Genomic DNA, 131771 nt, shown 5'->3' on the forward strand with positions numbered 1-131771 from the left:
CATGTTAAGTTCTGATTGTAGCTCCTAGCTAGCGATGTGCGGATTGATCCAAACAAAAATCACACACTTCCCATACAAAATGCATTTTTCTGGCATAATCGATAAGTTGTGCCAGAATAATAGGGTTTACGCTCCACATTTCAAAGTTAGCTGGATGTTTTTATATTTTTTATTTTAAAAGAAAAAGTTTCTTTATGCCATTTTTTCTCAGCACCTTTTCTATCACCTGTCATATTAATGTGAGGCCAGGTGTAAATAAGTGATGCCACAGCACGACGATCATCAAATCTACATTTTGATTGTTTTGGAGATGTTGTCCTATTAATTAAATGCATCAGCAAGAATTTAAGGGGGAACTGAAAATCATGAATCTTTGCCATCTAGATATATTGTTGGTGTTTATTAGCTAATTTAATGCATGTAGTGTGTATGGATGCAGCCTATATAAAACAACTTAACACACTTTTTAAACAAAGTAAACAATTTGTATTTACAAGTATATGAACGACTGTATGAATGGCTGTTTTGCCTATCTATCTATCTATCTATCTATCTATCTATTTATCTATCTATCTATCTATCTATGTATCTATCTAGCTCTTCAAGCATGAAAACACATTGGGCTGCATAGTGGTGTTGTGGTTATGCCTCATAGCAAAAATGTCCCATTAGAATGTTTCTAAGTGGGGTTTACATTCCCACCGCCTCCACCTCCATCCAAGGTATTCCAATTTCCCAGTTTCCAGTCCAAAGACATGTATTTGAAACTGATTGTTGGTTCTGAATTGTCCGTAGGAATGAAGGGGAGCGTGTGTGACTGTCTTTCTCTATGCTTATGATGATTTAAAGGATGGATAGATAAATGAAAGCATATCGAGAGTGCATAATATGTATTAAATTCCATATGTGGGGTGCACAAGCTCTCTCCCACGTCCACTGAATTAATGAAAGGCTCCATACCCTGGTATCTAACACAGGGTGTTGAGGAAAATGTCAATCAAATCTCAGAAAAATCTGAAAAAAAGTTTTACTTGTTATTTTACTAACATGGCTATGTTTATTATTTTTACATGTTATAATAGAGGTTCTTCGTGCTCCTATACGTGATTTTTTTAAAAATTTAAATTCAACTGAAATTTAGAAAAAATAAGGATATAGGACACATCGGACAATTCTTGAAGTTCCACCTCCCTGTGGGTTTGTGTAATCTGAGGATTGACCAGTAGATGGTGATGTGTGAACATTGTTTTCCTCTTTACTTGCTCGGCTGCTCCCTCAGACAGACACTTTGACTCTTAGATATGTTTTTTTTTTTTTAACATATGTTCAAACAGGCAGGATTGATCATCACGTGATACTCCTTGTGTCTTTTTGTCTCTGAGATTTTGAAGCCGGGTTAGATCTTGTTCTCACTGCTCTGTGGTGGCTGGAGAATTTTAATCAATTTTGTGGACTTCTACTGTTGAATTAGCTTGAGAAAAGTAGCTGAAGCTTACTTTCACTTCTTAAAACAGGAATTACCACACCACAAAGGTTTGAGTTCTTAGAAAACGCCTTCAATTGAGATCGAGGCTTGAGATCAAACATCAAAAGAATAAGCAAACACTACAATATTTGGCAATAACAGTACAATAACAAATACTATTTTGCAGAACTTTATTGTAACACAGTCAATACAAACTGATAAACACTCTGTTTTAATTGGCAGACAATTTAATATGGATTAATTTATTGTTGCAGAAATTCATGTGTCAGTGTTTAGCTGTTGTTTATTTCAAAAGATCATTTTTATACATGAAGGAAGTGTGACCCGTTGCTCTCAAACAAGACTTACATCCTTTTATGTGTTTCCTGTTGCCTGTCGATCACTATGCTGCTAATACACACACACACACACACACACACACACAGCCATCCTGCGGTATGGTTTTGTACCACGACACAGTTTTATAAAAAGACAGCACTGAACAACACCAGGCGTGAATCTTCCTGAGAAAAAGCAAATATTCAATAAATAAAATATGCAAAGATTAAAATGGAATCTTTATTTCCATGGCTGCTGGTTTTGAGGATGTCTTCAGTAACTTGTCGTCTTTGACCTCTGCAGATCCTGAGTCCACCTGTTCTGCTGTTGTCTTGAATGTCTTTTGTGAAGAACCTGATTTATTGAAGAAATAGACAAAACAACAGCAACTTAGACTGGAAAGAAGCCCACCCACTGGATTTCTTTAAAAAAAAGAGAAAAGAAGAAACAAAAGTCTTCAAGGTGGGGGCAGGCTGCTTTCAGAGGAAATGGTGCCTCAGAGCAGAAGTGATTTCGCCTACATTTGCTCCACCAGTGCAACGGAGCTGCATTGCAGTGATCCCTTACTGAGAAAAATACAACCGCTCATATACAGCATACAGGAGTTTTAGACTAGATGTATTAGCGATATATTTGTGAACACAAAACCACACGTAATTTACAAAAAGTGGAATAAACCCCCAAAAATACACTGACTACAGACATTAATGAGCTGTACTCTAGGATTTTTTTAAAAAGTGATTTATTTATATATTTCTTAGGTTTTTGTCCTCAAACTCTGTATGTCAGTCTGACCTGTATGAACCTTATTTCTCGAACCAGCAGTTTCTATCATTAACTTATTCATTCAGTTTATAGTCTCTTTTTGGTGTCTTTCGGTCTATTTGCTATCTAGGGCTCTGGGTTGAGTGTTTTTGAGTGCTTTTAAGCTTTTTTCCAAACTGGGGCACCGGCCCTCAGCCACAGTAATGTTGGTAAACAATGAGTTTAAGCCTGCTTTAAAGCTCCATAAAGCTACACTACCAAAAAAAGGATTTCAATCAATCAATCAATCTTTATTGCAGACTCTCAGGTCCATATGAAAACTTTAAAAACTTGTAAAAACAACTAATTTGTTGAGTTAATGTAATTCAGTCATGTCAGTCATTTCTATCTATTCAGATAAAGTGGAATGACATGTATTACATTGTGTATTTCATTAAACCATTCAACAAAGAGAGTCTCATGTTAATAAAACATATTTCAACTAAATAACTGCTTAGTTGATTTTTTTTTTTGTAGTGTTCAGAGATGGACATATTATTGTGATACACTGTGGAGTTTCCTTCCTGCTCATCATGATCCCCCGTGTTGTTAGTTACCGCCCAAACCTCATTTTAATGTTTCCACTGAAGTCTGCTTTTAAGCCCCTAAAACCCAAAGTTTCCTGTGTGACCGCAGTGGTTGATTGTTAAGATAGCATACGACTTTATTAATCCCACAGCAAGGACATTAGCTGCAGGAAAAGTCTGGGTTGAGTCTTTAGCATGTATACCCGTGTTTTGCGTCTCAATTTGTAAAAAAAATAAAGAATACGGAAAACAGATGAATATGAGCATATTTACCCAAATACTTATTAGAGACAGAGCAATTTTGGCCAGGGCCACGGCCAAGTAGCCCATTGCGCTCCACATGAGTGGCAGGTCGTGAACTTCATCGTGACAGGAGAGAGTCGAGTTCGACACACTGGTTGACCTCTCAAACTGGCCACTGGTTGTCCCCTCAAACTGAGCCACACACTCTGAAGATGAAAACCAAGAAAAGTTCAATCCAAATGCATGTATGGCCAATTTAATAGGCGATATAATGAAATCTAGATGGTACTCCTGAGTAGCGTTGCACTCTTTCAGCTGAAAATGTGATGACGTTGTTGTGGTGCGATAGAGTATGATTTGTGACAACTGCGACTGGACCGTCAACATTTTTAATTCCTGCAGTTCCTCGAAGTTTCTCTTTGAATTTTCTGCTTCTGACTTCTGCTCCGTTGCGCACAAGGAATAATCAAGGCTGTCAGTCGATTGAAGCACATGAATTAGTTAACTGAAGTAAATGCGATTGATTGCACTTTTCTTTCACATTTGAAATTATGTCATTTAAAATTTTCAGAGCGGTTAATGGAAACAACGTGTCGTCGTTCAGTCAGCCTTGAGCCATCAGCGCATTGCGCATGGTAATATTGGCAATATAATGTGCAAACTGACTCTTGAAGTGTTCAATTTACATGAATATACTATTTACAAGACTGTATAGTGCACATACAATAATAGATGCAAAACTAGAATAAAGTTAAAAAACTAAATAAAAAATCCTTAAGATGCATTTGGGGTGGGGGGGTGGGGTAGGGTGGTATCTTTGGGGTTAAGATGATAAATTCAGATCTTACCGTGAACTGTCAGATTGACGCTGAGATACTGGTTCTTGCCACCGACGTTCGCTCTGATCGCACACTCGTATTCGCCTGAATCTTCAGGAGTGGCTCTGGGCAGCATCAGACTGTGGTTCTCTCCAAATCTGGCTTCTCGAGAGAAGTTGTAGGGCTTGCTGCCCTTGGCAGTCCACCTGATAATGCCAAGTTTTCCCTTGGCGATCGTTTTTAAAAAGCAACAATCCACAATTTCAGTATCTCCAAATAACATTAAACTATCAAGTCTGAAAATGGCAGTTATTAATGCCTAAAAGGCAGAAAAGGCTAACAGACCTTGGACCAGACCAATGAGAGGAAGTTCCCGTGTTCGCTGTCGAGACCAGGACACGGCAGAAGAACATCTTGACCACAGTCAGCTTTAATATCCCGGTGACTCTGTGTCACATAATGGACTGACAGCAGCTACGAGATTCAAAGTACAGAACAAGCATATCTGCATGACTGTTCTAATCAGTAAAATCCATTATACTGATAATGATCTAACTCACCTGTATGAACAATACGACGTGGGTCTTACTCATTGTGTGGTGTGTGAGTTTGTGGAAACAGGTTGTCTCGTTTCACTTGAAAGGACATGACGGCTTCCTGGAAATTGGGCTCGTAAGAGCTGACGGTATCAACATAAGGAAACAAAATATGCCACCAAGTGGTGTTTCAACAGTACATCATTTCTCTTTAGTTACTGCAGCTCATACTGACAATCGTCACATCAAATTCATCAGCAAGGGAGCAAAACAAAAAAAAACTAAACGGAGACTGCAATTTCTCATTTCATGATTATTATTATTATTATTATTTAATGTCTGCAGTGAAGTTCAAAATTGTGTCTATTTTTCTTGTAAAAAGAGACTGTAAACCTCTGAGAAGTGACGAGACCAATGTTGGTCGAGTAATGTTGTCCTATTACTGTTTAAGGAGCATTTTGTGTCAATCTACTGTCGAGTTTAGAAGCCACACAAGAGGCTATTCAGCAACAGGGAAATGGTTAATGCAGTCACAATTCCTGCTGTCCCAGCGCGGCTGTTACTTAAATGAAAACCATTGTTTTGGAGCTGTTGTCAAACAAATCCACACAGTTGTGACAACTAAGCTGTTCTGTAATAATACGTTTATGTGCACGATAAGAAGACAGGCTTGGCACACAAGTAGGGCTGGGCGATTTGGCCTACGAAAACAAAACTATGACCTTTTTAAAAAAAAAATCTGAGTTTCGATTCGACATTAGATTTTTTTCTCTATGCACTTAAAAATGACTGCAGACATCAGATATATTGTCAAAAATGCAACTTTATTGCTGTGATTGTCCTCAGAGCTAAAATGCATATAAACAATTCCAAAATAAAAAGTAGATGAGGAGCTGTCATTTAACAAATTCAAGCTTTAACCCAGTTTTAAGCAAAAGTGCAACAACAACTACAGAAACCCACAAGGAATGATACAACGGAAAAAACTGTGGGGGGGGGGGATGCAAAATAAATGTAAAAAATGAATCGATTAAATGTTTTTAGCCCTACATAGAAGTAATGCAGGAATTACTTTCCCAAGTAACCGTCCACCCATCTTCTCTACTGCTTATCCAACTCAGGATCGCAGGGTCGCTGCAACCAATAGAGGTGAAGAACGGGCACACCATGCAACTCTTTTATTTTTATTTGCAATAGTAATTGTAACCTTTTTTAAATGCCACAAAACTGTGACACAATCCCCCAAAATATTGACTTCACATTGGAGATAAAACACAGTGTAGAAAACAAAAAGAAAGTGTTATAAAAGAAGAGAAACTGCTATGGAAACAGATATTTATATTTATTGGTACTTAACGATATTTGAAATAAAATATTTTGATTACTTTTTAAAAGATGGACATTAAGGGGGATATTTGAAAACAACACTGAAATGACTTTATATTTGCTTCGCAGTAAATAGTGTCTTTACCAATTAGTCATTTTTTAGAACTGAAATTGATTGTCCCATTATTCTTTTAAGAACTCTGCAGTAGTTTAAAAGAGTTGCCATTATTAAGACTCAGCTAAAAAATCCATATCAATCCATTAATTTTTTCAGTCACACAAAACTCAACTGGGCAAACTATTAGTCATGCGTAGCAATTGAACTACTCAAATTCCCCCCCAAAATAGTGATGCTACTCTACAGCTCACTAAATAGTCACATAATCACTGTTTTGGAAAAGTAAAACATAGCAAATAACCCAACCTTCATACAGTAAGTGGACTTGGTGAGGTTAATAACTCCAGCTGAGGTGTAAACGTGATAACCACCGTTGAAGGTTGCGGTGTGGGGTGGTTGCAGTTCTTGATAGCAAGAACTGAAAAATTCAATAAGGCATTTTCTGTCAGGACCTTGCAGCCGCAGTGAATAAGGTAGAAACACGTCTCCTTTTGAAGATTATTGTGAAAACACACATTTGTAAATGCACCTTTTTAAATAAACTCCACTCTGCCTTGATGTTAACTTGATATTGTTTAGAATATCATCTGACAATTTAAGTTTGTATTTAAAACACATTCTACCTTTGTTGTTAAATGTGTTATGTACACATTTAACAATTTTTTTGTGTTTTTTTTTTTTTTTGAAAACCTAAAAAAATATGTTAGATTAGCATTTTTGTTTTTCCCATTTTATGAAAAAAAAAAAAAAAAAGGTTTATGGCTGCTTTTGACTACACATTGACTCCATTACTGTCAGTCCAGTTCAGACTGTAAAATACATTGGACATGAATCAGACTGTAAGTTGGGCAGTGAGATGTTTTCCTCCAGAAACTGGCTGTCTCACTAACAGGAGGCTCCCATCAATCACACACCCACACACACTCTTATAAGTGTGGCTCATCCTGTTGTTTTGATGGCAGGGAACTCCCCATTGTCTGCCCTCAAGCATATTACTTGTATGTGTCGTTCTTGTTGACAAAGGAGGTCGATATATGGTTATTAATAGCAGACTGACTGTATGGAAAAGGGAAGAGCGAGGTGTTTGGATTCGACCATCTGCATTAAACAATGCTTCATTCAGCAGCAGCTGGCACCGCGGGAGCGCGACTGCTGAAACGTACCAACGTTACAACAGAACATAGTGTGGGTTTTTTGGATACCAGTGACTGCAGCTGTGAGAGAACTGTGACGAGGAGAAATCAGAGAAATAAATAGCAAATGCAATCACACACGATCCTCCACTTTTCTCTCAGCTGCAAATGTGCTGATATTCCAGTGGTGCATTTTGCAAAATTTCCTAAATCAAACATGAGGGAGTTTTAAAGCCGAGACAAACTATGTGTCATAAGGAAACAGGAGGTCCTGGAGGTCAGTGGCAAGAGCTGCTCAGGCTTGTACGACTCATCAAAAGTTGTGATCCTCTGAGGGTGTCATTCTCCGTGTAAATGTGAGCGAGTGCACGTGTGATTTGTGCACGTATGCATTTGATTCGGCTCTGGCCGCTGCAGTTAAAGGGTGTTGCACGCCACGGCAAATCCCAGAGGTTGTTAGCACGCCCAGCTGCCGGTGCAGGTCTCCATGTTTCTGTCAGCGAGGTTGTTCACTGCACACTCTCTCGCCTCTGATTGAGGAAATCCTCTGTTTGCAGAAATGAGACATCCCAATGGTTCCGCCATCTCTCCCCCCGGCCCTGTACACCGAGACTTTCCCATGAAGGCCCTGCATGTTTACTGGGGTTTGACAGATTTAAAGCTCTTTGATGGGCCATTACAGTGCCAGTGTTTCAGTGCAGGCTAAGAGGACAGATTCCGAGATAAAATAAGCAAAGCTTAAATTTACTCCAAAAATGGGTTGCTACATAAGTGGCTATTAGAAATCCACAACACTAAGAGCATAGACAGTCAAGGCCGTTTCTATTCATATAAGGTCTTTATTGCTACATGATTCTTCTTTTTCAGCATATTGTGAAAACTGGAAAAGCAAAAAAGACTATTGATGATACATATTGTTGATTATTTAAAACAAGTTCATTTAGTGTATTTAATCAAAATAATAGCACTCTTCAGCTTGAGTCCTTGTTGAACCTCTGTTGGTGTTCTAGTTGCCTGCCACAGTCCAAAAACTGGCTTTTTTTTCCCGCTGATAAAAGAGTCTAAAAATTGCCCAAAGCTTTGAATGTGAGTTTTATTTTGAAAACACTTGTTTGCATTAAATGATCATCTGTCTTTGCTTCCAAGAATCAAGAGGCATCAGCAACGTTCCTTCTATCGCCACGATTTGGATCAAAGACAGAGGGCCGGGCGGGGGATTCTACTTGTTTGGAGGCCGTCACATCTGCGGTGAGTCTGGATCAAATAATAGTTGTTGGTTTTTTGGGTTGTTTTTTTTTAGAGACCTGTTCAAGGAAAGCACAGTGATTAGCACTGTCACCTCATAGCCAATGGGCTTGGAGGCTGCTCTGAGTGGAGTTTACATGTTCTCCCTGTGTGTGTGTGTTGGTTTTCCACAGACACTCTGGCTTCCTCCCAGTCCAAAAACATGCATATGAGCCAAATGTAATCTAACCAAGATCTAACCATCGTTCTCTAAAATTAAGCTATTTTAACAACTCTGTAGTAGCTTATAAGAAATGTTGAGCCTTCTTTAGAACTGGACATGTGGAACTGCTCTCGTTCATGCTTCAGGAGTCCCCCTGATAAACATAAGTAGGTCATTATTAGGATTCAGCAGAATTCAATATCAATCCAGTGTTGTAGAAGCCGAGAGACTCCGGAGACAGGCAGAGTATTTCACTTAATATCAGTAACAACGCTAGAGACTCTTTTATTTTATCTTCAGTCCCCGACGTGCGTCTCAGTTGGCCAAATCACCTCTCAGTAAACTCATACGTCCCATACCACTCAACGTGGGATATAAGGCAGCTTGCATCTGTCAGTTTCCGCAACTTTCCATAACCATCCATCTGAAATTCACACTCACTTCACACTACGACTGGTCGGCAGTGTGGAGGCGAGAAAGAAGCTGAGGATTGCACTTCTCTCTATAGCTTTCTGTTTTCCTGTTGCACCTCCACTGGTGGTGCTTTTCTCATGTTCAGCCAGGCCCAGCACGATGTTTGTTTTCTTCTTCGTGTTTTTAAGCCACATCCATCCATTCATGATAGGATCTTTTGGTCACCAATGAGGTTTAAAAAAACAACATTGTCTTAAAAAATTCAATTGGTAGCCTGTTGCAACATTTCAACCCTGAACATTAAGTTCAAAACACATTTCACGTTGAATATCAGAGGAAAGGTTAAAAAATGATGACCCAGGTTTATCATCCGAGCATCATGAATGTCTGCAAAAAAAAATAAAAAATAGACAGACAGACAGAAATGTTTGCAGCAAAGCCATGAACCATCTGACACTGGAGTCACGCGGATAATGTGTAGCAAAGACTTCCTTTACATGACCTGTTCAGCTCGAAATGACAGACGGGCAAAAATGCTGCAAAATGGAAATGCTCATTGTGACATTGCATCCTTTTTTGAATGACAAAATGTTTGTCTTAGAGCTGCACAATAAAGTGGTGGTTACAGTCTCACAGAAAAGATTCAGGTTTGTTCCTTGTTCCCGCTGAAGTTTTCTTTTCGGTACTGCATCTTTCTTCCACAGTCCTCAGACATGCTTGTTTCATGAATCGGTGTCTCGAAATTGGCCGTGTGAGTGTGTCTGGATAGTCTCTCTCTATGATGGCCTTGTGGAGGTGACCTGTCCGCGGTGTAGCATGCCTTTCGCTCATTGTCAGGTGGGATCTGCTCAGCTCTTTGCGACCCTGACTCAGACAATGCGAGAGAAAATAGACAGATGTGGTATTCTCAGACTTGCTCTGCTGTTTCTGCAATAAAATAATCCATGTTTCATTTCATTTAAATTCACAGTGATAGACAGTCCCACATACTGTGGAAAATAAGCTCTCTTATCTTCACCCGAAATGTGATATTTTCTCCCGTGTGATCTGGATAATGTCTTTGTTTTGTCCTGCTGAATGCAGCTGTAACTCGGTGAAATGATTCCTGTCTTTGTGAGGGAATTGAGGCTGCAGCGCGGCATCACATTGCCTGTTCAATTGTTTATTTAAGGAAGCAAAAGCCCCCTTTAAGTCTGCTTTGCTGGATTTTCACCTCTGCCTCTGGGCCTTGGCAGGCTGCAGACAGTTGGGCGTGTATTGTCCGAGCCTGCAACAGAACACAGCAGCCTCACGACGGGCTGTATTGTTCCCTGATTTCTTCTCTGGGATTTCCTCTGACTAGCTACCCCCACCCACCCCTCCTATTCGCGCTCCATCATCCTCTCTCTGTCTGAAGGCCTTGCCAAACTCTTTGGCACATGAAAACAATTGTTCTGGTGCATTTTAGGGGATAAAACTGTCTCCTCGCATGAGTTTTTCTCCTACAAAAGAAGCTCAGCTGATGGCCAGGCAGACAGGCTTCCTCCTCGTCTTCCTCCTCCTCCTCCTCCCCCTCCTCCTCCTCCTCCTCCTCCTCCTCCTCCTCCTTCTCCTGCCTTTGGAAAAGTGGTCATGTTCAGTAAAATCGGAAGCAAAGTATCTGAGTCTGGAGCCACAAAGTGACTCAGAACCATTAATATCTTTGACACGCAGGTGGAGCGAGGGGCCATCTCCCCTCCCCAGCCAGCGAGCGTTTGAAACATGCTGAAACGGACTCTGAGAGCAAAAGCTATTAAAATATTACCATGTGCAGGTTTGTGTCTAACAACAGCTCGCTGGCAAGACTACAACATTCTGAGCGTAAGCACCCACCTGGGAATCAGGACAGCGCTCCCAGATGATGCTGAAAAAACGCTTCACATCCTTCCTGTTTCTGGATCATCTATTTTAACTGTTTTTTTTCTCTTTTTTTTCCCCCCTCTCTTCTGTCGGTGAGGCAAGGACAGGAACGTGTTTGAGCTGTCTGAGCAGTGATTTGTGTTTCATCTGTGAAGGTGTTTTCATGGAGACATTGCTCAACAGGATTCATTAAGCTGTGCTTGCTAAACGTGACAGCTTCCTTGTCTGTGTGTTTAGATCACATAACTGTCAGTCAGCGTGAACGCATTATGTCAGCCTCTTCCGCTTTTATTCTTGAATAACTTTCTCATAAGACAGACAAGAGCACTAAACTGCAAGCTGTGATGTACAGATGTACAACAACACACTGAGATACCCAAAGGGGAACTTAAAGAAACTGCTTTAACACACTCCAAGGTGTTCACTCTTCATTGTACTACTGAAAGTTGTTCTTGGGTTAAATCAGCTGACCAGCTTGGATTTTCTTGGACTTACCACACAACGGAAGTGTGAAATGTTAAGCTTTTTATCTACAAAGGGTTTGGTGGCTTTTTTTTTTTTTTAAACAAATCTTAAGATGAGAAATATCAACGAGTCACTTTGTGGTTTATAGGTTAGGACTTTTGTTATATAGTCTAGGTCACAAATTTGAAAGCAGGTCTGGGCTTTCTGTGTGGAGTTTGCATGTTCTCCCTGACTTTTTGTTTTTCCCATAGGTTTTCTTCCACAGACAAAAAACTTACATTTGAGGTGAACTGGTGAGTCTAAATAGCTCACAGATGTCACAGTGATTGTTTGTGGTAGCCTGATCTGCTGACCTGTCATAGCGTTTTGCATGTCATATGTTGAGTTACATTATACTATTTGAAAAGGAAAAGAAAGTTTTGAATCGTCAGTGAGAAAAAGTTTGGGAAACCTGCTAATAGACAGACCCGTGCTGCTTGCAGATCCTCTGAGTTGCTCCCAAACTTTTCTCCTTGTAATCCCCTCAGATTGCCTCTGGAAAAGCTTCAGACGCCCTTTTCAAATCTCTGATTCAGCCTGAAATCTCAGTGAAGCCAAGCAGCATAAACCCACTGCCACCAAAGACACGAAAGCAAAAGCCTTCAAAATGAAATCAGCGGACAGGTTACAAGTTTTGCTCTAATTTCTCAAAAAATGTCCCTATGACAACCTCAAAACAGGAAAAGCCTCAGATCCCGTGCCTGCTCTTGGACTTTGTTACTGCCGGCAGCGTGCTTTTATTACATCATCAGACTTGAACTTACACAAACTTCAGATTTACACCAGGGAGGGTATCTCCTCTTACGGTAATCCTGTAACATCCATCATGACTAGTATTCCATCCATCTTCTATACAGCTTCATGAAACTGGGTCGTGGCTATTTGCAAAGGCAGGGTACATCCTGTCCCGGTCACCAGTCCATGTCAGGGTAAAACACACAGAGAGAGACACACACACACATTCTCGCCTTCAAGGAAATTTAAAGTTAAAGATGAACCATTTGTGGACTGTGAAAGGAAACCAGAACAGCTGAAGAAAACCCACACATGCACATGTAATGAATATTTTCATAAATGAAAGGTTACATCGAGGCTGATCAAGACTCTAGACTGTGATTAGTTCAAGAAATCCTCAATGAAGTCCACCATAGGTTTCCTTTCTTTAGCAATGGAATTGAAATCATTATTACAAAAATATAAAACAAATTTAAAGTGATTATGGCAGAAAATACCAAAAGGCTTTTCCCCCTGCTATTATTCACACCCTGTCTCCATATGTCCAGGGCTCCAAAGCCTGTTGATGTTCTGGCTGTGAGGAAGCGTTGGAACAACTGCATCACCATACTGCTCCATGGTATTCATTCGCTTGTTTCCAAATACTTATTGAATTAAGTCGGTTCTTAATTGAATGGTTTATTTATCCTTATATGAATTTAACACTGGACAAACTTTATTCAGTAATCGTGGACTAGAGACTATCAGCCAATTTTTTTAATAAACAAATAGATGGAACAACAATCATCACTCATATTCCTCAATTAGTAGAATTGATAATTACAATGCAGAGTTAAAAAGTGACAGAATATAATTTAAAACTTCACATTGCTAGGTCTTATGATAAATTCATTGTTTTCTGTTTGCAGTGTTAGTTATTATGGACGGTGACGGTTGTGGCAGATTTTAAGCAAAAAAAAAAGTTAGATGGCGACATATAAAGAAAAACATTTTGTGTGTTTACTTGCCAAGGACCCAGTGTGCAACAATTCATTTTAATGTTTTTGTGCTCATATTGAAGCTCATCCTTTACAGGCAAGGGTGTCACACTCATTTTAGTTCAGGGGCTACATAAAGTCCAGTTTCACTTTAAGTGTGCTGGAACGGTAATATAGCACTATTATCACCTTAGAATTTATACTTCAAACTTTTCTTTGTTGTGGCAGAGACTGGACAAGATGAAAATGTCTAGGTTTTAACAAGACAACAATCTCAACACAAAGCCAATTGTAGTTAAACCTTCTGGTGCAAAATACAGTGAAATGTCCCAGAAAAAAACATCTTCTTTAGCTGTGGTATTGTTTGTATTTTTACAAACTCACCCCGACCGCATGTTTGAGGCTAGTTTGATAGCAACGAAGTAGCAAGCTTTCATGGCAGCATCACAAATATCTCAGCTAAGTGTTGCGTTGTGTTCGGGACACTTAAGAATTTTGTTTAAAAAAAATCTAATGTTTCTTTGGAATTTTTACAATTTGCTTGGTGGTTCAGTGGCAGGATTGGAGCCTCTTATTGGCCAGTTTTGACCCACGGGCCTCATGTTTGACACCCTCGCTTTAAACGAAAGCCAAAAAACTCCCAGTTAAAGACGATAGCGAGGCAGGGAAGTTTTGCTCTTGCGTTTCCTGCTGCTGTCTTCCACAAAACAACTCTGGTGATCACATTCATTTTTCATCTGAAGTTATAACCCTGGCAGGACAAGGAGGAGGAAGTGCCGTCGAGCTTCATCTCATCCCTGTAGAAATACTTCCTGCATAAAATCTCTGCTGGGATTAAGAGATGCGAGTGTCTGAGGAAGAGGGAAAAACTCACCAAAGCAAAGTGGTAAAGCTTTGCAATGATCCCCAGGTGGATCCTCTGGACTCACGCCTGTCAGACATGTTAAACAGATCCACACTGACCTTATCTGCTGTCGGTGCTTCCCCCTCCCCGCCGTCTCCTCTGATGGTTGCTGCTCTCAATTTGTTACCTGTCATCCCGGGTAAGTAAAAAAAAAAAAAAAAGATCTCCCTCTGATTTCTTTGGGAACTCACTTTTTAGTAAGCTCGCCCTGGGATGCATCACCGGAGAGCTGTACATCTGGGTCCCAGTGCCGGATGATGTCAAGACTGGCGATGACCCAAAGCCCACCGCACAGAGAGTTCCTCGGAGAGGTCGGCTGCACGTTGTTTTCCCTTCCTCTGTCTACGTGACATCTTCCTGCCGGGGGGAGCCTCGGGGAGCCATTTGAGGAGGCCCAGTGCCTGAGCATGGAGGACAAATTCAACTTATCCTGACAGAGCAGGTGGGGGAGGGATGATGAGGGGAGCAAAGACCCCCAGCAGGCACCTTTAACGGCCTTAAAATTCACTTTCCATATAAACTCCTGCCACTGGGGAGATTTCCTCTGCTGTTTGGAGGCAAACTTTGCAGCCTTATTCAAAGCGATACCAGACAGCGACTCTGGCTCAGCTGTCTGTATGTCTGAGCTGAAATCTGCCTGTCACTGTTCACCGGAGTGACTTTTTCAGACTGCAGGAGACACAAAGTTATCCACAGCGACTGGGCTGCTTTCGTTAAGCAACTTGATTTCTCAGCATGCATGAAGTATTTTCCAGTCAAACGTTCTCCTGTGCTAAGGAGATCCAAATGCAAGAAATTCTAACAACTACAGGGGGAAAAAAAAACAAAACACATTTGCTTCCTTTTGCAATAAAGTAAATTGAAAAATGTAGTTATGTCATACCGACAAGCACAAGAATATATTCAGGCTGAATCTTCCAGCTGCTGCTGACTTTGAGTTCAACTCCTAACAAGAAGTGACAAACTGAAAAAGACAGGTCTTCTTGAGACTCTGCATTGGGATTATACTTGCATCAATTGCGGCGATTATATGTCAACAAGGTTTCACATCAGTGCTCCACTGTGACTTCTGACCTCTCACCCCATCTCTCCCTGTCCACTGAGTCCGCAGCGGTTGATTTATCCCTCTGACATACCAACAGCTGTGTTGGGGGCTCTGAAACAGTGTGGGCTACTATTTGCCGTGACTAATCGATAGCAGACTTCAAAAAACACCAGTCATGAGATTTCGGGAAAAATACACCATTCACTGACATGAGAAACCCCCAACCTTTTCCTTCATAAACAAAGTCTCTTTCACATTCGAACAAGAGGAAAAAGAGAGAATGTTATGCCATTAAAGAGCTGATATGTAAAGCTTGCAAACGGAGCTTAAAAATATTTGTTTAATTTAACCTGATACATTTCAAATTTTTTAACAAAAATATAAATATTTGCATTGAGTATCACTGATTTTCCAAACTGCAGCAGCCAGTTTCAATTCTAAATATTATTTTCAATAACTGCACATAGAAAGAATGTTTGAGCTTTTCTTGAAGTAGCCTGATTTTTTTTTCCGTCAAAGGCATTTCTTTTGTCAATGTTTAGACCTCATTTGATCAAGACTGCAAACAAGAAGGACATTTTTTCTTTCTTTTTTTAATAAAATATACTTTATTTAAACTTTTCGCCAAGTAGAAAAGAAATACAAAAAAATCATAAGTTTCAAACAAATGCACTGCATCTTTGAAAGTCTTATGCTTAAATTTGTCAGTCAAGTATAAATAGTCTCTTCTTTGGTTCCATCATTTGATCCAGCATGTGTACAATGTGTGCGTACGTGTGCGCGCTCTGCAAAACCAGCTTGGACTCTTCCCTGAGAAAGTCTTTGAGGATTTTCAGGTTGTTGATCATTTCGCTGGTCTTCAGTCAACGTCTCATTCGCAGCGGACCCAGCCCTCGCATTTTCAAGCAGTCTTTTCCATCCTTAATCTGCAAAGAAAAGAGAAGAAGCGGTCAGGAAAACTTTGAACACAGTTTGTCCGTGCCAGACGCAACCGTGATGTTTCTGCAAATCAGGGGACATATATATACATATATATATATATATATATATATATATATATATATATATATGTATATATATGGAGAAAAAAACCCTAAACAATTTAATGTTATTTGTCAACAAATGTAGGCGGAATTATCAGCCACCCTGTGTTTTGCTTTGGGCCGATGATAAAAGTAGCCTTAAAAGCCACCTGTGCGAGGAATTTATAAGCGCTTTTACGCACACGTGTTGAATGCGCGTAAAAGTGCTTTTCACGCGACACATTAAATGGGATAAAACTAGAAATGTAAAGAAATGCGGCATCAGACAGACTTTCTCCATTACACACATTTAAAACTAATAGAGGTCTGAGCCTCTTCAAGGAATGTAGTCCAATGTCACAGGTTAAGCCTTTATGTTGACCATGCATGCGCCAATAAAACCCAAACAGCATGTACCCCTTTTCTCTGGTTGCTCAAACAGAAGGTGCAGATGGTCCTGGGCTGCTTCCCCCCGCTCTCCTCTTGCGCATGGAGGCACGGCTGTCCGTCAGCACTGCCGTCCCCGGTCACGAGCACGTTGGCCAGATGGGCGATGTAGCTGGACGCCAGACGCAGAGTCTCGATCTTGGAGAGTTTTCTGTCCACCGGCTCGGTGGGTATGAGTGTCCGCAGAGCTGTGAAGGCGGTGTTGACGCTCTGTGTCCTGCCTCTCTCCCGGGCGTTGGCCGCGCTCCTCTGCTTCACCACCACCGCCGTGTCCCCGTCCAAGTTGCGCGAAATGCGCCTCCGCTTCTCGGAGGAGCCGCAGTAGCTCTGCTCCGAGCTGCCGTCGCTCTCGCTGCGGTTCTCGTCGTCCTCGGATGTGACCGTGAAATTCGAGTACATTAAGTGCGTCGCCACAGGCCGCAGCATGGCAAAAGTCATCATTGAAAGTCCCCGAATCCCCGGCTCCGGATCTGAAAACAGCCCCACGACAGTTGCCCCTACATCTCAGGATGGCGCAGAGTCTGCGACATGGAACCGGCTGCGTCAACGCGCGTTTTTTTAATTTTTTTTTTTAGGAAAAAGCCGGTGATCTTCTCATGAAGTCTGTTGGCCTTGGTTAAGGATGGACCAGGACTACCTGGTCAGCTGTGCTCTTATAGCTGGATGGGAGGAGCTGCAAGCACTTCTCAGTTACAGTCTCTAATGTGAAACATGAAGCAGTGTTAGAATTACAAAAGAAATCTGAGAGTTTCAATACCAGCAGACACTTTTCTCTATTATTTGTTGTTTCCACTCATAACTGAAATTCAAGGCATTGAAGGGTGTATCCTAAGTAAAAGTGACAATATGCAAACATTAAGTAACAAATGAGGAATAAACTATATTAAATTGTACCTTAAAATATATGTGATAATGCTTAAAGTGACATGATTTACATTAGACGGCTAGATTTGGTGATTTAGTCTAAAACAACAAATACATGATGTGTTTTGTATGTAAAAAATAAATTAACTGCCAAATAAATTATAACTGATTTCATACACTATAACATTAAAATATGTGTTGAAAAATTAAAGTTGGATTCAATGCAATGTGAATGGCAATAAGTTACCAAAAGAAAAATCAAGACAGGTTTGCAAATACTTTTTTCTTAATTATAATACTGAGTGGCACTTACTTTATCCTCAAAATAATTAAAATTTAGAAAAGGTTTAAAAGGTGAAATACAATGTAACAGGGGTGTAATATGTTTTCTCTTTAAATCCAGGGTGTAATAGTTATTTACCTTTGAGCATTATGTGATCAAATACTTGAAATACAGAAAAGGGTACTTGCGTACTCAGTTACTTTCACCACTGCCTGCATGTACATGTGTTTAATGATCACCGTTTTGATGTCAGATGTGTGGTTATGGTCCATTCTGTGCATTTTTTGCACTATAGTTGTCTCTCCTGTTGTTTCATGGTTCACTCTGTCTTTTCAGACTGACATGTTTATGGTTCTTCCACCTGCTGAGGTCTGTTTTTGTTGTCTGGTTAAGTGCTTCAATAAAAGTGAAACCTAAATTACCTCTGCCTAATTTCTCCACAAACCTTCCCAACATCCAAACAACATCATTATGCAGCATATTTCTATGTTAAAAACAGTTTTAGAGCTTCATGGGTTCAAATATATGAAGTTAACCAATTAAAATGTGTTTTCACCAGGGGCATACATTCACTACTGAAGACATTCTAACAGATTTAGTCCTGTTAAACTAAATAATAGCTGTTACGTCTCCCTATTAAGACTGCTTTTGGCTCAAACAGAGGATCACAGGTCAGACAGCAGGAGAAAGTTAAGTGTGAGTAAATAAACAATGAACAGATGATCCCGGGAAGGCAGAGACTTATTTGCTTGCTGCCCTGAGTTCAAAAAAACAAAGCGGTGGCAAATGGATGATTTAGTTCTTCCAAGCCACAGCAGTGGTCACAAGCCAGCAGCACATGCAGCCACTTCAGTGAGCCTCAGCTGCATCAACAGTCGGACGTCAGGCAACCAAACTGTCTGCTGAAGGAGCGCTGAGGTCTCGCAAAGGACAGCAGGAACCAATCAGCACACTCTGTGGAAGAGGATCATCTCTCCAGAGATTTAGCTAACATCACTTTAAATATTATAAACTGTGACGGATCCACACATTAATTTGTCCCACATTGTGTTTTTCTTAGTGGTTAATTACATTCATCATGAATCCTGATGGGAATTCATTGTGCGTCTTTGTGGGTTTTGTGAACCACCAGAGATGCAGGTTGACGCTTTCTGAGAACATCTCTGATTTCACAGAATGGAGAATTGCTCGTTTTTTTTTTTCTTTCATCAGGAAGATGCACATGATGCATGTCTCCACAGAGATGAGGCCACAGCGTGTTGGTTTTACCACCCACTGAGGTCCACACTGTCAGCCTTCAGAAATCTCCTACAACAACAGCTCAGGCTGGGATGCAGAGAAGCAGAATCTTTGTGTTTGTCTTTCACACAGTACAGATTTTAGCACAAGCATTAACTTTAGCAGTCTTTTACATATACAAGTGTCATGTTGTGTCAAGACGCTGGAAAAGTTAGATATAAAATAATTGCTATCTGTTAAGTTGTAGATGATTTAATACAGGTTAGATAACATTTCGCACCACTTACTCTCTTTTATGAATCTCTGGCATGATTAGGAGGAAGTAAACATAATTTCACCAAACCTAGTGGTAATTCTCATTACTGTATAATGCACTTTACTTTTTTTTGCTTGTTTGATTTATTAAATCAACCATTTTGGACTGTGACTGTGCTTGGCAATGATTTAAAGGGTGAAAAAAACAACAACAATGTCCTAGTTCTTGTAATCGGTTGACTTTTGATCTAGAAAATCAACAATGAAATTACCCAACTTTATTCCTTCATAACACAGAGTTCCATTGTTGTGCAAAAGCTATAAAAAACACATCAGGGAGCTCGACATTGTTGCATGGTGCGACACGTCCTTCATTTAGTGGATCCCACGCAAACACTGTCCTGCTGTGCTAAATACCCACTGCAACACTAAATCTACAGCTGAAAATAGACTCCCAATAAATACAGGACTGAGACCTGTGTGAGTAATGATGCCTAAACTCTAGAGTGGCCCAGCTTTTATTTAAACTTAAATAATGTAAACGTGGCCTGGTTTCAAACATCTTCAGTATGAATAAAATATGCTTGAGGCTGAGAGCTAAAAAAAAAAAAAAAACAACAAAAAAAAAAAACAAGCCTGGGGAAAAAACACGCGGGGCTTTAAAAGGCAGTCTATTCATTAATCCAGCAATTTGTTTTGTCCAAGCCTTAAAAGACTTTTCTGTTTAGTTCCCTTTTGTAAGTCAAAATTATTTCATGCCAGAAGTCTTAAAATTACCTTCAATGTCCCTGCCGGCCCTCTTCTTCAAAATAGCAATGCACTTAGTAGTATTGGATTCGTATTGAGTCTTGCCAACTTCAGTGTTAAAGTCCTCGGTGAAATTACAGCACTCATCTGTCATTCCTAAAATACCCTAAGTAATACATCAGTCTATCTTCTATACCACTTTATACTCAGCTTGTGGGATGCTGGAGCCGGTCCAAGCTGACTAAGGCAGTGTACACCCTGCACAGGTCCACAGTCCATTATAGGCAATGATTAATATATTTGGTGTTTTTAATTAAGTCTTTTTCATCCTGTATTGTAAGAAAAGATGCACAGCCATTAGTGAAGGCTATTGAACAACAGCTATCAATAAATAATGATGAACATATTTCTGAGGGAGAAAAATCCAAATGTCAGCTTAGTTTAGTTTCACCGCACAGCTGTAATGAATTAATGAATAAATAACGTGAAATGAGCTGATGTCACAGCAGATATAATGAGCTTTTTCTAGTCAATTAAATCTGAAAAGGTGTTTCTAATGATTCTGGATCTTTTGTGTGTCACACGGTCTCTGTGCTTATGGCTTTTGCATTTATTTTCTTGTTTGTTTGTGTAAAGCTGTTTTACTTTTAGGGACACACGACCGAGAAGGAGCTCTGCTATGAAGGGAATAACGAACTGTCAATTTTATTAAAAGACACAATTCGTACTGAACGCAAAGTAAAGATGATGAATACAAACGAAAAGACCCAGTGTAAAACAAAATAATACAACAGGTGTGACAGCTGCGGGCTGATATGAACACATACTGCACCTCATTTTCCAAAGTCACTGACAACAAAATGTTTTAATGAGGAAATAGAGGAATGAGTCAAAATCTTGGTTTGAAAGGTTGATGTGTGAGATAGTAAGTTTAGACATAAATTAATGATTTTTAAAATAATGCATTAAAGTGGGCACTTTAAGATGGAAAAAGATAGCAATAAAAAAAAAATGCATGGGAGATGTGGGAGTGAGACGTGGAGGGGCGAGACCCCCTCATACCTTGGAAGATTGCCCTCTGGTTACAGGTATATTCAGAATACAAGCAAAACTCCAAAAGCATCATGCTGTACAATACATTTTCCTCACAAGGCCAATTCTCAGTGTAAACTCTCTGATCAGTTGGTCACATTCACTGCCAGCGTTTAAGCCTCGGTATTTGTTCTGGGGCCTTTTGGGAAACACAACCTATTTCTATTATACCACATGTATACTTCCACAAAGCTACACGGAGAAGGTGGTTTAAGCACAGTGTGTCTCTGTGCTGAGGTCAGAGGGTGGATACGGCATTGCAAATCTGGCACAAATTACACGCCTGCAGCCACCAGTAGTCTGAGCGAATTCCGGATAGGAAGCTGTGAGAAGTCCTCGTCGCCTCCAACACCTTAACTCTTTCAAAAGGATTTGGCTCTAATGCCTTCTCGGGTGGAACAAATGGGTGAGCTGGCTCACCAGAGATCATTTTTCAGCTCCATTTTAGATGTGGACTAACTCTTACAGGAACGCCAGAATCAATTTTGTAAGGTCTGAGCAGTCTAATTAGGGTACTTTGTAGGAGAGGAGTAATCACTTCATAGGAACATTCTGAGAGACATATGCCTCATTAAAGATGTGTCAAAGCAGATTTATTTTATGATGCATTGTCAGGGGTCAGGGTGGGACGTTATAATGGAAAAATCCTGGATGACACATTAAGTTAAATTATTTCGTTACACACAGGCATGGACGGAGAGCGCTTGTTCACTCTTTACTTCACTGAAACAGTGAAACTTCAAGACAATTTTTAAATGAACCCAAACAATGAGTGGTTATGTGTCACCGATGGAGGTTGTTCTAAAAATTATTAATCACTTTAATTCTCTCTTGTTTCTGGCACCAGCTCATCAGCCCAAAACAAGGGTAACATAACTTGTTTGACACAAGTAATTACAGAAAACTGGTTCACTGCTTTCTGAAATGTGTGCTTTGACATCATTTCAACAGTCCTGTCACTTTGAAGGTCTGCGGTGCCTCTTACCTTTCTTTTAATTATAAAAACCTACACATTTGATAGCGTGTTCACAAACTAAGTTGCTGTTTAGAGTGCCACTCTCTCCTCTGTGTCGTCTAAAAATAGCACAAGAAAGGAAGAACGTTTTCAGAAGTCCTGTTCGCACACTGGGAAAAATAAACTCTCAAATTCCAAAATCCGCTTCTAAGTTTTTCATCATTGATCACACTGTTGTTGGTGGAGTCAGTTACAAAAATAGTCTGTCAACTTGTTAGACGACACTCCGATAGACTTGTACTGTTGCACTTTTTGAAGGATATTTCACAAGTTTTTTTTCTCCCCTTAATCATCATACATATTTTATTATTGTTTCCAAAAGTCTAATAGTTTGTTGTTATAGCCTTTTTTGTAATGCAGGTAATGTCTTGCTGGATTATGCTGAACGGTTACACAAGCTATTTACAGATATGCACACATATGCATCTTTTTCAATAAAATGCACAGTATGCAAAAAAGAAGAAAGGGATTTCAGTTATGCCTTATATGGCATTCAGTGCATGTTTAAAATAAACACAGAATGGATTTGAGCAAATCTGATCTAAAAAAAAAATTTATGTTTTCCATATTTTCATGGTAAAAGAATAATCTTGTGTACTAACTAGGAGTGAGAGATGCTTTGCAAGAGTAAAATACCAAATTCTGGGTTTTTTCTAATAAATTCTTATAATCCATTGTGATTCTGGGTGAAATGGGACCAAACATGACAGTTATAAACTATAGTCACTTAACAGATCAAGTGTCAATATTCCGTTGCTCCGTTTAGGAAATCTTACTTTGTGTTTTGATGTAGAAGAGATTATAAAAAGAGAAAATCAAAGCCTGCAGAGGAAAATCAATGTGAGAAGCAACGCGTTAAGTTCTTTATTACAACAGCTAATAGTAAAGTAAAGTACATGAGAAGTGTCCCAAAATTGATTTAACCAAAAATGTTTCAATCCGGCTATAATTTAAGAATGAATACAGTTTACATTCTCACATTTTGCGTACAACGTCCAGCTCTCTGAGCATGTACAGGTGATTGAACTCCAAATCTAGGAAATTATTCGTCGTCACACTTATTGTCAACCCAACAGAACAATCAACAAGTAACTTCAACAACTACCACCTTTCACCAAAACAAGAAATCAATAATAATAATTTAAAAAAAAAGAAAAGACATGCTTTTGTAAAAGAAAAAAAGGCCTCAAACAGTTCCTCTTCTTAACTGCCCAAGCCTCCTTGATCTGTTCAAATCCTGAAAGATAAGGCATGCAGAACCACCCATGGAAACCGCTCCCCGAAGCAACAGGTGCAATGTATTTTTTCCATACCAGTATTGCGTGTCAAAACCCCTTTGAGGATATGGTTACTTCCAGACAGTGAGTGAGCCACAGGAAATCTTCTCACACGCGACGATTCAGGGGAGAAATTTAGAGCCCTTTAGGGCCGGTCGGTAAAAGCTGCCCCGGGTCTCCCTTCATTTCCTCGATGGCCACAAAGGGAAATCGGCAGGCAGCTCAGAGCTTGCATTGTGAGAGCGCTGATGTCGGAAAAGCCCTGTTTCGATGTATAGCTCACCTATATTATTCTGTAAAGTTCCTTCCTCCAAGACAGAGGGAAGGGAACTGCTGTCTGACTTGATTTAGTAAGTGGAGCCAGTTCCGAGGTCAGCAACAACAACAAAACAACGCATGATGTAATACATCAAAGCATTCACTGAAGATTACTCTTGACGTTTACTGTAAGAAGAATGCATTTATGCTCGCAATTGACCTTTTAATGCATTGTCACAGGAGGACGAAGTAATCAGTCAGGTTACGTTTGATTTCATTTTTAAAAGATTGTATCTGATGTTACTTTGCTCCAATGTTGTTGTTTTTATATAAACACAATGGAACTTCCACTCCTTTGTCACAAGCACAATCTGGGAGGTTCGATTCAAGATATTTTTTCGAATATCACGAGAGGGAGAGGAAGACCGATGACAGGCAGAATGAGCAGACTCAGCAACACTCGACAACATCTTGCATTTTGTCAACCTGATGTTTCCAAAACACCTGATTCCTTCCCCAAACCATCTGGTCTATAGGCTCCTCTCTGCTGCCGAGCTGTCTGGTCCGTCACAATCAAAGTTGACTGTGCATGAACAAAGTGTGTGAACAGCGCTCAGAAGCTGGGGACTGCGTGACACCTGATCCACTGAGATTTTATTAAGTTCTCAAGAACATGAAAAAATATTCACACTTGTTAGAGTCGTGTTTTTCTACCGTAGCTACTGGAGAAGAAAAAAAAGTGTCCTTTTTGACATATTGATTCTCACATTACATTCCCTTGGTGTCATTTTGATTTCTAAAATTAAATAGTGCTGCTAATTAAATAAATAACTCTGACTACAGGGACCTTTCTAATATAATTTCAGACAAAAATAGCTCAACTAAAGACGATGTGTATTTAAATCCTCCACAGGACTCGGCAGGAGGGACTGAAAAGGCAGACTTGAAGGAAAGCCACCGGTGGATACAGCAGGGGCTTTTTCAAGTGTCAAGCAGCAAATAGCACAAGTGTAAATAAAAACAGTAAAAACTGCTGCTTGAGTTTTGGTCTGCATGCCCTGTGCTACACTTGGTTCACCGGTACAGCTGAACACAACAGGGAGATCATTAATATTATGAGAAGTCTACTCACTTTTCAGAGTCATAATAATGCTTTTGAAAAGACTTCAAAATAAGTGAGAATCTTTAAATGGCCTTTATTGCCAGGTAAATAAATGAATGCCTCTTCATCATGACAGTTTTTCCATGGAAACTATGATCATATAAATATATATGCAATTAAAATGTATATCAAAAGATCTAAATTACTAAGAAAGAGATAAACAATTAAGAACAATAACACAAATACTTCTCAAACATGATAATATCATGCCTTTCACCGAAGGGTTACATTTCCCCCTGCTGGTAAACCTTTTACTCTGCAGTCACCGGCTGTATTCAGAGGAGTCACAGTTGTCCAGTATCAGTGACCCAACCTGACCAAGTCTCCATCCATCCATCCATCCAACTTCAATGCTGCTTTATCCAACTTAGGATTTCGGGTGCTTGAGAAAAACCCAGGTGACGATGAGTGAAGCTGTGAACAGATCGCCAGGCCATCACAGGGCAAATACACAGAGACAGACAATCAGACACTCACAGTCACACCTTTAGTTATTTTTAGAGTCTGTGGGGAGAAGCTGGAGTACCTGGCAAAAACCCACACGCACAGAGACAACATGCAATCTGCACTCAAATCTGTGGACCTTCTTTTTATGAGGCAAGAGTGCAAACCACTAAACCACCGTGCAGCTCGAGTCTCCCGACACAAGAACAAACGGACCCCCCCCCCCCCCCCCAAGAACAGAAGTGCGCTCCTCCAGTCTCACAGCAGATCAGGCGTGGAACCCCCCAGGTAAGTGCTGAGGTCCGAGATGTTTGATCTGATGATCTTGGCAGGAATCGTTGGCATGTTTAACCTCTGATACGCAGCAAACCTGTGACAGCCACCGAATGAGTAATAGTAATTTCCGCCTTCCCTGCCTTTGATCCAGAGCACATCAATAGGAGGAACGGTGCTGATGTCTGCCGTTTCCTGAAAGCAAAGCCGAACTTTGATTTAATGTAAATGACATTGGAACAGACAAGTGGAAATTTTGAAAGTGTGTATAGAAAAACAAACTAGCCTGTGTAAGAACATTTTGAGTAGCAATGTTTATGTCCGTACATTTGCAACTCATTTGAAAATTTTGTTTTACCATGCGAAGGACAACAAATGATAATGAATTCATATATGCATATACACTCTGAGATCTGCAACAGCACTAAAAGATTCTGTGTTCTCACCCTTCTCCACAAGAAAACAAAATGAAATGTGTGGCAAAAAAAAAGACAGGTCTCTTGAATTATAAACTTTAAACAGTTTATAAACTCCAGGTATTCTGTCATTCACCAAGGTGACTTGGAAAAAATATATAATGAAATCATTATCATGGTATGTATACAAGATATATCAGTTTGTCTCAGGTTAAGTAGTAATTTCTGGTTGAAAGACAGACTTCCAGAGTTTTTATTTTTTGGTCCATAAAATAAGATATTGATGACCTTCCATTGCCTATAACTCTTATTGTGGTAGACATTTCCCATTTGCCAAGCGTATTCGGTGCTGAAAAGTTTAAAGCTGGAAGGTCTTCATCTAGCATGTAACAGTTGTGTTGTTTCACTAACGTTTATCTTATTCTGATTTCTTTCAATCGTATAACAACTTTTAAATAAAGAAATTTTATTTAAACAAAGTAGTTTGAATAGTACTCCCAACATATGAGTATAATACTCATATTACATGTGGTTTTATAACAACATAACTTTCATTGGAATGTAACAGTGGGAGCACTAGAGCACAAACGTTGATATCAACATCCTGTCCCAATGTTTTGGAGACGTAGCTCCTAACAAAAACGAAATATTGTTAATGTCATTTGGACTTTAGGGATTGTTTTTATAATTGTACATTGCTTTGATTAGAGTAGTTTTGACAAGAATAACACCTGTGTCCAGGCCAGCTGCGGGCCCTGTACCTGATATGACCTAAGAAAGTGACAGAGATGATTATACTCTACCTTTATTGTGCCCATCAAGCTCTGGACCTTCTGCTCGTCCAGTTCTGGAGGAAAGGGTCTGATGATGACCTGCAGCGGGACGTTATGAACCTCCTCCACACTGTCCGAGTGAATGGACCTGTTGTCACCGTCTGTTGACATGATGGACGTGTTTCTGCTGGATGAAAACACCAGATTCCTTTGAGTTTTATTCGCGACGTGCCACAAACGAAGCATTTGTCACGCTCGGTGTTTGTTTACTTCCTGGAGTTAGCAGGGTAGGATCAAGAGCAAGATCTGATTGGCTGCCGTGACTGTCAATCACACATAGATCACGCCCCACTTACGTCAATTGGTTTTACGTCAGTTCGAGTAACAAAACTTGATTTATATGTACTTTTGTCAGGGTTTGGTTTCCTTTTATGAGCAACAAACTAAAGTTCACAACTACCATTGAGGTTTCAGCGGAACTTGTTAGCATAAGTTTATAACGTGGGCTGGAAGTCATGAAGCAACATTTATTCTCTTCTGGAGTAAGTCCAATTTTCTCTCAATTTTCCTTTTTGTCATCCATTATAGTCACAAACTTACAGCTTCTGAACTATCATATACATATAAAACGTTGTTTCTTCTTAATGGAAGGACTACTCGAATATTTTCAGTGAAATTAGCGTAAAACGGTCCAGGTGTGAGGAATTGAAACATGAAAAAATAGCTGAAGCTTTTGAATAAAACTGTACTGAACCACACTGTTACATTTCACAAAGTTACTCCTCAAAGTCAATGTTACTTTTAAACCACATTTATTTGCATTACAAATTAGCTTAAAATGACTTAGAATTTGTATTATCAAATCACATTTTCTATACAGACAATGACTTGTATATCCAAAAAGAAAAAAACCACACAATTTCAGTTTTATACAAATGTAACTACTCTCTTTTTGAGGACATTGGATATAGAAATGTAGTTCAAAGGATGTTACCTTAATTTAAATTGTGGGCATAATTCGTGAGACTTGTAAATTGAACATTGTATTATTGTTCAAGTATAATACTCATAATATTACAACTAATGCCATTACAGAAATAACAGGCATATTATTATGCTAATACAATGGGGTTTAGTTGAAAACACAACTACACACATCTACCACTGCACTAGCCAAATATTTTTTTCAACCAATCATATTGTAGCATTTCAATGCATTGCAGGGTCTTGCTCATGACCTTTATGACCACACCTCATGTTGCAAAACTGTAATCATCTAAATCATTTCTTGAATCATTTCAATATAGCACTACCACATGATGTGGTAGAATTGGAAATTGAGCAAAATCTCTGAGGAATATCTCTGGCACAGTGTTGAATCTACACAATCTACAAAAATGAACGGAGTTTTGAAGCCAAAAGGAGGTCAGATCAGTTACAAACCAGATGTATCCATTGCTGTTGGTTATAGGCGGAGATACATGAGATATAATAAAATGGGCTAACAGTTGATGCATTAACTGATACTGGCTTTGAAATTGAATTTCAGTATTTGACCTTGAAATGACAATTTCTGCTGATATGACAGGCTGACAGAACGGAGCTTTAGCTTTGCATGATTTGTGACTCAATGAAAGGGTCAAAACTCACATCTGAGCAAAAAGCACGTTGACAACTTTCATTGAGCCAACATGACAAGAGGAGAGATTTGTTTCTGTATGCAAAAGCAGGTATGTACAGCTCCATCAGCAGTAAATACCGACGCAATCTAATCTTGCAAAAAAGGTAATCCAATGTCACACACTGGTAGAGATACACATTGTAATTTAAAATAAAGCTCCAGATTGTTCGATGTGTCTTTCATTCTATTTGTCTATTTGTGGTGAACAATGATTGAAAGTTATTACATTTCATCAGGTACTCAGAATGCAGATATTTTCCATCTCTTTTGGCCGATGGTTGATACTGATGCTGATGTATGCATATATTTTCCACCTGATGTCAGAGAACATAAAGTATTTCCTCTTCTGAAATTAACGCATCAAGCCTGCTTTTATCGAGCTGGCCCACTGGCAGTTGCAGACGTAAAATAAATTGCTTGTCAAATTGTAAATGTTCAGTGGGCTAAATAATAAATACCACGTCAACTTAGGTTTTCTAAAACATGGCATATTTATTTTTATGTAACATTTTGTGTCAAACAAAACTCTAGGATTCTTCAAACCTCAATAGGTTTGAATACTTTACCATGGTTGTGTCCTAGAGACAACAGACGCAACCAAATAACTGTTTTTCCATGTGGTGAAACCATGAAGCATTTACATATAGTTACAGGACCGACCGTTCATTTTAATGTGCCATTGATATTGTGCATCAAACAAAAACATACCGTCACCTCTGATAGGTGTTGGCCTTCTTTCCTGATTCAAGTTTAAAGATTATATTGTAAAATTACCTGTTGGAAAAGGCAGGTTACACCCTGGACTGGTCAGCGGTCCATCACACGGCAAAGACACAGAGAGACACAGACACAAATTCACACGTGAAGCCAATTTTCAAAGTAGAGTCATCAGTTAGCCACAAATGCTGCCTGTTCTTGCTTTGGACAACCTGAGAAAAAAAAAGCCTTTCATGTTTTGTTAAAGTATGAATTCTTTAAAATAACTGCACATTGTTGGTAATTTTAACGCCTAGAAAGTGTAAAATCCAATTATCTGAATTGATTGGTTGGTTATGAATCCTGAAAGCAGAAATCTAATTAGACTTAATGACATTAGTTATTTATTTGTTGAATGTTGCTTATTTCAAAGTCAGGAGCGGTTGTTTGAAGGTGGACGCCTTTTTATCCCTTTTTATTGAGATTAATGCTTTGATGTTTGCACCAGTATTTTCACTGATTATTGTTACTGTGAATTTTTTAAAGACTTATGATAAACACTGGTTTGGAGCAGGTGTTCATTTTTGCATTTGGAATAGCATGTAAGCAATGCTGTGAGTGGGTCTTAGCGGCAAGAAACTTACTGCAAAAACCACAATGCCAAGTATTTGAGAAAACTTCAAAATCACATTTATTTTTGCCAAATCACGCTGCCCTACTTGCTTTCTAAAACATCCTACTCACTAACAAGTGTCACCATGAAGAGATCAGCAAGCAACCTGTCAGGATTCATGATATTGTTGCTGGTCAGTGTAGAATATTATTATCTTGCTAAGACCTCAGATAGAGGAAGTAGCAGCAGTATATACGCCAGGCTTCTGAAAACAGGTCAATAAAATCCTATTGATAAGTAACTCTAATAGAAGTAGTTCATAAACAAGTGTGAACAGGTAAATAGAACATTAGGGTTAACTGGTCTGCTTCTCAACACACATTTCAGAGCATGTGCATGTAGTACTAAACACACACTAAACACATACTCGGCCAAACACTCCCTCATTAAAATTCACTCCAGCAATTAGTCATGCAGTTAAAAAGAGCCGCCACAAGCCCAGAATCCTTTGGTGACAGTAGTTTTTAATGAGGTCATTGTTTTGTATTGTCGACTGTTGCGTGATATAGGCTCCAGCCTTCAAAGTGCACTACTTCTTGATTTTCTATTTTTGCAGGAATTTCAAAGAGCCAAGCAGGTTGCTGTGGTTACAAAAAGGACGTCTGGGCTCGCAGCTTTGCACAGGTAAGTAGAGAGCTTCAAAGATCTGCGGCAGTGGAGTGGAAACAGAACTATTGTTGTTTTCTCCAACCCACTGCAGCAGCATCTTCTAATGAGACAATTAAAAATGATTTCTTGGACAGGAGAGGCAGGCCATTATATTGAATTATTACAAATTCTTTGAATTACAATGGCAGCGCCTTTTATGTTGATTAATTGGTCACACGGGGATCAGTTACAACATGAAAGAGGTCTATATATAGTATGTGATCATTAACAGTAGTATTCAGTATATTATTATATACCCTTGTAGAATAAAACTGAGAACAATACGTCCTGTAATGTAGATGTCATGCTAAATGTAATCAACTTTTTTTTCCTAGTTGTTAAGTGATAGTGCAGCAGTCTGGTCTTAGAACTGAAAAAGAACATCAACTTAGCTTTAAAGCCACCTGACTTTTCTTCTTCAAGTTCACTTCAGCTGAGACCAGCATACCAAAACACTCCTGTTCGGCTGTAATATGCTGACACGGATGACACAGCCGGCTGCATGACTTTGTGTTTCTGTGTGACTTAACCGCAGTCGCAATAAATATGTATGATGACATATCCACCCATGGGCATTCAATACTTTATGCAACAGTCAAATTGCTGCTTTGCTGCCAATCAAAATGCAGCTCATCACGCGCCAAAAGAAAACGGCGTCACATGAAGAGAAGAGGGCCTGTCATTCAAAGCGTATAGACATGTAAATCATCTCCTGTGCCGGCGTGTGTTCAGAGTCCCACCACACTCTGCGTGACCCTTTGCTGTCACAGCAGGACTGCGTTCGAGTCACTAACATATCTCAATTACTTAGATTGAGTTAGTCACACAGGTACAGCGGCAGGTCACGGAAGAACAGTTCCCACATAATGATTTGCTGTTAATATTAGATTTCAGTCCCGGTGGGATTGTCACACTTAGAGCAGCTGGAGAAAATTACCTGCCAGCTTTCTGACAGAGAAGTGAGCTATATTTATTTATGCCTTCCGCTTTTTTTTCTTTTTTTTGTTACGCAGTGACATGCTTTTGTAGTGATAATTATTTTGACGCCTTCAAACTATAGCTTTGTGACAGATGAATTTGTGTGTGAAATCATAACACGGTTTAGCAACAGTGGCTGTTGCGGTGTTTGCGGCTGAACGTGTGACTGATTCGTTCTGTGATGTTGATTATTCACCAGCGGCTCTGACCGTCTAAATCTATGAAATTATTTTCTGCGCTATCTCCTTCGAGTACAGCTGCCCAGAATGAGATTCCTGTTTAATGATCTTCCATTTCCTTGAAACGAATTTGCTCTCCAGCCCTCATCCAGAGAGAGAAAACGAGGTGCTTGGGACTGAGGTTGTTTAGATGTGGATTAAGCTGCAGCCTTTCTTTCCATTTACACTTGGCTCAGTTCAGTAACCTTACACTCACAACAGAAGCACTCTTACGGGGTTTTTTTTTTTCAAGCTGTTCGAGCCTAAATATCAACATAGAACAGCACAGAAGAATTGTTAAAATCATTATTTTTATTATTTTTTATCTCGTTTTAATCAAATTTTTCTAGTCTGTCTATCTATCTTCTCAGTCCAAGGTCAGGTCTTTAGAGGCGTCTTGCCGTCCAAATAATTCACCAACAGAAGATATTTCATTTATTGTCAAGAACAGTAAAGAAAAGTATGGCGTCCTCATATTTTGGTGTAACAGAATCTCTATTTCACTTTCATTTTGGCCGATAAACGTTATCACTTCATTTTCAGAATGCGTAAAATTGCTGATTAATTGTTTGTCACGAATCTAGTAATCATTCCATTCCACTAAATTACAAACCTTTTAGCCGTAAAGACTTGACTCTCCTAGTTTCTTTCTGCATTGTATATGAAGGGAGAAAAAAGGAGCTATTTATGGAGTGCCCTCCTTGACTTTCGCCTGAGTGCTGATGACAAGTTGGATATCTTAGATGCATAAAAATGCGATTTTGACACGACTTCAAAAAGAGAAGCATACGGATGAGGTGGACCCTCTGCCAACAGAGAGACGAGGAAACAGATGGGTTTTACACAAACAGCACAAACATCAAGAACACTGAGTTAAAGAGCTTGGCAGTCTCACTTGATGAAACAGTGAGGAATGGAGGCGCTTTTAATGAGCATCTCTCCTGTGATGCAGAATGTGAAAAGACAAACTGTTAGCTCTTAAAGGCACAGTTACAGTTGGTTGGTCCGGCCTGGATGAAATTGATAGCCTCACTAACCTCTTGTTGAGCGAGTGTGGTCAGTGGGTAAGCAGATTGATTATGCTGCTGATATAGTGTAATCAGTTTGTGATGGAATATCAGTTTAACAATAGACTCATGAAGAGCAGGATTTCCAGGATACAAATATGCACATAAGTCATCACCAAACTGATGGTTATCACAATATGAAGCCTTTTAGGAGTTTTGTCACAGTGCTCATGCTGATGGTTGGTGATCAGCCAACAGATGGCGCCAGATGTATGATCAGGGTCAGAGCAAGGGCCAGCACCAGTTAACGGAGGGTTCAATTGAGCAATGTGGTTTGCTTAATTACAAGAATGACTAGTTGTTTGCTTTGTCATGTGAGAGCAACTGAGAGCCACCAGCTGCAGCTAAACAAAAACAGTTTCAAGAGCGATGTTGCATTAATATTCCTTCAGATGGCCAGCGAAGACAAATTATCAACCCGGTCTCTCCATTTTGTTATTGTTTGCTTGAATTTTACTTTGGATCACCAAAATGCCAACAAAAACAGAAAACAAAAGACCGACTCCTAAACAAGCTCGGTTGAAATCAAACTAAATAGCTAAAATGTTCATTTTAGGACATCAGAAATCATATATTATTTAAAAAAATAATTATTTTCATAATAACTCTCTGTTGAGTCGTGAAATCATCACGTAACTTTAATTTTGTGGATTTCTCCTTGTTACAAAATGTAAGTAAGTTCTGCTACATTACACCTGACAACATGCTTCAATATTGTTAAGTACACAGTAAGTGCTCACAGTCTCAAAAATATTTCACTGGTTGTGATAACAGCAAGGATGTCAATGTGATTCTTAACATGTAAACTCAGATGTTCAGGGGACAATGAAATCACCAAGAATTGTGATTGTAAAACGTTTGCTGATGAAATGTAATGAACACAAGTGCTTTCCAAACTATGAATAATTGCTAATGTTGTTTCTGAATTAAAAATGTTATTAATAACTGGGAAGGTTTGGGTGTAAAAATCTCAGTATTTCAGCAATCAATATTTCTCACTATTTTTTAAAAGCTTAATGTCGGCCAGAGGACAATATAATCTACTTTAGATTATAAAGAGGATTTGGTTTATTAATGATTTCTTTAAGGTACAAATTGACAGTAAAGTGGGAATTGTTCATCTGTCCCATCCGTCTCAGCTCAAGCTCAGTGCGATACAGTTTACTGTGATAAACAGAAACAGCGACATGTCAAGGTTTGCAGAATTGTTTTCCCCTATTTATTATAATAATTCATGGTTTCCTGCTCAGTGTGGTTGTTGCCTCTGCTGCTCTGTTAGTTTGGTGATCTTGTTGCAACCCCTCAATCCATCACCAGGCAGGCATATTAACTCTCAGACAGCCGCTCGGAAGATGACTGTGTGCTCAGGTCAGTATTTTTGAGACGTCGATGTCACATGCTCAATTTTGCATGTTGTTCTCAATAATTTACCTAATGTGCTCTGAGTGTGAGTGGCAGTGGGAGGTGCCGGCTCCGTACGCAGAGATATGTATGCAGGGCCACGGCTGCCCTACCTGCCTCCCGGTGCTGATGGCTCACGGCGGCTGTTGTTGCACACGCAGCACACCCACGGGTGATGTAATTGGATTCCATGGGTCCCCATTTTACAGTCCATTGCCATGTAATGAAATCAGTTATTTACTTTCATCATAAAATCTGATAAGGGACAACATCTGCCGGGGTAAAGTTTGAGTGAGGACTGCACATGAATGTTGATGCGCACTCTGCAACGTCCTGATCTGCGGCACCATGAGCCGTTGCTGCTTGTGCTCAAAGCAACACTTGGTTGTGAACTTTCTGCTTTGCTCAACACGTGAAAACTGACACGACAGTTTATTTAGTTGTGTTCAGGTAAAAGCACGGGCAGTCACAGCTGAAGAGAGGAGTGTGCAGCAAAGTGTCTTGTTCCTGAGTCCCTGCTCTGCTCTGCTCTGCTCTGCTCTGCTCTGCTCTGGCTGCTGCCTCATTATACTGCTGCTGTGCTGCTGGAGGACACTGAAGGACACAAGCGATTGAATTCAAGTGTTGTATATTCCCTGGAAACCAATCAAGAAAAGCCCCAGAATAATAATCCCTGTCCGCTGTCGTGATTCATTTTTATTTTGTTCCATATTTTTCTCTGGCTTTTGAGTCACTCAGGAAGAGTAGTTCCAGCATAAAATCAATGTTCCATTAAAATTTAATGACCAGGAAGGGCTTAATAGTGGTGGAACAGATGCCTCTGCTTTTGATAACGCCGACATCTCAGGAACTCTTATTCAAAGCTCTATTGGTGTTGTCAGGTCCTCTGACCGCTTCTGTGGAAAACAAAAGGGGTATTGGCATCTCTGCGCCTCAGAGCGGTGAAATTAAAAGTTAGTAAGTTGACAGTAAAGCTCATAAAATCCCTCAAACATTGACAGAGAAAACTACAGCTGATGACACATTAACGTCAATTACTCAGTGTGTTAATGTTGACTAAGGGCTACTCCAAATAGATACCAGACTCGCCATTTTTCTCATTGTGCTCGACATTATACAGTCACATATTAGAAAGGAAATTAATAGGATGGAACAAGCAAGCGAATGAACATCTGCTGCTCTGCTCTGTGTGTGTGTGTGTGTGTGTGTGTGTGTGTGTGTGTGTGTGTGTGTGTGTGTGTGTGTGTGTGTGTGTGTGTGTGTGTGTGTGCGTGTGTGTGTGTGTATGGCAAAGCAATGAAATAAGCGTTACTTGATTAATACAATTAATTGAGCTCTTTTTAAAACAAACCACGAGTGGACGTGCAGGTTCCTTGTGCTATTGTTTTTATTAACGTTATCATTGCTATTGTTGTCATCATTATTAACTGTAGCAGAACAAGATAAATCAAAACACCCCTCAGCAATCATGGCTTAAGTTTCTTCATACTCGGCTGGAACAGAGAGAAAGAGAGAGAAAGAGAGAAAGAGAATGAGAAAGAAAGTGGAAAATCTTAATCAGTTTTTTTTTTTCTTTTTTTTTCTTTGAGGACCATATGGAAGGTTTCAAGCAGCCAACCATATGTTGAAGGCTTTTGTCATGGAAATCATACTTTTTGGCACTTTTTCATTGCGCAGCCAAGCCGGGCACATAAATAAAAGAAAACAAGAACAGAAAAATCATACAGAAACATGATCAAATCTTTGAGAATACACAGAGTTTGAAGTTTTTGTTTGTAACTTACAACAGATAGCTTTTTAATCAAGACACTCCCTGATTCACGTGGCCACCCAGACTGCAATTGGTACCTGTATTTGTCTTTTTTTCTTCATTAAAAAAAGACAACATGAATATAAAAAGAGCAATTAAATGTCCACATGCATTGTCATATTATTGCTGTGATATATATACAAATATATTTACAAAATCGTCAAAGAGGAACAATGTTTCCCTACATCTAAATTCAGTAGTTTGGAATCAAATTGTGCCTCCTCTGTAATTAGTAGTTTCTCTAAGGACAATCTGTAATACTGCCAGGTTTAGAAACAAGCCTACAGGTACAGTACATTTCCAATTGATGTTTTTAATGATCTCAGTGCTTTTATCTCCCTTATTAAAACACAGTCCCCAGGATTTGGAGATACATTACGTCCGGCTCTCACCGTAAAATACAGAACCCATAAAAGAATCAGCTGGAAGTAACGTTTTCTGCATTAGTTCAATGATACAGCGACGTGCCAAACTGTGTGTTCTGCAAGTTAATCAGGAGACAGGTGGTTTGAATGCTCTCATGCAGTGATTCAGCTGTAGCACTTAGGCGACCATTGACAGGATGACGGTGAAACAGGATAGGATGGACAAACAGAGCAGAAGCTATTATTTACTCTCTGTTCTCCTCGATTTTAGTGGGTTTTTTTTTTTTTCTTTCTGTTTTGTTTTGTTTTTTAGGGCGAGCTCAGCATTACTGTGATCGTGTCATCCATTTGGAATATGCAAATAGCTGACAGTGCATTTGCCTGCTGGTGCTTGACCTTCCCCTTGGAGGTCGCTCACCGACTCAATTACGCTCCCTATCTGCAGTCTGTCTGCAAACACCTGTTATCCTCCCACACTCCGCCACCCTCCGCCAATCCCACTTCAGCACATCTCATCCTCGCTGCGTCTGTTTAGAGGCAGTTGGGACAGGCTGGGGACGGCCGGCGGGGAGGGGAGGGATGCGGGACAAATGATGTGGGAGTTGGAAGTGCATTACAGCGCAATGTTTTATTACAACAATCTTGAAAACTTTCTCTACAAAGGCCGCTCACGTCAAGATCATTACCATTAGTGCTTGTTAAGACACACGTCCAGTACATGCAGCCACCCTAATGTCATCTCAGAGGGAGTCTTCCCTTGACACCTCAGAGAGTTGTTTGGAGCGACAATGGACACATCTGGGAGTAGTACAGTAAATTCAACTATATTTAAATGTCAGTGACCTAAATGAGAATAATTGCAATCCTGTTGTGTAATAACCTTCTAGCAATTCAGTCAATTCTCACCTACATTTCAGCTGCCAGCAGATTTTATTTAGGTCTTTAAAACAGAAGACTTTATTATTAAGGAATATCCGCCTCTTCCAGACAATTGAACACTTGTAGCAGGTTTGAAATTGCTGTTTAAATGATTGAATGTTGCTCGCAGTTGGTTCATCAACAGCATTTATTGCTTTTGCACCTTTGCAACCCTGGTATAACTGAATTACACCTACTTTATTCCGCTGTTTTATTTTAATGGTGTTTCATTTTCTGGGTGACATCCATTTCTGAGAATTTCTTATTGCCTGAGATTTAAAGGCCAAAAATCTCCATTTAGGAGGAGGTGGTAGACTTTTGGGAAACAGCATGATAAGGAAGAATTTTTCGTGTTCTGTTTTGCTTGTATTGCCCTAAGTTGACTATAAACAAGAGAGCTGTGATTGTTTTACATGTCAATAGCTGTGTAAGTAAAATTATTGCCACTAAAAGGAAAACAAACAAAAAAAAACACGAACTCTGCATTCATTCGTTTGTAATCTTCTAGCACTGGTAATGTACATTGTTCCTCTTTAAAAAACTAAGTCCCAGGGACTCTCTACAGTTTTCATGCATATAAACATTTTCTTTGAAGATCAGCAGCATCTTACAAGGTCAATGGATGTTCATTTAAAAGAAAATTATAAACAATAAATAAATACATGATAAACAAGCAAGTCTTCAATAAATACACAAAATTAGGTAGATGAATGAAAGTATAAATAAATAAATAAATAAATAAATAAATAAATACATAGATAAATAAATAAATAAATAAATAGGTAGATAAATAAAGTATTTACATGATAAATAGATGGTATGCATCTAAATCATGGGCTTTCAGCGACGTATAAAACAGACAAACAGAATAATTGAAACTGTCACTTTGTAACTGAGGGTGTATGAGTCCATATCTTTTCTCTGAGGTAACACTGGAGGAGGAGGGAGCACCTCAAACACTGGGTGAAGATTGCTTATTAAGACTGGACGATGCACCATGAAGGCAGCAGAGTTTATGCAAAGCCACCATGGTCGAGGAAGAACAACGAGAGTTTTTCATTGCTATAGACGAGTCAACCACACATGGCACTTATAAAGATAGATCATTTGGTCTGGCTCTCAGTTTTTTTTTTTTTCTTTGTCCAAGTCTGTACATCGAGGTGAGACTATGAATTTGATCAAACAAGAGATTGTGATAACCTGTTCAACAGGCCAAAGTTTAAAAATCACAATGCTTGCAGAATTGGATTGAATGACCTATGATCCTGTATAGCTTATTCAATTTTTTTTTCTGAATACCCACAGTTACAAAGATGCTTTTGATCAACAAGGGATAATAAGCACAAAAAAATAAATTTAGAAAAATCAAATAGAAAAATAACATCCGTTGAATTGAAACATTGGTGTGGAGAAGGGGGTTGTCTTTTACCTTTTAAAATGATCTCCCTTTTTTTGCAAATACTGTCATAGTTCACATTTTCATAAAAAGTTCATGTTGGCAGTTGCAAAAGAATTCAATTCTTAGCAAATAAAAAGCAGCATAAAAATACAAGAGGTCATTTTGTCTCTAAAAAACAAAAGAACACTGTTAGTCCCTTTTTATGTTTTTTTTTCATTTTCTTAATACTATTTCCTATAAAATATCAGGAATCTAAATATTATTACTATTGATATCAATATCATTATAGTCATTGATAAAAATTCACATGCCAGGCCTCATATATAATTGTGTATGTGTGTAGGTGTAAGTGTGCATGTACACACATGAAAGTGTTAGTGTGTGTGGGTGTGGGTGTGCACGCATGTTTGTATGTTTCCGTGCTTGTGTGTGTGTGTGTCAACATGTTCGCACTTCTGTGTGAGCACATGTTGCTGAATTGTGTACAACTATCATCTACAGTCTCTATTTGGGGGAGGGTTGTTTGATTGTATGTTTCTGTGGACGATTAGCTACTGTGCAGGGAAAAGATCCAGCATCTTTTGAAATTGTCTTTGCCATAATCATTAAAGTTTCTTCACGTAATCTCAGTGAAAATATTGCTTTCTAAAAAAAGGGAAGAAAAAAGGCATGGAGGGCAGAGTGAATAGGGTTATTGGTTGTGAACCTACAAGAGGGGTTCAAAATTTAGCTTCTTTCTCGCGGTTAATTTTCTGATCCAGAGTCATCTTCGTCTGCAGAGCCCTTGAAGCAAGCTGACTCGTAGTGCTTGTTCAGGTAGGACTTGAGAGCGAAGGTCTTATTGCAACGCTTGCATCTGTAGTGCTTGAAGGCAGAGTGTGTTTGCATGTGGGCGCGGAGGTTTGAACGGTCAGCAAAGGCTTTGCCACAATGGGCACAGGCAAAGGGCTTCTCTCCTGTGTGTGAGCGCATGTGACCTTGAAGCAGCCACGGCCGACTGAAGGCCTTGCTGCACACTTCGCATTTGTGCTTGAGGTCGTGGGTGAGGATGTGCATGGCCAACGCCGGCATGGACACGTACACTTTATTACAGGTGGGACACTTGCGGGCCATCTTGCTGTCCAGGCTGCGGTGCGTCTGCTTGTGTCTGCTGAGATTGGAGGAGGTGGCGTACGTCTTGCCGCACTCGTTGCAGGTGTGGCGAGGCGTACCGGCTCCCTTCTCCGGAGCCCCGGCATTGGCGCTGCTGCTTCTCGAACCCCCTCCACTCCTCTCCCCGTCTCCCTTCCGCCTTGAGCGCCCGTCAGAGATGAAGAAGGCATCCATGGTGTAACCCTCGGCCAGGGCCTCCGATTCACCAGTGTAGAAGCCGCTGGCTGTCATGCCAGACTGGGGGCTGTCGGGCTGCTTCAAGTCGGGGTCGCAGTACTCGCCTCCGCTGCTCACCTGGGTGTACAGGGGGTCTGACACTGGCGAAGCCAGCTTGTGCTCCATTTTCTTCTCCCCCTGGTATACAGATGGCGTGATGTAATCCTGGATGTATCCTGGGTAAAAGGCACACACAAACACAGTTGGCCAGGGGTTGTGAAGGAGAAGGACACAGTGACATGCTGGTGATTACATGATTATAATGCTGGATGATTGCCCTTTGTGAAACGGTAAAAAGAGTGAGTGCCAACGCAGAGCTAATTGCATTTTTTCCAGAACTCACAGGTTGCTCACACAATAGTCCATTGATGCAGCGAAACATGACGAGCTGCTAAACTGCATTTAGTGAAGGTTGCAATTTTACAATGAAGATGAGCACTGTATAAGAGCTCATCAAGGGAGTCTCCTGTATAGTAGGATGCGTACTAAAGCCTCTCTTAAATGAAGCACAGTGATTGATTAGAGTTTCTTCCTCTGCGAGTGCAATACCACTTTAAGTAAAACATGATGAAGTCCACAGTCTACAATTTTGACAACACACTCAATTCTAATGGAACTCTTTGCTCAGAACAAATATACTTTTGGACCAGAATTACTTGTTCCATAGCTGCTTACATCCTGTAGGATTTTAGGCTAGACTTGTAGCAGGTTTAGGCACGATGCAGCAAAGCACAACACACCACAGTGATTTAAATGTCCCCAACTGTACAGAGCATGATGTTGGAGAGATATATTTTTGTTGGCATCGTTCTTGTCTTCCCTTTCCCTCTGAAGCAGCTCAGTGCCAGAGGAGCTAAAAGGCTTGCTGGCAGCCGAATGCATTCACACAGAACTCAGTGCAGCCTTGTGCTGTGAATCTCTGGGGGTGAATTGATACTAAATGCATTTTTACCTTCAGGGTTGATACTCCATGGGTTAAACATATGAGTCCCAAAATAAAAAGTGGTGAAGTACTTTTCCTAAAACAGAGTGCATAGCTGCAGAAAAAAAGCCATTCCTAAGCTCTGTGTGCAGCAAGCGGTGGAAATTAGGTATTGACCGCCTTTTAATGAAATTCAAAGTTTTGAGCTGATCAATAGGCTATCATCTGTAAAATAGTGCAGCTGTTGGTACAGTCGAGAGCTGGAGAAGATAGAAATAATGCGAGGAACAGATCAAGTATTTGTGACACACAATAATAGTTTATTGAGCCCCGGTGTGCTTGAGGTCTGACAAGCTGATAGACCTGGCATTGCACGCATTGTTTGTGAAGAGGGTCACCTGTCTGCAGCAGCGAGCATGCTTCAAGTGCCTTCAAGAAACAAGCCATTAAGAAATCAGTTGAAGTGCTCTCTTACTCCAGTGTCTCCATTCCCGAGGGTTTCAGTTCACACACCCACTTTGTCAAAGACATGACCATGACACCCAGGGACAGGGAAACACCGAGCCTGTGCACACATTATTATGCTGCACTGCATGGCTTCACTGTTTTAAGCTAGACGGATGGTGTTAGTCAAGAGAAAGGGGTAAATGTTCTTTCAAAAGCAAAAAAAGCAACAAAAAAAAAAAAAGCAATATACTTCAGCTTTTTGTTTTTGTTAAATCCTCCCATTACGGAATACTGTTTAAATCCTTCTGCTTCAGCAATTATTTGCAGCTAGACCCACCTGTTTTTAGAGCCACAATACAAACTGGTAAATAAATATACCTAATGAGCCCATGCGCTGCATGTGAACACGTCGCCTTTATTTTGCTGAGATTTCATCAACAAACCATACTCTGCTTCATGAGTGTAAGCAGACTTGTTTACTATGTTTCAATTACCCAAGGTCAGACATAGAGCTCATCGTTTAGGACTCTCGCTGTATCAGCCTTTACAGCTCATAGACTCATTTCTGTAATGCAAAGCAAGCATGTAATTAATGGACCCTCTCAGCCACCCCTCTTTGTTGTTCGACAGACACTCAAGTCAAATGTCTCCACAATGGGGGGAATGAAAATCTTCTGGCGCAGCAGAAGTGCTGATGTTAGGTGTTTTAGCCACGCTGAGATTTTCTTTATTTCTCCCCCTTTTTTTCATTTGGCTCAGCATGAAAAGGACGATTGTTTAAATTAATCGTTCTAAATTAAATTACTTTTGTCTACATCAATGCAATGTTTCTTTTTTTTCCTTTTCCCTCTTAATGTTTTTTTTCACATTGTTAAACAATAGCTCCAAGAACAATAGATAGTGAAAAAAATATCCAAATTGGTTCCTAAATAGTGTTAGAATTTTCTGCAGCAGGAAAACTCAGTGACATTCAATGCAAACTACAACATATAGTAGTATCTAGCATTGTTTTGTATTATTATTTCCCCATATCTTGTGTTTTAAACAGTTAGTTTATTATTTTTAGTTTTAAAAACCAACCCAATCTCTATTTTCACAAAAACTATTTAGCTAATCCACTAATCCTGCCCCTCTAAAATTCACTGTTATTGACACGGTTGAATAACAGGTGGGTATCGTCACAGCATTTGGCCGTGGACTGTGAAGGGTCTCTCGCTGTGAACACATCTTAAGAAATCACAACAAAGACTCACATATGGCCCTCCAAACGTGACCACAAAATGGAAGCGACAAGCTTAAAGCAGACTGTGAAAGTGAAGGTCGCCTCTCAGCTCTGATGGGAGCTTAGTGTGGTCGGTCAGCATGCTGACCACAGTGCAGCTATGTGCTTTTCTTCATGTTTACTGTACAACCTCTGTCATGTGATCAGCTTCAATGCTGCCCCAAGCATTTTTGTCTCCTTTTTCTCCTTTCCTCCTTTATCCCCTCAACACGGCTGCACACCTCCCTCCTGGCTCTACTGTACAGTGTGTTGGTGTCTCTTGTGGCGGCGATAGGCCTGCACGGCTGAAACTCTAACCCCTGCTAGTTTTCAAATGCCCGGAAGGAAGAGAAAGATGTAGTGGAGCGATGGGGGTGGGGAGACTGTGCATACTCCATTTGGATGGGAAGAGGGGGGCAAGGGAGGATCGGACCGTGATGGGAACTCAAGGACAATAACAGCTAAGGACAAACGTATCATCTCATACTCATCTCTCATATTCATGAATTTTTTAGTCCACATGATGACCAGATATTGTCAGACTACGTACATTTAGTCACCACAGGCTTGGTGCAGTCATATAAATACGTAACTGGAGCTTCTCCTGATTAGACACACGTTTTGTTCCCTATTTACATAAACTAATCCGTGGCTGTGACCTGAATTGTGTCCGTCCTTCACTGGAGTCAAAAAACAAAAGTCTGGGAGGACAGTGATGGGGGTGGGGTGCCTCTGGAGAGGATTATTTAGGAGATCGGTTCAAAAATCAGCTGGCTGCATGTAACACACATTAATTTACACACTCCGAGCATGTTATTGGCTAATGCAAAGGGAAATCTCACCCGACAGAAGGAAAAATAAAAATAAAAAAAGGCAAAAGAGGATGCCATCTGTGCTAAGAGTGGAAATGTCAGGCATGCTGAAATCAGCACCCGAGCTGTTTACAGGCAGGAGCAAGCGCACATCCCTAACTGGAGCGGCTCAGACTGGAGGCATGTTAACTCACCATTCTCACTGAGACGAACGCCGAGGCTGGTCACTGAGTCTGTGATGGAGCGTGCAAAAGTGAACGAGTCGTCCAGGTGGTGATGATGGTTGGAGGTGGCCACATTGGATGAAGAGAAATCATCAAGCTTGATCTTCTTCACCAAAAATGAGCGGGGCATGTTTCAATGGATAAAAACACAGAGCTGAGAAAAACGCATGAGAAAAAAATTGAAGACCCTCTGAGGAAGCGCACGGATAGAGCTGGCTTGATGGTAATCCTTGTGGTTAAGATGAAGACAACGGCCCAAAACATAAGAAAGAAAATGGAAACCAGTGGAGAACAAGGCTGACGGCAATGCTGTGTGATACTCTCTGGCTCCCCCAGCTTCCCCCGGAAAAATAAAAAAATAAAAAATAAAAGCGATCCTGTTCAGCACTGGATAGCTCCTGTGATGCAGCAGGCTTAAGGGACCAGTGAGGAAGAGAAGAGATGGAGACAGACAGAGAGAGGAGGGAGAGAGAGAGACTGTCAGACTAGCTGAGATCAGCAATCACGCCAGCCTTTATATGGGGCACAGGCAGTGGAAGATCAGGTGGTGCTGCGAAATGGAGCTGCTTAGCTTTAATCCATCAAATGTCCCCGGGGACACACATCAAATTACTACTGAACCGTCTGTGCATTCGCACACAGACAGAGGAGAAAGAACACAGCCAGACCCCCACTGCCCCCACTGCTGCTCCCCCGTTTTCTCCCCTCCCTCTTTCACCCCGCTTATGCTCCATGCTCGGAGGAGGAGTAAAAGAGGAGGGCAGACAATGGAGATGTGGATGAGAGCACACTCAGTGTCCTGTCCCCCATTGTTTTTAGATGAAGTGGCACAGTTTATGTTTGTCTTGTACAGGCGCTGCCTCCCTCATGTCATCTCTGTTACCTCAAACAGCCTTAGATCTTTCCATCCCTTCGCCACAGTGCACTGTACTCAAACGCTGAGAGCCCACATACAGTACAGGAGAGGTTATTGGCCCGTCTCTGAGTGCTGGACCTTTTTTTAAAGCCGCAGCAGATTCCAGCACAGCTGACGAGCCGGCTACAAGGAAGCACTAGTGCTGCAACGGCTCAGCTTGTCTCTCTCCCTCCCCATTACCACTGCACAGATGTGCATCCTGCCATGCGTGGCAGAGAATTATCTGATTAATTAATTACATCTTTTTTGATTAGGGTGAAATCTAGAATTAGATCCATGCTCACTAAATTGGCCACATATCTTGTGGTTGGTTTGTGTTTGTGTGAATTTATTAGCTCACTCACTTGATTTTTATGCAGCATTATAGAGTGTATTTCATCCCAGCTTCCATTTCTCATGGTAGTTATACACAGTGACTGTGAAAGTGAAACAGGAATGATGCACCTGTTAGAGTACGTATCAACAGGGAAGACTCTCATCACAATACTTGTCTAATTATTTGGCACAATACAAATGAAGTAAAACTTATGTTCCTATTGCTTTCGTATTTCACACATGTGTGTGTCTGTTGAGTGTGTAGCTTTTCTGTTAGTGTGTCTGTTTGAGCAGCAAGGTGCTGCTAAAATCATGGTCACAGTAAAAAGTCTCAAAGGAGGGTTGATTAAAATGTGGACTGATTCCTTTCTTAATATGCCCAAAACTTGAAAAGGCAAAGAGATTAAATTTACAGGCAAATGAATAACGCAAGCATTATGTCCTCTTATTTTGAAGGCTGTGACCAGAGAAGCAGAGATGCCTAATTATTTATTCAAATTATTAATTGATTCTCAGGATTTTCTGCATCGGTTAATGTCATCCCTTTTTCTTGTGTTCAATGAAAAGGCCGTAGCCTCTGTTTTACTGAGTAAACCTTAAATATATTTGTACATTTGGAAAAATTGTGTTCCACTCTTAAGAGTTAATGTCCCTTGTGAAAGATCAAAATATTATAAATCCACTTGTAAAGTCTCCTTCAGCATGTGGATGAACCTTTGGCTGATTTTCATAGATTTAGCATATTTGTTGAAAGACATCCTGAAATTGTTCTCGAAAGTGGTTAAAGCTGCAATAGATTTACTCACGCGTTAAGGTGTGCCCTCTCACCTGGGCTGCTTTAAATCATTCTTGCTGCTAACACTGACCCGGCGGCCCGGGCGCAGCGGGAGTCGAGAGGGCCCGGTGTTTAAATCAGTGCAGTCAGGATTTATCACACATATGTGATTGTACATTACGGGAGAAGTTGACGTTCCTGTCACTGAGCCAAGCTTATAGCGCAGAGGCAAGGACGAGAAAGGTCAGAAGAACAATCATTGTCTACAATGATACAGTGAGGGTTTTTCTTTATGTTTTTGTGGGGGAAAAATTCTTTTAAAAATCTTTTTACCAGTCGTGCGAATGCCTTATTTCTTCATTCATATCTTTAATTTGCAATTTGAAAAAATTGGTACAGACAATCATACACACTCACACTCACAACTACTTTAAAAAAAAAAAAAAAGAAAGAGCAGATTATTGCCTGCTTTAGCTGCAATATTTAAAATATTATACATTTTACTTGCATGAAATGAATAATATTTCCTTTAAAAAGTTAGTGATTAAGGTTTTTAATATGCATGTTTTCTTTGTCAGGAGTGGAACTCAGCTGGAATATCGAGGATATAACTTTATTTCCATTTTGCATTTATCTGCCAAGCATTATATAAACTACAGAAAAACAATCTTCAGTATTGATTTCGTAGCCTTGGCTGATAAATAGTGTAGCCTGTTGGAGGAAACCACCTGTAAATAGAAAAAGCCTCACCCAGCATGTTTACACTAACGTTGCATTAAATATTCTGCGCCCAGGCTGTTTCCCGCATGGTATTAACATAATCTGCTAATTAATTATTGCACCATTTCATCACATGTGAATTGTACTGGTAAATGAAAAATCGAGTGCAACAAGTCAGCTACAGGTTAGAGGTGAACTGTGACAAACAAAAGGAAACATGCTGTCACTGAAACGTCTCTCAGGTCGCGTGTATCCAGCAGCAGACGACTTCTTTCCTCCTCCTCCTCCTCCTCCTCCTTCTCTTCCTCCTTTTCCTCAGAAGCTTTCGTCCACTCATGGCCCCCAGACTCCCACTGACATGTGGTCACTGCCTCAGGACGTTACCATAGAGACGGCCCCCCCTCCGGTTGGAGGAATGGTTGTTTTTTTTGTTTTTTTCACTCGGCGGTGCAGGAGTGGGGGCCTCTGGTCTGGTCAGATGGGCGGTGATACAATCAGCCTCATTAACATCCTGTATGGCCCTCCAGGGTTGTGGAGGTGACCCGGCAGACCGAATGAAAGAAGTCAGTCTAGTTGATTTGTTTCTTCACGCTGCTCCACAAGAGACGGCACTAACAATTACCCCATCTTCAGGTCACTTTCATTATCTCCTTTTACAGACACACAATGTCTGTTTAATTGTTTCAGTTTATTACTTAAAGAACCGCTAAACAGAAACAATGATTTTCCATGAGAGCCACGCACATAAAAGCTGAAACTCAAATATCTTGCATGAGGCGCTGCTTATATAAAGACACTCTGAGCTTGTTGAGCTAGGTGAAGAGAAGCTAAGAGTCCATTAAGCGTAGCCATCTATAATTCACCTCACTCTTGCTTACTGGGTCACTTCACCGAGGCCTTTTAAAGCTGCTACAGCAGGAGTCTGTTATGGTCTTTATAAGGACATGACCTGATGATGATTAAAATGTTTAAAATAGAATACAGATTCATTTTCAGCTGCAACAAGTACTCCTTTCATCACAAAATGCTTCTTGTTTATTTTCGTTTCTCATTTTGTGGCAGCTGCTGTACATGTTTTTTGAGGGGTTTTTTTCACAGAAATCCCTTTCACACCAACACTGATGAGACATGGCTCAGTGAAGAAGGTCATGAAACAAGCATTTAACATTATACTGTGGATTTGTAGTCTAACATGAAGCCTGAATGGACCTTAACTGCCTCCCCGGTCATACTGTAGCTAATGCTGTTTGGCAGATAGTTCAGTGTATCACTCATGCCCTATTTGGCTTGTGTCTGCCTGTTGTCCTGTATGCATCTCAGAGCGTGTGTGCATTTGTTGTCCATGGGCAACTGTTCAGTAAATAGGGCAATTAAGTGTGAAAAGCAGAAAGGAGCTAGCATGTTCCTATCTCTTTGGTGGGGGAGATAATTTATGCTAATAACATCTCTACCGCTCAAGCTGCCCAAAAATGATAGCAGACCCTTTTGGCTTCAGAAGAATCTTTTCATCCTCTTGGAGAAAAAAAAAAAAGTGGTTTCTCAACACCTTGCAAATAAGACAGCTGTGTGGCAGTGAATGAATCTCTCTCCCTCTCCCTCTCTCCCTTTCATCTCCAGATGATAATCTTTTCTCCTTGCCTGTCGTGTATGGTGCATGTTTGTTCTTCATTTAGCCTGTGGAATACTTGAAACCTAGTTCCCCCTCTGTCTCCTCCCCGCTCTCTTATAGCCTCACACCCTGCACACACACAATCTATCATCATTTTTCCTTCAAGAGCCGTCATAGGAAGTTGCAGCCTGTGTGAATGTATTACTGTAAATAGTATCCTATGCATGAGCGATGCTTCTTAATAACACTTAAACTCGAGCTCAGTACGCTGTTCATGTGGCATAAATTCCTCTATCATACTAAGGGGCACAGAGGCATTGGATGCCTGTGGAGAGCAGGGGCCATGCTGGCAGTTCAATAAATAATCCCGGTGAAAGTGGAAGCAATAAACCATAGGAAATCTCTACCAGCAACCAGCTATCATGCTCAGTGAGGAGCTCCCATGTCAGCCACTAAGAACAAATGTTCCAGCTTTTTCTTTTTCTCTTGTGCGCACAGAAAAAAAGAGTGTTCCAGGTTTTGGGTCTTATCAGGATAAAATTCTACATTTTGGGGTAAAATGCTTACTCCAAAATGTATCCCTCTAATGTCAGACAATTAAATATGAAGCTTTTCTTATCTATTCTGACCCGGTCCTTATGTGTGGAGTTTGCACCTTCTCCCTGTGAATGTGCAGTTTGTCTTGAGATTGGCTCCAAAGCCATGACCCTGAACTGTGACGTCTGAATGGATTATATTAGTAGGATCACTTTTTTAATTCAAAATATAGGCCCCAACTATACCTAGAGACAGATGGTAAGATATAGTTACCTTTGGGCCAGCAGATTCTCAGTTGGTACAGCAAGTCGTATTTCAATGTATCTACTGAACTGCCCTTGGGCAAGTGACTGAACCCGGAGTTTTTCCAAATCCAACTTGAGAACATTACATTGCAGCCATCACCATTAGTGCCTGCGTGTGTGGGTCAATGTGACTAACCGCGTAAAGCACTTTGAGACTGCTGAAGCAGTGAAAATGCTCTTAGAGAAGTCTATTTACCAGCTAGTGGCCAACGGTTAATGGCAGTGGCACTGTAAACAGCAGAAGTAAGAAGGAAGACACATTAGTGGTTCACCGTTGTAAGATTACTTGATTCATCAGGTTGTTTAATGGAGCATTATTTTGAATCAGTAATATATTTCCATGCTATGATGTTTTGCTGCTTCTCAATGACGGTTTTGTATTAAATGGATTGACCAATCTGGCAGATTTGAGAGTTATATTCCAAACTGAATGGCTACTGTTGATTAGGTTTAGTATCCATTACAGCATACTGGTGTCAGACTAAAATTCATATCAGCCTCTAAGGATCCTAAGCATCCTTAAGGATACTGACAATGACAGAAAAGATACAGGTGGGGTGGTGGAAGGATCTGAGTTCAGGACGTCGACGCAAGAGGTCAGTAATTGAGGCTTTGAGATAATACTTTGATTGGCCTACAATAGAGAAATTTAGTGTAGAAAGGTAAATAAATGGGTTCTCGAATCTTAGTAATTCTAGTAAATAATGTTAATGGAGCTATGTAATTGTAATTTTCCCATTATTAAATTATATTTTCTTTTCTTTGTAAGTTGAAACAATTATTCACAGATCATTGTAATTAGAGCTGCCATTATGGAATTTAAGTGTGTAGTAGCACTCCAGTGTGGTACCATATAATTCAAATAGATTTATAATGACTTAATAAGACATTAGGGAGCTAAGAAGGACCCAAGAAGACCTGACGAAATCATTTTATTGTACTAATAACATTCACAGTCGTCTGCTGTTAACGTGTCCAAACAGGAAACTCCTCTGACTTTGACTTTGTCTTTTATGTTACGTTTTGTTTAGCTCATATAAAGCTTGCATTCATGACTGACCTGGTTTGGTTCAAACCTGGAGGGCGTGTGAAACTCAGAGCTCCACTGGAGCTTCACCGAGGCTCTCATCAAACTGGCTGTTGAATGGAGTTACTACAAACTGTGGCAGACTACTTGTTACAGAGCGTTGGACTTGTAGCTGTGGAGGGTTTGAAGTTATCTTGAAGTACTGTTGAATGAGATAGATTAGTAACACAAGTTGTCGATGTAACTTGAGAGGGTGAATTTCCGAATGTGAGCGTCTGGGATTTTCTTTTGTCTCTCTGTGTTTGCCCTGTGATGAACAATGTTTCCCAACTAACTTGACTTCATAAAGGTGATCAGACCTAGTGACCAAAGAAATAATTCTCCTGATATGCATTACAATAGGAAACAATGGAGTCACAAAGAATTACTCTGGTTAATAACCTGAGTGAATCATCGAGGTTTGCCTTTAGGTAAATTTTGTTACCATGTGTTTCCCAAATATTTCTTGCTTTTTCAATAGGAGGCTATAATAAATTCATTCACAGCCAAAGATGGTCCACAAAGCATTCAAGAGTGTTCCCAGCAAAGCCCTTTCATTTCCTAATGCTGTAATTAAACCTTAACTGTAATAGTCATCGTCACACCTTGCTCTGATTTATCGAGAAATAATTGTTCAGATAATCTTAGTCTAAATTAATTGGGTTAATTAATCACCACAGTCTCTTTGCCCTCCCTTGCTCAAATAAAGGAATTGTAGGTCTTTTCACATTATGTTCCATCATGAAGGTCAGAACGGTGGGTAATAGACTGTCGTTTCCAATTTGTACGTCCACGCAAAGGAAGAGCAAATGCATTAGTGAGATGGTATCAGCCTGTTTAAAATTAGACAACAAATGGGCAGATTTGCATGCATGCAGCATGGATGAAGCAGCCCTGCAGAAAGATTACTGCATGCAGCAGCACGTCTGCAAAACAACCACACGGCCAGTTACTAATTTTCTTTTTGAAAATTCACTACACCTGTTTGCAGCCAAGGGGCCAAACAAAGATACCAGTTCCTGACACTACGGTACAATGAGGTTTTGGGGGGGGGGGGGGGGAGAAATCTGCAACCAAACAAATTTTCCACAAGGCAACACTGAGACAGGCATTTTCCTCTTATGTGTTTTTCCTAGTAGTGCGTGTCAGGGAGAGAGGTGAGATCAATTTCCACAGGATTAGGCTGCCTGGGGAAAATGATTGCTTTTTCTAATACTTAGTAACAATTTTTCAATTTCCTGTGGTCTTTGTTACTCTCAACATTTTTGCAAATGAGCAAAACAGAGGCAACCGGCGTTGCTGCTCTGCGAACTTCACCTTGGGACCAGGCGTCATTTGCATATATATTGAGAGCATACGTTTTTGGTTTATAATAGTCACCATTCTGGGGTGGGGGCGGGGAACCGGGGGCGGCTGGCAGGCTTTCTGTCACCTGTTATGAGGCCCTTGTCCGTGAACATCCCAGGGAGACGAAAGCAGGCGATAATTACGATGCTGGGACTAAACTGGTGTTGCTCTCTGCCTTCACACATTGTTTTTAAACCTGAAGAGAGAAAAAAAAAAAAGTCAAACAAAGCCAGCTGTAGGGCATGTTTTTTTATTTCTAGACTCCCGGAGATTCTCAGAGGCGGCACAACAAAAAAAAAATCACAGAAAATGAAATTAATTTATCGACACAAAGCTGATTTCTGTGGTGATTACAGTTTGAGCCTGACACTAATGAATCCACACGTTCCACTTTTGCACTTTCACAGGGGCTAACTACATTCAGGCAGAATCAGAGAAGATGCACTGCAGATGGTCACATGACAAATGGCTTTATTGCCCCGTTATGGAGATTTGAGTCATAATTGAGTGTCTCTACAGTGATGTGCACACTTGGTATGACTCACAGTGAGTCTTTTGCTGGAGGACAGATGAGCTCTGCTTCATTCCGCTGTCACGTATTTAGATTTCACCTCAAATCTTTGTAAAGCAGCCTCAGTGTTTCAGTCTCTTTTTTTCTTCTTCTTTTTTTTTTAACATTTGTCAATGATTCATATCTACTCTAAAAAAAAAAGATTAAATCAGGAAAAGAAAAATCAACACAGACACCTAATTGAACCTGCAGATTGGGTAATGCATCTGCTTTATTCTTTCAACAGTCAGGTTTACTAGGTATGAGAAGTTGTGTAAAGAGTAATGTGAGCATGCACGTTTGCACACTGAGGCATGTGCACCACGCATCACTGCTTTTGTGTGTGTTGAGCGCTTTTCAAAGGGCATGCTTTTGTGCAGGCACAGATGATGCAGCTGGCAGAAGGATGACTATTGCTGGAAGCATGTCCACGTTGGCACACTTACAGAAAGCCCTGGCTCCTGGGTCGCACTTTATATAGGCTACATAAAGGCTGCCTGCCCGTCTGCTGTCTGGCCGATCGATATCGGCTGAGACGCACAGGCTGTAACAAACATTTTGAATGTGAAATTTTCTCAAGTCCAGAGCTCAAATTAATTGTTGGTCCTTCAATTGAGTGACGGAAAATTTTGAATTCAGAAGAATTCATATCAAGCAATTATTTGTTGTTTTTGTCAGATGGTCTTGGAAGAAGATGACCCTCCGTAGCAACACTCTGTGGCCATACAAAAATGTATGTTAGTAGTTTACCTTTACGTATGTGTAATAAAGTGAATATTTGGGTTTAAAGGGACAATTAGTCAGTTAATAAAATCATGTTTTTCTTCACTGTTTCCTTATTTTGACTGGGCTGCTAATGGTTTTGGTTTCTTGGAATTGGAAGCGTTTTTGTGAAGGAGGCGCAGCAGAACACAGACCTGAACAAAACTTACTGTGGTCGATGAAATCATCAGGCATCCTCCAATCTACAGCTGGGTTGCCTTCCTTTCAGGAATGAGCTCAAAATCCAACTCCAAAGAGAAATTGTATGACTTCCAACAGGATCAATCATGTTTTCCGTGTAAAGATAGCTCCATTTATTCTGTAATTGCCTGATAAATTAACCAGCACAGACACCTGTCAAAACAGCCGACAATCTCTGTGAATCCACCTCCCAACAGGCTCATCTTGATGGGCTAAGTTGGTAATGACAACTCTCCAAGTCTGTCCCCTCAGGCTGAAGGATGAGAGCACCATAGAGTTCTCTTTTCCCATCCGTCCCTATTAGAATAATGCATCAAATAGACATTTTAATTTGAAGTTCATTTTCTCCTCAAGGCTCTGTAAATGTCTGCTAGCATGCACATTCTGGAAGAGATAACCTTTCAGCATGTGATCTTTTTGTTTTTGTGTCCTGATGAAATAGTCACTTATCATTTGCTACATTTTGGCAAGAGTGTAAATTTTGTATATTCCAGTGGCTCTTTAGAAATTAGGAGGATTCCAGCAGCAGAAAATAAATCCTGATGCTTCATTCACGAAGCTCCTCCTCCAGCTCGACTATAAACAAAAACCGCAGATGACTCATTGATTTCCACAAACAAACCAAATTGCCGGGAGTCCTACCCACCACTGAGGAAACCTCATCACTCAGCAGTTATATTGTTGTGCACCCAGCAACCTCCTTTTTCAACGTACCGAGTGTGGCGATAACGTGCGTGAAATGAGCGCCGGGGCCTGCCAGTGGTGCCTGAGCCCTCGCAGGGCCTGACACCTGCCTGCGCTCAGCTGTTCCTGCCACGCTTGACCGCATGTGGCTAATAAACAGACCTGTCCTTATCACTGGAACTCCATTAACGGGGGTCGCAGTCACCTGAATCCCTCGCCGGGGCGACAGCAAATTACAAGGCAAATGTAATGGGTTTTGCTATATTGCCACACACTGAGATAGTGAATTACACCAAAGGCCTGATGTTATTACATGTCCCCAGGATGCAGGCTCTTGTGTTTTATGATGACTACAGTGAAAACCAGGTCAGTGCTCAAATTGTCATGGTCTTCGCCTCCATTGCTCTAGTTCTATCTATCATGTCCATTCAAAGGGGGCACAAAGGCATGCGGCAGGTCATCCACTTCACATGTCAGCCAGTGGTGAGTGCCTCAGACAAGTGTTTCAGTCTGCAGACACATACAGACATGAGCCTGCTCTCTTCATTCTTATCCGTAGCAGGTGACAACAATTTCCACAGAAGCAACACAGAAGCAAAATGATTAAACAGGTTGTCCTGCAGTGATTTCCAGAGGACCGTGAGGCGCGCTCAAACATAAAGAAAACCTGGTGACATGAGAGGAAAGGAACTGTGATGCAACCTATTGGTTTTGTTGTACTTTCTTATTATGCAGATATTGAACAGTGAAAACAAGCAATTCTTCATAGTTTTAGTGCATTTTCCTCACTGTACCTTGTAAATTTGGTAAAAATCTAAAATTATTGTTTTGGGGATTTTTTTGTTTGTTTGGTCTAGTGTAAAGAAATATAGTATCATTCCTGGATGATTTTGAACAAAATGGTTTTTGAGTTGTTGTTTTTGTTTCTTTAAAATAAGCTGGTAAAATATCCATTCAAAATGAAAATGATCCCAATTGCATATGGCTATTAGCAGCGTTCATTTTCAGTTGAAAACATCACCATCAAATACTTTGTTGACATTTCTCCATCGTCCTTGGTGTGTACAGACCTTAAGCCTGAATCACACTTGCATTAAGAACAGTTAAATATATTATTAAACTTAATGATAGGAGAGTGGAGTTGTTGATCCAGTCTGCTCTTGACCCTCAGGAGGCCAACAAGAAGTAACAATGGAGAGGAAGCGGTGAGGGAGGCATTTTAGCTATATTGCACCAAGCTATTTCATTTGACCTCTGCCGTTGATGTATGAACTGTTTCACAAGACAGTTATGAGGCAGGAGTCTGACAATGTTATTGGTATAAACCGGGAACATATTGTCCTGTTAGCAGTCAAAAACCTTCTCCACACTAACAAGCGCTTAGTGAGACAGTGACTTAAATAGCTGGCTTAATAATTGACTAAATACTGAATGAAGTGCTATATGTTCTCAGTGACAAAAGCCATTGTGTGTCAACGTGGGAAGCCTGCTTGGTTAGCTTGCCTAATCCCATGAGCAGTTAACATACCCACTTCACGATGACGTACAAATAAACAAGGTCTGTTGTGATCAGCTAAATAAAACAGAATCACATTTTAAAGCAAGCCAACAAAGAAATGAGATGGAACCTTCATTCTTTCTTTTTTCTTTCGCAATATTTTTATACCTCTGTGCTTTCTAGCAGCGAGCGTATGGGAGAACAAGAGGCCTTGTAACAGAAACGGTCAAAGACAAGGGGTTTGTTTTTGATTATTGAACGCTATATCTTTTCTCTGGCCATACATCTTGTTCTGCCAGGTCTCCCAGGGGCTTCAGGCCATCCAATGCTACAGGCTATAGCTCTTCAGAAGGAGGCAGGGACAATGGTACCTGCAGGTCCCCATGCAGGCTCTGCAGATATCACTGGGGGCCTCATTGACAAATTGTCCTTGTCTGGCCGCATGAGAGAGTGGGGATTGCGGTAATTGCATATTTCCCTCTAATTGCATTTGTCACATGTGGGGTCTGCTGCTGCGGAGCCAGGTCTGAGACCCTTCTCAGTGATGTGTTAAACCAAACAGCTGAACTCTCACCTGCACCTCTAGATGGGGTTGTGCAAGAAGAGGCCTGCAAAGAGGCCAATAAATTATGTAGCGGCACAAAACATCAGCAGAGCAGCAGTGGAGTCGGGCACAGACGGGGACGCGTTGCAAGTCCATTAAAACCTCAGTCGTGGTCATGAAGGACTTGACTCAATGATGCTGTTTGAGGACAGTCAAGGGCTTCTCCCTGCATGATCACATGCCATGAAACTCATAATGCTGTCGCAGAATAAAAATAAAATCTCGAGAGAACTTTACATCATAGAAACGTTATCTTATTACAGCGCAACTAAAATGACTGTTTTCTCCTACTGAGAGTTTCTTCTACCCAACTAATAAATACAAAGGCTTCATTGTACTAAGGAATTTGTGATTGATCTACTTCCCTTTAATAGTTTTTTTGTATAAAGCTTAAATTAAAAGATCCCTTTATTACACACTGAGCTGCTGATTATTTCATTTGTATTTTTTTTATCATGAGTGCTGATTTGAAATGTTTTGCCCAATGAACCGATATAAATGGTTTAGATTTTGATTTGCCGAAAAGAAAAATAAGAGTGACTTTTTGGTCATTTTGCTCCAAATAGTCACCAAAATGATTTATTGATTGTCCTGATAGTTTCAGCTAAATCCTTTGTGAGCTGACTAATTGCTTCAGCTGTTCTTTCAACCCGGTTTCACATGTTTCGTTCCTGTTTTTCCTGCTTCAGCAAAGTTTCATGTCGGGGTGGTGGCAATAATAACAAGCAGCTCTCATCTTGGCTTCTGCTGCCTCGTGATATGCGGCCAGCCTGCTGCATTATACAGAGGGGTTGTACAACTACATTTTAATCCACTCGTGTTTCTGGCCTGATAAAAGGATTCTCTCCATCTCTTTCTGTTTAATTCACACCATCATCAATCAAATGTGTCCCTGCTCTCCCCTCCCTTCCTCCCTCTTGGGTTTTGGGGGTCTGCAGCAGATAGGTTGGGGGTCCCCTGAGGGGGTTAGGGACATGACGGACCGGTCACAGATGCCACAGAAATTAAAATGCAAGAGTCTGTGCAAGGTGTTACATTTCTCAGACATGCTCATTTGCAGTAATATCTGAGCAGCATAAGGAGGCTTATCTGTGATTTCGCATAGGACTCACATGAGATTATGTGAATATGATTAAAAAAACAGCTATTTAGGCGTGCAGTCTCCATAGTGTGGCTACAAGTGTGGAAGATTCCCTGTGTGGTAGATACACTGTTTTTGTCTTCCGCCATTGTCTGCACATGACAGTCGCCACAGGCTACTTAGTAATGAATATGTGCCTGTAGCATGTGTGCTGTGTGGAGCCTGTGAATAGAGTAAATATGCACATCTCTGCACAACAGGTCAGCTTCTAAACACAGACAGAAGAGAATATGAACAGCGGCAGAATAAGCTCCTGAAACTACAAAGGAATTATGTATAAACAACTGCTCAGGCTGTGACTAAAGTGTCACACGATGACGCCTGATATCCCTGCAAACCCTTTTTGTCTAAATAAGGCAACTATCCTGTGTTCTTCATTGTCTTTCATAAATATCCATAAACCTCTGATGGTGCCTCTCTTTATGTGACACGTGAATATACACTCATCTGACAGGTAATACAGCCTGTAACAAAAATAGCATGTTTAAAAAAAAGAAAAAAAGATTTCATGGCATACTTATAAAAGAAAAACATTTCAAGGTGAATTATGCTAGTTATATGCTCTTATTACGGTTTGATAAATGAAGTACTATAACGTTTTAATGTAACGGCTATTATACAGTGGTTCAGATGGTTCAACGTAGAACAAAGATCAGAGTAACCAAGCTTATCTGTTTGTAATCAGCTCATGCATATGTAAATATTTATAGCAATTGCATTCAGGCAGAAATGCATACATTGAATGAATACATACACAAATCAAAGATTAGAAATCTTCTTCTATATCAACTTTATTCAACCTGGACTTGATCTTAGCTTAACAATGAGTAAAAAGCAGGATCCACCGTGTGCAGTTTCTAAAGAAATCTCTTTGAAAGATTATTTTTATTCTTTTGATACCTGATAGCATTTTTTTAATTTATCTAACGTTTCATTTTATTCAGACTACAAAACAACATGCTTTATGATTAGTACATTTAATGACAATACTGAATTAGTATTTTTGAGCAAGCAGAGCAGGTTGCACCACATTTAAGAACTAACACAGTCTCCTTCAGTTTCATATTTAGATCTTGAAAAGGGAGCAGCGAGCAGGTTTGTTCAATTTAAAAGGTGTGCAGACAGAAGGATTTACTCGTAGAAATGTTCTGCAGCTGGGCCTTGTAGTGCTGTAAATGTTACGACAAAGTCTTAAAATGGATTCTGTAACAAGAAGGAAATGTGGAGTCTTCAGCAGGGAAATATGAGCTCTTTTATTCGTTTCTTTTTCTATTGTAGCTGCCATATTACAAAAATGTTTACAGTCTGAATTGTTGCCTAGGTTGGCAGTACTTCAGTAAAAAGAACTGAAGCTGTATATGATAAAGTCAACGATGCTGAAATTGAAAACAACAAAGTTAGCAATGATGACTATACAATGAAAACAAGATTCTTTAACCTTTCTGCAAAGAACATGCATGTGGTTCCATTAAGAAAACTGGTCTAGCAGAAAAAAACAATCCCAAAAACTATAGAACATTTGGTTTCCAACGAGGCAGTATTGTATGGGCAACTGGCAGCCCAAGGGACACATGCGGCCCCCGTCCTCAAACTTTGTAGTCCGAGAGGCAATTTCCAAACTCACTTTCAAAGGAAATGGGAGGATGATGGTCATTTTATGCATAGTTGAACCAAATATCAATTCAAATTAATCTAAATTACTGCATTGCTGAGTTTGATTCAAGGTAAAAGAAAAAATAATTAGAGACACAGTCTGCAATAAGTTCTTTTTGTCAAATTAGTTACAATAAATTACATCGATGTTATGGATTAAAATGTCAGGGTTTTTTTTTTCCCCACAAGATGATAGTTTTTAGGACATTCTTTGCATTGGTATTGACCAGTTCTGCACTACATTGAAGGATGTTTTGTAACTATTTATCACTGAATGAGACTGAATGAGAAGAACCCCTCTCAATATCTTCCAGTCCAGCTGAACACCACTGTAAACTAAAACTTAAAAAATGACTATCGGGGGTAAATTAAAACTCTCTCTCGTGACCTTGAGCAAACCTGAACATTATCACCTTTGTAAAGGCAAGATTAAGCTCACCGCTGCAGTACTGGATCATGTTAAATTGTGCAAGTCTCCTGAACAAAGTGACCTAATAGTGCATCTATTCCACTAACGGGACACGTCAGACCGAGGACAATCCAACGGGATGCTACACTGCACAGTCAAACTCAGTGTAACTAACTCACCGTCTAACTGATGTGCAGGGTCAGGATCTTTTGCATGGCATGGACTTTCAGTATGTGACTCACTCTCTTGTTGCATAAATTTCCTGCGAGTGGATGTTGTTTTTCTTTCTGTGTGCCTCTCGCAGGAGCATGCTCAGTCTTTCATATCACGTAAAGGTCCCTGACAGTCTTGTAGGCTGTCACCGTTTTATCTGTGTGAAAGTGATACGCCCGCAGTATGTGGCATTTCTGAAAGGACAAAGGATACAAACACACATGGTGTGGTTATTTAGATGAACAGGCTGCTTTTTTTTTCTTTTCTTTTCTTTTTTTTTTCTCATTCCGTGGCCTTGCAGCACGACAGCTGGTGGCAGGTGTTGGAGGAGGAGGAGAGAGAGAACATCTTGTCTTCCGTAGCTACAATCTTTTTGAACAGTTCAATTTGACTAAAGGATTAAGTGTCCGACATTAATCGTAGGCTAATCTTGTAGATTTAGGCAACTGGCTCCTGAAAGTCAATACAGCTATAATTTAATCGGAAAATGTCATCACAGTTTATGGAGCAAAGTTGAAGAGTTAACAGACAATTAGCTTTAGGCCGATCACCTCGGTACAGAATAGGACAAGGTTCAGGGCGCATCTTCTTTTTCTCCTAGTGAGGATATTAATGTTGCAGTATAAGAACGGTGGCTCAGCTACACGCAGTTAAAAGTGACGCTTATCTAGCAGAAAAACACATTAAAGTCAAAGTTTGAACTGTATGGCCCGTATTCTATATGAGGGACTTGTTTTAGTGTTGAACTGAAGTCATGTTAAATAAATGCTCTATTATTAATAAATGTCATTAGTACATACATTACACTGATCTTCTATACTCACTGAAATACAAAATGCACAGTTAGTTCTGTAATACAAGCTGAGGTAATTTCACTTTTAATGATCTCACACGGAGATGCTATAGCGTTTTTGTGAAACTCGTGTCACATAAAAAAAGATTTCTTTCGCTGTTACTGCAGCCCTACTTTAGACTTGTAGTTAGTAGTTTGTGGGACAAAAGTATAAATATTTCATGGAGAGTAAATAATTCAGTACCTGTGTATTCCTCTGTGGTTCACTACCAGCTCTGATCCAGTCACTTCAAGACATCTTTTGTGGATGGAGAGCCCCTCAGCCTAAATGACACTTGGCCAAATAGCACTTAAGTACATACTCAATATTTTAACAGGGCCGCTCAAGGAAGCCGTGAAGTGGTTGAGCTGTTTCAGTAAAGCAGAACAGGTGGATTGTTTTTTTGTTGTGGGGGGAGTGCAACAAGCACGAAGCCACTATTAGCGACTAAAGAGCTGCCCTGCTCAAGATTGATAATGCACTCTGTGCTGCTCTGTAATATGGTTACCCAAGGAGAAGATCCTTATCATTTTATCATTACATGTGTGTCTCAGTACGTCAGCTGTATTTTAAAGAATGGCTCTGCCAATGTGCGCCAGTGTGTTTGATGACTAACAGATCCCAAGACAAAACATCAGGTAACATATTGTAAGAGTGAGTTTGGGACTTCAAATGGCCAGAACGTGTATATTTTATTGTATAAAAGAGCTACGTGTTTTCTACAGTACAAAATGGAATTTTGCACACATTCTTCTGTCTATTAATGGAGTTAGTAGCATGTTGATTTTACTTTGCATTTACACTCGTAATTTTTATCCATTTCTGCTCAAACACAGTGACAAAGATGGCCTCCACACAATAAGTTCACATATTTAAACCAACAGAAGACATAAGTACAGTGTGAAAGTGAGGAAGGAATGCAAAAACGTGCAAATATTCAAAATAAAATATGTGGGTAATATACACAGTCATCAGATAAAGGTTGCCTCAGGTCAGCCACAGTACCAGACGGCTTTGACTTGGATACAGTGAGATGGATCGATGGAAATTTCTATGAAAATATTTTCGATCAACACAGTAAAAAAATGACTTGAACAAGAACCATAAAAAAAGTTTTTGGGGTTTTCCTGCCTCGTCTGTGTGGTGTATTTCAACATATTAAAAAAAAAAAAGAATGACACATTTAACAGAAATGTCATTAATTACATAAAGCTGAGAGGCTGTCTTGTTTTGTTAATTGAAAGAATATAAAGTGCATAGTGTGTTTTTTTGAGCACCGACTTGAATAAGGAGTAGTTTTGATTTATTAAAAATTGATAGTAAAGAAAGAACATGTCACTCAGTGCAGCAGTGCATCTTCTGATGTCATTTTTTAGTTTTGTGATGAGCTCTGAGGCACAGAGGAATAAACAATATCCGGCTTTAGATACTCACACAAGACTTTGACGTCATCACAGGATTTGCTGACATTACAAAAAAGCATATGCTTGTAATAAATGTCATAAAGCCTTTCTTTTTTAAGCGCCTATGTTATGTTATGTTTTTCTTTTTCTTTTTTTCTGACTACGTCCGCCATACTTTCTTTTGTCCCATTAGCGAGTTCAGGTAATCAAATTTACCAGAAGGTTTTCTGAGCTGTTCCCGAAGAAGCGTTGAAATGGCCATTGAAGACCCTCTGATTAACGCTGTGTTGATGAGAAAATTAACTTATATACACTTCATTATAAACCCGGCAGACCTCAAGGACCCAGACTTTTATGAAGCTGGGACCAGATGTCATCCAGCCACAGCCCCAATTAATCTCTGGGCCTTGTAACACGCCCCTAGAAACAAAAAAAACCTGATTGGGTGTGGAGGGCAGAGACAGTGAGTAGAAAGCGAGGGTGAGAGATGCTATCCGGGGAGCAGCCGGCCCTGGCGAGTCTGCAGAGGGTGAGATAAGAGGGGGGGTGGCTGCAGCGTAGCCTGGGTCTCAGAGTGGAGGCTGAGGTTATTCATTGCTCTGCCGTGAAAGCTTGAGAAGATTACCCAGAGCCTGGTTGGCAGTGATACAAGGGGGACAGGCAGAGGGGGCCCCCCTCTCACCCCTTTGTTCCCCATCCATCTGCTTGAATCTCACAATGGCTCATCAGAACCAAGTAGGGTGGAGGGGTGGAGCAGCGGAGGCTCTCAGAATGGGAGGAAGTGAGCGGGTGGGGTGGGACTGACGGGGGGAGGCAACCTGCAAGACATTGGGAGGTAATGTGAGGCAGCGCAGGGAGAGCGAGGCTAAAAGAGAGATAGTGCAGGACGAGGAATGAATCCTGGAGCACGCCGCTCGTTGTGATTGAATGAATGGTGCTGCAGCTGACAAGCTCTGACAGACTACACTGGGAAAGGCCGGGGAGGCGGGTGTTCACATTGTTATTTTCTGGGAGGTAATGGGCTGGCAGCTCCTCTTCACTCTGAATAATCAGTACTTTGGTTAGACTCAGACACCACTTCAAGCCATGATAAATACACCACTCCAACCCCTCGTCACCAAGAGGATAGCATTTGTCTCTAAATGCCTTGACCACCATATTTATCTTGTTGAGGAATGATCAGATGATGAAGGGTGCTTTCTTCCATTACGCAGGTAATTATAGGTGTTTTTACACAAGAAAACCACCGGCAGCGGCTTACCTTTGCAGCAGGGGGTCTTACAGTTGACTGCACTGGTGGTGGTGAGGAATGGTTTTAAAGGTGAAATAGATCCTGTTTTTGCTTGTGTTCTGTGGCTGTCAAGGAAATGTTTAAGCACTAACATATTGAGCATGCACTCAACTGTTTGGTACTTTAACGCAATTATTTATTCAACGTCCTAACAGTTTACTGTAATCTGCTGCCGCAATTGATGATTCACTTCATGCATTCTCAGTGCAGGAGTGCTGCAGGCCGTTCAGAGAGAAAAGAGGGCAGATTTTCTTATTCCAAGTGCAGCAGGTTCTATTAATGGCAGTTCATCATGATGCAAGATTCACTGACTTGCCGAGATTCACTACTCCGTTTCACCTTCATACTCAGAGAAGCAGCACAGTTTTCCTGCCGCACAGAAACAGTAAATCTCCTGCTAAATGCTGCCGACTGGAATCCTGTGGATAATGTATGACAGATTCAATCAGAAGAGGATTTATCTTCTTACGCATCCCATCAAGCCAGGTTAGATTCTCCCGCTATGTTGTCTCAGTCACCCTTCCTGAAGACCTGACACTTGGGGTCAGCCCATCTTTTGATTGTTCTCAGTGTAACTAGTTCATGTGTGACTGTATGAATAGCTAGAGGCTATTACACTGCTGAATATGAATAGCAGACCAATTACTCTGGCCCAGATGGAGCTGTGTGCTCCTCGGAGAACGCCCTATCCTTGGCTAACACCCATGCACACAAGTCTCAAGACCCTGCACTCTTGGTGCTGAATATAGAGGGGACGCGAAGAAGGCTAATGAGGGACACAAATATGAATTTTAAAGTCGTGTCGCTCTCTGACAACATTTTGGATCATTTGACGCTTCCTCACTGTGTTTGGCATTTGTGTTCGACACTGTTTTGATTAATTGCTTAGTGATGACGGATAGCACTCAGCGGAACTTGCATTTGTTAAATTTATTTATTTAATAAATGCAAACCTCAGATAAGAAAAGCGCACAGCATTTACGCCGACCATATTTGAGTGAATGGATGTTGTAGTTGAATCCCTCTCCATCCCAGAGGAGCTTTTACTGGGATGCTCCCAAAAGGATCCAATCTCAAACCCAGCCAGTGTAGCTGGCGCTCACACACACACAGTGGACATATGGCCAATCTCCCATCGTCTGCTGTGCTATTTACGGCTCAGTAGTCTGTCATTTGTTTTGCCTCTCGGAAACCAGTATGACACCTGTTTGAATTCTCAATAAAAGGCTTTTTTATGTCTGGAAGAAGGCTGTTGTCACTTAATCTTTCTCTCTCCACATCACTAATGATTGGCACTGGGCTTTTTTTAATTTTTTTATTTTTTTATAGAAGATTGACAGTAATGTGTCTTGTTTTTGTGGATGAAAAAATTGCGCTCACAATGATTGTCAAGTCAGCAATCAAAAGTCAAAAGAATCAGGGAATCGTTGAAGCATTCATGTGCATCTGGACATGAATTAAAGCAGCACTTTGATATGCAAACAGCACACCTAAAATCTTTCTCACTCTGGCACCGTCGACGCTGCTGACTGGATGGAATAATCAGCAATATGTGGTCCATTATCTCATCTTCTATATACTTACTGTTGAAAGAATATCCCAGCCTGCGCGCTTCAATAGGAAGGGTGCCTGGAAAACTAGTCTGTACTGATAGTACGTCTGGTAATATCTGAACTGTATGATGATGAAAAAATGTATGGCCTTTTAATGACAAAAACTTATCATTAGATCGTATCTTTTGTTTTTTTTAATGTGCTGTAATTATACAGGCCGTGACAGGTTTTGTTCGGGGCTCTTTCAGTCTCTGTGTGATGAGCAGGTATACATAATGGACAGATGGAACAAAGACGGCTGGTAAAACGTAAAACGACAACTGTAACAGAGTCACAACAGGTTTTAATTAGTGCACAATCAATATGCAGATCTAAGGCAATTATACTGGGGGTTTCCTGTTCACCCACTGTACACACAATCAGGGCCAGGGAGCGCTTTCCAGGTCCACTGTAGTTCTATAGAAAAAAAACCCTGAAATGGCTACCTGTGGGGGGAAAGAAACACCAGGTTTGATTCATATTCACATGTTTTTTGAACTGAGCGTCTTCAAGTTCCTGGAACCAGAGCGCTCAAACCGTCATGCACAAAAATAAAACATTAACTCTTTGTTTTACGGGTGAGTAGACTTCCTGTTTAGGCTTGAAGTTTCTTGGAAATGAGAAAAAAATCAGGTGAAACAGCAAACAGAACACGGAAGCTGTGTATTGTGCATTTTTGTTCTAAAGGTACTGGATTTAACACGGCAATGTTCTCTTTTTGTAGTAACGGTTTAAAAAATAGTTTTTTCAGATATCTTAACTTAAAGAGAAAAAAAAACAGTAATTTGCTGTTGCCAAGACATTCATGTTTTATCTAGCTTGTTGTGGCAGAACAACTTAGCCCATAGTCGTGTTTTTTTTCCCACTGGAAACTGTTCTGGAAAAGTAACGTCTTATAATCAGAATCTAATGCTTTATATGAATCGACACTGGACACAGCTTCAAATCACAATAGACACACTGCAAAAGCAATGGGCTTTTTTTTTTAAACAGTTAGCTTTAGTGTATTTGTTTGTTCTTGGTAAATTTGCAAAGATTTTATTTACAAATTGATTTTATGTATTTATTTGAGAATTATTTTTATTTATCGTTCTATTTTCGGCTTAGACAGTCGTGACATATTTACACATTTACTGCTACCTTGAAGTATACATGTAGATCTGTGTGACAGCATGCACAGGTTTAATGGTCTCACTGCGGGTCGTACCGTGTGATTTTTTTCTTCTCACTGTGACACTCTTTGGCTTTGAGCAACGGGTGAGGGAATGAATCATACTCAACCTCACACTCACATGTCTGATCAATAACAGAAAACCGAATACACACTTTCGCTTTCTGTGCCTGTAATGATCCGTTTCTTCATTAATTTGACAGCAAGTCTTCAGTCTGAGATCAAAGGTTGTTTCCAGAGCAAAACAGATGTTTGCTTAGAGCTCTGTGGACCACAGGAGGCAAACACTGAGGGCCCCTGGGGTCTGTGTGCCCTGGATATGGAATCATCTTTTGTAAATGTGCTGAAATGCCTTCCTCCTCCACTCGCAGTGGATGTAAGAAACATGCCACAGGCTCGACGCTCCCGGTAGCAAAAAAAGAAAGGACAAAATATGCTGTGGAATAATGATTGGTGCTGGAAATGTTGGCAGGAGTGGCATGGGAATGAAGAGCTGTGTGGAAGATTGGAAATTCTTTGTTTCTAGGTATTTACTGCTTTGTTGTTGTTGTTGTTTTTAATAGAGATTCACAGATCCGTCTAAAAGTAGTGCTGCAAGGCCAGTGTTTAGCAGGTATAGTGTTTTATTGTATTTAGCATGTCAGCATGCTCACATGTCAGTTAACACCTAACACAAAATGCAGCTGAGGTTGATGGTGATGGCTTTGCCCTCCAGAATGACACATGCAAGCGTTTTCTGATCTGACGCCTCCAGCGACAGGACGGCATCGCCTGTCTGCGTGCCCTCCAACACTCCATGAAGTCAATGTTGGAAAGATAAATGTTTCTGATGTGAAAAAGCCATGGTGGAGACATTGTTTAGCTTAACAACAAGTTGTTTAGGTAGACCCCCATTGTTGAATTTAATAACTTAGTTCATTTCTGAACATTTTAATTCCTAAAATGTGTGTAAGATATCTGGAGGTTGCTGTATTGTCTGGAACAATAATTCATAAATAAAGAATAGAAAATATCAGAATCAACAAAGGTAGGGTTGAAAGTAACCAGTGTTGTCATTCTAAAGCGGTGTGTTATTGACCCATCCATCCACCCCAAGTCAATGCTCCTGTGCGGACAGCCTTTGTTGAATGGACACATCAGCAAATGAATGTCTGAGGACAATGAAGCTGATAGAGGAGGCAGATCTAAGAGCCTGACAGGGTGAATTGATGTAGAGGGAGTCGGTGAGGTAACGACGAGCGAGGTTATGGATCGAGTGTGAGAGGTAGAGTTTTGGTGTAGATGAGGTGTTGAATTTGAAACCAGTGAAACCAATCCTTCCTACCACGCCACATGTTTGTGGCTGTTTTAGTTACTTTTTCTTTATAAATTGATGTTTCAGCAAAATATGCCATCACACCTGACCCCAATTTTAGACCAGCTCATTAGACAGTATATGGTTTAGTAGTCATTATGATTTTTGTGGTATAGTAGCTTCAACTTATGCCAATAATGTTCCTGGTTCTTGTCCAGGCTCAGAGGGTTACCTATGTGGAGTTTGTATGTTTTTCCTCTGCATGCATGGGCTTTCCCCAGGTATTCCGGCGTCCTTCCACCAATACTCCACTTTTCTTATGGATCTGAGTTGTGATAGTTTGTTTCTCTGTATTGGCACCGTGATGAATAACGCTGTAGAGATGATTTGTAGATTTCTGATGCAAAATGTCTTCATCAGTCTGAAATCTTCAAATCCCCAAAAATTCACGCCACAGCTTTGTGTAAAACTTGTTGAGTCAAATGTGCCTCAACCAGCCGACAAACAAAAAAAAAGAAAGAAATGGACTTATATAGAATTAGGTAGCTTTGCAGGATGTTTTTTTTTTTTTTTTTTGAACAGTCACTATACTGCCTTCACCACTGCTAGAATCAGACTGGATACTAAAAATGCTTCAAAAACCCATAACTTTTATTAGTGCTGATAAATCGCAGATCCATGTGGAGTGAAGCATTGTGCCCCCTTCCATGTTAAGATGGATGGTCATGTGTTGGCCATCGCACGGGACATACTTTAGCACCACAGCCTGTTATGAAGGGCGCAATGCTCAGGTTTAGTGTCACCCTGAGGCCACAGAGTGCTGAGTCAGTCGCCAGTCACAAGGTCTCTTTGCCCTGCTTTCACCCTGACAGCTGAATTATTCATTAAAGGGAAGGAAAGCACAGGGGGCCCTGCTAATTTCTCAATGGGATTGTTGGCCGTCCTCACAGTTGCCTGTCCAATGAAAAGACAAGCTCATGGGGCCGTTTTAAAATGGTCTGTGAGTATTTCACTCTGTGTATTTATGAAATGGACATCGCCCGCTATCCACGCAATTAAAAGTGCTCTCAGTGACTCATTGACTTGTGGCAGAGCGGATAGATCTTATGTTTCCTGAACCGATATGGCATTAGCCGCTTCCAAGGACACTGGATTGCGATGTGTGGGAGCCTGAATCAGACCCTTACAGATTTATCGAGTGCACTCGCACCATCGCATACATCCAGCTGCAGCCTGAGTTGTTTTAGAGGCTGGGGACTTTGCCAGTTGTCGTCATCAAAGAGAGTGTGTCTATGTTGGTGTCCTTTCATAACTGGCAGAGATCCACTGAGGCGTGCAGAGGATAACTTAGCATATGACATTCTCTCCAGCATCGGCTCCCCATGATGAACTAAATAATGTTAAAGTGGGGGTGTACATTCAGAGAGGGCGCAGGTAGACACATGGCACATTACTGCTTATCATCTTCCACTGTTCACCAGCGCAGGATCCATATAACAAAAAAAAAAAAAGTATCCAATAAAAAATAAATAAAGCATTGAAGCTGTAAAAACACAAACTAGCTTCAACCAAACAACTGCTGGTATCCAAATGGCACACAGATTTATGACAACCACACCACAAATTTGCTCATGTTGCATTACAGCATATAGATGGTAAAGCGAACAATACACAGCAAATAAGCAGCACATGCATTCTTCCTGTCATTGTTTAATTATTTATGAGTGTCTTATATTTTATGTACATCAAATATGACTCGACTCAACACAGAGCGACCCTGGATCCATTTATGTATCGCATATCTCTCTGAGAGGTTCAATATTTACAAGGTCAGTGGTGTCAAAAATCATATTCCCCGAGTTCCTGGAAAGCAGATATTCTTCATCGTAACGCGAAGCCAACACTTATTATGAACCGTCAAAGTCAAAGAGTGAATGAAAAAGCTTTACCCCTGAGAAGTACAAAGAGAGAAAAGAAGAAATAGACTTTGCGTTGTAACTTTTTGTATATGTGGAAAAGCTTTGGGCTTTTATGTGTTTGGCTTCTTTGTGTTGTTAAGCTTGTTTACACGATTTATTATATGGCATAAGAAGTACAAGTCCGTCCCCTAGGTATTTTAGAAAAATGCAACTCGAATATGGCTCCATAACTCTTTCCAGGCTGTGATTTACCACATCGTTTTGTTGCCTAAAATAAAATACATAAACACCAGTACAGTGGTAGAAACTAGGCAAGGCTGAGGTTGTATTTTAGAGGAAACACCTGGTGTTCCAACATGAACTTGTATTGTACGTTAATAAGTCATTCAAGCCTGTTCCCTAACATTAATGCTGCTGTTTATTTGAGCAAACACCACAAGATCCAAGCGTTAACTTTAATATTTTTGATTGAGGATACTGAACCTTCACATCTTCTATAGCTCTGCTTTCTCAATAAGAATCCTTATTCATAGGAATAGAAACAAGCACAGAAATAGATGAAGGTGCGAATACATATGTAAGTGAAACTGAAATTTTTAAATTGTGTGAAGAAAAACAAAAAAATCATTGGAATAAAACTGGAAAGGAAGAAACATCTAAAAAATGCATTTATTTATGTGTTTTTCAGTGCATTTAATTATTTATATCTGCAATAGTTTATTCATGTTTGAGTCCACTTCTGACCTTGCTGACTATTAAGTTATGGCAATAATTGCGTTTACTGGTCGTTTATCAATGAAATAATTGTTGTAATGCTTCATGGTCGATAAGATTAAAGATTAGAATATCTATATAGCACGCTTAGCTCCTATAGAAAGGAGGGTTTTCCCAGTTTGAAGTGAGTTTCCTCTCACCAGAGTGATCCACCAATGCTTTTGAGAGCATATTGAACAAGGACAGGTTGGGTATTTTCAGATGTTTTCCTGGGAGATGTTCAGTGGGATCTCTGGAGGTGTGTATATCATAAGCATCAGATCCTCCTCAACTCCGCTCACTGACTTAGTTTCATACTGAGTGTTATTTTTACAAGGATGTTCATCCCATCATGGTCATTTTTTTCAATCTGTATTACACTCTTCACTTCTCTGAATCTCGCTAAGATAGGACACTTGTTAAATATTTTTTTTCTTCTAAACTTATTTAATGCTAAACGCTTCCAATGCCACCATCTAAAGGCTTTTCTAGTGGTGGTTTCAAAATAATGAGCTGTGCATGAGAAGACACTGAATGCAGAGTCAGCAGAAAATCTATTTTTACATTATGTTTAGAAAGAACAAATCTACTCTCTCATTTTCAGCTGTTATCTCACTCAATGTTTATCTTCTTATAGTGAACATGAAAGTCTCAAAATGCTCATTTTCTTATCATGTATAGATCCCAGTGCTTCCCCCCCTCCAGTTCTCTCATGCTACCTCTGTTTGTACTAATTACACACCCAGCATCTTGCCACATTTGTTTGTCACTTCTTTTGGCTTTAAATATCACTTTCATGACTGCGGAGAGAATGAGCGAGCTACACCTCTGGGAGCAGAGGTGTCAGCAGGAGCAAAACCACAAATCACATATTTTCTGCAACCTCCCACTCCCGACAAACACGTGTGCTCAGATAGATGCCGACCTGTATGCAGGCACATTCACCCACCACCGCACTCCCTCACAGCAACAGATGGACGGCCTTGAGGCAGAGCCGCAGAGACTTGCGCGAGGGTAAAGCTGCCAATTGATTGCTAAGATCAGGTGTGCGTCTGCACAAAGGCACCTCCTGCTCTTTTCAAGTATCAGGGTTTGCTTGCCTCGGGACAAATGGAGACACAAAACAACAGCGGCATCTGTGGCAGGTAATGATCCCCTCACCAAAAATCTGGATAATGACATACCTCGACCATTTGTTGCAGTTAAAATCACTGTTGCTCGTTCGGAGGCTCCACGTGTGTCCTCCAGCAACATGTGCCGGAGCTGCGAGAGCGGCATGGTCGGGTTACAGCCATACATCAGCAGTCAGCCAGAGTTGGAGTGGAGCCAGACAGACCAGAGTCGGATGAAACGATTTCAGCTTTTTTATCTGCGGCTGATCCAACCTGCATCCATAAATTGGGCTGCACACATTGCTTAAGGTCAAAGTTGGATTAGAACAGTCTGCGTAAGCAAGGGGGCATATCGTCGGTTCAGTTGTTTCTTCACTACTATTTATCACAATTGTGGAAACTCCGTACCTAGTGCAAATGTGATTTAATATGGGACAAATATTGGTCATCTTTTTTATCTTTTCAGTCCATATTTTAATATCCAACAAACACAAATATAACAACCAAAACATTTGATGGTGGTTCCAACAGACATCAGGGAGAAGCTACAAGCTACAAGCTACAAGATTGACAGACTACAAGTGCATCACAGGGCGAAGACCGAAAGACAGCTATTTACATAAATATACACTCAGCCATGGTCAAGTCATATTCACCAGCTAACATGTATATCTTTGGATTGTTGGAAGAAGCCAGAGAAAAATCACACAAGCACAAGGAGAACATGCAAACATGGTTGAACCTTCCTGGTGTGAGATAGACTGAAACTTGTAGAATACTATATCTCCTACAATTCATATAGGGCTATAACACTCGATCCAATCAACATTGCTGGGATCACACACAAACACATACATAGACATATACAATCCACACTGAAAGACCCCCCCAAAACTATATTAAACATATATAAAAAATATGACTGAGCCACACAGAATGATTTTTTAGCTTCATGTTTTGCTTCCTGGTTCATGTTTTTCCTATTAGGGTTCATATTTAATAGGTAGCTCCTGTAGGCTGCAGTCTTGTGAATGTAATAGTCAGCTATTCCTCTGGGAGGTGTTGTACAGTAGTGTATGGTTAACGTGGCTCACCAGAGAGACCCCTGGTTTGTCCAAGCTCAGGGCCTTTCTCTGTGGAGTTTGCATGTTCTCCCTGTGTGTGCATGGGTTTATATTAGGCTATTGGGTTAATTGGGTACTTTAGATTGCCTTTAGGTGTTAATGTGTGGATGGAAGCATGGACGGAGAAGCAAGTTCATCAGGTGGCCACGACAGGTTTCAGTGCGTTGTCACAAGGTCATGATAGGCAAAGATTATGTCAACAGATACTTTGCAGTGCACCCAAGTGGCCACATTTACACAGTTAAATCAATACAAATATTTGTGGTAAATGCATTACACATTTCTGTTTTTGTCAATAATGCTAAATGTCATCTACAAAACACAAAATTGCCAGTTACAGCAGTTCAGCATTTTTATTCAGTTTATCAGCTATTATTATGTGCAAAACTGTTAGATTCTCACAAGTTTAAGTGCAAATTCTTGTAATAAATGAGTTCAAAACTTTCAGTCTATCAGAACTGTCATATTTTATCCCTTATCTTCCATGAGAATATATAAAGCTTTCACCCTAAAATGTGTTTTCTTGCCATTGTTTAGAAAAATGATTTGTGTTTGTCTCAATCCAAAGATCGAATTGTTTGTGGTATTTTGGCTGCAGCAACTTGAACGAAACAGACAAATGGTTCAATAGTAATCACACTTTACTCAGAGGAAAGCAAACAACAAGACTATAACACACACAGACACGGACCTGCCCACTAAAAGCACGACTGACGTGTTGAAATACAATCTCCACCTGGCTGTGAGTGATCCCATGTCATGTTTCCCCACAGTGCCACTGTGGCGTTGCTCATACGAGCTCCCGCTACCCCTGAATCTAACATCAACCAACAGGGTCTCCCCTTGATCCTCTCTCCTCTCCTTTTGCTTTGGTAAACACGATAATAGCAGTGCTGTGTTCGTGTGGTCTCCATGTTAACACTGTGGCTGTCAAAGGCCATCATGCCCCTTCAAAGGATGATGGCTCTCTAAAGTGGGCTCTCTCAGTAGCAGCCATTTTCCACTTGACTGGCCCCACACACGAAGGGGGACTGGTAGACCCTAGCAGCTGGGCCAGACTGGTCACTGGGGGTGGGGAGAAGGAGATGAATGGGTGGGATATACGGGGAGGGGGCTAATAACAAGAGGAGGGTGTCTATATGTATCAAGAGATGTGTTTGGTATTTTGTCCTAAAATATACCATTTATCCTGCAAAGCACTTCTTATGCTCTCACTGCACAGGTGTGTTTACACACTTGCGCTGACCTGCACGTTGCTACTTTCCATCAAACGTCCGACTTATATCTGCAGTCACTGGCACTAAGATGAAGGTTTATTTTGCATAAAACCTGGCAAATGTCTTGCACTCCTTGATGAAAAACAGACTGCCAGTGCCTCATCAGAAATTAGAAACCGAAGCCCAGTGAGATGTTCTGATATGAATGATAATTTGGAGAGTGTGTTTGCTCAGGCCATGTGGGCTTTGTGTCAACACTCTGGGTCCAGTCAGGTCTCACTCGGGACGGAGAGACCGGGATGCATTTTCATAAATCATTTCTTGACACCAAATCAAGGTTATGTGCTTGGAAGTCTGTTGCCTGTAAATTGCCTTTGCATTGACAATGCAAAGGAGCTCCTCTGGGATTTAAGTATTTCAGTAGCTGTTTATGGCTGGAAAATTAGAGTGACCTTTTTTCAGACTGTGATGATGCCGCTTTCAATATAAACTACTCCTCAGAGGAAAAATACCTTATCGTACACTCAAAACATGAACCATATATTTATAATATAATTGCATTGGAGACAATCTTGCTTTTGTTGTACGTGCATGATGCACCAGCTCAGAACTACACACAGTGTGGAGGTAATAATTAGCTCACTACAGCAGGGTAACAAGTTTGCACCCCCGTCCTGCTGTGCAGCTCTGTAATTGGTCCCCTCATGTGGCACAGTCGAGCCCCAGAACAAAGGGTTCCCAGAGGGGGAATCTATGCTGACCCATGCTGAACCCTCCACAACAATGACAGGCAGGAAGCATTTACATATGCTGACAGACTTGTCTCTTCCTAGGGTGGAGTGCTAGGCACTTCATTAAAGCAACATCAATACCTGCTGATAGAATGCGAGGAGTGGGCCCGGGTACGTCACTGTCTGCTCCGAGACACTATAGTGAAATGACATAGGGCTGTCACATCCAATTTCAAATAAATGGACAGCATTTATTAAGCAGAGTGTGTGTGGAAATTGATGGGCGAGAGGCTCTGAGATGCTGTCTGAAACGTGCCCGTCTGCAGGCATCAGCAATCGGTTTACCCGCAAGCTGTTCACCTGAACATCAGCTGCCAAAATCTGTGGGCCTCCGGGTGCAGCCGAGCAAAATTTCACTCTCTGCGAGCAATGTTTCTCATTTCTGACCTAAAAAGAGTCGGGAATAATTTATCTTCTTTTTGTGTGGTCTCGCTATGCATCTCTGCTGTCAGAGGCTAACGTGCTGTTCAGTGAACCCTGCATTCATGCCTCAGAGCAAGACGATCGTGCAAAGTCAGACACAGGTGACTTATCTGTCGATTCAGCAGCCACGCTGCAGGAGTGCAGGTGGGTTCATTCATTCATTGCATCACGGTGCTGTGAATTCATTCTCTTATCCAGTTAAAGGAAGGGTAAACCCTCCTTCCATTTGACACGCTGCTCATTTAGTTGAGAGGCACGGTGGCTGACTAGAGGGAGGGGAGTGGAGGGGGGTGGAGGGGGGAGCTGTGGGTGATGGTGGTGAGGAGGGGGACTCTTCGGGAGGTGTCGACCTGAGCAGATGGACTTCTCAGTGCCGTAGTAAGTGGAGTCTTCACATGGCAAAGGAGAATGCAGGATCTCACAGGACCGGGACACAGAATCCAGGTGGCCACTGCCCCTCCTGACCAGCTGGAGGAGCGATGGGACCATCTGACACTCGCAGGAAAATGATACACTTTTCTTTGCTGCTTTGTTTTGTCCGGACACAAAAGCCCAGAGCCAATCAAGGAATTTAGCTAATGAAGCATGGAGAAAATCCTTTTGATTACATACGAGCATTCAAGGTCATGTTCACACTGAAAGAGCAACATTTACATGCAGTTATTCAGGTGAACACCCTTACTGTATGACCGTGATTCGAGTTTGTTTTCAAGGCAAAACAAAACAAAACAACAAATCTGCCGTATTGTTTGAGGTGATTAAGATTTCATACAAACCGATCTTTCAGAGCTGCATCAGCACCCGACTGCAGTGAGTTCTGCTCGGCTTACACGTCCTGCAATGTAGATTCAGCAAATCCAAGTGAGAAAGTCCCATCTGTGCTTCTCCTCCACTGATCCGGGGCCCTGGAGGCTACATAGGGCTAATTGTAGCCCCATTTTCCCTTCCTTATCTTTTTGTTTTTACTCAGTGTTGGGGTCAGGGAAACTCCCAAGTGACCAGCGGCAGGAGCAACAGCCATCGGCCCCCGCTGAGCATCAGTAATTAGAGCCCTCTTACTCCCCCTCCTCCTCCTCCTCGTGCTTCCCCTGCAGACCCTGCCGGGGAACCTCTCGCTCTCCTTCTGAAGGGCACGGGGGGCAGAGAGGTGGAACAGCTGCTGACGGGAAAGCCACTCTCTTGTTCCTATGGATGACCAGCGTCCCTCCATCCTCCTCACAAGATGTGCAGCAGCACGTTTGATCGGGATGATTAGGGCCGGGTCCAGACGCATTGTGGGATTATTCTATGTCTACTTTCTCACGGCGGTTTATCTCCTCTGATCTCACTTTTTTTTTTCCCGTAGTGGCGAGTTCATGTTTCATACTGGGAGAGCATTTTCACATAATGTCACACTCACACAATGCAACTCATGAGGATACATTAAAATTGGTGGACAGTAACACTGGCTTGTAATGAATTCAACCATCTGTGAAGCTTATAGTGAGCTCTTTAGAAATGGAATTGCTTGCTTCAGAATTGTCTTCTCAGTAGTATTTGACAATGCACGACAAAACACCAACACAGCCATGTAAAAACACAGAATAAGGTAAAGTCCCACATTTAAAAACCACACTACAGTAAGTGATATGTTAAAATAAATGCACACTTTGTGCAAAAATAAATTGGCCCTGGTGATTTTAAGACATGATTTTTTTACTGATGTATTGGATGTGTCGGTCCAGGTTCACCTCTTTAGATCAGAGATGGTCAACTGATCATTGAGCGAGCTGAAAAAATTCCATCCTCGCTGCATCTGAGTCAAATTGTGTTTGAGCATGTCTACCACAATGAGTATTACTGTCGTTAATGTAATGAAACAGACTAATTGTATGTCTCTCATTTTAATCGATATCAATGCATTTGACATTGTTCCTTGAAATAAACTCTAATCTTTGGAGTTTTAATACATTTTGATTCTTTCCTCATTTCTATGTGCCTAAAATGGCCCTTACTTGTAAAACCAGCATTTGATTAGGTTTTGGAAATTGGTTTGCGGTTTGCACAGTTTGGGAACGAGGGCTGCATGTTGACAGTTGCCTATGTCTGCTTTAGATCAATGGTTTCCAATCTTAAGGGTCAGACCCCATCAATGGGTCACGAGATAAATCTGAAAGAGCAAGATAAGATGATTTATTCAAGAAGAAAAGAAGCCAAAGCTCTTTTTTTGGTTCTTAACAATTCATTTTTTGTGTTAATTTTACCTCTAAAGACATGTAACAAATACAACATTTTTAGTAATAGTAATATGTAAAATAATAAATGTAATGTAAAAGCTCCATGGTTTAGATAGACAAAAGATTGGATTTCAAGTCTTGAGCACTGTTGCTTAAGCATCAAACTGAACCTTTTTTCCCCAACAGCTAAAGATAACCGCGAATCATAACAGCTGCCATTATCCGCATACAGATGAAGATAGTTCAGCTTGAACTGAACTATTTAGTCTCACATCTACTGCAGGACTGATGTTGTTTGCAGTGTTGTTTTTTCATGACGCTCCATTCCTTGTCCCTGGGCTGGAGCTGTTGATATAACACAATATGAAGCTGTGCGCATCCTGACAGTCTCTCCATCATACTCACAGTAATAAAATGCACCAACAACCTGTTTTTATTAGTTCTTCATTTTATGCATGAATGATTTTAAAAGAGAAAACAGCTCATATAATAGGTGCATAAATATCAGCCTTTGATCTTCAGCTTACAGGTGAGGAATCTATTTCAACCTCTTTATTTGTTCGAGTGCGCAGTATAACTGTAGTCATGATTTGTGGAGGAGTGGATGCTGTCTGTGGATTGGTGGGCTTTAAAAGAGTGCTTCTGACCTCTAGTGGCCACACAAGCTGACAGTTTAAGGACCGCTGCGGTGCAATTTTCTGCAAGAAATAAAAAAGTAATAACTTGACTGCACAGCCCACTTGAACATTCATTCATAAATCCACAACATCATCCAGAGCAGAGTGTGAGGCGCTGGCGGAGCCCACTGGAGTCGATACTGGACACACTCTGGATAGGTGGCCAGTCCATCACGTCGCACCCAAAGAAAGACCGAACAAGAATGTCCCTTGCATTGTGGGATGAAGTCAGAGTACCTGGAGATGCAACCTCCACAATTAGTTTTACTAGTTTGCAGCTTTTCTTACCAGGGTTTATTAAATATAAACAAATTATCTAAAATCTGAATAAATCATAAAGAACGTTATGTGCAAACATGGCATGAAAATCGCAATCCTACAAATAAAATAGAGGGGGAAAAAAATCCACATAACTGTTCTTTAAAGCTTCCTGATACAAATATTTTCTTATAAGGAAGAGCTTTATTACACACTCAGTTGTACTGGTCTGTTTACTTGTTTAGAAACTCAGTACAGTGTACATTGTAGTGTCTCAGTGGAGGTTGCAGTGACTCAGACCGTCAGGCTTAACTTGTGTCCACATCGGGTATGAAGGAAACCGACAGTATATACGGTCTCAGTCAGACCAGAGGTGCAGGCAGCATGAAAGTGAAGCATGAAACCATGAAGAAAGCTCAGATGTCCAACTGCCTCTTGTAGAAAAACATACATGCTCCCTCAGATCCTCACTCCTGCACATAGGACTCAAATGTTTTCTGGAGTTTGGTTTGTGCTATGAAGGACCTGTTGTAAGTATGTAAGTAAAGATTATTTATGAAGCACTTTTCACAGATAAAAAAAATCACAAAGTACTGTACATAAAATAAGAGCAGTTGTTTTTCTGTTGGCTCCAGTGATGTTCAGCTGCTTTCTTGTTTTAGACTTTTACAGACACTGATCACATTAGTTTGGAGATGGTGCTTAGAACAGCACGTTACTGAAATGAACACAAGCGTATGGAAGAAAGAATTGAATGTGAATGTTAAATCTTGGACCACTAAAATGTAAACACTGCTGATGTGGTGTAGGAAGCTTTTTGCTCTTGATATGGTTACCTCTATCAAGGAATAACTTACACATTTATATCCACAAAACAAAGTGTTTTGACATTTGCACTCATCTTCATGGTACAACAGCGTGTTTAGTGGGCAAAAAAATATAAGTGCTGGTTGTTGGATCTGTTTTATGCCAGCTTTTGCTGGCTCCTCATCACATTTTGCACATCGGAGTAATAATAGCCTACTTATCTCAGTCTCAGGAACAAATTAAATGAGAATGAGTCTCAAAATGTCAGTCAGCGCATCCAGTTCCGGCTCAGTGCTGTGGTGCTCAGACCGACCATCATAGAGGACACTCTGTGTTGCAGAAGTCTCCGGACTTAAACAGCCGGTAGATGTTCACCAGTGGGAACATGGTGATGGAGCCCACGAGTGAGCCCATCTGTGCAGCAGCCCCGCACCAGACCAAGGCGCTGTGACTCCGGTCTCTCAGGATGACCCCCACCATCACCTTGACGTACGACAGTGTTCCAGTGAAAAGGAGCCAGGAGAGCACCTGTACATGGAAAAGAGCAGAGCGGACTCATCTGAATGAAAATCTATAAAGCCTTTAACATCACTGACGTCTGTAAGTCAAACCGCAGTCTAATGATGTCACTTAACTAAGTAATGCCAGTGAGCAGAGTTCAAAGCTCCAAACATTTGAACTTTGCCGCCAGCATTTTCCTAATAAGGTCACGGAGAAACACTCGCTGTCTTTGTTCTTTCAAGGTGAAACGATTCCTACAAAATAATGCTCGTGTTTCACTCACAATGATGGCCTCTCCTGCGGCAGACCCCTGCAGCAGAGGACACGGACTCATCGCTGCCATGGCCATGTTATAGCTGCCAAATCCTGTCCCCAGCACCGCCAGCAAACCCAGAAAGACCAGTGACCTGAACGCAACAAAGGTGTGTTATCAGCTGTCATTTTTCCATTTCCAGGAATACCCTTGCAAACAGATAGAGCCCATTAAATGAGTGAGAAACGTAGTTTCCAACGAACAAGAGTGGAAAACAAATCAACGCTTCCGCTCCCACTCATCGCAGCTGCGCCACAGCAGCTGCAACCATTTCTGTTTTTATTCATTTTGAGAGGTCCCATTCATATTTACCAGCACTCCAGCTGTCTCTATTGAAGATATATCTTAGATAACGGCGGCTACTCGTGTCGGAGCTGTGACGTGTTACCTGATGTGTGTTCTTAAGTGAGTGCATTTTGAAAAAAGACATTACAAACATCTGCCAATAATGGAAGGTGTTCAATGTAAAATATTTTACAGCCAGCAGGATCAACACCGTTTGACATGTTTGTCGACATAGTGTTTTAGTATTTACAATATCTAACGATCACAGCCTAAAAATACTTTTTTAAGGAGGGAAATGGTCGATCTGTCTTATTATATCATAAGGAAATGAGAGGAATGACATAAAGTGCTCTGAGGTGACTTTCACTTCCAACTGTGCCTCCGGGTTCTTGTCGTTTATTTCATGATCATTGCAGTCAAAATGAATTTGTTCAGCTGCTAATTTTCTAAAATAGATTCAGATTTTTTTCAGTCAGAAGCTATGTGAATTTACAAAATTACACTCTTTTTGAAACTGTATAACAGAAAAGCAGCAGATGCTCGATCAGCTTCACTTTCCACAAAGTGATCATTTACAATGGAATGTGTGTAGCCAGCCTAAAATACTCACATTGAGCATCATTGTTATATTAGAAAGTTATATTTCCAGACAATTTTCTTATTTATATCCTTACTTCAGATAATCTTAAGATATTTTTTTTATCAACCATAACTAAGCAAGACGTGTAAAACATGCCATTCATTCTCTCCTTATTCCTCATTCATGAGGGGTCGGTCAGGGACAGGGCAGTATATTGTCCTGGTCCACTCTTTGAGCTTCAGTCGCACCGAGATGAATATTGTTTTGCACAGACTGCAGGTTTCCGCGTCTCACTAACATTATGAAATCAGTGTAAACAGAGGGGAAAAAAATATCTGAGCTGTTAAAACCAAATGTCATGGTAATTTGGTCATTTTCATCTTCTAAAGATGGATTTGTCTCGGTGTAAACCTCAGCTTCACTAACCTGTTCTGGAAGAACATTGCTATCGTGCAGGCCACTGGGTTGGCCACTGATGCCAGAGCTGCAGACAGGTGATAGGCCAGGTTCCCGTACGGCATGCAGGAGTAAGTTTGCACAGAGGGCAGCAGGCCATTGGTGGCTCCATTAACCCACACCACCAGGAAGTAGATGAAGCTCAGCTGGTACATTGAGTGTTTGGCCTGCAGAGACCCGCTCTGTGCTGCTTCTCTTCCGTGGCTTTTCTCACTCCCTTGATTGGTCTCCGCCCCTGGGTTCTCCAGGCCGGAGCTGACCGACGGCACGGTGTCTGTGACAAGGTTCTCGGAGGAGAGCTCAAATGTTCGCGGAAGCTTGTTCAGTGCAATGAACGCAGACAGGCTTACGAACATCATGGCTGCCAGGAAGACGAAAAACACTTCAGTGGAAAAGTTCGGAGGAAGATACTCAGTTTGCAAATACCACATGTTCTCATCAGTGAGGTTCGTGGAGGTGTTGACACATTTGGCCACGCCCACGCCTTGTGCCAGCGCCACCACACCAGGAATGAACCCACTCAACCCCTCCCCGATGAAATACGTGGTGATGTATTTCGCCGGAAGCTGCATCATGAAGGGCAGGAAGGTGACTGAAGAAGTGCAGTCCACCAGGGAGAGGAAGAAGGTGATGATGAAGAAGGCCGTACTGTGCGGTGCACCCGCCACAATGGTGGTCTCCTGCCAGAAGAAGGTGAGCAGAATGCAGGCGAGGATGCCAATGGAGAGGATAGAGTATATGACACCACTCTCTTTGAGACGACCCGGGTACAGCTTGTGCATGAACGTGACCAGCAGAGGTCCCAGGTTAGCCAGCTGGATGATGACTGTCAGATAGGAAGGGAGCTCCCAGCCCTCTGGGAGAGTGTTGACAATGAGCGGCAGCTCCACCCACAGGCCGTTCACCGCCACCCAGGAGCCCAGGCCAAAGGCGCACGCCAACACGTGGATGAGCAGGGTCATGATGTAGCCGGGTCAGTCCGAAGGAACAAGTCTGGAGAAGTCCTTCCTCCTCTGCTGAGTCACACCTGCAGAAACATCACAGGATTTTACTCACTTTCTCGGGTTGAACTTATAAACTTGTGTAACTCTGAATTTCCACTAATTATTTACTGCAAAGACTCCCGATCAGTAGGCGTTGTTGTCTTGCAGTTGAGCTTGGTTCCGTTTGAATTTCAACATCTATGAGTCACAAAATCAAAATCATTGCTTCTCCATGAGACCAGTGATTCACATGTTTCACACAAGAAGAACCCTTACATCTTCATGACGTAGTTTTAATGGAAGATGACTGTCTTGCTTCTCCTAATCACAGTTTCAGCATAAACTCAACAGGTGTCATGATAAAACTTAAATGTCAGGAATAAGGAGAAGGATTTCGTACTTAAAGGAAGAGGCAGCTGCGTTTTTGAATCACAGGAAAGTGATTTTGAACACTGAATATTTTAAAAACATATTAAAGTTCAGGGAAAAGGAAAAAACTAAATCATTACTGAGGCGTGAAACATTGACAATAATGTTAACTGACAATAGATTACTTTATCCTTTTTAAATCACATCAATCAGCAAAGTCATCAAGAACAAAACTCATTAGTGAATGCAATGAAGATTGAAGTGGATTAATATAAAATCTAGCACAAAGTAGCATTACAACAATCTAAACACGCCACACTGTAAAAGTGTCTCAGGAGATAGGGTTGGGCTTTTTCTCTGTGAAGTTTGCATGTTCACTCTGTGCGTGCATTACGATGAATTGACCTAAAGTGTTGAGTGTGGACTATCTGCATGTGGACTGGCGATCTGTCCAGGGTGTAACCTGCAGTTTTCTGGGTTCAGCTCCAGATGGATGGACTTTAGATCTACTCTTATTGTAGAAAATATATGTTGTACTTTTACCAACTTTAATGCTGTAATCACAATTATCATATCATTTGTACCCAACGTAGTTGTTATTGTGGTACCATGTGGAGGTGAAGCAATTTCTTTTTAGATATCATTCCATGTCTTGTGTGTGACTCCTTATCTGACAAATGGCACTCAACTAAACAAGGTGACAAAAACCATAAAACGCTTCAAATGTTAATATTTTAAAGCAGCAGTAGAATAAAACCTCGACCCACCCCTCCTCCTGTTCATTCAAACTATCTGCTTGTGAAGTGTTTCTTTTAGCCGAGCGATGACAGCTGACAAGAGGCCGTCACGGCTTCATGTGCACTAATGTAACAAGAGGAAGTCAAGGACAAGTGTTTTTCCTCAGAGACGGAGCCGGAGGGAAATCTCTCGCCAGCTAGACAAGTCATTTTAGTTCACACCCGCAGTACGCTACTCGTGTTTCAGGCAGCTGATACAATTTTCACATCCCTTTCACACATTGTTGAGGAACCCAACAAACCATATGGGCCGACCCAGGCTCTCACTCCTTCTCTTGGCACGCCTGCTGCTTTCACACTGGTCCCATAATGATGGATGAATCCAGCCTCAAAATGTGTCGAGGTAATGGAGATTTCAAGAAACTGACACAAAAGCTTGAGAGAAAGTGGCACGAATGAGGCTAAGAAAGACTTCTGCCAGTTTTGAAAATGTACTTACAGGTTTCCTCAGTCATCGGAGGTGTTGTCTAAGCGTTCCTGTCATCTTATGTCGAGGTTAGTGTCAGACCTCCTTTGACTGTTCTTACCAAACACACACTAATGGCCTCACTGCTGGATAGGTCAAAGTCCACTGGATAACAGGGGGCAGTGTCTAAAAGCACTAACCTTTCTACACTGCAGCCTGCTGCTACGTAGGCCATATCACTCGTGAAGCACTTGAAGTGGGGGTTTTGACATTTTGACTCACAATAAAAACATACAGTTTTTACCAATGATTGGTCTAGATGTGGCGGAGTAGCCGCCCTTTAACTCTCTCTTCGTTGGTGGTCAGGCTGGTCCCAGCCTCTTGCCACGCTCCTTTTCAGCCAGTCAGGTCCAGCCAGCACCCTGTAGAGAGAACTGCTACCTTCCTACACTGAATTCCTCTTATCAGACTCCAAGCTAATCTCATGTGGAGGTGTCGGACATCCTGACCCATTACAGCCACGTCGTATTATCTTCTCTGAAAACAACAACTTCTTCTGTAATGATGGCATTGCGTTGGTGAGCTCGCGTCTCTGCTTTAGTAGCAGGCTGTTTGTTCTCCACTCTGTGACCTTAGTTAGCCTCAGCAGCTTCTTCCACAACATGTATTAACTCATCGCGGGCTGCGCTTAATTGGGGCTAGTGCTGATATTACGCAGCGTTACAGCACATGAAGCATACATGTGTTGGATATAAATCAATATGAATCAATTCCCTACCCAAAGCCACAACGACAAACACACAGTGCTGTGTGATGGGGATTGAGGTTATGAAATGTGCTAATTCTTCTGGAGTCTAGGAATTAAACCTGCCTCATAGCTGAACAAACAAAAAATAAAACCTGAGCTTTAAAATATTTATTAAGTCTTTCAGAGGCACCATTGTGTTTAATGACCTCGGAAAAATAATCACTTATAAATTAGCTTAATTATCAGAGAAATGTTTACTTTTACCTCGGTATCTCAGTGACTCTGATGTTCTGGGAACGTTCATGAGTAAATCATTCACACACAACATAAATTGCTGATCCAGCTTGTGAAGAAAAACAAGCTTAAACCTGGGAGTGTACCAGCATGAAGCACCCAACAGAGGATTACTTCTGAGAACATTCAGAAATCCACATGGGATCACAACATGGTTAGTAAATCTTTTTGTGGCTTCTTGTCTTTGTGCACTCACTTCTCCATAAAGTTTAACCAAGTTAATTTTATTCTAATCAGTGATAGAATATGATTGTGCGTCTTTTCAGTGCAATACTGGCCCCTGGTGGGGATAGAATATTACTACAGTTTCATAGTGTCTCCAGACAGTCACAGCTTATATGACCAGTCCTGGTATATTGTTCATACGTCATCACTGTTGCATAATACATACAAGCATGTTGCAAATGTTCACAAACTACAGTGTGAAGTTCTAGAGAACATGTGTATTCAGATATAGATTCACTGAGAATATTAGTGTTTATTATTAACTTCATGTTCAAGCTCACAGCTGAGGACTCCAGCTTCCGTGCCCCTTTACCCTGAGCAGGGTCATGGGGGGGCTGGAGTTGTATATTAGATTTGTTTAATGATGATTATTACACCTGGAAGTATTCTCTCTGTCTCGCAGTGAACATCAAGAGCTGCTAATAATGACCCACCTTAAAGAGATCCAGCCGTCTCTGCACTCAGTCACTGTAGTTTTTATTCTTCTGGTCAAACAGTCGCCTGTCCTCCTTTCTCACAGCTCAGTCGCGTTCACAGTTCTGCTTTCAACTTTTTCAAAATACACATTTACTGTGTTATTTTTAGCTCCATTTGCACTCTTTCACCAAACAGCCTCAACTAGTTTTCTTGCTCCAGGACGTTTTACATGGTTCAGTCAACCTCAAACTAAGAACAAAAAGACTCTAACCCTAACCCTAACCCTAACCCTAACCCAAATTGACCATTTTACAATGTCAACATCTTCATATATATTTTTGTTATGCAAACAATCACAAGTAATTTCTTTTCCAGATCATTTTGCACCTTTAGTATATTTTTTCCTCTAACAATTTCTTTGTTTGTTTTGTTTCATCCTACTTCAGAAGTTAGGAAATATTAAACCACATATCTTAATAAAGGACATTTGAACTGATATTGTTTGGAAGCAATCATCGTGTAATTGCAGCACTGGATTTGCTATCTTGTTGGATTTGTTTGGACATATCGATGAATTATTTTGGATGTGTAATCTTGCTCACATGATTTGTAAATCTTTCTGTGGCTTCTTATCTCTGTGATTCCTCCATAAAGTTGATCTAATTTCACTTTATTCTAATCAGGAATAAAATATGATCGTCTTTCTTTTAGGTAGAATACTGGCCTCTGCTGGTGATAAACTCCTTACTACCTTTTTATAATGTCTCCATTGCAAATCTGCATTTATTGTCCATTTATCAGATTGACAACACATTTTGTTATACATGTTCACAGCTTTTATGACCTGCAATGTTGTTGTTCATGCTTTTTCCTCAGTTACATAAAACATACATAATCCAAGCAGGTTGCAAATGATGTGCTTGAGAACATGTTTAGTCAGGGAGTAAGTAAGAGAGAGAGAGAGAGAGAGAGAGAGAGAGAATTTGTTGTCAATTATGTATGTTGTCACCTCCTGAGTTACTGTGACCCAATGTGGTTTTCAACGGTCCCCCCCCCCCCCCCCCCCCCCCCCCCCCACACACACACACACACACACACAGTTTTACCACTGATTGGTTACAGCAGATGAGCAGTCGAATTAAAGATGATAATTATGTGTGAAAGTATTTTCTCTGTGTCCCACTGAACCAGAAACAAATTCATCTTTCTAAAGAGATTCAGATGTCTCTGCACTCAGTTACTGTAGTTTTTATTCTTCTGGTCAAACAAGCAGCTGTTTGTCCTCCTTCCTCTTCTGAGACATGCTCCCAGTTCCGCTTTCAACTTTTTTTTCTTTTTCCTGCAGCTGCATTTGGTCATTAAACAGCCACAATTACACTTTTTCAGCTTCTTTGTTGTTGTTTACAATATCACTCGTTTAACCTCAAATATAGAACCAGAAAAGGACATAATTTGTGCATAGCAACAGAAAAGCACACTGGCTGTAAAATGAAAACAAACCATGGAGATTTTTGTACATCATAAAATTTTAAAAAGTAATGCATGATGATGACATCTGTGCACAAACTTTACCAGTTTATCACATCAAAATCCTTGTGCATGATTTTTAAACCCGCAGTGACTTACTGAACTTCAGCAACTTTAGCGAAGCTCATCAGAGCTTTCTGCTGTTGCTTGTTTAAGCAGTCTTTTAATGATCGATTAAGTGTGTGGGAGGAAAGCAGAATATAAACACGTGGACAGGTAGAACATGCAAACTCCACAACTGAAAATCTGACACAGATTTGAACCCAGACCTTCTCACTATGATGCAAGAGCCTTAACCACTGTGCAAGCATGTGTAGGCGTGAGAGACGTTGTACTGGATAAAACCAAGAAACATAGAAGCTCCCTGTAAGTACATTAACATGGCATCATTTTTATTGGCGAAATGATCAGCACTCATTTTGAATAAAAAATGGCTTAATAGTTCATTTCTTGAATCCTTTTCATGAAGCTTTTAAGAGAGTATAGAATGACAAGCACTCTGTAAAAGTGTTTTAGATTGTCTCCATCAAAGGTAGTGCCAAATAAATCCACTGTTTCTACACTCTCCTACTCCATGATGCACTGAGTTGTATAAAACATTAAGGAGAGGCAGGAGGATATTTTACTTTGACACAAATCATCTGGAGTTTCAACCGACTTCTAACTTCACTTATCTGTTGCATGAGATTTTTGTTCACGGGCAACGTGTTCACTAGGGGAACGGGTTGTAAACTAACATTATTGCACATAAGAGATGATAAAATCTCAATTTTTATTAGATTCCTAATGGACTCGTAGTTGTGATAATGTTGCTGGGGGGGTGCTTAAAGTGACATTAGGCATTTTTCAGTAACCCAGCATGTAGCGGCAGAGGACACTGGGGAGAAACTCACTAACTGGGAAAGTAAAAGCAGACTCCTTGATCTGTGGCTCTAATAAGCCAAACCATAATGTTTTATCTGATTTTTATTGCACGAAGAGTCATGAGACAAGACGCTGGAAAACAAAACCTGAGCTGGTGCACATGATTACTGATCTGTAGCGATGCTGACTCGTGGTTATTTTCGTCTGGTTTCCTTCCGTCTTATTGGGAGTGAAAAGAGTGAGACGTCTTCTGCTCTCTGACGCAACTCGTTTCAAATACTCACATCGCTGTAAACAAGTAGGAAGTGTGTAGTTATGTTATTTAAGGTATAGAATTGTACTCATATTTATGTATAAGCCACACAATGTGACCTTCCATCGCAGTCTTAAGTTGCTCCTGAGTGCGTCTTCAATTTAAACATTAGAATCTTTCGATCTAAAATTGAATTGCCAATCAGTATATTTTTCTAACAGGACATTCTATATAATCACATTTATTAAAAATAGTGAGGGGCGGTTAGAATTGTGACAAAAGTCTACAATTGATAAAGCAGTTAAAATGTAAATATTACTTTCAATAGTTTTGAATAGCTTATATTTTTAAACATGTTAACTTACAGTTGACTCCCAAGTTAGCCAATGTAATAGTAACATGACCCATTTCATTTTATTCTGATAGTGAGGCCTGCACAGTGGTGAGCACCCGCCTCACACCAAAAATAACACTGGTTTCAGTCTCAGTTGCATCTTTCTTTGCAGTTTTTTCTCTCTGTAGGTGTGACGTTTGCTCTGGCTGCTCCATGCATTCAAGGTGCATTCTTGATTCTCTTGCCCATACTAACCTGCAATCGCCTCTACTGCCCCACAATCCAGAGTTGGATAAAACGGTACAGGAGATGGATGGAGTTGTGTGAACTCTTGAGTGTCAAATGGATTATTTTTTACATGTGTATGATTTTGTTCAGTTAAGTAACTCATATTAAGCCCAACTATAAATAACATGTAGCTGCATATAACTGCATTAATTGTATCTCCCTGGTACATCAAGCATTAATATGGCTTCTTCTGTAGCGGCAACTTATTGAAAAACCATTTAGGCAACTTGTGTCCCCAAAGTCATTATGTAGAAATGCTGCATAGGAACCTCCACCATGTGCAACCTACCAGAGGTAATGATAAACACAAAGACATGTGCTTCAACTACATGTATAAAAAAGGTGTACGAGACACGAAAAGGTGAAATTCTTCATCACAAGACAGCTTTACGTGTTAGATAAACTGCTCTGACCCGACACAACCCAGAGGAAACAGATTTCACTTCAACATTCACACAGGGTTTAACCGGCCTGCAGCAGATATAGAAACTGTGCTACTTTGCACTTTCTCACCAAGACTAAAATGTGTGAACAGCCATGCACATACTACCAAACTCATTACCAATTTAGTGCAAGCTGATAAAACACGTACTTATTCTTTGTGTTCATGTGATGGATATCAAACTCAGAGAAAACACACATTCAGCGAGCAAAGTCAATTTCTTTCTCCACAAAGAAGCAACACACAGACGTACACTCAATAAGATTATTTATGTTATTGTACAATCTGCATTTTTTAACAAATAATAATAAAAAAAGATTAGTAAGATGTACAGTATTCGAATGATTGGCATGGACTCACAACAGGAGTGTCCACCCAGAGCTCCAGTGATGGGAAGAAGAACAGGGCCTGGAATGACTTTTATGATCGCTCAGTAATTCTGCACGTGTGTTTACATATTCATATGTGTGTGTGTGTGTGTGAGTGCGTGCGTGCGTGCGTGTGTGTATGTTGTTTTGAGCCGTGTTCCGTGTGTGTGCTCAGCCATGGTGTCGGCAGCAGGTGGAATGTCTCATGGCGCTAGGTGGAGATGAAGGGATGAAATAAAAACAGAGAGAGAGAGAGAGAGGGATAGGGAGAGTCAGGGAATGAGGAGAAAAAGATGGAGGCATAAAGTAGCAGGGGCTCAGTTGGTGTAGATCTGGCCCTCTGGAGGCTGAGGAAGCTTCATGTTCTCCTTGCACGTCATGAGCCGTCGCAGCTCCAGCAGCACCATCCGGATGCTGTAGGAGTTCTGCCACTTAGATAGCGCAGTCACTGCATGCATGTCAACCTGCAGAGCAGAGCCGGAGGTTAACAAACACTCGCTTCTAGGAGACGGCTTGTGTGCAGACATCAGCAACTAACTGGCCTTTAACTGCATTATAAAACAGCAAAAGGTGGGAGGAAGAACTTCTCAGACATTCAACTATGACCTGAAAAGACTCTTAATAACAGCAACCACTTTACAGTACAGTTAAGACGGACCTTTAAGAATGTGAGCAGGGGAAAAAAACAAGTTGTGGAAATTTTGCGTCTTTTGATACATCTGATAAGTGTCTCAATTTACATCGGAAGACCTTCCCAGGTGAAGATGGATGGATTTCCCTTATCCTTCGTACTGCAACTGAACGCCTTACTAATCTTGTCGTGAAGTAATAATGGCGGTCCTGTTAATTTGTGATTGTGCCTCCAGAGATTAGCACGAGTGTCACCAGGCGGGGCACAAGCTAAACATGGTAAAGCAGGGATAATTATCCTTGGGGCCAGATTAGGTGAGAGGGCAGGTGGCTGGGGTTCACATCTAATGATTCCAAATTAACAACAAGTGATTACTTCTCTCTTTCATCGATTTAAATTTTCACAGCACATAGATCCACTTCAGATTGTTAGAGATTCGTTGTATAAAAGCCTCATTCGACCATTTAAAAATGGTGCAGCATGTCCAATGTTATGATTGGTCCTGCTGAGGTGGAACTTCAGTCTGCAAAATATTACATATTCACACGAATGCCTGAATGAATCTTTTTGGGGCAAAAACTACCAACAACTGTTTGATCTGCATTTTCGCACAGGATCTTAATTATTGAGCCGCATAAAAAACTTTGAATGAGAAGAGAAAAAAAATCAGTTACAGAATGTATATGTTAAAAAAACACAATGTAGACTCAACTGCTCTTGAGAGTCCCCCAAAACAGCCGAATAAAAATGCAAATACAAATATCATATATTGTCCTGCTCCGTGAATCGCAGTGGAAACATTCACTGTCTGTCAAAGGGGTTGAGGCCTGCACATATGGCACAGGAACCTGCTTAACCAGACTGACAAGATTACAGATACTCTCCACAATTCTTCATTGTGTACACTATAAAAGAACCATCGAACCACAGATTCACAGTGTGAATGTATGTGTGTGCGACAGCATCACGCTTGTTTAAAAGAAGCTCCTCAACAGCATTTCATTGATGTGCATTAAAGCAAGATTTTAAGTGCCAAACAACAAGGAAAAATGTTCCTCTCCAAAGTGTGATTATTGTCAAGGAGGCGTTCAAGGACAGCTCAGAGTGTCGGTCAGCTGGGTATTAGATAAACTCATAACCCAGTTGTGAATGATTGGACTCACCACCTAAAAATAAGCTTGAATGAAGAGATATTGTGCAATTACCACATCGTGAGCAGCCCCTCTTGCTTTACCGTTATGTTTTACCCACACCAGAAAAGGCCCCTGTCCTGGCCACCATCATTTCAGCCACATCCATTTTTCTGAATCTTGATTCTGTAGAGCTCCTCCCACCCGAGTTTTATATGACACCATGTTAATTAACTTCAATTCTCACAATATATTTTTTAGCACCAAATGTTTTTACCTCTCCCGATGGAAAATGTCAAGATGTCATCTACTTTAAGAGTCTAAACTATGGAGGCATCCAAACACAGGTAGTCAAGATAAAGCTGCAACTGGATTACATACCACACCGTTGGAGGTGTGCACGCCATTCAAGTTTATCTTCGTCACAAATCTGACAAACGGAGGTGACTCTGGGTATCCTGGCCCACATTCCACCTTCAGATTGTACATCCTGTTTTCATAGCTGGTCTGTGGATGAAGAAAAGTAGTGAGAGGTGATAAGGCAGCCTGCAGTGTGTTCATGACGTCCAAACCGTGGGGGAAGACACCCCACAAACAGTGCGGGTAACAAGAATAGTGTGGCTGCAATCAAAATGTGTTGGTTATAACTTCAAAACGAGAGACAATCACGACACATCTATTCTGATCGGCAGCAACATCCACAGCCCTCTGAAAAAGGCTTGTCAGGTCTAATTATAAACTTTGCAAAATGATCATTGAGCTGCATTTGATCTGACTGAGCTTCTTCAAGATGGTCGCACAAGCCAAATATGGTGACGCTGCACTGAAAGCGTTGGTTTTTAAATAGATTAGGTCTGTGATGGACCCGCACAAACGTCACATTTCAATTATTTATGCTTTTAATTTGTTCAAAGTTCAGTAAGCTAATCATGTTATATATTTTATCCCTACGTCAGTGTTTCATACACATTATTACCTGGGATGCAGCATTACTCCCAACACCTATCCTGATGTCTTAGCTTTGATCTTCAGTTTAACTTGCTAAAACTTTCACTCACAGTATTGTTAAACTAGTGTGAAAGTCTTGTTCCAGTGACAGAACACCGTGCACACGTCAAACCTGAGACCTCTCAGGTTACATAAGAGTCTGGTAATCTTCTGGCGGCACAGCTCTCGCTGAAGTGTTAGAAATGACACCACTAACCCTGGGAGGGCCGAGGATCACCCCTCTCCATCGTGTTAAGGTCATGTCCTCGTCGTCCTCCAGACCCCAGCTCACTGTGCCATCTCCAACACCTTTCTGACCTTCTTCCAGCTCTTCCAGGAGCCGGAAATTGCGGGGAACTGTGACGCCTGTTTGTGGACAAACGACACAAGAGAGAGGATATCACGCTGGCCTCATGTCAAGCTCAGGATTCAGTTCAGGTTTCTTGTTTTTACTGCGGTCGCGCTTCGTCCATCTGTGACGTTCTCCATCCTTACATAAGCCACGGGTCACCTGGCAGATTTGGTTTGATTCCTTCTTTCGAGAGGTTCATCCGAGCACTGGTGGCTTTGTAACAAGCAGACTCCTTGATGAGCAGGTCTGTGGCCAAATCAACTCTAGTACTGTTCAACTCAAGCAGCAAAACTGCACAAACCCAACAGTTTTATGAAATGAACTCAGTAGACGATGTGACAAGTGCAAGAAGTGTTTTCTGCTTACATCAGATTTGTGTGCGTGTGAGTGAGGAAGTCCTGCTGATGTGATGACTGTTTATACATTTAATAAGGGACTGTGAGCTCTTTGCTTATAAACGATTTCCACCACAATAATCCCACGAGTGCTTTTAGCCCACTGAACATCATCATTTGCAAAGTTATGGAAGTTCAGTTGCATAATACCAATCGTAAAAAAAGCATCCAGTGTGCCTTTTGTTTGCAGGCTTTGGTTTGATGTTTAAAAGCTGAGGATGGTCATGTGTTGGATACTGTGGACTACTCTGCTATAATACTAAATAACACCATAAAACATGGCTGAGGAGTCTTGATTTTCTTCAGCTGACCTTTTTTTTAACTAGCCACTGTATGTTTTATAGTCCGTCGGTGTGCAGCTGTGTAAAAAGTCTGCTGGTCCCTGGACTTGTGTGCTTAGTGAAGCATAAAGTGCAGATTAGAATCTCATGAAGCAGCAACCTGCTAGTCCCCGGTCTGACGTGGTTATCATGAATCAAACATGGAGACCTGCAACCCCTTTGCCGTGCAACACCCAAATCAGGCGTACTTTAAGTATGGGTTGGGATGGTTCAGGCATCTGATCTGAATTTGTAACAAGCAAGTCCAACCAGAGAAAAGCCCCGAGGTACACTCCAGGATGTTGCTGGAAGAATTTTATCTGTTTGGTGGCAACACCTTACAACACCGCTGTGTCTCCTCTCTGGAGGAAGTGGAGGAAAAAGAGTGTATGATAGTATACTCATGACTTAGTGGGTAGGGAAATGAGTGGATGAAAAATATTTAGTGAATTTTTATGGGTATGTATCAGGTGTTTCAGACAGAACCTGCATGAAAGGTCTTTCCAAATTTGAGGATTAAGGTGATATATAAGGAATTGTAAATATTTTGAATCATGTCTGTCTTCCTAAGTTTGTGCGACAGAAATTTGCCGTCGTCACACACAACAAATTATCAACTCCTGCTGAAAGAGGCTCTGTTATTGAAAGGGAAACGCCTGAAAAAAAACCCTGAGAAAATCCCAGCTGGGACAACAATCTAAAGTACTTCAGGCCAAAAAATAAATAAATATGAATATGCACAAATTAAAAGTATGGATCTATAGTTGTACACAAGAAGGGACCTGAAATCCGATAGAAACCATCCAAACATTTGTTTTTGATTTTCTGAAAGGGAGCCACCGCACCCTCAGACTGAGACGTTTAGGAGCCCCAGACAGTGACGACATAAATGTTTTATATGCTGTAGAAATGTTTCATTCTGTTGTCAACATAACAAAAACAAATCAGAATCAGAAATGTCCTTGAACTGGCTAGTTTGTGCATTGATTACATTATGGGGCCTCCCCCTTTTTTCGGTTTCTGACTGATTCTGATTCTCTTGCTCCAGTTATAGCATATGTTATTGTCTGTACTCCATCCTTAAATCAAAGATGAGCTCTATAAACGAGGTTAACCAAACAAAAAGAGATGTGATTGTTCAATGGAAAGACCATGAGGCATCACAGAACCGTCTGTCGGACAGACACGACCGTCTGCTGGGCTCTCCTGTCCTGTCCTGTCCATGTGACTCATCCAGACTGGCAGCAGACAGGAGAAGAAGCGACGCCTTTCAGCTGAGCGTCTCTCGTGAGCCTCAAGATGAAACCAGGTGCTTATCGTGTCCTCTGACTGAGCATCTGGCCTCGGCGGTGCTGCATCATGTGGCCTCTGCAGTGAGATACGACGAGAGCTACACCGCAAGCCGAGCCACCCAAACAAACCCAGCCCCGGTGCCAGCTGGAGCAGCGGCTCGTTTTTATGGATTAAATGCGAGTCGCAAGTCAGGAAACAAAAACGTCCCCGTTATCGTTGACAGCGGCAGCCGGGCAGAATGCGGATGAAGCAGCAGATTATATTTAAATAAACGCCACAGACCTCCTCTCAATCACGCCGGTTTCCAGTCATTTATCTGATGTGGCACAAAAAAAAAAAAAAATGCTAACACGGTCGGTTTTTAGCAACGTTGTGGTTCAACCGCGTCAGCGCCACGTATCTGCTCCGATTATATGGTTTAATAACGAGTCGCATCGCGTTATATGCAAACAGATGCGTGGTTATTGAATCACCAGTCCTGCAGCATCTCGTCTCCTTTCATCCAACTTCCCTTACGTTAGCTTAGCTAATAGCATCGCTTCCTATTCATTCTCTCCGGGCTTCGCTTTAGCTTCTGTCATCACGCACAGCTCAGCGCGTCAAACGATAATGAGCCCCGGCTCGAAACCTAACCTCGCCACTGTGGATATTCACCGAGACGATTGTTCCTCAACGGCTTCTCGTGGTGATAAATAAATGCCTCAGTCATTTACCTGATCCGGCGGGGCCCGCCATCTTGTCGCTGCTCAGCGGGTGCGCGCACGTAACTTTCTGCCACTGGTAGTCGGACGTGCGTGCGCGAGGAAGGAACTCGAAGCTTTCACCTGTCAAGTTGGAGATGATTAATAGACATAGCGTTTTTTTGATATGAAACCATAAACTTTAAGACATTTCACATTCTGACATCTGATTGAATTAAGACAAATAGAGTTTTTGTACAATAAAACATCCTATAAACCAAAACACGAGCCGCTTCTTTGGGCACACTTGCACAATCCTTGTCTCACAAGAGAAAGTCAGGGTTCGAATAACGGCCTGTGTGGAATTTGCATGTTCTCCTCGTGTGTGCTTGGATTTCCTCACGCCAGTCCAAATAACATGCACGTGAAGTAGGTTGGTCTCCTACATTGCCCCGAGGTGTGTGAGTGTGTGCGATTGTCTGTTCATCTTCATCAATAAGTCAAACATATTGTAACAATACATTATTAGTAACACATTTCTTGGAGGTGTTGTGCACTTTGCTTATCATACTCTTTCATTGAAGCTGCAGAACTCTCTCAATCGTGGTTGTTAAATATTTTTTTACTATTTTACTACATTATTGACTTTATTACATTCAACATTATTACTGGTAGTTATGTTATTGGCCATTATAACATTATTACATATTGGTTGCTACAAGTGCACTCATATTGAGAGATATCTCTAAAATCTTCTCATGAAGAAGCATCTAAAAAAAATGGAAAAGCTGTAATTGATTTCATTGTGGTGTAGTGGTTAGCAATGTTGTAGTGAATTTGAGTCTGGGTTGAGCCAGGGAGCCATTCTGTGCAATTTGTAGGTTCTTCCTGTGCTTGCGTCGGTTTTCACTGGTTACTCCAGTTTCCTCCCACAGTCCAGAAACCTGCGGTTCAGGTTCGTCTCTAAATTGCCTTAACGTGTGAACATGTGAGTCTGTGTTGGCCCATGTGACGAGCAGCTGGTCCAAGGCGTACCTTGCTTTCACTAATACATCATTTTGTTAAAGCCCTATGTATCTTATATTTGTTAAAACGTATACCAACGCATGTAGAGCATTTCTTGATAAGATTTTTACAATAACGGCTGAATTTAAATCTCTTGGTCAGGTTCAGTATGCAACTACTGAGATGTCCTGCTCCTTCTGTTCTTAAACCAGGCCGGACGCTTCTGACCTGGCCTCTAATTCAGAGGTGGCTTGATAGGAAATGCTGACCTCTATTACACTTCCTTGACACATCTATGTGTTCTGACTCCTAAACCGCTCCTGGTGAAGTTCCTTGAAGTTCTTGGACTGGCCTTGAGCTGATGTGTGCACCTTTTCATACCACAGATTGTCTTTAAGATCAACCGTTCATGAATCAGCTTTGATTCAACTGTCTGTCGGTTGAACGGTTGAAGCAGTGAAAACGGGAAATATAAGTGAAGTTTGTCACGAGTGTGTTCTGGACTACTGTTAAGTCAGCATGCTTCACTGTGAATGCTGATGTGTGTAGACTGATCTTAACTGTGGAATCTTATCTGAAATTTGTAAGCGATATATAACCCCCCAGAGGATCTGGATTAAAACTGTATAATAACAAAATATTCTAATAGGAGATTTCTAAAACAATGAAAATATCTCTTCTTACCAAAGAACCATGATGAACATGTTTCCACCATCGCTCTGTGGTGATTCTGTGCAACACTTATTTTGAATCTCAATCCCATTATCCTGTATCTATTAACATCACTCCTGTCTTGGTTTTGATTATCAGTTGTCTCTGTCTTTATTGAGTCATTATGTATTTATTTCATTTTATGTGAGAATTTGTGATATTAATTCTCATGTTTTTTGTAAATTTGAATTTCATCGTGGTCATTTTATGCCTAAACATCATGAGTTCTGCACTCAGTGACATATCTTGCATCTCTTCATTTCACTTTGGTTCTTTTACTTACTTTTGGAATCACTTCACATCTCTGGCATTATCTTGTGTTGTAGTTTGGTCACCTAGCAACTTTCCTACTGGATAGCATATTTGTCTTTTGTTGGTTATTATAGATTCTTTTCCTCACTTTGTTATAACATAGTGGTCTAAATTTGGTTGTTTTGCAATGATTTTTTATTTTTTTTCAAATGTCTGTGTCACATTTTATGTTTCATCTGGCTTTTTCTAGATAATATAACTGGGATTATATGGAGGTCTTTCTTTAGGCTCCTGGGTTCGTGCCTGGTAAGAATAAATGGTCTTATGTTCCGTGCTTATAATTAGAAATGAACGTGCTGTATGTGGATACTTGATTCAATGGTGTGAGCAGTGTATGGTGAGGAGTGAATGTATATCAGCTGTTACAAACTGTAAAAATGAACCAGAGCTGAGCTCGAAGCAGAAGCCCGTTCAAATAAGTATGAGGTGTTTCTGTACAGCGGCTCTGCAGAACAACTGGTACCAATAACTTGAAGGACGACCCTGTCAGTCTATTTTTATGACGAACATCTGTGCCTTTCTTGCTGTGTCAAGTCAAGACGTCAGGCGGTGGCTGCAGGCGCCTCAGAGATCGAATCAAGGGAGGCAAAGAGCAAGACCAACGTAGCAAGCGCAGAGAATCTGAAGCTTTTTAGCAAAACACAAGACACAAACACAAAGAGAGCAGTTTATTAGTTTAATTATAAATACAGTTTAATTTACACATTGTAAGCCTCCCAAGAGGAAGGCAACAAAAAGGCATCAAGGCATTATTCTGATATCTAAAACTCCGTCACCACTGGCTTTACGTAGCCAACAACAAACATCCATGAGGGTCTTACCTCAGATAAAAGTAAGAGTCAAATGAAGGGCAATTTAAAGTCAGTCAATAAATAGCTTCTTTTTTTCCGCCAACATTGTTGGCAAGATTTACAGTAAATCAATCAGGGAGAGGATAAGGCAATTCAATAATCTGTCCAAGGATCATTACATGAGTGATTTCCGACACAGCATGTCAAACATACCAACAACAGACTGCCCCACCCCCCCTTAATAACATTTTTATTTACTTTCTTCAAAAATATTCTTTCTCCAATGGGAAAATATTCTAATCTAACCGCACAAGGTCACAAAATTCCCTTCTAATGAAAGGGAATTGTCTCGAAGCAGAAAAACCAAACACGGGCTCAATCACAAAATCCACCTTAAGAACAAGAGGCAACGTTAACTCACTGCACTAATTTATGGCTAAAATAGAACCGAAAACGCACTTTAAACTCATTCGACTACTCTTGGCCAAATAAAATCTGGTGGAAATGAGCAATTGGAACAACTTTCATTTATATGTATATATATTTAAATAACTTCACGAAAAGGAGTGTTTCTTTTTTCCCCTATCACAAATTTACTACTTTAATCAGTCTAACCACATCCTGAGATCATCTGGAGTATAAGAATAAAAACTACTGCTTATGCGTCAAATCTAAGCTCACTCGCCTCTATAGCGATAACAGCTAGTCTGTAAAATTATTTGCTCTCATTGAGTAAATGCTAAATTATCAGTCTGTAATGAGAGTATGGTGCATTTCCATCCATTATCTTTAGCTGTTTTTATCTTTTTCTGCTGATTTACAAAAGCGCAATACATCCTTATAGTTTCTTTACCTTTATAAGATCACAAGAAGCAATTTAACGAAGCGCCAAAACATCCAACATCCGACACACCAGAACTTCTGTTTCGAAAGATGTGTGTCAAAGTTCCAAAGTGTCGGCTGACTGCAGTCTGACAGTACATGACTGTTTTGTCCAATACTGAAGAAAAAGACCTGCAGAAGCATCACTTGACTCAGGTCTCACACAACGCCGTCCGTTTACCGCCATATATCACACTGCCAAGTGCAGACAAAACCGCTTCTCGCAATATTCTACAAGCACTATGCAATCTGCAGTGTTCTCCTGCTGTTGACCTATGGTGAATAATGTTATATAATCAAGTATGAAGGATTCAAAGACTGGAATATTACACAACATCTATCAGAACTTTGGTTGCAAAATCAACTATCAGTATCTTTAAAATGATCTACTTGGACTAGAACACCAGAAGCTTCACAAGTAAGCCTCGAATCTGGTTGAACCCGACTGAACAGCAGGGTCAGCTTCCCCTTCTCAACCTGAAAACCTTGGCGAGGATTTCCTTGGAATGAAGGGAACATTTTGGTGTTTTGAAACTGGGACCAATTTGGTCAAAGTTTGGGGTCATCAAGCAGTACTTTAAAATTCACCTGGAGCTAAGACGGTCCTTGTTCAGTGTCTGCTTCACTCAAACTCGAAGGGAAGCTGGTGACCCAGTGTGTTGCTTGCACAAGCCCAACATGCTCTATGCATGCACGCATTCTTACGTCTGCGCAAGTGACATCTTCAACGAGTAAAATATTTTGTCATGCAGTCTGTTAGGTAACTAAAATATTTTGGGCTCCAGTTTTCCAACCCTACTTTTGTAAACTACGAGAAAAAGAAAGGCATTTTAATCTAATCACGCGAGTTAAGACGTAAAGTTAAGGGCCTCTTATTACACTGCATAGTTGTTTGCTGTACAATACATTTACAAATTATTGACAACAGCATTAAACAAAAACAAAAACAAAACAGATCTCAGAACCAGTTGATCTCATCTACAGGAGTGAAGAAAGTCCTGGATCATCAGCCTTCAAGCGAAGCCCTTGAAACGTCAAAAAGTCTGCCTGTCACAGTTACCGAGAAGGTACGGCGCAATCAACATTACTCATCAGAATGTTACGTTCCAACTCTGACAGCTCCTTCTTAGAGCAATACAAAACAAATAGCAATATGTGAGGAGTGAAAACGGTGTTACACACAGATGACACATCGCTCTGGAGCGTCTGTGTCTGATTAAGTCGAGGCGCAGACCCCCAGGATGACAGCATCAAGCGTAGCAACACCTGAAAGTGCTGCAGAGGAGACAAAGGAAACACGACGACTGCATCTGTGGCGAGTAAGGCAGCTCGACAAAAAAACTGCACGTGCCCTTTTTCTGCAAAACTGCGAGTTTCCAGGAGAAAAAAAAAAAAGAAAAAAAAAAAGAGTAAAAATGAGATTAACTGGGCACATGATGGTGTGGAAAAGAAAATAAAGGCTCGCTGCGGTCCGACTAACCTAGCAGATAAATACAGACTTAGCAGCCACTTTATTAGGTACACGGTCTAATGTGAAGCGATGCCATAAATTCTGCTTTTACAAAAGCAATGATGCAGTTTTTGCTCGAGATCGCCAGAGGTTTCACTTTCTCAGGTTTGCAGTAGCTAGTTTGGGGGAACATTCTCTGTGGGCTTTGCATGTCCAGATAAAAACAATGCATTAGAAGTTCATTTGTGATGCTAAAGGACAGATGATGGCTGGACAGATTGCGGTATCGTTTAGCTTGCCTATATCATGTAGAGATGGGTAATAATAGAGTGACCACAATAGCTTAATTCTGCCCATGTATTAATGAATCTAAACCTCTCAAGTGATCTCAAGCTAAATGAATCGTTATCACGTCAATAAAAGCAGATCTTATGGGAAACCTGTTGTACTAAATCGAATAAAGATGGAAAAAATACCCAATAAACTGGCTGACTGGCGAGTGTAAATTTCACCAGACTATCTAAAGGTTTCGCATCGACGCCGACTACAGTTACACACATTTCAAACGATTCACAGCAAAAATGTTTTGTGTGAAACTGTGTACGTTTGTGTTTGCACCCACATCAGTGAAGGAGCAGTTCTAGTGGCCAAATCACTACGGAAAATAAATTCACAGGAGGGAGATTGTATTAGTTTTGCATTTTAAAATGAAGTCAAAATGTTGACTTTTTACACATAAAATTTTAACTGTTATCATGTTTCTTCTTTTCAAAATGCAAAATAAAAAAGAATATTCTTCCTGTTTCTATTTCCCCTAACATGACCCTTACACAGGGTCCTGTGGATCTGACATCAACAAGAGCACTTTGGTTTGTTTCCTTTTTTTTTTTTAGCATCCTGGTGGTAGCATTAGCTCTTCCTCTGTGACTGGAGTCACCGTCTCCAAGTGACAAATCACATATTAAAACAATGAAATATGGCTACAATTTATCTTTTATATTGACTGAAGACAAGAATTATTTAACACATCGTATATCGCCTTTTGTCAAAGACCTCATCAAAAATGTACAGAACTGAACCCAAATGTGCAAGTAGACGAGAAATGTAACAGTTATCAGTTTTGTTCTCGAGCCATCGAAAAAACATCCTAAGTCCCCCTCAGCACTCGTACTCACCATGGCCTAGATCCAATTTTATCTCTTGCACATCAAGTAGACCCCTGGTAAAGTGAAGATGCAAAGACCGAGCCACAGAAAATAAAGCAGTGCTAAATATAACATGATTTAGCAAGTGACCAAATAAACAACAGCTGTGGCTTCCGAAGAGGAACGAGAAGAAAGTGTTCATTCTTTCAAGTTTTCTTTTCTTGTGTTTGAATTTTCTGACGCTGGACGAATCATTTAATCTCCTCGAGAAGCGATTTCAGTTGTACACGACGCCGCCGGCTCAACAAAAAGCCTTCAAAAAGTGATGCGCTATGTTAGATATACAAAGACTTACGGATATATTGCAAGTTGAAAGGATTATCTCCGTGAGTGAATAATGAGGAATAAACTTCCACCAACAAAGCCCTCCATTTAAAAAAAAAAAGAAAATGAAAAAAAAAAAATGTGCAAGACTTAAAGCTATGGCATCAGAAAATGTTAGTTTTTCTCCCTATGGATTACAGTTTAAGTGAGGCAAAAAAGGGGAGGAGAAGCCTGGACAGAGCCAGCATCTTCTGAGGTAGGGTGCAGTTAGTCTGCGCGGTTACTTCACTTTGTGAGCCCATTTCAGGTCGTCCGCTCGGGGCTTCTCGCCCGTCACTCCCTGGATGATGTCCTCCAGGTTCCTCCAGAAGCCAAACTTCTCCAGAGGGTAGTTCAGCCAACCTGAAGTGGGAAAATTAAAAATCAGACCAACGTCTCATCTGCTCAGCTCTCCTCCCAAACACACTCTGCTTTGACTAGTCTTTAGTTTTTCTCTACACCTTTGAACACAAAAGTGAGAGGGGAAGCTCGTCGCTCCACGGCTTAATATAAACCATACAAGACTGACAACAATGCTGATTCGGCACAGCAACACATTCCCACCCATGGTCCTATTTAAAAGTAGCCTCCACAGTTGTCCAGTTTGGTCCCATTAAAGGAGACATATCATGCTTTTAAATCCTTCCTTTTTACATATAAATCATACAGTTGTGGTCTATACAACGCGAAACTGCAATGCTTGGGTCTGAATTCCTCATTATTAGAGCTCCACAGGCCCCTTTTCTACCCCTTTTCTGATGCGCTTCTGAGAGCAACTCGTTTTGGGGCGGTCTCTTCAAATGCAAATGAGACACTTCATACCCCTCCTCCTCTCCAGGTTGCAGAGGTGACACTCGGTTCAACGTCACCCTGTTCGGCCATCTTTGTAGTTTGATAGAACAGATACAATTATCTAGCGGCGCAGAAACTTTATATTCACACATTATTTACAAAATGTCAACAACGGAAGATTTGTCCATCCAGCCATACATGTTGGAGCCAGAGTCGGACCCGGCGGAGCGAGATGAAAATGACGATGATGCACCTACAGAACAACGTCTTCATATGGATGTAACGCAATGGTGTGTTTCTATATTTACACTAACTTCTCCATCCATGCCCACTACTACAACACTGCATGTATTACAACGACTATTTAACACAGAAGTTACATTATAATCTAAAACGAGCACACAGCGCTAACATATGAAGACGGTGCAACTGCTAATGCTAACAAAACAATGACAGGGACGTCTTATCATCACACTTTTTAGCGTTATATACAGCTTACCGAAGTGCTTTGTTCGTCGTCTCCATAGATAGAAGGAACTGACCGCTCAATCAGACGAAGTCTTTCGGCAAATCCTTCTTTATACTGGCGGAGGTTGTTGAAGCAGTCATCCTTAAAGTGATTCGCGCACACAAAAATGACCTTACCCACAGATGTGGGTACATTTCTGTGAAAAATAAAACTCAACCAGGCACTTCGAAAAGGTTCTGATGCTGGGAGACGGTGTAACGAAGCTTGTGGGTTACTACATCCAACAACCGAACATTTCGACTTATCCTCTCGTAACTTCGGTTGGACTACAAAATCGCAGCGAGAAACAAAAATGGCGGATTGCTCGAAATGTCGATGTCCTAATTTGGCAGTTCCGCTGAGAATACTGTGACGTCATTGTTCAAAAAACGTAATAGAGAATAGAAAAATCGAAACCGATCGCAAAATATGACCAAAACAGAATATAAAGATATCAACGGAGCACCTGAAGAGACTACTTTGAACTTTTCTGTACTTCTAAACACTCTAAATATACAACAAAATGCATTTAAGGGCTAAAAAAGTGGATTTAGCATGATATGTCCCCTTTAAGACAAACTCCAGTGTGATTTCGGGGTGTGTTCCATCCATTTCGGGGACTGGGATTCAAACCTCGGTGTGCATCAAACCAGTGGAACAAAACTGTTTTCCAAAAGCTGATCTTCATCTGATGGTCAACTAACAAATATACTCTGAAAGTATTACAGACCAATCAAACAACACCAGACTTTAAAGGCCTCTAAACTGACCAAACACAGGATGGGAATGGGAAAAAATGTTTGAACCAGAAAAGCATTAAAACTACCACAATGCATTGTATTGCAAGTTATCAAAGTAACGCTGCAGAAAATAAGACACAGCAGCTTTCCAGCAACGACATGATCATGCAATCCTGGTACAGTGAGGAGGCCATGCTTTCGAGATGTAACATCTTCAATAGTTGTAATGCGAGTTATAATTAAGTAATTAGGTTTTAATGTGAGCCTCGCATTCAAGTGTGCGAGAGCGAGGAAACGTGAAAAACAAGCAGGACACCAGGAGGAGGATTCAACACCTCAGGTTTACATCTTTGAGTAGCTCAAGCGACTGTTAACCTGACTGGAGAGTGGATTTTCTTTTCTCCTCAATCTCTGCTCTGGACCAGAGAGCTACACTGCGAGTTTGAACACAGCCTCAGAGAAACGCTGGAAAAACACAAACAGCTGGAAGAAATGTCGTCCAGTTTTTTGTGTTATACTATTCCTTTAGATGTTTACACAAGTGCAAGTAGGTCTGTTGATATTCTGACTTGACAATGTGTATTCAGACTTGAGTGCAAGCCACTCGTGTAACACCCCCCCCCCCCCCCCCCCCCAAGCCACCCGAGTAAACACAGATGTACCTGTAGTGATGCAGAAGTACGTCTCATGAGGGGAGACGTGATGGATGCGGTGGTGCTTGCGAGGGAGGATGATGTGGCAGTCCTGCAGCAACACGACCCAGCGAGGCAGGCCGAAGTACGTGTGCGACCACTTGTGAATCTGGTTGGTGAGGGTCACAAAGATGGCCAGTGCAAACAAGTAGCAGTACCAGGGGTAGATATGGTAAATCTCCGCTGTGGATAGGAAGAAGCGAGAAAGACTGTTATTTGGTTTTGAAAGGTACAAAATGCATCAGATTACATGGTCGAGTCAGCGTGTTGATAGTAAACTCACCAGGGGAGAGGGTGAGGAAGTTGAAGGCCATGTTGGCGAGAGGAGCGATGGTCAGCATGCAGTTGTCACCGTTGGTCTCGATGAAATCATGACGGGTGATGGCTGTGGGGTCGATGTGGTGCTCTCTGAACGGACGTATAAAGGCCTGCAGAACAGACAAGCAGGATTGAATTCTCTCTTCCACTATTCTGAGGTCAAACGGTGGAGTCAACCTCAGTGGAATCCACACCTTCCCAAAGATGGGTAGATCCACGGATCCCCACGTGTCCGCTCCCCAGTGCACGAGCCCTGATGCAAAGTCTGCAGTGAGTATTCCTGCCACTGAAAGAAGAAACAGCTGGAGTTGAGAAAATTGCAAATTGCAAACACAGACAACACAACATTAGGGAATTGTGTCATTTCTGCTTACCAATGCCCAGCAGGATGGACCATGCATGTCCCAAATGGAAATTGGCAAGGAGGTGAATGAAATTGAAGGCCATGAGAGAGAAGCAGAGGATGACACTGATCCATTCTTGACATCTTTTGCCTGAAAAGCAAAAAGAAAACAAGAAAAAAAACGAGCAAATTCATTAAGATGGATCAGAAAATGGTGCTTCTGATAAGACTATCAGTTGCAACATGCTGCAAGTCCTGACCTGACAACTCCAGTCAGCATAATTATCTCTCAGATGTCTTTTACAACAAGGAAAGCCCAGCGTGGCCACATTACTCTGCTCTTTGTTTGGTACGTGACCTGGAATACCTGCCAACATCTTTACAACTCCAGGAAGTCAATATCTAATGTGAGATTCGGCTCAAATCTGACCACCACACAGACACGGCACCACGTATTTGTGGAGTGGCCGTCAACTTCAGTCCCCAGTGTGCATTCAAACCTCCATAGCATGGAGGGAGGACTAGTGCACTAGTTTAGTTTCCGTGGCCACGCATTGCGCTCACAGGTCCAGTCTCCGGGCTGACTTAGCAGCGACGGCTGTTATGAAAGGTCACAACGGCTCCGTGGTCAAATGAGGCTTGTGAGCCTAAAGCAGAGGCTGTGGATTCTTCTAACCTCTGCCCGATGCTCGAAATGTCAAAGCTGTACAGCAAGTCGAACACAAATTCAGCCGATCTCACATGATTCCTATTGTGTAACAGCAGCATTGTCTCTCAAACAAACCCCACAACTGCCGCTCGTTGTTCGCTGTCATTTCCATACGAGCTCTTGAAGAAAATGTTCGCGTAGTAGTTTTATTTGGGGGTTTTCACCTCTCGGTTTGTTTCTTGGTAACTAAATAACGCCTGTCGTTATGTCACGCCACTCATGGACACTTGAACCGGGAGATCGAGCCAGTAAGACGGAGCCGCTGAGAGGATCGACTCACCTGGCGAGTACAAATTGGCCAGTTCACGGGCACCGGCGTGCTGCGGACCCCATCTCGCTGTGCCCCGACCCGGTCCCTGGGGCTGAGGGCTCTGCGTTTCCACCTCGCACCCGTCCTTGTTAACCATACTCGCCATTTCTCCGCTGTGGGCCCGGCCCCTTCAATCTGTCTCTCTCTCCGTACTCACAGGAACCAACGGAATCATCAACTTCTCAGCCCACAGACGGCGGAGCGTTTTCAGCCAATCGGATGCGAGTCGCTGAGCTCACTGGCCAATCACAGCACAGGTGATTGTTCCACAGGCGCACGGGGCACCAATGGAAAAGCCGAGTTTCTGGCGGGGGGGTGGGGGTGGGGGGGTGGAGGAGGGATGACTGCTTTTTCCCGACCCCACCCGTGCTGCCTGGTGCCCGGTCAGCCCTCTGCTGGAGGAACACTTCACGAGCCGAATAGAGGTGTTACAGCTAAATCCATCACCCCTGTCGATTAGTGGCACCAAAGAGTTCAGTGTCGACGACACTGAACTCTTTACAACAACTCCGCGTTGTGGTAACTTCTCCGCTGTAAAAGTTGAAGCATTTACAACATTCAACTCGAGAAATCCAGAGGAAATTTTGTGTGCCTGCCTCTCCTTTGATCGCCTCCATGAGGTGCCTCTCCTGCCCACGTTGTATTGGACATTTCTTTGCAGTTTATTATATTATTACAATTTATTATTTATTTGGAAACGGTTAGCCGAATTATGAACAAAAGTCCCAGCAACATATTCCAGAACGTTCTGCACGCTTTGATGTGTTCCAACGTTGTGGGACTAGTTACCCGAAGAACACATTTGTCACCATAAAAACCCAATGGATTACAAGGTTATTTGATCCACGACACCACTCCTTCCATCATTTGTCATAGTTGTTTGAATTGCTTCGTGTTATCATTGTTTGACACAGATGTACACACATTTTACAATTCCTATGTGACCCTCACTGACATTTGACCCCCAACCGCTAACCAGGGTAATGACATCACTGCAACATATGGCACGTCAGAGGATAGGGAATTGTAAAGTTATTAATTCATGATCACAGAGCAATCAAATGTTTTGTCATAAAAAGTCAACAGGGAGACCTATCTCCCTATCTATCTCTCTCTCTGTGTTATAACTGATAACTGTTTACACTTTCCCGGAAAACACGTTGACAATTGCACACATGAGGCTGGGAGTAGTTATTAAGAGTGAGATGGGCACCACAGTGATGTAATGCTTAGCATTGTCACCTTCCATCAAAAACACCTGGGTTGACTTCTGGGCCTAAGGCTTTCTTTGTAGGGTTTGTTCTCCCTACGCCTGTCTGGGTTCACTCAGGGCGCTCCACCGTTCTTCATGACAGATAGGTTAATTGTCACTCTAAACTGGATGTTGAGAGTAATAAAACTACCTTATTGCAGTCACAGGAGGACAGTAAGACAGAGGAAACAAATTCTCAAATATAATGGGTTCCACTTATTGTAGGAGACTTGAGCCAAATAGTTTTACTCCTTTATGAATGCATCACTTTGTTTACAATATTGTTATAATAAGTGTATCTGTTGATCCAAGAAGGGATTAAGACTCAGCCCATCTCATTAACATTTACAACTTTTTCTGTTTTTATACACTTCTTATGTGTTTTTTTTTAATCTCCTTGTAAACTGTGCAAATGACGTGCAAACTGTACTATGTTCTTTACCCATTATAGAAGGATGGATGAATCCCAAGCAAACTGTTGCACCGAGACTTCCGAGCAGGCGTATCTGGTTGTATGTGTGTCCGACTTTGGTCGTCTCCATTTGAAAACATGCAGGGGAAAAAAAGTCCAGTATTGAAACAGAAAAGAGCTTCATGTTGTAAACCAGAGCAGGCTTACTTGGTGTAATTTCGAAGCGCACCACAAGGTGGAAGTAAGACTCAATGTATAACATTGACATCTTGCGGGTTGTGAATCAGCTATTTTGTTTTCACTTCTCTCCTCGTCGGGGTTTCAAAAGTCCTTTTTTCAATCAAGAATCCAAAAGCAAAAGCTGTATTTTCTTTTAAATCAAAATGTGGTCGCCTAACATTGAGTTGAATAAGAAAAGTTTAGAAAATGTCACATTAATGTCAATCTCTAACTTCCAAGAAAAGCTGAGAGTACAAAAACTAAAAATATCAGTTTAACACCCAGGTTTGTTTGCTTTTTCTCAGCTATTGAGACTTCTTTGTGTTTTAAAGGGTCATGTTCAAACAGAAAACTCTCCATTCTGAGGACAGACTGAATGGTCCGAGACACAAACCAGACTGACTGCATTTCTCACAACACCCACCCTGACCCTTACACAGTATTGGAGTGACTGCATTACGCAGGACGTCTTGCACACAATAACACTCTGTGACTGGTTTGAACTAGTCTGGGAACGATGTGGGGATCCAGCTGCTTTCTGGAGATGAGTCCGGGGCTGCTGCTGCTGCTGCTGTTGCTTTCCTGCGCATCACTGTTGTGAGATGATTACGCACGAACTTTAGAAATCGTAAACATGTGGCCGTCAAGTTGGATTTTTCCATTATGGTCGGGTTATTGAGATGCAACTGTAGAGGGCGCGAATGGACGTGTTGTCAACAAATGCATGTTTCTAATTCTTCGCCGTGGTTTGTTTTTGCTATCCTCACTTGCAGTGTGGGTTAAGTGGTTGGTGTTTGGTGCTATTTTCAGTTTTTGAGTTTTTCTTCACTTTCAGTTCATGACGAACCTGTCAAAACGCCCCAAAGCCGCACTTTCTCACTTGTCTGAGCAAGGATCACAGCTGCGCACACAACTGGGATAAAGTCGATGTTTTATTGAGTTCAAACTCAAACTTAGGTTATCTCACAGCAGCCCAGGTTCTCCGGTTGGTTCCGCGCCGCGCGTCACACACCTGCCCAGCGAAACCACGCCCACCCCGCGGAATAAAACCCCCCGAGACAGGAAGACCTGTCAATCCCTCCTCCATCCATGAGCGCAGCCACTTCTCCAAAGTAGTTCAGTACGTGTGGTTAGTGAATACGGGAGGCTTCAACTTGGCCACATTTCATCACAGAGGCGGCTGAAGTCAAACCTTTCCAGGGCGTCTGGTCTGTGCCCTGCACGCTTCTGCAACCCGGCTGCTGTTGAGATCCATGGAAGTGGCGGGTTTTTACGACGAGGGCGGCTTTGCTATCCACAGTAGAGACAGCATTATCAGTCCCATCGGCGGCGGCTCGTACTGGAGGCTCGGAGACTCGATGACGGAGCTGGGCATTGAGGAGCGGGAGAGAGCGATAGACTTCAGCGTGTACCTGGACTCCGCGTTGCACTGTCCGCAGCTGCCCGCGCAGACGCAACCGCAGGGGGACGTTTACTCCGATTTCCTCGCGGAGAACAAGATCAAGAGGGTCGCGGCTCTCCACAACTACAAGAACTACTCGCTGCTGAACGAGCTGGAGACGAGTCAGTGCGACAACTTGCGGGACCCCAGGGAGCCTTACGCGCTGGGCTACACCGAGCTGCAGGACTCCCGGGTGGACGGCGCGATCAACCCCGAACTGCAGAGCCGCTACAGAGCGGCCGCCGTCGATCACAGAGACGACAGCCAAGAAGACGTGAAGATGGAGAATGGGTCGTCTGGGTTTGACATGAGGTCCTACCTACACTACCAGTCTACCAGCGGCAGTCTGGGGAACATCTCCACCGCGTCCTCGACCTGCTCCAGCCCGCCCGGCACACCTGCCCCGTCAGGTAAAGGCAGGTCGCCGTCACACGGGGGAAAGATGTCCAGCGGGAAGGCGAAGAAGCGCCTGGACAAGGACAGTGAGGAGTACAGGCTGAGGCGGGAGAGGAACAACCTGGCCGTGAGGAAGAGCAGGGACAAAGCCAAAATGCGCAACTTGGAGACGCAACACAAAGTGCTGGAGCTGGCCGCGGAGAATGACCGTTTACAGAAGCGCGTGGAGCAGCTGTCCAGAGAGCTGGCCACCCTGCGCAACCTGCTCTCCGCCACGGGGCAATGAGAGGAGGAACGAACCCCCCCGAGCAGAGACTCCACGCGGATCTCCGGGCTGCTTGTGTAATCATTGATGGACTTTAGAGCCAGAGGTGAAAACGGTACGCTTCACAAGTGAAGGCAGTGGCCGCCAGTTTACAAGGACACTTTGAATGGGACTGAAGAAGTGGGTTGCATGGATTGCGCAATCATTCAACGACTCTTCACATGTCACCTAAGCTTTATTCTCAGATGTAATTTTTTGTTTGTTTGTTGTATGCAGTATTCTGTGCAGGTTTTACATACATAGGAGTGAATTTCTACATTTTGTGTATAACTGGAGCAGTGGTTGTCAAGGGAAGAGTTGTGCTGCAGTGAAATGATGCAACTCTTTGTAATAGTATTGGCAATGAATGAAATAAGTCTAATTATTTAATATTGAAAGGTGAAATGCTTTAATTGTACTTGATATTTTATTGAATTAAACAGATTTATACTTTTTAAACAATTTCACTTGTAATTTCCTCTTTTTTTGTGCTTTTGAAGCGGGTGAAGGCTCAGACAGACAGAGAGATGGGCGTCATACTCGCTTAATATTCACACTCATACTGTCTGTTTCTCATTTACAACATATTGCAGATAGGAAATTTACACAATATAGAAGATTTTGCAGTCTTTGAATGCAGACAAGAGTGCTTAAACCAAAAAAGACACCAATACACTGAAGAAATTCATTTTTATTTGGGGAATGGTGTGAATTTTCTCCTGTGAGGCGATAGACGTTCAAACAGTGTCTCGAATCTTCATTATTGTAGTATTCTTGCAGGTTTCTGCTCGTGTATTCATGAAGCAGAAAATGGCTTTGAATCGTTTGATCATCCATCAATAAAAAATACCTGAGATATGGAATATTAAATAAAGGATGATATGTTATGTTGATAAGTTGTGTTTTCCACCAGAGATTAGATGATGCTTATACCTGCAACACCAGCGGAGCAAGAAACTGCACATAATCATTGGGTAACTCTTATTAGCGGTGCCATTTTTGTCTCTTTGTTTATTCAATGACTTAAAGCGCAATTCTTCGGATCCTGAAATAAGTCCAATTTATGTTGAATCGATACTGCTGAGTGCAGCAAAAAAAAAAAAGGACTTGGTCACTGCACACAGCCCAGAAATGTTAGCTTTATCTTTAGCACACGGCTCTGTCAATAGTCTGCAGGGTGCACTGGCCCAGAGAGGGGTTCAAGGTTGCATAGAAATTAATCAGCAACTAGCCTCCTCACACTGCTTCAGGTCACGCTTCAATAGCCAAGACCTGGTGCAGAGTGAAATACTGTATGAATAACCCAGAGCAAAACCTTGTTTAACCCACAAGTAGCAGTCATTCAGCAGAAAATGTAGAAATATAAAATGGGAGTGACACACTCGGGTTACACCAGACATAGATAAGTTGACAAATGGATTGTGGTGGACTTTACCAAGCCTTCACTGTGTCCACAAAAATGAAACATATCTATCACAAACAAGCACACTCCCAGACAGAAAGGGGTAAGAAAAGGAACGTGCGGGTGGGAACGATTTCTTGCTTTTAAAGAAAACCCACCTCTGCTGGTTGTTCGCACAATATCACTCTTACTGTAGTTGGCAGTGTCATGTCACATTGTGTTCTCTAAATAAAACATGCAAACCGTGGCGCTGTTTTTATGCAGCCAGAGATGACATTTGGGATATTTCAACACACTCAATGATGAACAGTTTGGCTTTTAACAGTTGTGCAATATCCTCTCTTTCCAACACATCACCACTAGAAGACTGCTACACCCACATTAGACATTGTTGCTCTCGAAGTACAAGACAATAGATCCAAGATAGTTGTGGCTCAGCTTCAGGCCCTGAGTGGGTACGAGATGGTGCAAACAGCATTCATCATGTTTAAGTGCAAAGCACCGCTCTGGTTGTTTTTGGCTGTGTGTGCTGGCTCAGATTCATTTAAACATTGTGAGCATTCTTTCTTCGATGACCCCCCCCCCCCCCCAATTCCTGACGGAGCCCCATGCAGTCTCTCCCTGCTCCTGGCTGACATGCTGACAAGCAACAGGGAAATTCCCACACAGGATGACCTCTTTTCTCCAGAGTTTAGTCCTGCCCCCTATCCGCATTTTACCGTCAATGGGCAGTGTCTGTCCGTAAACTCCTTGTTGCATCACAACCCCTTCGAATGCTCTCCTGAAAACTCCTCTGATAAAGCAATACACACACAAACAAACACACACACACACACACACACACACACACACACACACACACACACACACACACACACACACACACACACACACACACACACACACACACACACACACACACACACACACACACATACTTGGGGCTCTTTCTTTGACATGATGTATTTTCGATCCTTTCACCCCAATTTTTCACAACTCAGTGCTTAACACGGACCCACCCGAATTAAAATGCAAGTCAGCGCTAAAGCTACGTCCTAATCCTTAAAAACAAGTAAATAATTATGACTTATGCACACAACATAGGTTCGACCCACCCCCCAAGTCTTGGACCCCAAAAAGAGAGTAAAACAAGGAAGTACACACTCATACACACACACACCTGTCATCCCAGTTCGCAGTGTACTAGTTGTGAAATGGCTGAATTTTTTTGTAACTATGAGTCATGCAATGATTTGAGCATCTGTTTCTTCCTCAAAACACTTTTCTGCCATTGTTGCAACTGATTGTTATTCCCAAACAAATACAAAAAGTTGAATACAACATGATCTTATGATTTATTTTTCTTTATAACACCATAATTATCAAAACGCAGAAGATCAGCGTATATTCAAGGAAGAGCCTCAATTCTTTTTTTCGTGTTACACCACAGACAAGGAATTTTTAAAACCCGGCACAAGTGTTTTAATTAAAGGTTTCGGTGTTTCAAAAGTTACTTGACAAAGGAAGAATATGCACTATAACTGTTTTCACTCTAATGTTTGTCATGGCTTCTACCTTCTCATACGTAAGGAGTTGATACTTACTGCTTTGCTCATATTGTCCTTTTATTTGCTTACTGTTGAGAGTAAACAGCTTTTCAGCCTGATCTTACTCTGTAGGAACATGTCGCCGGCAATAGCTACTCTGACATCTTCTTGAATATGTCGATGGAACAATTAGGATTCCTGAAAACATTCCACCACATTTTTGAAATGTCTCTATTTAATGTCTCCTTTGAAATGCACCCTGATCTGCATGACTGAGACATTTCACAATGCAACTTCTGCAAATGCTGAAAAATATTTTTGCATAGGAGTGTTGAGCTTCGAGCAGGTCGGTTGTAAATTATTCAGTAAATTCATCCGGATTCGCAACCAAAACGTGGCCCTTGCAGACATGACACTTGTGCGACTGTTGAACTCAGACTGGGGTACATGCAGGTTTCTAGAAACTGTCTTCTATAAGTTAAAAGCAAAGTTGACTCCAACAACAAGACATGAACTTCAGTCGATTGTGAGACGGAAACAATGTGTGTTTACTTCTGTGATCACAGTTGCATCTCGGAGGAAAAGTGCATGTAAAATCCACAGAATTTAAAGACCAGACTAAACTCTGTTTCGGGAGGGTGTCACACAAAGTTTTGACTGGGTATCACTGTTTGTCTTGTGTACAAACAAATGTCAGCAGATACTTATTTTAGGTTAGGCTGCTCAGGGACTGTTTTTGTTCTGTATTTCCATAAATGTTTTACTTTACTTGTGTCCTAGGACTTGTTGGTTATTTTGAGCCCAATAACACTCTCGCCTCCCTTTATTCATTATTATATCAGAAAGTAAAAGATATAACAAAACATATTTTATACCATGTGAAATCTTTGCATTTGTTCAAGTTGGTCATAAATATTGTGATCAGTTTATTCTCAGATTCACTTTTGACAAATGTTGGACTCAAAGGTTCTGTGCGCTGAATTCTTTTTGATTGTCTTTTAGTGTTTGTAATAATGTGTTGATTAACAGTGTCCCTGTCCAAGTGAAATGGCAGTCACAAAATACACCAGTCATGCCATCAGTTTTAGCCAAACCCAGATCAAACTATTTGCCTTTTATTAAAATACATAGATGAAACTATATTCTCAGGGTGGATTTTTAACACTGTGATTTTACTCGTTTTATTGGAGTTCCTTCTGTAAGTGAAAGGGGCGCCGGATATCCGGATCAGGGCTTTTAACGGGAAACAGGACCGCCTGAGCTACGGTAAACGAATCTGATCTGTCTTGAAGTGAACCAGAATTTCAACATCTTTGTTCACTTCTGCTATTTCTTTGTGGATGACTGTGAAGACACAAAACTGACGTGCAGAAGTGACTTGCGGTCACTACACAGCAAGTGTCACTGCCCAGATCTTGTGTAACAGCAGGCCGCACTTGACTTCTGGCCAAATTATTAGAGCAACGCAAGAGTTCATTTTGATACGTTTGAAGAAGTGAACAGCAGGTGTGTCCATACTGTGGAGACAAACATCGTTTTTTAAAATACATCAATATGTCAACTGTCTCCACACTATAAGGTTGTTCATTAAAGCTGTCTGATATGGCTGTGGAGCTTCTCATCCTGCAAAAATATTTAAAAACAAAACTTTCCCTGCTGCTATTAGACCTTAATATGCAGAGAATCTATGTCTATGTCACATAATTTATAATAATCCAAATACATCTCAATGTGTAATATCATTCCATTCTCTAAATAAGAATATTTCTATATCTTTGCATGACAGCAGATATGTAGCTACTTACTTGTAATACTAACTACTTGTATGAATGGTACTTAAAATTACAATTAAGTCGAAGGAGATGGCGTACATGGGACCAAGAGGTTTGAGAGAGGCCATCGAAGCAGAGCCCCGAAGGCCAGATAGACTCTCCACTCCATGTTAAAATAACTTAGAAAGTGATATTAAACGAAAAGATAACAGATAGTGGTGGCCCAGCTGAAAAGCTCATAACAATAAAAGAGGAAACAGGAAAACACGTAACGCAAATTTAGCACTTATATTTACTGATTGAACAGAAAACTTGAGTAATCTAAATAAAAATGAAAAAAGTTACAAAAGGTGATGCCAAAGAGGAGAGAACTACATAACAATGTCTATCCATCCATTGTTTATACAAGTTGGGATCAAGGGAAGTATAACAAGCAGACAACAGGCAGAAAGCAGGGTCACCCTGGGCAGGTCGCTCATAAAACACAGACAATCACACACATCTGAGTTCAATTAAGAGTCCGTTTACTTAAGATGCCTGTGTTTGGATTAAGGCTAAAGCAGCACAGAAGATGGACAGGACAGATAGCAAGGACAGAGTGTAAAACCTGATGCAGTTTGGAAAAGTGTGGGCAAATATTGACGAGTCATTAACCAACATAGTCACATGTTCATATCGATGAGAATGTCAGAAACATCAAAAATTGCTTTACTGAATATATATATAGTGCTCTCTGATGGTGAAATGGGGAAAACTTTAGATAAATAACCAAACATCAGTAACTTACAATTACACAATAGATCAGCGATACATGTATTTATGTTGTTTACGTCACTGAATAAGAGATCGCATTCTCTAATCAACACTCGCTCTTCAGTTTTTCGACCATTTAAAGTCTCCTCTCATCAAGACATCCACAGCACTCCTTTTTAGCATTAAAATCCAGAAACCCTCGAGACCTCTGCAGGTAGTTCACTGAAACAGGAATAGAAAAAAGAACAATGAGAAGAACTGCACTCATCCCTCAAATTTTCAAGGTTTCACTCAATTCCGAAAGTTGAGCGGATGGTGCTGTTCCTCAAAGCTGCCCCCCAAAACTTTCCTAGATTACCAGACATCTGAGTTGCTGGTCCAGCAAGCGGCCGTCCGCCTTGATTCTTACAAGAGGACCGTGGATATTGTGGAAGTGAGAATTTTCTCCTCAGGAGTGCTGAACACATAAGAAACTCCTGCTTCCCACCACACAAACTTTAAACAGGAGTAGAGCCGTCACTGAAAGCCAAGAAATGCTGCTGCCAGGGTAGAACTGTGGGGATGAAAAGGTTGTGGTGAGAAACCAGAGTGGGCAAAATGTGGTGGTGGAATTTATATAAAGAGAAGGAAGTTCTGAATTTAAACCAATTTAGAGCAAAAAAATTTAATAAAAAAAAGATAGATTTCCTCTGACTCTGATCATTCAACAGTGTGAAACAGCTTCACTGACAATATTTTGAAGATGAAACTGTACATTTTCGTTTCTCACAGAGTGAAGCATGCTGCAAATATTTAGCTGTCCGCTCATGAAATCACAGACAGCAGCATGAACAAGGAGCCATAGTGGTGTGTAGAGTTTGACACACAGATTACTCAACAGGAAGTATGGAGTGTTGCCCCTGGTGGCAGCCATGAAAACATGCACCACCTACACAAGTTTAAGTATGTGGCCATCCTCACGTTCATCACGTCGTACCTTTCGCCTTGACATCAACAGACGTAGCAAACAAACACTAACAGGAATGTGTGTGTGTGTGTGTGTGTGTGTGTGTGTGTGTGTGTGTGTGTGTGTGTGTGTGTGTGTGTGTGTGTGTGTGTGTGTGTGTGTGTGCGTGCGTGCGTGTGTGTGTGTGTGTGTGTGTGTCTGAAACCATCACATCGGATGCAACAGGTTGTCTTTTTCCATCGATGTGAGAAAAACAACAATAAACCATAAGAGCTCAGTGATGACATCGGTAGCGAGGCAGCCAGGTTTGTTTACATGTTGACCACATGTCAAGTGTCCACGTCATAGCTTCTGGCTGCGTGCAGTGAGAGAAAGGATGCGGGAGCTTTGATGCATACACTAAGGGGGAAGCACCGGCTCCAAGCTGTCAGTGTTTTACGCTATGACCTACATGCATGAACTCTGAGCCTATGATAGCCGATAAGGCTATGTCACATCGCTGCGTGTGTCTGACGGTTGATCCTCAACAGCAGCAACCAGTGTGGTGGTGGTGGTGAAGGGGAGGACAGGAACAGGAAGAGGAACTGCTCACGGGTTAATGTCTCAACAGACGCAACCAAAGAGACAACAACACACAGTGCTTTTCCACTCCCGATCAAAACATTCATGCTCCGTGTCGTGCAGAAAAGTCACCGATACATCACCACACTTTGAGGCTCATAGTGCATTGATGGAGAGGAAGCACGTTAAAGGTGGAGCTGCTGGCAATCGAGCATCTGCAGATACAGTTTAGTCGAGTAGTTCTTGGCTATGGGTCAGGGCCCTGAGAGAAGTATGAAATACACTGTGGTGGTCATGAGGTTATCAGGCTATTATGAGTTACAACAACATATGCATGTATCACTTTATGATTGTGTGTTCCTTTTTTAGATGATCACTGTATTGCAAACATACCTCCTAATAACACAAACGGGTGGTGGTGGTGGGGGGGGGGGGGTCAGTGGAGGAGGTTGGAGTGGTGGAGTGGTATGGAGAAGCGAGGTTATGGAGGGCCTTGAATGTCAAAAGTAAAATTTCAAGTGAATGCGCTGTTTTGGGGAACTGGGGTTATGTCATGAAAAAAAAAAGATGTTCTGGTGAAGAGCATTTTGGACCAGTTGGACTTAATGGATGGATGTGAGCAGGAGACCAGACAGAACAGAATTGCTGTAGTCCAGACGGGAGGTGACCAGGACGTGGGCCAGAGTGGCCGTGCTGCTGGGAGAGAGGGAGGGCCGATGCGGGTGATGATGTGAAGGTTGAAATATGTAGACTGAGTAATGTCATTGATGTGGATTTGAAATGATAAAGTGCTGTGGAGGATGACACCCAGACTCTTAACCTGATCGGGAAACAAGAGGAGCTGTTGCTGTTGATGGAAAAACTCTGAACTTGAAGGAAGTGAAGGAAGACTTGGAGCCAATGCCAATGGGTCGAAAGGCAGAGCTGGGTATCATCTGGATAGCAATGAAACTGTAGAATGTATTCTGAGAAAATATGGCCAACGGGGAGAAGATAGATAATGAATAAGTATTTTGTTTTGTTTTCTGTTTCTATTATCTTCACTACAACTGTTTCTAGCCGATGTTAGGCTTAATGTTGGCTTTCAAAGCCCCCTGAAACAAACATATGTGTAAAGCATGGGAGGATGGTCTCAGACTGGATGGACATTTCGAGAAGTCCATCGCAATACCCTGGCGCGCAGTGGAGATGTGGTACATGCATCACCTGACAGTAAGGGAGGAGCATATGAAGTCAGCACAATTTTTGCAGAACGCAGACGGAGAAAACGCCCTCGAGTTCAGGATGACTCATCAGACATTTGACACTGTTTAAATTAAGAGGAACTTTAAGTGGAAAATACTTCAATGATACCTTCTTGGCAATAATTTGGCACAGGTCAGTTCATACACGGATAAATAGTGTATATATCCAAGATCAACACTGAGGAAATGTATTTTTTACTTTCTGTAGACTGTAATGCTCTGCCTAATGGAACTGATTTTGGTTTCTTTTGTTTCGCAATACATTTGGGATTTTCGAGGGAGATTAACTCGCAGTCTGTTGGTGTTAAAGAAACAAACCATGTGGGTAGCTGTGGATCAGGAGATAGGGCGAGTCATCTTCCCATCCCATGGTCGTTGGTTCACTCCCCACCTTTGCTAATCCATCTGCCCAAGTTTCCTTAAGTAAGACATTAAAACACAAGAGGCTTCCAGTGGTGGTTGAGCACATTAAGCAGCAGCTATGTCGCCATTATTGTGAATGTTACAAATCTTGTAAAGCACTTTGAGACCAACAAAACAGTCAAAACACAGATTATATAAGTCCACCCATAAGGAAATTGAGGGTTTGGGGGTTTTGAAGCTGAAGAATGGGACCACACCACACCACACTATGTACTGTATAGTTTTTACACTTGCGGATATGAAATGTGACACCTTAATCGGTGGAATTCAGAAGAACTGGTTGTTTTTAGACTTTATTACTCTGGAGATTGACTAACTAGTTTTGCATGTGATTTTAAACTTAATGCTAAGGTACTGTATGTTATCCAGCTTCTATCTGCAGCCTATATACTAACCAAACATCACCGTTATCACACTTCTTATCTCATTTTTGCAAGAAAGCAAATATTTTAAGTGTATTTACCAAAACTGCTCCTTCAGACACGTGACTTTATAAAAGTATGACTGTGTGCGAAGTCTGAATCAGAAAAGAAGCACTCAAACCAAAGTAGTGCAGTAAAAAGTACTGCGTTTGCCTTTGAAACGTCATGGAGAGCAGAATCCGACTCCATGCTGCTTTTCATCACTAGTCGATACCGAAAGTTGAAGCTCATTCCTTCCCCCAGCTTCTTGGAGAGATAAGGGCATGAAGAGACATGGTACACCTGACAGTGCTCACACCGCGTTGTCTTAAGTCTCCATTGTGCAGAATTTGCTACGTGTGATGACTCACAGAGTTCTGCAGAGTCACACTTGGAAAGCTCTGACGCTCCTCGCGTTCAGGAATTTCCTGATCCCTGCTCCACTCAATGTGAACACGATCCGCAGGCTACGCAGGGAGACTTACAGGCAGCGCTGGTCCCTCCCTCCCTCCCTCCTTTTCTCACAGCTGGCCAGCTATTGGGAAGTTCCAGGTTAATAACTAAACTCAGGACACATGCTGGAAGAGTCAGCAGGGCAGGGCAGATATCATTTTTGGACGGCTGTGAATGTGGAGTCAGCATAGTTCACAATGAGGCTGAGTGAGGAGGCGCTGTACGGGGCACTTTTGACAGTTGTTCAAGCCGACTGTCATATTTATATCTGTGAGACAGTCAATTGAAAACGTGTAGGCCCGGCAGATGGCACACATACATGTAAGTACACTAAAATATGACATTTAGTTCCTTTCAAATCATAATATAAAAACACTGTTCACTGTGAGTCATGACATCAAACAGATTACAGTTTCAGGAGCGGCAACTGTGGCTTTAAGATGACTTCCGGCCCCCAGTCACACACCTTGATTGTAGTTTTCCTAAAGCAGCCTGTTCTGTCTTGTTCCTCGCTTGACGTCAGCAGAGTGGTGGTTGGGGAGTGCTATTACTCACCCTGTTTAAGTTGCATTCCTGTACACCACGTACCAGCGCCTGCCTCCTATTTCCCAAACAGGAAGTCCGAGCCAAGACCGTTGCCAAATCATCTGTAGTACACCCCAATGGTTCAGTTTACTCAAGCTGAGCATGTCTGTCTCTTTGATAGAGAATGTCACGGTCAGAGTTCACGTCAAAGTGTGTGGTGCCAAAGTTTGGACATCAGCCTTGAAATCATGAACAGAATTCATGTAGAATAAAGGACTGAGTAGTGTGAGACTAACACCCACTTTTACAGAAGACATAATGATCCCAGCTTTAAAAATACATTTGAATAAAAATAGAAAATAAAACTTAAATTGGTAAGTTTCGTTTTTTTTTTTAAATGACGGTTGTTTGTGACATGATGCAGCTTCCCCCTATAAGTTAAAGCTATTCTTGAGTATAAAGAAGCCTTCCCAGCTCCAGCTCACTGTGAATATAGCAGAAATGATGAGTAAAACCAAGTACAACACAGGAAAAAGTTGACAGTTGGAGCCAGCAAGAAGTCATGGCTTCATGTTAGCAGATGAGTGCTACAGACCCAAAGCGCCACCTGCTGGTAGAGTTATATATACTTCATTCAGAACCAGCAGAGGCCGAACATTGTCACTCAGAAAAACTGTTCTGTAAAATGTAAAGTGGGTCACTACTCAACATAAAATAAGTGATGGACTTCACCAGAATGTTCCAAAACCTTCAAAAAGGATTGATGAGTCAACAGATTTTACTAAACCATAATTAAGAAATTATGTGCTTCTTTGTCCTTTTAGAGTACAAATATGCCAGAAAGAGAATTCATACCTGTCTGCTGCTTATTTAATTAATGGTCATTTTCTCATTACAAGCTATTCTAAGTGTAAACTGTTATTGTCACCATTGTTTGTTACTTAAAATAATATATTATTTTAAAACATCCTGTCGGTTGGTCAAACTGCCTTTACTCCCAGACAATTTATCAAAACCTAATGGAAATTTTGTATTGCAAAAATTGTATAATTTCTGAGGTTAACTGCCCTGTTAGGATGGCCCTTACTTACTATCAGTGTACCAATATTTGTTTTACCCGATTTTTTTTAGGAAAAGCTTTCACTCTATGTACTATTAAATGACTTGTACGCTATAAATAACACCTACTTTAAAGCCCCTCATAAAGGTTATAGAAACGCTTGTGGATCTCAAATCATAACTGTACTGTTAAAAAAAAACAAACACACATGTAGGAGGGAAACCAGAGTATCTGGAGAAAACTCACACACACAGGGAGCAAAATGAATATTAGCACAAAGGCCCTCAACTCAAATCGCTGAGGTTGGAGCTCAAAACACGTCATGTGACCCACATAATGTTTGAGGAATAAATTCTGCCATGCATTTTGAGTTGATAAAGTTCCCCTCCAGCCTAACTTATTGTAGCAACAGTATGTTTTTCTTTGCTGCTTCACTCACTTACCATCATTAAAGAAATTAAAGAGCCTGTGACGTTAAACTTGAGTCGTTTAGGAGGCAACAAGTTCAGTGATTTAAAGGTTTACTTTGTTCTACAGACATCAGGAGGGTGTCTTACCTGAGTAACTTTACATCTGTGCTGTCAGATACTGCAGAAAGACATTCATCAATGCAATAGTGAAGAAAGTTGCAAGTAAATAGTGCCACCTAACAGTGCTGCATGAGATTTTAAATGGGATTAAATGCAGCGCCACAAACCGTAAATTGTTTTGAGACAGGCGGCTAAAGACTGTGGTGGCTTTGGAATTATGAGGGAAACAGAACTAAAGACAATACAACATAATCATCGACTGAACTTGGACGACTTTTCTTTCCTCTCTTCCTTTCTGTGAGGCTCCATCTCATGTTTGGGCGGCACAGCAGAGAACTTCCTGTTCAGAGCCAAAAGCGATGCCATCGTCCGGTGAACGTTCATTAATATGACTGAGATTGGGAGAAATTATAGGAAATAATCCAGTAACATCAGACCAGATGAACAGTTGATGTTTTTTTCTTTATTTAAAAAGTAAAACAACAAATGTAAATAAAAAAATACATGTTTTTCTGAGCTGAGCACAAGTATAGAAAAAAAACAGGAGAACCTGGTGCAATGGCTGCACAGGTGCTGAGATTCACTCCCTTGCTAATGCAGAGCAAAAAAAACAAAAACAAACTCAGCACACTGAAACCTGATTTGAAATATATATATTTCTATCTAATAAGGATTTGTCCTCGGAGAGGACATTTATACATTCTAAAGAAAAGTACAGCCGTCAGACAAAGTACTGGACTTTGTCAAGTCCTGAAATTAAACGAACACTAGCAGCTCAACTAATCTCTTCTTAGAACAAACCTGTTGATTCACAAATGCAGCATGCGAGAAACAAATCTGAATTATAAGAAACAATATTGCCAGCTCAGGGCCACGTTACAACAGATTATCACTACAGTGTATTTCTTGTTTTTCTCCCTGTGCTGGTGTTTGATTTTTGGTTTGTTGAAAATCCCTGGTTTCCTGATCAAACTCAGATAAGAATTAAAGGCGAGCGTGTCATTCACGATCCGTATTGCTAGCGAAATAAAGTTGGATGCGGGTCATTTTGCCTCGCCGCTTTACCACATGACGTCAAGCATTGAGGTTTTGAATCCACTGCGAGCGAAAACTACAATAATCCATGAAAGACCTCGAGCTGGTCAGGTTTCTCTGATTTTAACACCAGGTGAGGAAAAAGTGCAACAAGTCACTTAAACACCACAGACTTGATTTTTTTTCCCCCTCTCTTTCTTCTTCAATTCCCACGTCACTGCTGCACCAACATGACAGAGAACACAGCAGGAATCAAAAGCCGGGAGGTCGCTTGGTTAATATTTCACTTCTGACACTAACATTTTCTCTCCGAGCTAAAAGCTTCATCGGTGACCATTCTCGCGTATGTACGGACACACAAAACGCTCACACTGCGTGTTCACCCAGCACACCTCCTGCGGCTAAACACAGGCCACTCGGGCGGTTAGGCAACCATCTAAACCCCGTCCCAGCATGCGTCTCTTCTCTAGTTGGCACAGGGTTGCTTCCTCTCTCGCTTTCACATACTTCACTTTAATGCTGGGTTGAATCTTAACCCACAAACACAGCAACATGAAAAAAAAGTTTATTTTACTGGCATGTTTTCAGAGAGGAGGGTCAAAAATATGGCTCTTGGGTATCTGATCCGCTCGCGTGAGCAAATGAACATAAGGACAAAATGGAAGAACACATTCAAGTGTCATTTGGTAAATAAGAGAAATGAACTGTGAGAGACTTCATTCTGATTCACTGAACAGCCGAAAAACAAGCCAATCCCGACCGCGCTGCGTCTTTACGGTTGAGTCTTTGTATGACACGTGTTTGGGATGAAAAAAGGAAGAAACAAAACGGAGGCCCTGAGCGTCCAAGATGGCATACTGAAAAAGTGACGTTTGAGTGGGTGATGAGGAGCGGCGGCAGGCCGACCCCTCGCACTGCGTAAAAGAAAAGAGGAGACCGAGTCTCTCCACTCACTCGCGGAGGCCGACTGACCAGCCGAGTCCGCTTCAAGAGTGAAAGGAAGAAAAGCAAAAGGAAAAAGAGGACAGACATCAGTGGAAATATGCTCGATAACAGACATAAGCACTGAGAGCCAGCGCAGTGCACAGGCACACATTGGTTAGAAGAGGGGACCACGTCCCCGGCACAGGAGAGCCATCTGCTGGCCGCTCTGCTGCCTCGGGCAGCTCCGGCTCCTCCGCCTCGCGCTGCTGCTGCTGCTGCTGCTGCTGCTGCTGCTGCTGCTGCTGGGATTTGTTCGGAGCTTTGGAGGTAAAATCTTGGATTCCTACATGGCCGTCGGGCTGATCGCTGTCAGGAGGAGGCTCGGGGGCAGCTATGTTCCTCCTTCGCAGCGCCGACTCTTGTGTAGACCTGAATGAGAAAACGATGAGTGGAAACAGAGCGGATTAATACTTTAAAGCCTCCTTGGGGCAGTTTGATTCGGTTTTATTTGAAGATTACAAAAGCTGAGGGATGAAAGGATTTCTCCGCACCAACTAAGCTTGCACCTGTCGCCCGCTCTCCCCTAAAACTGCTTTTCCCCAAACTTCATGCAGAGGATTTGCAATACTCCAGGTTTTCTTTCCGATTAGTACCAAGCTTAACCAAAACTCGTCTTCCTGATACTCTGTGCTTCATGTGTGAAGAGATGGGAACAAAAAGGTTATTTCAAAGAATACATAGAAAAACAATAAGACATCTTCTTAATCTTATTTCACAAATGTTGTTATTTGCAGAGCTGAAACAGAAGCACACATGACTGTTTTTACTATTTGTCATTAAGCTGCCATTCATTTAATGATCTCAGTGCAGCTTATTATGGCTTTAATAATACAGCTGGAGTTCACATTACTGTTACACTGCTGTGCAGACTGTCATTTTATTTTGTAATTAGAATTTATACTCGTACATCGAGAAATACTGACTGAACTGCAATAAATGGTGTGTTTTTAAAGCACTGAGAAGCCGTGCTGTTAAAAACTCCACTTCTGTTTCAGAAACCGAGCATTTTTTATTTTTAATATCTGTAAAAGAGCATCTGTGCTTTACCCCTCAAAAGCAGTTATTCAATATTACTGTGTGTTTTTGATGGTACTGAGTACAAACATGTGCTTGAAGTTGATTGCTAGTAGGTGTGAATGAGCGCGATTGTCTCTGATTCAGATACAACTGATGTGAACGAAGCACCAACTCTGGCAGTGGTCTCAGGCGTCACCTGTGAAGCAACGACAGCAATACTTCACTCTGTTTGACTACACCATCAGTGGAGCTTCTATTGTTTCCTCTGAAACTTTCTTGCCACTGTAGCTTCACTATCGTCCAGCTGCCTATCTTCAGCCTTTGTTTCCTCATCGAGCTGAGTATTACCGACAGTCCAACACAAGTCAAGGACATGGTTGACACTTCCTGTCTCGCTCTGCTTCTATTACTGGCATTTTAAGGATTCCAAACTTCCTCTTGATCAAAGTAGTTTCATTTTGAAAAACTGTCAAATAATACCAACGGATCACATAACATAAGACCAGAATCCAACTGAAACCTGTCTACTAGTCGTAAGCGGGATACCCGTGTTCCAGTAAACATGCAGGACTGTGCTGGTTACCCCAGACTGTGGATCGCCACGTGTCGGATGAGCTCGTCCTTCTCAGGAAAGAAGGATGGCTCAACTTTCCCGTTGTGAGGATCTCTGGGAGGAGGAAGAGGAGGAGGAGGGCTGTACTCTGGGGGATCATCCTCCTCGTTGGAGAGCTCTTTCCATGACTCCTAGATAAAGAAATGAAAGAAGATATTAATATGCGACGCTGGACATTACCTGAAGTGTAATTTTGCAGCAAACATGCTTATGGTAAATGCTTTGATGCAAACAGACACAGAGGAGGACTTGCCTGCAGTGACGTGTCTCCCTTGATGTATTTGGCACCTTCAATGACCGCGAGGTAGGAGAACCGCAGCTGGTCTGCTGTCTGGATCAAGCCCATTCGATATCGCCGCATCTCAAGCAGCACGTCGCGAATACGCACTGAAGACGGGTCCTTACGAAGGGACATCTACACACAATACAAAAACACACTCAGTCCTTCATCTCTGGACAGACTTGTAACGATAATCTGATGTCATTCTACTTCCTGTGAATACGTAGTTATCAGAGACGGAGTTCAGCACGAACCAGCAAGAGGCAGGTGTCCACCAGACAAAAGGTCCCGGAGCGTCCGATTCCGGCGCTGCAGTGCACCACCACTGGTCCCTGGTCTGAGTTCAGACACCCCGACTCGCGCACTTTAAAAAGGAAGTTGAGGAAGGAGGCGGGCGACTCCGGTACCCCGAAGTCAGGCCAGGTGGTGTAGTGAAAATGTAAAATCTCACGAGTCTCCTGAGTCTGTAGACAAGGACAAAAATGCAAAAACAGGAAATAAGACCAATCTGAATAAAACTATTGTTCCATTTCTATTTTTACAAACTATTGGCAGAAGACTCACCGACAGATTTTCCAACTCTAGCTGACGGACTGTGTAGTAAGATTTGACGTCTTCGGAGACGAAGGTGAGCTTGAAATTGGTATCTTCAAAGATAGCATCTTTCTCCTCCCTGTGTGGCCAGTACTGGGCACATTTAATCTACAGGAGACAGATAAGCCGTGAGTCTCCTGGTGTCAACAAGAAATGATGACAAGGTCGCACAAGAAGAAGCACCACTGTGAGGAAATTAATCTTGAGAGACAAAAGGAGAGGCCGGCACACAAACACATAGCCACAAAAACCTTCAGAACACTTTCCCAGTGATCCCTTGAGAAGAAATAAAAACAAACATGGGAGGATTTGTGATCATATTTATTTTCACTAATACGGAGTTTTAGAACTGGAGGCTTAAAAAAAGAACGGAATATAAGAAGTAAAAACAAAGGACAAAATTGTCAAACTGAAAGCTATTAACTCGCCTTTAATAAGCAAACCATCATAAATCCTTTCAAAGTAGCATTGATCACTGCGATAAGAGGGGAGGATTGTGTGCCTCCAGTTATGAAAAAACTATTCTGCATAAAGGGGAACTATGTGGACCAACAAATATAAAGGTGAGCTTTCACTTCATTTTACATTCAGCTCGAGGCTCGAACTCTGTAATGGCTCCCTTTGCTTGTATGTGGTCATTTTAAAACCGTTTTCAGCCATTATAGCTGGTGTCCTTGTTCCTTCATCTCATTTTGTGAGGTTTTTATTAATATTTGACTTTCGTTTGTCATTCCAGGTCTCATTTTGTGCCTTCCAGTACGAGTGCTACTGTCATTCAAAGTCTCGCGCCTGCCGGCTGTGTGTAAAACGAGCTGGAATCTACAGTGAACGGAAGAAAATGCAGCTTACAGATCCTTTCTCTATGACTCGGTTCAGCATCACAACTCCACGTGTCCTCTGCTCCCACACCATCTCCCAGAAATGGCCACATGTATTCGGAAGGGGTCCCTAAAAAGGAAATGCAAGCAACAGTCTTTTAAAACAGCTGGTTTTTATTTTTAGTTGCACAGCAAAGAAGAACAGAACATCTATTTGAAGGCATTTTTAAGGCTTTTGATGATGTTAAAAAAAAAAAAAAAAACACTCTAAAGAGGAGGTGACTTGATTCAAGTCTACAATCTAATGTTTTACTATTTGTCTGTTGTTGCACATTACTCGAGTGTTAAAAAATAAAGAATATGTATTTTAACATGCTTACAAGAAGACCCTTAAAATAAACGCAATATATTGCAGCTTCTAGGAAAGATGGACATGGAGCATTATCAACCACTTTAAGTCCCTTTTTGTCATTTTTAAGCTGTAAAACATTTTGAACATCGAAGAGCAGAAAATATTTGGGCGCTTCTGTCTATGTTGCTGCTGGTCCTTTATCATAGAACAGCTCCACAGGACCTTTGAAGGTGCCTTGTTGTATCTGGGTCCAAGACACTGGCTGCAGATCCTTTAAGTAATACGGATCAAGACTCTTTCCGGCTCAAGCCACACCGCCCGGGCACCAGTTCACAGGTCGCCCCTCCCCACCATTAACTGGGAGTTATATGCTTATAAACAGTTTAGTTCATTTCCTCGAAATCTACCCGAAAACAAAAAGAATCAACTGTTGGTTCACCGTCTAATACTCACGGTTACATAACGTGAGAAAGGATGAAGCAACTGAAACTTCTGAATTAATGAAACTAGAACAGTGGTAACACTGTTATTTCACAGAAAGAAGAAATGACTATATATATATATATATATATATATACACATGTGTGTCACTATAAATTGGCAGTAGAAGTTAATGAGTCTCTCTGTATTGACAGTGATCGATCGGTGACGTATCGAAGGTGCACCATGAGGTCGCTCCAGCCTTCTCCACCCCGATATGAATGGATGAATTAATGCGCCAAAAGATGAATAAGGAGGTAGGATGACTCATTTTTATTGCTTTACGCACAATTCATTATCAGCTCATATGCACACCAGCCTACACTTTAACTGCACTCTGGAGGACTTGCAATTGTGAACAAATGCATTAATGAACACATCAATTATTCATGTAGCGATAAAGGTTCTGTAACTGAATGAACCTCAGAGTAACGTAACTCAGTTAAACATCCTTACAGACAGCCTGCATTATTATCTGAATGTTTAATCAAGACCTGGATACCAGTGATGCCAAAAAATAAGCAAAATGCCTTTCATAAATAGAGGATATCGTGCTTATTTTGTTAGATATGTTCTAACTTACCCACCAATGTCTTCTGTTGGGGCAAATCTGATCTTTTCTTACCATGTAAACTGTCTGTAAATGCTGCTTAGGAAAAGCATTGCAACATCTAGTCAGAACTATATTTTGTAAAATATGTGCAAGGGAGAATCTGTATGAATAAATGTTAACTGTCCAAGTGACTGTACAGAGGTTTGAAAACGCTCACCTGAGTGAGGATATAGTTCCTCTCCGCCTCGTCTGCTGTTATTAAGCTGGCATTAATGTAGTCATTCGTATCGAGCTGCAAACATATTCTGCTGTGGTCAACTGAGGAGGGAAATTAAAAAAAAATTGAATTAAAAAAAGACATGGAAATATACACTTTGAATTAACCGCATCCTCCAGGGACAACGCACGAAACTCTCAAAGCGACACAGCTGCTGAGAAATGACGTCAGACTTGTTTGTTAAAACTGAAAAGAACACGAATAAGTGTGAAACTCCTATTTCAGTCATCTAGTTTAAACCCAAACCAAACAAAACATGTCTGGGTGGTTACTAATTTAACTAGTTTGTATTTAAATAGCTTATCCAGCGTTAAAAAGAGGAAACCACAGTTCAGCTGCAGGTGAAAACATTCTACTAAGAAAAGTCCTGTTATATGTTAAACACACATCAGATTTATATAAGAAAATAAAGATCACTCTGCAATGACAAACTAAGAAAAAAATAACTATGTTTCGTTTCGACTAAATCTAACTTCATTTTTACATTGATAAGTTTGTGTATTTGGTTTATTATTTCTAGTACAAACTGTGATCATTTGTCTATCCATTGATATTGCGACTCTTCTGGTCGTGTCAAAGGAAGACTGGGTGTTGATCCGACCCCAGAACGTTTTTTTTACTCATGTCAAAGGTTTGATTCAAACACAATAAACCTTCACAGGGAAAAACTATTGCAAGAGGTCCGAATATCAATGTTGCCTCGTGTAGTTTACTGACATTTACTACCACCATACTGACACCCTCAGTAAATATACAGCTATAAATTGGCCGGGATTATTATGCCAGTCTGTCCTCGGTGATGCAATGCCGAGGTTGTTGTGCAATGAGACTGTTCTCTCACTTCAAATGGTGATAAGAGTGTGTCGAAACAGCAGTAAATTGACATATTTGGACAACAGAAAGAATGAACAGAGATGACGCGGCTGTGACTTCACAGAATAAGTCACCCCTCACTGATGTTTGGACATAAGTAGGAGATTAGACACTCTGCAATACTGTGGGTGGAGCACAATGCAAAGAGTCCAACAGCGCTGAGGGACTTTATTGGGTTTCCTTTTTTTCCTTTTTTTTTTTTGTAGTAAAAAGACAGTTTCAGGTCCTGTGCAGTGAGGCAGGCGAACTTACATGGGCTGACGTCTCTGTATCGATTCCGGGTCTTGTTTTCAGGTGATTTGGCAACCTTGCACGGGAGTTCACATGATTGCTGGCGGATGTCCTGCGATATGAATCCAGCAACATGTTGGTGTTACATTCACATCACATTAAAAGCATTTTTTTGTGCATCGGCTAGATGCTTTAAAAGTAAAGCCAAGCATGATTTAAAAAAAACAAACAAAAAAAACTCTTAAAATCATCAAGATCTCTTACAACAAACTCTGCAACCCAAGCATATAAAAAGCCCCTCATTTGTCCCTCTAAGGACCAAGACAGTCAGACTACAAGCAACATGAATCCCCCCAAAAACATTTGTAGTTGATTTGGCATCAAGTTTGTGGTCATATTGCATCTTCATGTTTGTTTCCAAAGTCCCACATATTCAGTTTGCTTATTTTTCTGTTTATTTTGTGGCAAAGAAGTGAATGTTTTACATTTGTGAACGCTTTCTTTGCTTTTTGTCGTCTTCTTTTAATCTCAGTTGTGGTCTTCTTATTCTGCAAAGCCAATTTTCCAGCACATTTTGGTAATTCTACATCTCTTCTTGATCGTTTTGCCGCCCGAGTTGAACTCATTTTGACTCTGATTGTTTGTGTTTTCTTCTCATTTTGCCACTATTTGTAAATATTTGATGTATCTGTTGTTTGTCCTGTGCAGCTAACTTTGATTATTTCATGTTCAACATTGTTTTAGGAATCAAATACTGCTGTGTGTACTCCAGCATCTTTTTTTGAGGCAATCTTCGGTTGTTTTCATCACCAATCTGTTGATTTTACACCCGTTTCTGGTTGTTTTCGAACCGAGATCCATTATGTGCCTTTTTGGAGTTCTTTGCATTAATTTACTGGTATTGGGGACATGTGCAGGGTGCACAATGCTTTCACCCTTAGTGGCTTCAGATATGTTTTTGTCAGATTGTCTCAAAGATGGATGGATGCTTTTCATTTGGAGGTCTTCCATAATGCAGGTCATGGAGACATTAAAGTTGAATTTCTCAACCCCATCTCTGACATAGTTGAAAGAAATTCACGAAAGTCATTAGATTGATAGATTAAACAACTCCAGGTCTTGTAAATGATTAAAAATGTATTTCATATCTACTTTCTTGTATAATATACTGATAACTTGTGAGAAGCAATGGATGAAATATTTATCTAATGATCATATTTTTGGATAACAGGTAATCAGCCACAATAGACGCACAGTTTGAACTGGACATAGACGGTGTTCGAGCTCCGTGTAGAGGGGGTGTGCTGCCGGCTGCAGCCCGGCGGCGCAGAGGCGTCGATCCTCGGATAGATCGGAGCAGGAAGACCCGGGGACCGGACTGATCTAGATAAAGCTGTAGATCAGACCCTGACAGACGTTACAGTCCCCGGGCTTCGTGTCGGCCTCACCGTGACAGCTTCCTCCCCGGTCCATTTCCAGGTCCAGCCGCAGCTCCTACCTGATAAACGGCGCTCCAACTCCCGTTCTCATCGATGTCCCGAAACTCGGCTTCCATCGCGGACAGTCCAGCTGTCTCCTTTCTTCCGATCGCGGGACAAACCGCAGCTCCTGTGTCCCGGTGCTCAGACGGACTGTGGTGGATCAACTTTCCCCCAAGCAGCTGCCTCCTGCTCCGCCGCTCCCCTGGTCCCTCCGTCCGGCCGCGCAGATCACCGCCTCGGCCTGTTAGCGGAAACACGCCGCTAGCTCCTCCTACACCGAGTCTCTGCCGTCCTTGGGAAGCTTAAATAAAATAAATTAAAAAAAAGAGTAGAACACGTTTAAACAGAGAGGCAACAATCCGTCGCCGGCTGTACAAGCGCGAAGCGAAGATTTACAAGAAAGTGCGGTCCGGATGTGAGTCCGTGTTGGAGTGAAACAGTCACTTTACCTCCACAGTGGCGCGTCAGACCGAGCAGCAGGGGCGCGCGCGGAAGGCATCTTGGTGCCCCAGCGCGTCCACGCTCCACGTGTTTTGACGAAAAATGTTTCCCAGGAGCGCGCACTGCTCCAGCTTCAAACACAGACCTGTTGTTTGCGATTTAAATGTATAAACTAACATTAGGCTGGAATATAAACAAATTTATTGGAAATCTAATGGAAATATTTTAAAACCATGGTAGAATATTTCTGGATTCTTCACAAGGCTTATCAAAATTATTTAACCTGGTGTCATGATTAACATCAATTAGTTGTAGGTTTCATTCTGACAGTAAATATCTTATTGGGTTTACATAATTAGGGTTAAAGTTACTTTGTTATTCGTAGTACACAGTAAAATAAACTGTTGCTGTTATTGGGGAAGGAAATTGAAGATTTGTTGGAAGACTTACTGATTCAGCAATAACAAGAAATAATCCCTGAGTCCTAGTCATTTCTGATGAAAGCTAATGAAACTTCCCTATTGTAAAGCAGTCACTGCAGAGGCAGACAAAATCACACAAGACCAAAAAAAAAGAAAAAGGATGATGCCAATAGCTTCACGCTCTAAGAGGCCTCACATAAATCACCCAAGACCAAAAAAAAAAGGGATGATGCCAATAGCTTCAAGCCCTAAGAGGCCTCACATAAATCACCCAAGATCCAAAAGGAGATGCTACCTTCGTTGCCTAGAAACGAAGGCACTAGTAGGGTCTAAAAAAAAATGACATGATCATATTTACTCAAACGATGATTTGACGAGCAAAAAAAGGGGTCGCACCTTATGCGGGAAGGTGGACCTTAGTCACTGCATATAAGGAGGGAGTCTGAACGACTCAGTGTGTTTTCCGATCGGACCTAGCAATCGTGTCTGTTCGTCATGTCCGCTGGGATCTAATCG

General features: G+C 41.3%; 9 protein-coding genes across 10 annotated transcripts; 1 reads left to right on the forward strand and 8 right to left on the reverse strand.

Moving 5' to 3' along the window:
* Positions 1 to 1616: 1616 nt before the first annotated feature.
* LOC308112745 (uncharacterized protein) lies at positions 1617 to 4877 on the reverse strand. 2 transcript variants are annotated; one of them, XM_080468486.1, is made up of 5 exons: positions 4757 to 4877; positions 4542 to 4670; positions 4227 to 4422; positions 3409 to 3584; positions 1617 to 2158 (listed from the first exon to the last, which is right to left on the reverse strand). In XM_080468486.1, the coding sequence occupies exons 1-5, from the start codon at positions 4787 to 4789 to the stop codon at positions 2078 to 2080; spliced, it is 615 nt and encodes a 204-aa protein (XP_080324612.1). In that variant the 5' UTR covers positions 4790 to 4877; the 3' UTR covers positions 1617 to 2077. The 2 variants fall into 2 exon arrangements, with proteins under 2 accessions (XP_080324612.1, XP_080324611.1); XM_080468485.1 differs by having other exon boundaries at positions 1641 to 2158; positions 4227 to 4431; positions 4757 to 4842.
* A 10932-nt stretch (positions 4878 to 15809) lies between these two features.
* Positions 15810 to 17311, reverse strand: tcf15 (transcription factor 15). The gene is made up of 2 exons (XM_080468755.1): positions 16653 to 17311; positions 15810 to 16139 (listed from the first exon to the last, which is right to left on the reverse strand). The coding sequence occupies exons 1-2, from the start codon at positions 17121 to 17123 to the stop codon at positions 16077 to 16079; spliced, it is 534 nt and encodes a 177-aa protein (XP_080324881.1). The 5' UTR covers positions 17124 to 17311; the 3' UTR covers positions 15810 to 16076.
* Positions 17312 to 25576: 8265 nt separating this feature from the next.
* On the reverse strand, positions 25577 to 27029 carry srxn1 (sulfiredoxin 1 homolog; the record flags this gene model as incomplete). Its single annotated transcript, XM_080468757.1, has 2 exons — positions 26811 to 27029; positions 25577 to 25786 (listed from the first exon to the last, which is right to left on the reverse strand). The coding sequence occupies exons 1-2, from the start codon at positions 27024 to 27026 to the stop codon at positions 25577 to 25579; spliced, it is 426 nt and encodes a 141-aa protein (XP_080324883.1). The 5' UTR covers positions 27027 to 27029.
* Positions 27030 to 38375: 11346 nt separating this feature from the next.
* scrt2 (scratch family zinc finger 2) lies at positions 38376 to 44319 on the reverse strand. Its single transcript, XM_080469219.1, has 2 exons — positions 43639 to 44319; positions 38376 to 40178 (listed from the first exon to the last, which is right to left on the reverse strand). Exons 1-2 carry the CDS (start codon positions 43796 to 43798, stop codon positions 39379 to 39381), a joined length of 960 nt encoding a protein of 319 aa, XP_080325345.1. The 5' UTR covers positions 43799 to 44319; the 3' UTR covers positions 38376 to 39378.
* A 32204-nt stretch (positions 44320 to 76523) lies between these two features.
* On the reverse strand, positions 76524 to 82689 carry slc52a3-1 (solute carrier family 52 member 3-1). The gene is made up of 4 exons (XM_080468779.1): positions 82578 to 82689; positions 79960 to 81016; positions 78639 to 78762; positions 76524 to 78382 (listed from the first exon to the last, which is right to left on the reverse strand). The coding sequence occupies exons 2-4, from the start codon at positions 80949 to 80951 to the stop codon at positions 78170 to 78172; spliced, it is 1329 nt and encodes a 442-aa protein (XP_080324905.1). The 5' UTR covers positions 80952 to 81016; positions 82578 to 82689; the 3' UTR covers positions 76524 to 78169.
* Positions 82690 to 87810: 5121 nt separating this feature from the next.
* LOC308113721 (ubiquitin-conjugating enzyme E2 variant 1-like) lies at positions 87811 to 94186 on the reverse strand. Its single transcript, XM_080470166.1, has 4 exons — positions 94126 to 94186; positions 91270 to 91418; positions 90447 to 90572; positions 87811 to 88768 (listed from the first exon to the last, which is right to left on the reverse strand). Exons 1-4 carry the CDS (start codon positions 94145 to 94147, stop codon positions 88622 to 88624), a joined length of 444 nt encoding a protein of 147 aa, XP_080326292.1. The 5' UTR covers positions 94148 to 94186; the 3' UTR covers positions 87811 to 88621.
* Positions 94187 to 96782: 2596 nt separating this feature from the next.
* Positions 96783 to 105333, reverse strand: peds1 (plasmanylethanolamine desaturase 1). The gene is made up of 6 exons (XM_080470165.1): positions 105134 to 105333; positions 104176 to 104295; positions 103996 to 104087; positions 103767 to 103911; positions 103454 to 103666; positions 96783 to 101114 (listed from the first exon to the last, which is right to left on the reverse strand). Exons 1-6 carry the CDS (start codon positions 105267 to 105269, stop codon positions 100993 to 100995), a joined length of 828 nt encoding a protein of 275 aa, XP_080326291.1. The 5' UTR covers positions 105270 to 105333; the 3' UTR covers positions 96783 to 100992.
* Positions 105334 to 107933: 2600 nt separating this feature from the next.
* On the forward strand, positions 107934 to 109650 carry cebpb (CCAAT enhancer binding protein beta). Its single transcript, XM_080470231.1, has one exon. The coding sequence runs from the start codon at positions 108300 to 108302 to the stop codon at positions 109167 to 109169; it is 870 nt and encodes a 289-aa protein (XP_080326357.1). The 5' UTR covers positions 107934 to 108299; the 3' UTR covers positions 109170 to 109650.
* An 11596-nt stretch (positions 109651 to 121246) lies between these two features.
* On the reverse strand, positions 121247 to 130879 carry ptpn1 (protein tyrosine phosphatase non-receptor type 1). Its single transcript, XM_080469828.1, has 10 exons — positions 130842 to 130879; positions 130410 to 130693; positions 128933 to 129023; positions 127748 to 127848; positions 126177 to 126275; positions 125298 to 125435; positions 124988 to 125197; positions 124707 to 124868; positions 124424 to 124584; positions 121247 to 123192 (listed from the first exon to the last, which is right to left on the reverse strand). The coding sequence occupies exons 2-10, from the start codon at positions 130464 to 130466 to the stop codon at positions 122871 to 122873; spliced, it is 1341 nt and encodes a 446-aa protein (XP_080325954.1). The 5' UTR covers positions 130467 to 130693; positions 130842 to 130879; the 3' UTR covers positions 121247 to 122870.
* Between the last annotated feature and the right edge of the window lie 892 nt (positions 130880 to 131771).

The sequence above is a fragment of the Lipophrys pholis genome (genome assembly GCF_963383615.2).
Source record: "Lipophrys pholis genome assembly, chromosome: 8".
Lineage (NCBI taxonomy): Eukaryota > Metazoa > Chordata > Actinopteri > Blenniiformes > Blenniidae > Lipophrys > Lipophrys pholis.

Excerpts from the sequence above, each read along its gene's own strand:
- peds1 (XM_080470165.1), bottom strand. The coding sequence starts at position 105,269 with ATGGCGAGTATGGTTAACAAGGACGGGTGCGAGGTGGAAACGCAGAGC. Across the intron at positions 103,667-103,766 it reads CTTCCTCACCCTCTCCCCTG|CGGAGATTTACCATATCTAC; the intron begins GTGAGTTTACTA and ends TCCTATCCACAG. Across the intron at positions 101,115-103,453 it reads GTACTTCTGCATCACTACAG|GTTGGCTGAACTACCCTCTG; the intron begins GTACATCTGTGT and ends TTCCCACTTCAG.
- tcf15 (XM_080468755.1), bottom strand. The coding sequence starts at position 17,123 with ATGATGACTTTTGCCATGCTGCGGCCTGTGGCGACGCACTTAATGTAC. Across the intron at positions 16,140-16,652 it reads TGAGCAACCAGAGAAAAGGG|ATTAAGGATGGAAAAGACTG; the intron begins GTACATGCTGTT and ends TTTTCTTTGCAG.
- LOC308113721 (XM_080470166.1), bottom strand. The coding sequence starts at position 94,147 with ATGGCGGGCCCCGCCGGATCAG. Across the intron at positions 91,419-94,125 it reads GGCGGGCCCCGCCGGATCAG|GCGTCACAGTTCCCCGCAAT; the intron begins GTAAATGACTGA and ends GTCCACAAACAG. Across the intron at positions 88,769-90,446 it reads TGCACACCTCCAACGGTGTG|GTTGACATGCATGCAGTGAC; the intron begins GTATGTAATCCA and ends TCTGCTCTGCAG.
- scrt2 (XM_080469219.1), bottom strand. The coding sequence starts at position 43,798 with ATGCCCCGCTCATTTTTGGTGAAGAAGATCAAGCTTGATGATTTCTCT. Across the intron at positions 40,179-43,638 it reads CGTTCGTCTCAGTGAGAATG|GATACATCCAGGATTACATC; the intron begins GTGAGTTAACAT and ends CCTTTTACCCAG.
- LOC308112745 (XM_080468485.1), bottom strand. The coding sequence starts at position 4,789 with ATGAGTAAGACCCACGTCGTATTGTTCATACAG. Across the intron at positions 4,671-4,756 it reads ACGTCGTATTGTTCATACAG|CTGCTGTCAGTCCATTATGT; the intron begins GTGAGTTAGATC and ends TGAATCTCGTAG. Across the intron at positions 3,585-4,226 it reads CGTCAATCTGACAGTTCACG|AGTGTGTGGCTCAGTTTGAG; the intron begins GTAAGATCTGAA and ends TTTCATCTTCAG.
- ptpn1 (XM_080469828.1), bottom strand. The coding sequence starts at position 130,466 with ATGGAAGCCGAGTTTCGGGACATCGATGAGAACGGGAGTTGGAGCGCC. Across the intron at positions 127,849-128,932 it reads ATACAGAGACGTCAGCCCAT|TTGACCACAGCAGAATATGT; the intron begins GTAAGTTCGCCT and ends TTCCCTCCTCAG. Across the intron at positions 124,585-124,706 it reads AGGGAGACACGTCACTGCAG|GAGTCATGGAAAGAGCTCTC; the intron begins GCAAGTCCTCCT and ends TTCTTTATCTAG.
- cebpb (XM_080470231.1), top strand. The coding sequence starts at position 108,300 with ATGGAAGTGGCGGGTTTTTACGACGAGGGCGGCTTTGCTATCCACAGT.
- slc52a3-1 (XM_080468779.1), bottom strand. The coding sequence starts at position 80,951 with ATGACCCTGCTCATCCACGTGTTGGCGTGCGCCTTTGGCCTGGGCTCC. Across the intron at positions 78,763-79,959 it reads GCAATGTTCTTCCAGAACAG|GTCACTGGTCTTTCTGGGTT; the intron begins GTTAGTGAAGCT and ends TGTTGCGTTCAG. Across the intron at positions 78,383-78,638 it reads CCGCAGGAGAGGCCATCATT|GTGCTCTCCTGGCTCCTTTT; the intron begins GTGAGTGAAACA and ends TTCCATGTACAG.